We start from the raw sequence: 144,179 nt of genomic DNA on the forward strand, positions 1-144,179 counted from the left end.
AGAGTAGAATGTTGTACTCACTTGAAAACAATAACATAAATATTGATTGCATTGTGGCGTTGTAGGCTAGCATAGGTAAGACAATTGTATTGTCCCTAAGGAACATCAATAGGGGAGATTTTTGACTGTTCTTTCATGCTCAGTGATGCACCTGGCCTCTCCGCTGCCTATCAGCTATTCCTATTTGATCTTTTCGATTCATCTAAAAATGTATGAAGCTTTGAATGTTTTTATGTGTGGTATGATTGCTAGTTCGCTTATTGCAGATCTGGACAAACAATCCACCTACCACTATTGTCACTATGAATGGTGGATAGATGGCAGGACAGACTAATAGACTGGTAGACTATACTGACCTGTGGTATAGTACAAGTTATCACATGGAAAAGCGTAGTGCATAAGGGAAGTACCAGAACACCTTGATATAGGGGAGGCGCATTGCAAGCACATGAGGAAATGTGGCTAGGATGGAAGAAATTACACTGTGTGAGTGGGTGTACAGTGGGGAAAAAAAGTATTTAGTCAGCCACCAATTGTGCAAGTTCTCCCACTTAAAAAGATGAGAGAGGCCTGTAATTTTCATCATAGGTACACGTCAACTATGACAGACAAATTGAGAATTTTTTTTCCAGAAAATCACATTGTAGGATTTTTAATGAATTTATTTGCAAATTATGGTGGAAAATAAGTATTTGGTCACCTACAAACAAGCAAGATTTCTGGCTCTCACAGACCTGTAACTTCTTCTTTAAGAGGCTCCTCTGTCCTCCACTCGTTACCTGTATTAATGGCACCTGTTTGAACTTGTCATCAGTATAAAAGACACCTGTCCACAACCTCAAACAGTCACACTCCAAACTCCACTATGGCCAAGACCAAAGAGCTGTCAAAGGACACCAGAAACAAAATTGTAGACCTGCACCAGGCTGGGAAGACTGAATCTGCAATAGGTAAGCAGCTTGGTTTGAAGAAATCAACTGTGGGAGCAATTATTAGGAAATGGAAGACATACAAGACCACTGATAATCTCCCTCGATCTGGGGCTCCACGCAAGATCTCACCCCGTGGGGTCAAAATGATCACAAGAACGGTGAGCAAAAATCCCAGAACCACACCTAGTGAATGACCTGCAGAGAGCTGGGACCAAAGTAACAAAGCCTACCATCAGTAACACACTACGCCGCCAGGGACTCAAATCCTGCAGTGCCAGACGTGTCCCCCTGCTTAAGCCAGTACATGTCCAGGCCCGTCTGAAGTTTGCTAGAGTGCATTTGGATGATCCAGAAGAGGATTGGGAGAATGTCATATGGTCAGATGAAACCAAAATATAACTTTTTGGTAAAAACTCAACTCGTCGTGTTTGGAGGACAAAGAAATCTGAGTTGCATCCAAAGAACACCATACCTACTGTGAAGCATGGGGGTGGAAACATCATGCTTTGGGGCTGTTTTTCTGCAAAGGGACCAGGACGACTGATCCGTGTAAAGGAAAGAATGAATGGGGCCATGTATCGTGAGATTTTGAGTGAAAACCTCCTTCCATCAGCAAGGGCATTGAAGATGAAACGTGGCTGGGTCTTTCAGCATGACAATGATCCCAAACACACCGCCCGGGCAACGAAGGAGTGGCTTCGTAAAAAGCATTTCAAGGTCCTGGAGTGGCCTAGCCAGTCTCCAGATCTCAACCCCATAGAAAATCTTTGGAGGGAGTTGAAAGTCTGTGTTGCCCAGCGACAGCCCCAAAACATCACTGCTCTAGAGGAGATCAGCATGGAGGAATGGGCCAAAATACCAGCAACAGTGTGTGAAAACCTTGTGAAGACTTACAGAAAACGTTTGACCTGTGTCATTGCCAACAAAGGGTATATAACAAAGTATTGAGAAACTTTTGTTATTGACCCAATACTTATTTTCCACCATAATTTGCAAATAAATTCATAAAAAATCCCACAATGTGATTTTCTGGAAAAAAAATTCTCATTTTGTCTGTCATAGTTGACGTGTACCTATGATGAAAATTACAGGCCTCTCTGGTCTTTTTAAGTGGGCGAACTTCCACAATTGGTGGCTGACTAAATACTTTTTTCCCCACTGTATATACAGTACCAGTCAAAAGTTTGGACAAACCTACTCATTCAAGAGTTTTTCTTTATTTTTACTATTTTCTACTTTGTAGAATAACAGTGAAGACATCAAACTATTAAAGAACACATATGGAATCATGTAGTAACCAAAGAAGTGTTAAACAAATCGAAATATATTTAAAATTTTAGATTCTTCAAAGTAGCCACCCTTTGCCTTGATGACAGCTTTGCACACTTGGCATTCTCTTAACCAGCTTCACCTGGAATACTTTTCCAACAGTCTTGAAGGAGTTCCCACATATGCTGAGCACTTGTTGGCTGCTTTTTCTTCACTCTGCGGTCCAACTCATCCCAAACCATCTCAATTAGGTTGAGGTCGGGGGATTGTGGAGGCCAGGTCATCTGATGCAACACTCCATCACTGTCCTTCTTGGTCAAATAGCACTTACACAGCCTGGAGGTGTGTTGGGTCATTGTCCTGTTGAAAAACAAATGATAGTCCCACTAAGCGCAAACCAGATGGTACTGTATTTCAACACTATGAGGTTGGAATAATACTGTGAAATTGTGAAAATGATGATAATGCCCCTTTAGTTTAAGAATTGTTTGAAAAGACCACCTGAAATGTCTGCCTGTTTTGGTCAGAGGGAGTTTTGGCATTCCGTGGTGAAATCACCATGCAGTATATAAGTTAATAGACCAATAAGAAAGAGAGTTCCAAATCTCTCTGCCAATAACATCACATTTTCAGTTTTCCCCTCTCCACTCAAACCACTCCCAGATAGTTTTAGCAAAATTCATGCTTGAGAAATTGCTCTTTGCTAAGAAACTTTTGACTGGTACTGTATATTTTCTTTTTTTGTTGAATGCACAATCAATTCTATCTCACGACCCACCTGGACCCCTGCTGCGACCCACAAGTGGGTCCCGACCCACAGTTTGGAAACCCCTGTTCTAGAGTATGCTGTGTCTCAACCGATGGTGGGCACAACACAAACACGTCAGAAATAGGGTGTAAGCGTTCAAATGAAATCAAACTCAGCCATTTATCTTTTTCAGTGATGAAGACATGAATGTTTCATGGTAGGGTGGGGTATGCAAAATGGGTCAGCTTTAAGCACCTCTAACTCCTGAATGTTTTACCATTCAGGTCCAAAATGTCACTTTCTGACCACTTCTACCATGTTAAAGTATCATTTAAATCAAAAGGGGTGCAGTCAGAAAGTGATTGACATCACTTTTGACAGTAAATGTTCTTTAGTCAGTCTGACAGAGGTTAAAATGCATGCCAGCAGCCCCTAAAAATGAATTGATGGTTTCCTACCCTCTCTGACTGAAGACTGAACTGACTGGGGTTTGTTACTACTCCTCACTCTGGCATTGAATTGTAGTGTGGCACATCGCCAGCTAGGGAATGGAATCCTTTGTTTGCTTGGACCCATGCATGTTATGGAGCACTCAGAATGTCTTTATCACCGGGCAGATGCTTTAGAGTGGTACAGGTGGATGCAAACTGTTCAGTAGGCACTAGCAAGCTTTCAGAATCGACTGGGTGTGAAACTAAAGCAGGTTTTTTAGCACTGAAGTGAATCTGATGACTTCATGTTTCCTTGTTTTCTACATTTTCTTAGTTTTTTGTTTGACAGCATTTTGACTCTCTGAGCTTTCACGAATGAAAGTCTGCACCTTTCTTTGTGGGGTTTAATTTTGGATGTCTGATGACATCTGACTTCTTTGTACTGTATCACATAATTTCTTCATGAAAAATGCACTTTAGCAGAACAAATTTGTAACATAATTGCACAAATTGGATTTGTAACAAATGCAAAATTCGTAACATATCACATGTAATGGACGATGTAGTACACAATTGAATGACATAGTACACAAAAAACGAGGACCAGTTTTGGCTCGTGAGCACCACTTTCAAAACTACTGGCTGAAGTTATACACAAGTTTGAGAGGGCATCTTTAAGGGCTGCAATCCATTTTACAAGCTATCAGCTAGAAATATGATAAATGATTTGATTTGTTGAGTGAAGTCAGAGAGCAAGAGGGAAACGAGAGGCTTGACTCCGACCCAAAATCTGTCTTTGCGAAAATACAATGAGAAGCAGATGAAGTGGGGATTTTTGTGTATAGAGGTCAATGAGAAATTGTTGAATTTGGTCAACATAAAATTTAATAGCTAATTTGACACGTGAGGCTTATTTGATCAAATAGAAGTTTTGTAATGTTTAGGTTCTCACAAACGTACTGATATAAGTGGCATTCAGGCAACTTTAAAAATATATATTTTATATCGGAGTTATCCCTGTTGTTCACAAGCATAGCTGCTCTCTCATTGGCTAAAATGTTCCCACCTGATCCCGCCTCCCCCTGCCTGCCTTCTGCCTTTGTGGATATGTATTCCCATTGTTAGTGCTGTCAGTCCCATTACTCGTCAGTATATACAGTTGAAGTCGGAGGTTTACATACACCTTAGCCAAATAACTTTAAACTCAGTTTTTCACAATTCCTGACATTTAATCCTAGTAAAAATTCCCTGTCTTAGGTCAGTTAGGATCACCACATTATTTCAAGAATGTGAAATGTCAGAATAATATTGGAGAGAATGATTTATTTCAGCTTTTATTTCTTTCATCACATTCCCAGTGGGTTAGAAGTTTACATACACTCAATTAGTATTTGGTAGCATTGCCTTTAAATTGTTAAATTTGGGTCAAACGTTTTGGGTAGCCTTCCACAAGCTTCCCACAATAAGTTGGGTGAATTTTGGCTCATTCCTCCTGACAGAGCTGGTGTAACTGACTCAGGTTTGTAGGCCTCTTTGCTCGCACACGCTTTTTCAGTTCTGCCCACAAATGTTCTATAGGATTGAGGTCAGGGCTTTGTGATGGCCACTCCAATAAGTTGACTTGGTTGTCCTTAAGCCATTTTGCCACAACTTTTGAAGTATGCTTGGGTCATTGTCCATTTGGAAGACCCATTTGCGAACAAGCTTTAACTTCCTGACTGATGTCTTGAGATGTTGCTTCAATATCTCCACATACTTTTTCTTCCTCGGGATGCCATCTATTTTGTGAAGTGCACCAGTCCCTCCTGCAGCAAAGCACCCCCACAGCATGACGCTGCCACCCCAGTACTTCTCGGTTGGGATGGTGTTCTTCGGCTTGCAAGCGTTCCCCCTTTTCCTCCAAACATAATGATGGTCATCATGGCCAAACAGTTCTATTTTTGTTTCATCAGACCAGAGGATATTTCTCAAAAAATTATGATATTTGTCCCCATGTGCAGTTGCAAACCGTAGTCAGTTTTTTTTAAGGCGGTTTTGGAGCAGAGGCTTCTTTCTTGCTGAGCGGCCTTTCAGATTATGTCGATATAGGTCTTGTTTTACTGTGGATATAGATAATTTTGTGCCTGTTTCCTCCAGCATCTTCACAAGGTCCTTTGCTATTCTTCTGGGATTGATTTGCACTTTTCACACCAAAGTACGTTCATCTCTAGGAGACAGAACGCCTCTCCTTCCTGAGCGGTATGACGGCTGCGTGGTCCCATGGTGTTTATACTTGCGTACTATTGTTTGTACAGATGAACGTGGTACCTTCAAGCGTTTGGAAATTGCTCCCAAGGATAAACCCGATTTCTTTTGATTTTCCCATGATGTCAAGTAAAGAGGCACTGAGTTTGAAGGTAGGCCTTGAAATACATCCACAGGTACACCTCCAATTGACTCAAATGATGTCAATTAGCCTATCAGAAGCTTCTAAAGCCATGCCATCATTTTCTGGAATTTTCCAAGCTGTTTAAAGGCACAGCCAACTTGCCAAAACTATAGTTTGTTAACATGAAATTTGTGGAGTGGTTGAACAACGAGTTTTAATGACTCCAACCTAAGTTTATGTAAACTTCCGACTTCAACTGTAGATCATCTTCGGCGAAGTCGATGCAACATGGCATATATTGTCATTCACTGCATCAGGATTGTTACGATAAAACAAGGAGACATGGCTATCAGAAATTAAGCAAACTCATTGCATCTTGTGGAATCGTTAGTGGAATTATTATTAATTGAATGTATCGGTATGGGCAAAATTTCCCAGTACAAGTGTTGTCCTTATTTATTGAGATGCCCATGGAGGTTATGGGGAATGTCTAGTGGGCCATCTTCCACACCTCTCTAAACAAACATCTAAGCTAATTTCCTGACTTTAAAGGGAGTTTTGTCTGGGCTTTCCATCCATGCAATTTCCTCCTTCTATCTCTGATGGGTACCTGCAGTGAATTAGTTTGTTAGACTCTGCTGGAGGTGTCTAATGGCTAATATTTCCAAGGCAGTCTAATTTGTTGGTATTTTATTTGTAGCTCGTGTCTTTATCCCTTTCTAACCTCTCCTCAGATGCTTTCTGGATTTTTTCTCTGCATCTTTGGGGTATGTACCTAGAGTAGCTACTGTAATTGCTGAACGTCTAAGGGAAAATGGAAAAACTGAGCTCATAAATAGTTTAATGTAGGTATTAAAAGTCAACTTTCATTCAGATTGTCCTGCATCTTCACACGCACCTAATACTATTTTATTGCTGCTGATAATTGTCTTTAGATGATATGATTATGAAATTGTGCACTTTATTGGAACTTGTTCGGGCAGGCTTCGGAGTTCGTCGTCACCAGCTTACTGGCCACTGCCGCTCCATATATCATCATTCCATTTGTCTTGTCTTGTCAATTACACACACCTGGTTCTTATCCCCCTCATTAGTCTGTGTTCCCTCTGCCCCCCTTCTCCTTGTGGGTGATTGTTTATTGTGAGAGTAGTGTAGCTCGGTGGAGCTACTTGCACATTTTACTGCCAGGGTAGATATTTCCCCTGTGCCTGTATATTGTTGGAGTATCCCGTACCGTGTATTGCCAGAGTAGATAGTTTCACCTGTTCCTGTTTTCGTGTGTCGCTATCTAGCGCAATTGTGTACGACGGAATAAACTCTGTATTCCTTGATTTACCCTCCTGCGCCTGACTCCTTCTATCACACTCATCACAGAATCACCCACCTGATATGGAGTCAGCGGGAGAGGAGTGCATGCCTGGAGTCGTGGCACGGGTCCAGAAGCATTCCACGATGCTGGCCAGCTTGGGTGTAGCGATGGATCGGGTTCTTCAGGTCATCCAACGCCTGGAGAGGAGAGGACCCGATCTGTCGAGACCAGCTGGCCAACCGGATCCAGCCACCTACACCCCAGCACCCGGAGGGATCCAGATATCCCGACCATGGGCGTTCGACGGGACGGCGGCGCTCTGCCAAGGATTCCTCCTCCAACTGGAGCTCTACTTCTCCAGCATCAGGCCGGCCCCATCGGAGCAGGAGAAGGTGTCCGTCTTCGTTTCCTGCGTCTCGGGGAAAGCCCTGGAGTAGGCCAACGCGGTTTGGAACGAAGGAGGAGCCGTGTTGGAGAACTATGGGGAGGTTGGACAACCTGCTGGCAGACAGAGGACGTCCGGGTAGGGGTCTGTCCATTTCCACCCCGGATGACTCGGATCCCGAGCTGATGCAGCTGGGTGGAGCCGCAGTCCGAGAGAGCGGAGGACGACAGCGACAGTGCCACTCTGGTGGCACGAAGGAACAGTACACCGCACGTGGTCGTCAACGCTCTTTTGCGTCTGGAGGCGGCAGGCAGGGCACTCTCGCATCACCCCAGGTATCGAACACCCACACTCGCTCAGAGCCCTCTGCTGCGCACTGTACCCTACCTATCTACTTTCCCGATCACATGGTAGTTCCCCAGTGTAAGGCGCTAGTCAATTCAGGCGCAGCTGGGAACTTTATGGACAGGGCATTCTCATGCCGTCAAGGCATTTCATTGGTTCCCCTATCCATTCCACTCCCCATCAGAGCACTTGATAGTCGACCATTAGGGTCCGGGTTTGTTAAGGAAGTTACTGTACCAGTCACCATGATCACCAGGAGACTCAATGTGAGCAGGTTACTTTTTCTGTTATTGAGTCTCCTGCTTTCCCTGTGGTATTAGGTATCCCTTGGCTAGCACTCCACAACCCCACCTTCTCATGGCCACAGAGGGTTCTCACGGGGTGGTCGCGAGAGTGTCAGGGTAGGTGTCTAGGTGTTTCCGTTGGTGCAACCACGGTGGAAAGTCCAGACAGTACCTCCACCATGCGCATTCCCCCCGAATACCTTGATCTGGCGCACACGTTTTCTAAGATGCAGGCGACAAAATTACCACCTCATCGGGCGGGGGATTGCGCGATAAATCTTCGGGTAGACGCTGTACCTCCCAGGAGTCATGTGTACCCCCTGTCGCATGCTGAAATGGTGGCTTTGGAAACATACGTCACCGAGTCCCTGGGCCAGGGGTGTATACATCCCTCCACTTCACCTGACTCCTCAAGTTTCTTCTTTGTGAAGAAGAAAGACGGCGGTCTGCGCCCATGTATTGATTATCGATCACTGAACAAGGAGACGAAAAGATTTAGTTATCCTCTCCCCCTCATTCCTTCAGTGATTTAGTCAATGCATGGGGCGCGCTTCTTCACCAAATTAGATCTCAGGAGTGCATACAACCTGGTGCGTGTTCGGGAGGGGGATGAGTGTAAGACAGCATTCAGCACAACCACGGGCATTATGAATACCTGGTGATGCCCTACGGTTTGATGAATGCTCCATCCATCTTCCAGTCCTTTGTGAACGAGGTGTTTCGGGAGATGCTTGGTCGCGGTGTGGTGGTCTACATCGATGACATCCTGGTGTATTCCGCCACGTGCGCCGAGCAGGTGTCCCTGGTTCACAAAGTGCTGGCATGACTGTTGGAAAATGACCTTTATGCCAAGGCAGAGAAGTGTATGTTTTTCCAGCAGTCCGTCTCCTTCCTCGGATACCGCATTTCCACCTCAGGGGTGGAGATGGAGGGAGATCGCATTTCAGCCGTGCGTAATTGGCCAACTCCAACCACGGTTAAGGAGGTGCAGTGCTTCCTTGGCTTCGCCAACTACTATCGAAGGTTTATCCGGGGCTTTGGCAAGGTCGCAGCTCCCATTACATCCCTGTTGAAGGGTGGGCTGTCCCGGCTCCGCTGGTCTGCTGAGGCTGACCTGGCCTTCAGTAGACTGCGGGGTCTGTTCACCTCAGCCCCGGTACTGGGCCACCCCGATCCATCACTACCATTCGTAGTGGAGGAGGATGTGTCCGAGGTAGGGATAGGCTGTCCTATCTCAATGCTCGGGCACGCCACCCAAGCTCCGCCCCTGTGCCTTCTTCTCTAAGAATCTCAGCCCGGCGGAGCAGAACTACGACGTTGGTGATCGGGAGCTGTTGGCTGTTGTCCGAGCTTTGACCGTATGGAGGCATTGGCTCGAAGGGGCAAAACACAGTTTCCTCGTCTGGACGGACCACCGTAACCTGGAGTACATCCGGGCAGCGAGGAGGCTGAATCTTCGCCAGGCCAGGTGGGCCCTATTCTTCACCCGGTTTGATTTTACACTGTCATACATTACGGGTACGAAGAACGTGAAGGTAGACGCACTGTCCCGGCTGTATGACACAGAGGAGAGGCCCAGAGACAACACCCCCATACTCCCGGCCTCCTGCATTGTGGCAACGGTAGTATGGGCGATGGACGCGGATATAGAGCAGGCATTACGCACAGATCCATCTCCACCTCAGTGTCCAGCTGGGCTGCGGTACGTGCCTGCTCTTATCCGTGATCGTCTGATCTACTGGGCACACACGTCACCCTCCTCTGATGGCCTACATTGGCTAAGGACGTGAGGGTGTACGTCTCCTCCTGCTTGGTGTGCGCCCAGAATAAGGCACCTAGGCACCTCCCAGCGGGTAAGTTACAACCTTTACCAGTTCCACAACGACCATGGCCTCACCTAAGTGTTGATTTTTTGACTGATCTTCCCCTCTCGGTGGAAATGTATTCATGCAATTTTAACAGATCCACTTCGAGAGGAAATGCTGCCTCTAGGATCCAGATATCCCGACCATGGGCGTTCGACGGGACGGCGGCGCTCTGCCAAGGATTCCTCCTCCAACTGGAGCTCTACTTCTCCAGCATCAGGCCGGCCCCATCGGAGCAGGAGAAGGTGTCCGTCTTCGTTTCCTGCGTCTCGGGGAAAGCCCTGGAGTGGGCCAACGCGGTTTGGAACGAAGGAGGAGCCGCGTTGGAGAACTATGGGGAGGTTGGACAACCTGCTGGCAGACAGAGGACGTCCGGGTAGGGGTCTGTCCATTTCCACCCCGGATGACTCGGATCCCGAGCTGATGCAACTGGGTGGAGCCGCAGTCCGAGAGAGCGGAGGACGACAGCGACAGTGCCACTCTGGTGCGCCGCCGTCCCGTCGAACGCCCATGGTCGGGATATCTGGATCCTAGAGGCAGCATTTCCTCTCGAAGTGGATCTGTTAAAATTGCATGAATACATTTCCACAGTAATGTTCTATCAATTACGGCTGAATGAAGAGCCATTAATGATGCTTGAGAAGAACTGAGGAAGAAGTGCTAGGCTACTTCACTGGGTTTTCTAGGCAAAACCGTCTGTTATTTTCAAAAGCATGGCTCTCAATACAATTAACAGAGCTTAGAAAAGGGAAAATTGTCAATTGTGTCTTTACAATGTTAACAAATCAGCAACTAAGCACTTGACTATCAGCAAAGGGAGTGAAGGACCATGCTCAGCTCAGATTTGCTAATCTGTTTGGAGAATCGTTATTAATGATACATACACTACCGGTCAAAAGTTTTAGAACACCTACTCATTCAAGGGATTTTCTTTATTTTTACTATTGTCTAAATTGTAGAATAATAGTGAAGACATCAAAACTATGAAATAACACATATGGAATCATGTAGTAACCAACAAAAGTGTTAAACAAATCAAAATATATTTTATATTTTGAGATTCTTCAAATAGACACCCTTTGCCTTGATAACAGCTAGCTTTGCACACTCTTGGCATTCTCTCAACGAGCTTCATGTGGTAGTCACCTGTAATGCCTTTCAATTAACAGGTGTGCCTTCTTAAAAGTTAATTTGTGGAATTTCTTTCCTTCTTAATGTGTTTGAGCCTATCAGTTGTGTTGTGACAAGGTAGGGGTGGTATACAGAGAATAGCCCTATTTGGTAAAAGACCAAGTCCATATTATGCCAAGAACAGCTCAAATAAGCAAAGAGAAACGACAGTCCATCATTACTTTAAGACATGAAGGTCAGTCAATACGGAACATTTCAAGAACTTTCAAAGTTTCTTCAAGTGCAGTTGCAAAACCCATCAAGCGCTATGATGAAACTGGCTCTCATGAGGACCGCCACAGGAATGGAAGACCCAGAGTTACCTCTGCTGCAGAGGATAAGTTCATTAGAGTTACCAGCCTCAGAAGTTGCAGCCTAAATAAATGCTTCACAGAGTTCAAGTAACAGACACATCTCAACATCAACTTTTTAGATGAGACTGTGTGAATCAGGCCTTCATGGTCGAATTGCTGAAGAAACCACTACCAAAGGACACCAATAAGAAGAAGAGACTTGCTTGGGCCAAGAAACACGAGTAATGGACATTAGACCGGTGGAAATTTGTCTGGAGTCCTAATTGGAGATTTTTGGTTCCAACCGCTGTGTCTTTGTGAGATGCGGTGTGGATGAATGGATGATCTCCGCATGTGTATTTCCCACCGTAAAGCATGGAGGAGGAGGTGTTATGGTGTGGGGGTGCTTTATGGTGACACTGTCTGTGATTAATTTAGAATTCAAGGCACACTTAACCAGCATGACTATCACAGCTTTCTGCAGCGATATGCCGTCCCATCTGGTTTGGGCTTAGTGGGACTATCATTTGTTTTTCAACAGGACAATGACCTAACACACCTCCAGGCTGTGTAAGGGCTATTTTACCAAGGAGAGTGATGGAGTGCTGCATCAGATGACCTGTTCTCCACAATTCCCCGACCTCAACCTAATTGAGAAGGTTTGGGATGAGTCGGACGGCAGAGTGAAGGAAAAGAAGCCAACAAGTGCTCAGCATATGTGGGAACTCCTTCAAGACTGTTGAAAAAGTATTCCAGGTGAAGCTGGTTGAGAGAATGCCTGTGCAAAGCTGTCATCAAGGCAAAGGGTGGCTATTTGAAGAATCTCAAATATAAAATATATTTTGATTTGTTTAACACTTTTTTGGTTACTACATGATTCCATATGTTTTATTTCATAGTGTTGATGTCTTCACTATTATTCTACAATATAGAAAATAGTGAAAATAAAGAAAAACCCTTGAATGAGTAGGTGTTCTAAAACTTTTGACTGGTAGTGTACTATGAATCAAACACACATTAGGAATTATACAAATAATCAAGTGACACAGATATGCTATGGCAAATTAGAATATGGCATTGCCATTAATTTCAGAAAGGTCTCCTGGAGCAGCAGATAAACCATATGGATCTTCCACACCTGCCTGCCTTTGATGTGAGAAATCCCAATAGGAAATCCCCCAAATGAGGGATCAAATTCTGTTTGATGCCGTCTACCACTGCATTGCAACATAAAACAATGCACTGACATGTTTTTGTGATGGGCCACTGACTAGCACATAACTAAGCTTGCAGTATTCCTCTCCACCCATGCACCTGCTTATGACCTGCAGCTGAAACTATGACACCACATTCAGGTTCAACTCATGTCATCAAGCCATCTGTTTTAATGGGTCACACATTTTAAATTCAGTGCTCACAATCCATGAGGCTAGTTTGAATGTGAACTGGTAACATTGTAAAAACAACATTGTAATAACATGGTAATAACAATTATTACTGAATCATTATTGAACAGTAGGCTACATATGAATCCTAATCATTCATGCTATTTTCTTTAGTATCTAGTTGGTATGTTAGTAATTCTGATAGAATGTTTATAGATTTAATAATATCATATATGAAAGCAGCAACCATGTACACAGTAGAAATTGCATTGCAGTGCTCACAGACTTATTGTTGACCTGGAAAGCAACATCTTTGCTGGATAACAAGACAGCACCCCAGGACATACAGATACTGCAGTTGAGTGCACATGGTGTAAGGGCTGCCAAATGTGCCATGGTATTGGCCACCCTGTTTTTACCAACCCACTGCCCCCTTTCACAAACATGGTGCATCTCTTATCTAGCCTGCTCTCTTGCTATGACATGAGATTAAAGGATAGCCTACCCTCGGGCCTTTAAAGCTCATTGAAGCTGTGTCCAACTAAATGGAATTGTACGCTCAAACCACAATGCTGCCCTAAATTCATCAGTACATTCTTAACTGTAGCATCTGTGTGAACTTTATGCCCTTAAATTCAGTGCTCTTACATTTTCATTTTTAGAAAACGTTTTTTGGGGAGGAAAACAGCTAACTTCCTGCATTTCTACACATTTTGCCATGGGGCAGAGAAAAATGTGAAGATAATGTCATGCTATTTACACATTTTGCCATTAGGCTGATAGAAAATGTTGCTGTTTTAAAGCTAATTTCCTGCAATTCTACACATTTTACCATGGGCCAGAGAGAAAAATTTGCCATTGTATAACTAATTTCCAAATATTTACATTTTGTCATGAGACTAAGAGAAATGTTGTAGTTTTAAAGCTAATTTAATGTAATTCTAAACATTTGCCATGGCTTATGATGTGTTCTGTGTACATTTGCTGTGCACGTTTTCTGAGTTTAACCTTTTACTGCAGTGGGCACACTTTAAAAGCCTCCGATGATAAGATCCACATTTCAAAATGAGTAATTCATTAACAATCAACTAAAAAGCTAGCTAGCTAGCTGTTTAGCTTTCTAGCACACCCACAAACTCATTTTAAACATATTAACCACACATTATCTTGTGAAACTGTTAAATGAGCAGCAAGCAAGCTATAAGTTATGACAAATAACAGACAAATGTATTCTACAGTGACATTTGCATTGCGACATGCAGAATGAAAACAGCGCAGCGCTGAAAACTAAACAGCTGATCAGGGATACTTCTGTTGTAACTAGCTCTGCTGCGCTCAACCTGGGGTCAATGCTAGAGAAGATTATGGAGCAAGTCACATTTATTACATTTTTAAATAATCATGGATGCTGATTGGTTAAAACTGCGTTCCAGCTGTTCTATCTGAGAAATCACTGTGCATCCACTGTCCCATCCGCCTAGCAAGTTTAAACTTGATCTACGCTGTAAAAAGGCATTTAGAAAAGATTTCCCCTTGCTTTTAACCTAGCATTTGGTTTGCAACAGCAGGGATTTGTATAAACCTTGCGGTCTGGTCTGTCTTTCCGACCTCTGCAACGTTATTTTAATTTTGAAAAGCGATCTCCACCATCATCTAGAGAATGAACGTGTCTGGACAATCTAGACAGCTTTTTTGAGCCAGGCGATATCAAGATCAGCATAATTTTTTATGGGTATATGCAAAGAAATGTCAATAGAAAACAGGTAAAAGGAAACAAAATGCACCTAGCATGCTGTCTTTCCATCTTCAGTTTGAAGTGAAGAGAATGTATGAAAATGTATGCACTCACTAACTGTAAGTCGCTCTGGAAAAGAGCGTCTGCTAAATGACTAAAATGTAAATGTAAATGTAAGTGATTACTGTGTAGTTGGCTATCTAGCAAGGGAGAAGAGCCTGCCTAGCAACCATTTTTGTTTGTCATAGTAACCTGCCAATAGGTTGTTATCAATAAACGTCACAATTAGGTGCAGAACGTTCGATTTGCCTGCTGGGGGGCAAGGGACCACCAGCTCCGCTAAAACCATTGCAAACGATTGCCAAATAAATGTTACAATTATTTGGTTGTAATGTGATCACCTTTTGAAGAGTGACTGTTCCATGAAAAACAATTGAGCACATTTAGCTCAATATCATAGTTACACAGCAAGTAACTGCATGCTTTCCATGATCATTAAACATAATTTCAGATAGGCTATGTGAGGGTAGCCTATCCCATTCGGCATGTAGCTAATTTTCCCCAAACATCAGACACCCCCTAACCTCGGACACTCTCTAGCGGTTGGAGGACTGAATCACCTCGAGCTCAACATTTAAATGGACTGGAAAATAACGGTACGTTTTGTGACTAACGACACCCTTTTAGCTAGCTGACCACCGATTTTCAGTGCAATTTATGTAAGTTAAGTTAGGTTTTGAGAGTTTTCAAAAAAGTTAGATGTACACATTTTGTGGAACACGCTGCATATTGTAAAATTCGACTGCGCGACAGACCACACGTAATTTAATATCCAACTTTTTACCTCTGAAATATAGCTAACGGATTTTCTAATGTTGCTATCTTAGTTGCTAAATGTTGATAGAACTGCTAAGTAAGCAAAAAGGAAAGAAATTGTAAGTGTTAGATAATACATATCACGAAAACAGCTGCATGTTGTCAAGCTTTACAGCATCAAAATTGGAGTCCTCTGACGGAGGCGTTTTGCACAATCTGCAAAAATGTATTTGGAACTTTGAACCATTAACTTTTTGACACCTATCACTGTTGGCTATGTTTCATCTTACAACAGCTACATATAGGCAGTATTTAGTCAAATGGTACAATGTATGCATCAATATTACACTAATTGGGACACTAATTTTCATTACAGATAACATCAAACAAAAAACGTGTGTACACTTTCAGTTATTGTGAAAACTTTTCATCACCTTTCAATGCCTTAGCTTTGAAATGTAAATGTTTATACATATTCAGATTGAGTTATCTTTCTAAAATGTGTATAGTATGCCAAGTTATTTAGCTACATGTATTTACCACTGCAGCATGGAGAAAGTCAAGAGGAAGCAGTGGAGTGAGGTGGACATGTTCCATGCCATGGAGGACTGCGGGGCAGGGATGGCTATCCGCCAGGCTGCCAAGGTTAGGCATCTTTTGGTTTTAGGAGATGACCATGTGTATGTGAATTGTATCTGCTAGTAACAGTTTTCTTTTCTTATCTATCAAGGTGCATGGTATACCTCGGCAGACCCTGGCGGACAGGCTGAGCGGCCGGGTGACCCATGGTTGTCGCAGTGGACCACCCACATTGCTTGCACCAGAGAATGAAAAGTCTCTGGTGCAGTACTGTATCTACTGCGCCAGCCATGGGTTCCCCTTCACCAGACAGAGGCTGATGAAATACGCCGACAAAATACGCAGGTATTTTGTGTTCTATGTGTTTATGTATGTAGATTGGTGGACTGACTGTTCTCAATGTATGTGATGTAAATGTGGATGTGTATGGTGATGCCAAAATAAACATTTTCATCCTGGATGGACAATTATATATTCTATTCTATTGTAGGTTTCGGCACCCAGGGGAAACAATCCCACCACTGGGGAAGAGGTGGTGGGAAATGTTCAGGAGGAGGCACAAGAACCTAAGCATGAGGAGGCCGGACACCCTGGATAGGGGGAGAGCTGAGTGTGCCACACGTCCGACGATGGACATCTTCTTCACTTCTTATGAGAAGCACTTGGAGGAGAGTGGGTTGAGGGAGAAACCCAGACAAATCTATAACTGCGATGAGTCTGGGTTTCGTAGCGACCAGAGCAGGCACAAAGTGCTGGCTCCCCGGTGCACAAAACACGTGTACCAGCAGGCTCCGGGGACCAAGGAGCACATCACAGTGCTGGCCTGCTTCAACGCAACTGGGGAGGACGTCCCCCCATTTATCATCTACCCCAAGTGTTTCCCCGGTGGCCACTACACACTGGAAGGCCCCCCCCAAGCCTTGTATGGAGGGTCAAGCAGTGGCTACATTGACGGGGATCTGTTCAGGAAGTGGTTTCAGCACTTCATTAAGCATGCAGTGAAAGAGCGCCCTCTCCTTCTCCTCTTCGATGGGCACAAGAGCCACATGGACCCGGAAGTGCTCGCGGCAGCACTAAGGGAAGGGGTTATACTTCTTTGTCTTCCACCACACTGCACCCATGTCCTGCAGCCGCTGGACGTGGCATACTTTGGCCCTTTAAAGGCTGAGTTCTCCAAGGTAGCTGGAGATCTTAGCCATTTTGACCACTCCTACATGGTAAACAAATCAGAATTTGCCAGAGTATTCCGCTACCCGTACCAGCGATGCAAGGACATGCGCTATGTGGTGGAAGGGTCCCGTTTAATGCCGTCTCGGACCCTACCGGGTCCCAACACCGCCTCTACTGGAACCAGCAACACTGTGCCATCCATCAGCACCTCCTCCCCAGCGACCACAGGCGGACCCTCAGCCCCTTCTCCAGTCCCAGCCGCTGCTCCAGTCCCATCCCTAGCTCTAGAAGAGCACCCCCTAATAGAGGGGGGGCTGATAGCGAAGGACCTGGGGCACATCCTTACTGTCCTGAAGTATCGGCTGGACCGATACAGAAGACTCCCTGTGGTCGCCACATGCCTCACCGGGGAGGAATACACGCGCTAGTGGCAGGAGAGGGGTGAGAAGGAGAGGGCTGAGGCAAGAGGAGAAAGAGCGTCGGGCAGCCCTCAGAACACAGAGGGCACAGGAGAGGGCTGCCATGGATGAGACCATTGACGCCATCGCCTCTGCTGGACCCCCTGCTGGAACCACTCCTGACAGCTGCATCACCACTGCCAGTGCCTCCCAGTGTGCAACACCTGTAGGAGCCGCCGGAGTCCCCAGCTGCAGAAGAAGGCCACATGCCTACTCTCCCGGCCACACCATCGTCGGCCCCTCAACCCCACCATTACAAACACCAGCTCCTCCAAGCCATCGGCTGCGGTTTTGTCCACCACCACCCCAATGCACACCACCCCCCATGTCTGTCACCACCAACACGGCCTCCTCTGGACCAACCGCCTCCTCCGTCTCCCCTGGTCACACCACCATAGCAGCCTCGTCTGGTGTCCCTGCCCCCTGCAATTTGAATACCACCACCTCCACAGGTAAACACATGTTAAATTACGAAAAAAATGACTGTTTGTTATCTGTTTTATAAAACAGCAATGTAAAAAATATATACAGTGGGGAGAACAAGTATTTCATACACTGACGATTTTGCAGGTTTTCCTACTTACAAAGCATGTAGAGGTCTGACATTTTTATCATAGGTACACTTCAACTGTGAGAGACGGAATCTAATCCAGAAAATCACATTGTATGATTTTTAAGTAATTAATTTGCATTTTATTGCATGACATAAGTATTTGATCACCTACCAACCAGTAAGAATTCCGGCTCTCACAGACCTGTTAGTTTTTCTTTAAGAAGCCCTGCTGTTCTCCACTCATTACCTGTATTAACTGCACCTGTTTGAACTTGTTACCTGAATAAAAGACACCTGTCCACACACTCAATCAAACAGACTCCAACCTCTCCACAATGGCCAAGACCAGAGAGCTGTGTAAGGACATCAGGGATAAAATTGTAGACCTGCACAAGGCTGGGATGGGCTACAGGACAATAGGCAAGCAGCTTGGTGAGAAGGCAACAACTGTTGGCGCAATTATTAGTAAATGGAAGAAGTTCAAGATGACGGTCAATCACCCTCGGTCTGGGGCTCCATGCAAGATCTCACCTCGTGGGTCATCAATGATCATGAGGAAGGTGAGGGATCAGCCCAGAACTACACGGCAGGACCTGGTCAATGACCTGAAGAGAGCTGGGACCACAGTCTCAAAGAAAACCATTAGTAACACACTACGCCGTCATGGATTAAAATCCTGCAGCGCACGCAAGGTCCCCCTGCTCAAGCCAGCGCATGTCCAGGCCTGTCTGAAGTTTGCCAATGACCATCTGGATGATCCAGAGGAGGAATGGGAGAACGTCATGTGGTCTGATGAGACAAAAATAGAGCTTTTTGGTCTAAACTCCACTCGCTGTGTTTGGAGGAAGAAGAAGGATGAGTACAACCCCAAGAACACCATCCCAACCGTGAAGCATGGAGGTGGAAACATCATTCTTTGGGGATGCTTTTCTGCAAAGGGGACAGGACGACTGGATGGATGGGGCCATGTATCGCGAGATCTTGGCCAACAACCTCCTTCCCTCAGTAAGAGCATTAAGGAGTGGCTCCGTAAGAAGCATCTCAAGGTCCTGGAGTAGCCTAGCCAGTCTCCAGACCTGAACCCAATAGAAAATCTTTGGAGGGAGCTGAAAGTCTGTATTGCCCAGCGACAGCCCCGAAACCTGAAGGATCTGGAGAAGGTCTGTATGGAGGAGTGGGCCAAAATCCCTGCTGCAGTGTGTGCAAACCTGGTCAAGACCTACAGGAAACGTATGATCTCTGTAATTGCAAACAAAGGTTTCTGTACCAAATATTAAGTTCTGCTTTTCTGATGTATCAAATACTTATGTCATGCAATAAAATGCAAATTAATTACTTAAAAATCATACAATGTGATTTACTGGATTTTTGTTTTAGATTCCGTCTCTCATAGTTGAAGTGTACCTATGATAAAAATTACAGACCTCTACATGCTTTGTAAGTAGGAAAACCTACAAAATCGGCAGTGTATCAAATACTTGTTCTCCCCACTGTATATATATCTTTACATATCTACAGTACATAGCACCAGCCCTCAAGTCATCTCCACCTCCTCCAAAACCTCTGCAGCTTCCTCCAGAGGTATTGATGTAAAAAAGTTGAAAAGGGTTTTCATGCAACATGCTCTGTCTAACAAGTTTTTCTCAAACTGCAGCACAGAAAAGGAAGAGAAAAGCTACACCGGTCACATCTGTCACACCACCCATGGCACCACTCTCAGGTACTTCATAATCTGTTTTTCACGCTCTCTCAGTTGTATCAATTACTATTGTTGTTGAAGAACTTCTACATTTTGCAAAACCATATTAATCAATTTGTATTATTTTATTTTTTATAAAAGAAGACACCACCTGCTGTGCTCGCTGCGGGGAGTGTGATCCGCCTGCAAGCTCCTCTCAGGAGTGTAGATCCGAGGTGCCATGGGTGTGCTGTGACTTTTGCCAGCACTGGTTCCACTGCAGGTGTGTGCAGTGGGATCAAGAGGTAGCGGTGGAGCTGGATTTTTATTGTGATTTTTGTGACAATATAGGGATGGAGGTCGAGATTTAATTGTTTTGTTTGTGTTCATATGAAATTATTTATTTGTTCAAAAAAATAAAATGTCTAAAATATAATATATTTATTGAACCCATCTTGTGTATTTCTTCCTTTACTTTCCAAGTGCACCTCTGCAACACAAACTCCAACAGTGTTTTCATTGTTTATGTTAATGGACATAACTGAAATTAAAGTGTATTTGATGTAAATTATTAATACTCATATTTTATTTGGTTACAACACTGAATATCGTCTATATACAGTTGTGGTCAAAAGTTTTGAGAATGACACAAGTATTGGTCTCCACAAAGTTTGCTGCCTCAGTGTTGATGATGGCAATTTGCATATTCTCCAGAATGTCATGAAGAGTGATCAGATGAATTGCAATTAATTGTAAAGTCCCTCTTTGCCATGAAAATGAACTTAATCCCCCAAAAACCTTTCCACTGCATTTCAGCCCTGCCACAAAAGGACCAGCTGCCATCATGTCAGTGATTGTCTCGTTAACACAGGTGAGAGTGTTGACGAGGACAAGGCTGGAGATCACTCTGTCATGCTGATTGAGACAAAATAACAGACTGGAAGCTTTAAAATGAGGGTGGTGCTTGAAATCATTGTTCTTCCTCTGTCAACCATGGTTACCTGCAAGGAAACATATGCCGTCATCATTGCTTTGCACAAAAAGGGCTTCACAGGCAAGGATATTGCTGCTAGTAAGATTGCACCTAAATCAACCATTTATCGGATCATCAAGAACTTCAAGGAGAGAGGTTCAATTGTTGTGAAGAAGGCGTCAGGGCGCCCAAGAAAGTCCAGCAAGCGCCAGGACCGTCTCCTAAAGTTGATTCAGCTGCAGGATCGGGGCACCACCAGTGCAGAGCTTGCTCAGGAATGGCAGCAGGCAGGTGTGAGTGCATCTGCACGCACAGTGAGGCGAAAACTTTTGGAGGATGGCCTGGTGTCAAGAAGGGCAGCAAAGAAGCCACTTCTCTCCAGGAAAAACATCAGGGACAGACTGATATTCTGCAAAAGGTACAGGGATTGGACTGCTGAGGACTGGGGTAAAGTCATTTTCTCTGATGAATCCCCTTTCCGATTGTTTGGGCCATCCGGAAAACACCTTGTCCGGAGAAGACAAGGTGAGCGCTACCATCAGTCCTGTGTCATGCCAACAGTAAAGCATCCTGAGACCATTCATGTGTGGGGTTGCTTCTCAGCCAAGGGAGTGGGCTCACTCATAATTTTGCCTAAGAACACAGCCATGAATAAAGAATGGTACCAACACATCCTCCGAGAGCAACTTCTCCCAACCATCCAAGAACAGTTTGGTGACGACCAATGCCTTTTCCAGCATGATGGAGCACCTTGCCATAAGGCAAAAGTGATAACTAAGTGGCTCAGGGAACAAAACATCGACATTTTGGGTCCATGGCCAGGAAACTCCCCAGACCTTAATCCCATTGAGAATTTGTGGTCGATCCTCAAGATAAGAGCGTCTGCTAAATGACTAAAATGTAAATGTAAATGTAAGTTAATTGATAGCATGCCAGGGCGGATTGCAGAGGTCTTGAAAAAGAAGGGTCAACACTGCAAATATTGACTCTTTGCATAAACTGAATGTCATTGTCAATGAAAGCCTTTGACACTTAGGGAATACTTGTAATTATACTTCAGTGTACCATAGTAACTACTGACATAAAGATCTAAGAACACTGAAGCAGCAAACTTTGTGGAGACCAGTACTTGTGTCATTCTCAAAACTTTTGACCACGACTGTAAACATTTTTAGCAAGCTAGCTTCATACTTTTTTCTGACATGCCGAAAATGCATCCTTGTTGATTAAATTTGACACTTCGCGGCCACCAAAGTTTGACATGTGACTACAGTTTGCATTGAATTGTGGGTCATATCAACCCCGCAAGTGACTAAAGTTCTTCACTCGCTCCCTTGAGCTAAATCGAGGGCCGAGGGGGCAACGTTTGTGAATTGGACCTCCATATAAGATGGCAATCAAACTGCATCCGGTTTCGACTGGGATTCCCCCGAGGGAAAGTGGCTAGCGCAAGGGCTGAGGGGGGAAAATAACATGTTTGGACTGCAGCCCTACAGTACATTTTAGGTAGGGGAAATGGTGTTACAGTCACAGTCTGCACGTGATCATCACATGGGGATTTACTTTAGATGTTGGCTTTCCACCTGAATTAAAGGGTTTTTCCACCTGGGTACTGAACCTTACCATACCATTTTTCTAATACATTTGCATGAAGTACGTATCAGTTCATGCTGGCCAAGAGCGCACCAGTCTGGTCCCCAAAAGTATCTGGTACTTGCTAGCTTTTAAAGCGTACTGAGGAAAGGGTTTCGCACAGTTGTCATCATCATAACAATAAGAACGTTCCAAGCCGACTGGTTGTCCGTTCTATAGGTTGTTATCAATAAAGTCACATTTTGAACATTCCATTCCCAGCTGGAGGGCAAGCCTGCAGCCCGCTCCTCATTGTCCCCCATCAAAATCTGCCTACATTTAGGCTGTGTGTTTCACACTATTTTGGGGTAAACGTCTGAGTAGAATGCTTGTATGGATGTCAACCCCAGGCTACAATGACTTTGCTCATAATAATGTATGCCGCAAATGTCACATAACTAACTATAAGTTCCTTGAATTTTCTTTTGCGGGTGGCTTATCATTATCTGGATAGAGACTTGTGGTTTCTAGCTAACGTTACACGAATCAAGTGTAGTGAAGCAAAAGGATATGCTGTCATATCACGCAATTATACCATTTATAAAATGGTCATATATTTTTTTTATACAAACTAGCTAAAAAATAAGTGAAAATTGACAAATTATCCAATGGATTGTGATAATGTTCTGGTAAAAAAATAAAAAGTGGAGATGCAAAAACATAAGCTTGGCTCAGACAGCCAAGTGGACACAAGGTTGTTTGCTCATCTCAGTCAGGAAGAGGAATAACTTTGCAGCTGTTTCTGACAATGCCATGCTGGTGGGTGGTAACATTAAAATAAAACCCAGCCCTGAAACGCCATTGAAAATAATTTGTACGTCATATCATAGGAAAAGACATTGCATTCACACGGATTTGCACGAAGTGGGCAGTTCAGATTTGTCACTTCAAGCCCAAATACACAGAACAAAAATATAAACGCAACGTGCAACAATTTCAAAGATTTTACTGAGTTACAGTTCATAAAAGGAAATCAGTCAATTGAAATAAATTCATTAGGCCCTAATCTATGGGTTTCACATGACCGGGAATACAGATATGCATCTGTTGGTCACAGATGCCTTTAAAAAACAAAGTAGGGGCGTGGATCAGAAAACTAGTCAGTATCTGGTGTGACCACCATTTGCCTCATGCAGCGTGACACATCTCCTTCGCATAGAGTTGATCAGGCTGTTGATTGTGGCCTGTGGAACGTTGTCCCACTTCTCTTCAATGGCTTTGCAAAGTGGATATTGGTGGGAATTGGAACACTCTGTCGTACGTGTCGATCCAGAGCATCCCAAACATACTCAATGGGTGACATGTCTGATTAGTATGCAGGCCATGGAAGAACTGGGACATTTTCAGCTTCCAGGAATTGTGTACAGATCCTTGTGACATGGGGCCATGCTTTATCATGCTGAAACATGAGGTGATGGCAGATTAATGGTACGGCAATGGGCCTCGGGATCTCGTCACTGTATCTCTGTGCATTCAAATTGCCACTGATAAAATGCAATTGTGTTCGTTGTCCATAGTTTATGCCTGCCCATACCATAACCCCAACGCAACCATGGGGCACTCTGTTCACAACGTTGACATCAGCAAACCGCTCGCCCACACGACACACGACTGCAGTTGTGAGGCCGGTTGGACGTACTGCCAAATTCTCTAAAATGACATTGGAGGCAGTTTATGGTTGAGAAATTAACATTTTTATATTTATTTTAATTCTATTTTCTCCCCAATTTCATGATTACAATCCTGTCTCATCGCTGCAACTCCCCAACAGGCTGAGGAGAGGCGAAGGTCAAGTAACACATCCTCTGAAACATGACCCGCTAAGTCGCGCTACGTAAAACCCACTCACTTAACCCGGAAGACAGCTGCCCCAATGTGTCAGAGGAAACTGACGATCGAACTGACGATCGAAGTCAGCAGGCACCCAGCCTGCCACAAGGAGTCGCTAGAGCACGATGAGTCAAGTAACAATGCTGGGTCAATTGTGCGCTGCCCTGTGGGACTCCCGGTCATGGCCGGTTGTGACACAGCCTGGGATCGAACCCCAGGCTGTAGTGACGCCGCAACACAGCGATGCAGTGACTTAGACCGCTGCGCCACTCCGGGGGCCTGAGAAATGAACATTCAATTCTCTGGCAACAGCTCTGGTGGACATTCCAGCAGTCAGCATGCCAATTGCACGCTCACTAAAAACTTCAGACATCTGTGGCATTGTGTTCTGTGACAAAACTGCACATTTTAGAGGGGCCTTTTATTGTCCCTAGCACAAGGTGCACCTGTGTAATAATGATCACGCTGTTTAATCAGCTTCTTGATATGCCACACCTGTCAGGTGGATAGCTTATCTTGGCAAAGGAAAAATGCTCAATAACAACATTTGAGAGAAATAAGCTTTTTGTATGGAACATTTCTGGGATTTTCTATTTTAGCTTATGAAACATGGGACCAACGCTTTACATGTTGCGTTTATATTTTTGTTCAGTGTATATCATACTTTGACTAAAATAATGACTTATTGACTAAAATCGTAGTTTTTTAGGTGTTCGCAGTGTTGTTTCCACCAATGTCTGATTACATCTCATTGATTTTGCAAACATGGTTTGGGAGCTCATCAGAGCAGACTGCGATTAGGAAACCCTTACAAAAAAGATTGCCATCTTCAAACTGCAGTACAAGTGCAGTAACTGCCGACGACTTCACCAAAGTTCAGGTGATAACAGAGAGTCCTGGTGCAGCACACCATAGACAATCGTCCTCTGGGTCACCATAATCACAACATTTTTCAACTGGTCGTTCAGTACAGTACCGTTTCTGTTTAATTAAACGTTGAACACAGTTATGTTGTACTGAACGCACCCCAGGCAAATGCAATCGAGCAACGCGCCGTGACATTGATCAACCAATGGTGTGTTAGATACCACCAACATACGTTTGCTTGACACCCCCTCAAGATAATATTGGAGGAACAAAGATAGATCCAACGGTAGGGAGTGCTGTTTTGTCACAGGTAGTTTGTGCACTGACTAGACAGGACTGTATTTGTTGCATGTAGGCTAGATTAGTCTAGTTTTGTAAACCGTTGAGAGATCAACACAATTTGTGATATATTTGAGTAGACTATTGCGTATATACCTCCTTGTAAATAGATACAGGCTAATAGCCCTACTGTGGAATACATTTGAATTGGGCCTATTGACTTGAATACTGGTCTTAATTGCATAATCATATCAGTGACAGTATGATGTTCATAACATTCCCTGTGCAATTACCACGGGGTATTCAAATTACTCCCTCTATCTGGATGGCTGTGACTAATTCCAAATGGGCAACGTATAGCCTATAAATTACCGGGTGCCATGTTATTTAAAAAATACTTCAGATCATCTTTTTGGCTTTGAATGCGTGGAAATTAGAGCATGCAGGATGAGTATTGAGCTCCCGACAAGTGGTGCATTTCATTTGCGCGCGTGTTTTCACGTGTCAACAGTGAGCGCTTCACAACGGGGCTGGAGCACGGGGATGCGCATAATGTAAATCTCAGCTCTGAGGTCTCTCTGTCTCAGTCTTCGTTCAGACTGGCAGCATTTCCCGGAGTGTCTTAGGTGTTGAAAGACTAAACCAAAGGATCTGTGATTGAGTACAGTTGGTATCCCGACGTCGGAGCTGGAGCCCTGTGACTCCTGAGCTAATTGCGTGGGTGCTTCAGGGATTACAACGAGGAGCATCTCCTCCAAGCGAAGAGGAGAGACGGACTTACGGGGCTCTTTACGAGAAGTGTGGTGCTGCGATTCAGTGGACCAGCCTTTACTTGCAAACTCTCGTTGGGATCCTGAATAAGAGAGCCACAGCTCTTATGAAAATGGTTCTTCTTTAGGAAAGGGCGTAGAGACAATCGATAAATACCATTGATAATATCATTTGGACAATGGAATCAATGAAATAGACTAGCCTACTATTTTCTCTGATCATCCAATTCCATGAAGAGGAAAAACAGCCTTCTGTTTAATAACTCGGTAAGTGTTTATTTGACGTTGATTTGATAAGCTTCTACATAAAGTAAACATCTATTTTAAATGTCTCTCATAATAGTGGTTACGTTGCATGCGAGTCCGAGTGTCTATCAATTCTACAATCTTTCATAGGCTATAGCCTACTAGTATTTTTCGACATGCTGAGAAGTTTCAATAATCGAAAAGGCAGTGTGAAATATAAAAATTATTTGATAACTGAGCATGTTATGGCAACTACAGTGCAATTCACACGGTGCCTATAGCCTATATGGCCAGGGTTATAGTTGGATTTTCTTGTTTGTTCCCATTTACCAATATGGGCAGTGGCGAGGGTGAACAATTTTAACAGCCTGATTCAAGCACTTATTCAACTTTCTATCTTTTGAATTGTAGAAAAAGCTATTTCCTCTCAAAAAAGGAAGTGTGTAGCAGACATTTAGGGAGATAATGGTTGTGCATGATCATCTCATGCATAATGCTGATATAGTACTCCACCAGGAGCCTTGAATGGCTGCTCCAGGCTACTGGGATTTATCTTGCTGCTCAGGCATCATTTTTCCTCATCTAGGGCACAAGTCCACATGGGGCTGCTTTGCTTTGTGCCGTGCAGTCAGAGAAGGTAGCCTTCATAGCTCTGACTGCAGATAGCCTAATGCTGAGGTTGGTTGCAATAGAGCCCCTTTTTCCCCCCACATACAATTCAGTCAGGTGCACCTTATGGATCTTTTGCTCTCTAGCTTTTTCATTTTAAACTGTGATTAATCATCCAACATAATTAAATTATGCTTTTAATTATGTTGCTGGCGCTATTGTATTTTTCGTTGACTCCTCTGACTGTGTCAAATTATTGTCTGCATCCCAGTTGGCTGCCCTCTGGGGGACCTTTGTGACCAAAACGGTCTCTCCTTTGTTCTATTTCCTTTAGATAAATACATATATGAATGTCTCAAAACTCTTCTGGTTGGACCATATTTTGGACCCCTTAAAAAAGACAGAACACCAGCTGCAGCAGAATTGCACATGCTCAGCCAATATACATCTTCAAAGTATGTGCTATTCATTGGGGAATTTGATCCCTCTCTCCTCTATTCATGTTTATTTATAGATTTCTCTAGCATGCTTTGCTCATCTCATTTTGTGGCTAACAAGCACAGCCAAATGAGAGGTGAAAACATCATAAGCAGCTATGGTGCTGAATTATTCCTAAACACTGCAATATGCCCCTGACATTGCTACAGAGGAAAGGACTGTGGCCCTTTTATTTTAGCTCAATTGGTTTTGAAATCCCTTCTGAAGAACATCAGAGTGGCAATCTTGGTACAAAAAGTGCATTTCTGTTTGGAAAAATCTCGGAGGTTTGAATATAGTGCTGTAAATGGATGCACAGCTCTAATCTAGAAAGCATCTGACCCTCTCTTCATCCCACACCTCCAACCCAGTGATGTATCTGTGGCTATTGGGATCGGGGTCTGGGGATATGCCACCACGATGATGGGGTTGTGGAATGGATCACTGCTCCCTGTCTCACTCTCTGTTAAGTGCACTTACTTTTCTGGCCCCATGGTTTGCAGCAGCTGTGGGGTTCACCAATGCATTGGCCCCTTGGTTAACATCTGAGGGAATCACTGGAGCATCCTGTTGTCTTTTGAACAGTGAATTCTCCTGTTTTCTTAGTTATAAGAACCTTCCCTCTTTGGGTGAAATGTTTTCGACCCAATAATTATCAATCATCTCACCCTTTGTGCACAGCTGTTATTTGGGTGTTAAACAAACTCTCTCACTTACTGTGTGAAAACATTTCATATCTCCCCATGAAAGTATCTTGCTCCATGAAATGTTGTTTAATAGATAACATTTGTGACATTGATTGTGTCTTGAAATGCAAGATTGTTGATAAAAGTGGTCATCTTTCAAATCATTTTCAGTTTTGAGGTTTGGCCTTACTTTTTTGTTTTCAGTTCATCATGTACAGTATCTGCTATACTGTAATGTACTGTAGACTACATAAAACAATTGTGACTCAATTTTCCTATGATGTTCCTCTGAGTGACAGAAGTGAGAAACGTAATAACATTTCCCTTGTCTTAGAGCTCAGTCTATGTTAGTCATCGTTGCGTGCTGTGCATTTTTGGTCTTAGTCACAGCCAGTTTGTCAGTCCTAATCACATTTATCTTATGCACGCATGTATGTAACAACATGCCAATCAGACACCTTTATGGAGTGACTCAGTGTTCTGTGTTATGTGATGTGCTTCCATGGCAGCCGCACTTGAAACAGCAGACAGAGACATCTCAGGAGAGGTATTCATATGAATATGTAAAACCATTCTTTAATTGGATGAAAATGGTACAAAGCTGCGAGGAAAGGAAAGGGGGCAGAGATTACAAAAAGTATTCCAAGTCAATACACTTAATTGGTCTTGGACAAACATCATTCAGTTTCTCAGCACAGAGCATTTAGACCTTCATTGTGAAACAATCTCAGACTTCTTTCAATGCCCTTGTTCGAAGTCTTTAATACCTAACTTAGATATACTAACATTTATGCATCCTCGTTGGCCCATGTGAAATTAAGTCTACTCAGCAGCTGGATCGCTGGATAAAGTAAATAGTGAGGCCTACAGATGAGATGGGCTAATTATCTTTCTTGGGTAAATCACAGCTCATGGTGGAAGTTAGAACTTAAATCATTTTTCTTGTTGATACTGGCCTTAGAGACTTTCTAGTGGAGGGCAATAATAGTGATTACAGTAATTATATGTATCCTTTCTTGAATTAGAGATGATCTTCAATATGAATGAGGTTTTAGATGCTGCTGTCTTGTCATATGGTGAATAGCCTACCCAGTGTTTCCTTTAAGATTTATTTCAGAAGCAGTGGCGGGGGTGGGGGTGCGATCGGGTCTTCCTGGGGCATACATCTACACATCTAACAGTGCAGTGGCAGCCATGATTTATCAGCAATGATTTTGCGTACAGGGGAAACACTGGCCTACCTATTATCTGTTTTTCTAACTTACTGTGTAACAGTGTCTCCTTTTGAGCTGTACAGTACACTCCTCGCTGGTCCAGCGTTGTTTGCCATAGGTGTTGTTGGGTCTCCCGAGTGGCGCAGTAGTCTAAGCTGTGCCACTAGAGATCCTGGTTCGAATCCAGGCTCTGTCGTAGCCGGCCGCGACCGGGAGACACATGAGGCGGCGCACAATTGGCCCAGGGTAGGGGAGGGATGTAGCTCAGTTGGTAGAGCATGGCGTTTGCAACGCCAGGGTTGTGGGTTTGATTCCAGTAATAAATTACTGTATACACTCACTAACTGTAAATCGCTCTGGATAAGAGCGTCTGCTAAATGACTAAAATGTAAATGATGTAATGTTGCATCTGAAAACAGCTCACCCTCTTTCTCATGTTGTGATGGAACCTCTCTCCTTTACTCCCACCCTTATTAGTTTCTTTGCAATTATGCGTCCCTTCAGGGGACAACGGATGCCTTTAACCACCTCTTCTATCAATTATGCACCAAACAACAGCCCCTCTAACCAAGAAGTAATCTAATTTACTCGGGGATACGTTTAGCCAACGACTTTCATTAGGCTTAGCTATTGTGGAGGTGAAACTGTGCCGCATCATTACATTTGGCAGAGCAATCTCGTGTTCATCATTTCACTTCACCTCCACCAGTGCATAACGATATCCAGCCACCCTTACCACTACAGTATACGGCCAAATAGAAGACAGACTGTAATGGTAATGCATGCCTATTTCCAGTATGAGCTCTTCATTTTTGATAAACTCAGTGGAGACATTTTGCTTGACATGTTGGCTGCCCAACTTGACTTCTCTCACAAGCTGGGGATCCAACATATCAAGCAATGTCTCCACTGAGTTTGTCAAAATAAAGAGCTCATCTTGAAAATACTCTAGGTATGCATTATAAATACAGTCTGTCATCTATGGGTCCCTGCATTAGACTGGGAAGGATAGGATGCCTGGGATGGAGCAGAGCAAACCAGACAAACTGAGGAATGTTGCACACATTTCTACCCACTATGATCTCAAAGTGTGTAATCCAATGTGACACGATTTACAGTGGCAAAATGCCCCCTAAAACTTGAAAGACACCAGGAAATCCACTCTGAGACACACTGTGTCTCACAATTACAGCAGATGAGGAACCATTGCTGGCACCAGGAGCATGGTGCTAAGACAGCACTGGCCAGAAGATTATGTAATCTATAACCAAATGAGATCACCCCCCTGAAGAGTGTGTTCTGGGCAACAGTAGGTAGCTGCAGGAGGCTGGTGCTCACAGAATGTGACTCATAACAATGGCTATGGAATAAAAGCTATATTCCTCCCCTTCAAACTACACATACACAATTCTGTAGCTATTGAAATGACTACATGTTTTGTTTTGTAAACATTTTCAAGACGATGAAACAATAGTTTTATATGTAATTTTACTACTATATTAAGAATGCCAAAGATAGTAGCCTACTGGGTTAATCCACAAAAATTTAAAGTTCTAAGAATGTGGAGAAGGGTTAGGAATCTTAATCCTGAGAGGCATATCAGTTACCAGTGGTAACAGTGATGTAGATCAAAGCATTAGGAAAGAAAGTTTTTACCATTGAAATAATGCTAGAATTTGAATTTTATAACAATAGGCACCAGTTCCAGATCAGATTTTTTTTAAAGGCCCATTACATTACTTGTCAGACAATATTATGTATCATGCATTGTGAATTCAGTTCACAGACTTTGCAAGTATGGCACAGGCTCAAAGGAAAAATGTCACTCAAACTACTGGCTGTAGAACCAGGCTTTCAAAGCTTTGTAACCATATGCTATAGAGACATACGTACCACACATATCTAAGCAAGTTCATTAATGTCATGTATAATTTCAATGGATTGCAAGGTAAAACGACAAGAAATATACCATCTCTGCAAAAATGGATCTATAATGGGAGTATAACGTTTTTTCAGAAATATACAGAAATGAAAACGTATTGATCTTCATTCTTCACAAAGTTGGATGACCACCTACAGTGCCTTCAAAAAGTATTCACACCCCTTGACCTTTTCCACATTTTGTTGTATTACAGCCTGAATTTAAAATTGATTAAATAAAACAATTTTAGTCACTGGCCTACACACAATACCCCGTAATGTCAAAGTGGAATTATGTTTATCAGAATGTTTACAAATTAATTATAAATAAAAAGCTGAAATGTCTTGAGTCAATAAGTATTCAACCCTTTTGTTATGGCAAGCCTAAATAGGTTCAGGAGTAAAAATGTGCTTAACAAGTTATAATAAGTTGCATGGACTCACTCTGTGTACAATAATAGTGTTTAACATGATTTTTGAATGGCTACTTCATCTCTGTACCTAGGGCTGGGCGGTATACCGTATTTTACGATATACAGGTATTGATGCACGGACCGGTTTTGGTTTTTACTTTACCTTCTATAATGGTATTTGAATGTTTGGTTTGTTAAATGTGATACACCGTGTGTTCCACACACAGACCTAGCCCCGCCCCCTGTCACTCAAGGAGCGCATTTGTTGTTCCTTGACCACGAGACACTTGCGTTCAGTCTATATGGTCAATGCAGCACATGCAACAATGCTGTTTTCACTTTGCTTCTTAATATTAATCCACTAGTGTTCTATAATTACACTATTAGTTTGTGTTTCTTACATCTACAAACGGCTAGTTTGTCTTTTCTTAGCAAGTTGGGCCAAAATCGTGTTAATGCTAATCTCTAGTTAGCTGGCTAGCTAGCTAATAAATGTACTGAGTCAGAGCAAATGCAACTAGCTATACAGCCTGATGGTGATGGTGTAGACCTAAATCAGCATGTTGTTTGTGCAACAGTATCTTCTAAATCAAAGAGGAATACGTGAAGCATGAATGTGTTGTTTTTCTGCCAGCAGCATACCACCCTGCATCCCACTGCTGGCTTGCCTCTGAAGCTAAGCAGGGTTGGTCCTGGTTGGTCCCTGGATGGGTGACCTGATGCTGCTGGAAGTGGTGTTGGAGGGCCAGTAGAAGGCACTCTTTCCTCTGGTCTAAAGAAATATCCCAGGGCAGTGATTGGGGTCATTGCCCTGTATAGGGTGCTGTCTTTCAGATGGGATGTTAAATGGGTGACCTGACTCTCTGTGGTCACTGCAGATCCCATGGCACTTATTGTAAGAGTAGGGGTGTTAACCCCAGTTCTCAATCTGGCCCTCATGCCAGCTAATCATCCCCAGGTTCCAATTGGCTCATCCTTTCCCCTGTAACTATTCCCCAGGTTGTTGCTGTAAATGAGCATGTGAACTTACCTGGTAAAATAACAGATAAATGAAAATATGTTAGCTACATGAAGTAGCTAAGAGAAAACATTCAATGTAGCCAAAGATTATAGAGTCCCCTATGAAACACTTTGGTTCCTTTCCTGTCACAATAACTCTTCCCTTGCATTTTCATTCGTTGTCATGTCAAACAACACTGTATTTAAAGTGCCCACTATTATATTATAACTATAGAATTAGAATAATCATTCTATTTGCATGATTCCAACAGTTCACCCAAGTGTTTTGCTCTAAATCGCAAGTCAAATCACAATTGCAACATTTGGTAAAGAATAAGGCCTAGATTGTTTGCCCATATCATGTATCCCTATGTGGCAGTGTGGAAATGATCTCAAATGAGTGCAGGAAATGCAGAAATTGATTAAAAAGCTTTTTCTTTTTGTTAAAGTTGAATTGAATGGTATAACACAATCAGAATGGAGAAAGACCCATTGAAATCACTTAGAATGTATGTGTTGGGGCAGTGATAGCTGTGCCGCTGGCCGCTGCGACAGAGCCTGGAGGATGGATCAACAACATTGTAGTTACTCCACAATACTAACCTAATTGGCAGAGGGAAAAGAGCCTGTACAGAATACAAATTCTCCAAAACATGCATCCTGTTTGCAACAAGGCACTAAAGTAATACTGCAAAGAATTTGGCAAAGCAATTAACTTTTTGTCCAGAGTACAAAGTGTTATGTTTGGGACAAATCCAATACAACAACATTACTGAGTTCCACTCTCCATATTTTCAAGCATAGTGGTGGCTGCATCATGTTATGGGTATGCTTGTAATCGTTAAGGACTGGGGAGTTTCTTTAGGATAAAAATCAACAGAATGGAGCTAAGCACAGGCAAAATCCTAGAGGAAAACCTGGTTCAGTCTGCTTTCCACCAGACACTGGGAGACAATTCCACCTTTCAGCAGGACAATAACCTAAAACAGAAGGCCATATCTACACTGGAGTCGCTTACCAAGAAGACAGTGAATATTCCTGAGTGGCCGAGTTACAATTTTGACTTAAATCTACATTATATTCTACAGCAAGACCTAAAAATTGTTGTATAGCAATGATCAACAACCAATTTGACAGAGCTCGAAGAATTTTGAAAATAATAATGGGAAAATATTGCACAATCCAGGTGTGGAAAGCTCTTAGAGACTTACCCAGTCAAGGGGCATGAATACTTTCTGAAGGCACTGTAAGCTTTTCTCGTTGTATGTTGTATGGGCATTGTGCTGCATAGTAGGCTATACAGTTGAAATCAGAAGTTTACATACACTTAGGTTGGAGTCATTAAAACTCGTTCTTCAACCACTCCACAAATTTCTTGTTAACAATCTATAGTCGGTTAGGACATCTACTTTGTGCATGACACAAGTAATTTTTCCAACAATTGTTTGTGACAGATTATTTAACTTATAATTCACTGTATCACAATTCCAGTGGGACAGAAGTTTACATACTTTAAGTTGACTGTGCCTTTAAACAGCTTGGAAAATTCCAGAAAATGATGTCATGGCTTTAGAAGCTTCTGATAGGCTAATTGACATAATTTGAGTCAATTGAAGGTGTACCTGTGGATGTATTTCAAGGCCTACCTTCAAACTCAGTGCCTCTTTGCTTGACATCATGGCAAAATCTAAAGAAATCAGCCAACACCTCAGAAAAAAATGTGTAGACCTCCACAAGTCTGGTTCATCCTTGGGCGCAATTTCCAAACGCCTGAAGGTACCACGTTCATCTGTACAAACAATAGTACGCAAGTATAAACACCATGGGACCAAGCAGCCGTCATACCACTCAGGAAGGAGACACGTTCTGTCTCCTAGAGATTAACGTACTTTGGTGCGAAAAGTGCAAATCAATCCCAGAACAACAGCAAAGGACCTTGTGAAGATGCTGGAGGAAACAGGTACAAAAGTATCTATATCCCCAGTAAAACGAGTCCTATATCGACTTAACCTGAAAGGCCACTCAGCAAGGAAGAAGCCACTGCTCCAAAACCGCCATAAAAAAGCCAGACTACGGTATGCAACTGCACATGGGGACAAATATCATACTTTTTTGAGAAATGTCCTCTGGTCTGATGAAACAAAAATAGAAACGTTTGGCCATAATGACCATCGTTATGTTTGGAGGGAAAAGGGGGTGGCTTGCAAGCCGAAGAACACCATCCCAACCGTGAAGCACAGGGGTGGCAGCATCATGCTGTGGGGGTGCTTTGCTGCAGGAGGGACTGGTGCACTTCACAAAATAGATAGCATCATGAGGAAGGAAAAGTATGTGGATATATTGAAGCAACATCTCAAGACATCAGTCAGGAAGTTAAAGCTTGGTTTCAAATGGGTCTTCCAAATGGACAATGACCCCAAGCATACTTCCAAAGTTGTGGCAAAATGGCTTAAGGACAACAAAGTAAAGGTATTGGAGTGGCCATCACAAAGCCCTGACCTCAATCCTATAGAATATTTGTGGGCAGAACTGAAAAAGCGTGCGTGAGCAAGGAGGCCTACAAACCTCACTCAGTTACACCAGCTCTGTCAGGAGGAATGGACCAAAATTCACCCAACTTATTGTGGGAAGCTTGTGGAAGGCTACCGAAACGTTTGACCCAAGTTAAACAATTTAAAGGCAATGCTACCAAATAATAATTGAGTGTATGTAAACTTCTGACCCACTGGGAATGTGATGAAAGAAATAAAAGCTGAAATAAATAAATCTCTCCATTATTATTCTGACATTTCACATTCTTAAAATAAAGTGGTGATCCTATCTGACCTAAAACAGGGCATTTTTAGTAGGATTAAATGTCAGGAATTGTGAAAAACTGAGTTTAAATGTATTTGGCTAAGGTGTATGTAAACTTCCAACTTCAACTGTATATTAGTATACCGCTAAATGTATTTAGGTTGTCTGCCTGTTCCTATTAATAGGCTGGGGAAAGTAGCTTTTGAGGTCAATTTTTTCCACCCCCTCTTTCCTCCGATGTAGCAGATTTGTGCTTGTTGCTCAGGTTGACAAGAAATGCACTATGATGCTTTGGTAATGTAAAAACAAGCTCACTTAGCAGTTCTCTGTGTCACTATTCCATAACATTGTCCAAAATATACTGTAGTTCCACAGAATAGGTGCTGTTGTGAACCTGCGATTCATTGCAGCTGAATCATATTCAAACTTCTTCAATGTTTGATATTTGGTATCTGCCCCCCCGTGGGTTTGTTTCCCACGGGGGGGGGGGGGGGGGGGGGGGGCAGTATGGAAATGTATGCACTCACTAACTGTAAGTCGCTCTGTATGACTAAAATGTAAATGTAAGAGTTTGTCTGGACCAGGCTTTAATGGTAAACATTTGACATTGTCACAGACGATGGAATTGTGATCACTGGCTTTGCATCTATACCTGGTATTGAAATGTTTTGGGTGTATATTACATTTTTTATATGCACTGTATATGTCCTTACTTACCCCCAATGTGTCAACAGCTGTATTTTCCATTACATTTAGTCATAATGCAGTCATCAAAAGGCATACAGTGTAATTAATAAAATAATTAATCAACCATTGTATAATGGCTTAAATCATATGCATGTGTTGTCTGGTGAATGCTTTCACAGTTTTTTTGTTTTTTTTTCAAGTCTTCTAAAAACTGTGAAAGAACATGAATAGTGCAACTTTGCAATACTGTAATCATCATACTGATGTTGAATGCTTGTAATATTTGGCTCAAAATGTCTTATTTTACTTATTTGTTTAATTACCTTCCCCTCAGATCAAAGATTCTCATATTCAAGGGAGAACATTCCATTCACAAGCAATTGGATGAGAGTCTTATTTGCCCTTGGCAACTGAAGATGATGTTACTATGGAAACAACTTGTGCTGCTATCAATCATTGGTTGCCTTGCAGGTAAGACGTTTTACTACACATTTTATTCTGGAAGAGGTATTTACTATTATAATTCTACAAGCTCCTATATGATTTTTAATTCGAAGGATGATTTATGTTTACGTTAACATTGTTACTTGCACAATGTTAGTAGGCCTAATTGCTCTCTTTGTTACAAACAAGAAACTGCCCAGCAAACCAAAATTGGTTCTGTGAAAGTTCCCATAACATTCGTTAGGGTAGGTCGCTGCAAATGTTCTCATAACACAAAAACTGTCCAGTTGTGGTGATGATTGTAGAATGTTTGTATACAAATCAAATCAAATCACATTGTATTTGTCACATGCACCGTGAAATGCTTACTTACAAGGCCTTAACCAACAATGCAGTTCAAGAAATAGAGTTAAGAAAATATTTGTCAATAGTCCGGGTGGCCATTTGATTAATTTGATTAATTGTTTGGCTTGGGGGTAGAAGCTGTTAAGGAGCCTTTTGGACCTATAAAACATTCAGCTGATGTTGCAAGAACGTTACTAAAACAGATTTAATCTGTTCTTTAAAGTTTCCCAGAATGTTTAATTAGGTTGGGGGTAAAGTCTGTTGAGAACAATGTAGGGACATCACAAAATATATGTTCCCAAAACACAAAAACTGTCTAATTGCATGGAGGATTGTTCAATGGTTTTTTTTAGGGTGCAAAAACGTTCAACTGATGTTACAAGAATGTTCCCAGAAAACATTTTGTCTGTTCTTTAAAGGTTCCCAGAATGTTTCATTAGGTTGTGGGAACTGTCTGGTGGGAACATTGTGGGGACATCACAAAAGATCTGTTCCCAAAACACAAAAACTGTCCAGTTGCGTGGGTGATTATACAATGTTTAACAGGTGGGTCTAATCCTGAATGCTGATTGGTTAAAATCGCATTCCAGCCGGTGTCTATTCCACAAGTTACCACCAGGTAAATCTATGATGTTAAAATGCCTATTTACTCTGTTCCATTTGACTGTGCAATCCACTGTCTCATCAGCCCAGCCAGGCACTTTATAAACTTGATCTCCACTATAAAAAGCATCTAGACATTATCTCACATTTCTTTTAGACTAACATTTAGTTTTCAACAGCGGAGATTTTTATAAACCTTGCAGTCTGTCTCTCCGACATTTGCAACATTGTTTCAATATTCAAATTTGATCTCCTGCTGTCCCATTGTAATGAACGTGTCGGGAGTCGGGACGAGACAGACAGGCAGGCAGCGTTTCTCAGCCAGTCGAAGTCATGAATCAGCTGGAATCATTTTTATGGATATATACAAAGAAATGTCAATTGAAAAAATGTCAAACGAAACGTAGTGCAGCTAGTTTGCAGTATTTCCAGCTTCAGTTTGAAAAGATTGTGTTAGCTGTGTTGTTGGCTAGCTCCTCTGAACAACAGTGTCCTGACGAGAGCACATTTTCTATGCCAGGCGAAATCGCGCCTCATTTGCTCATTGTTATGGATGTGTCCAAATAAATGTCACTAGAAAACAGCTTAAACAAATGCAAATGCCACTACTGTTGTTATTCTGGCTGCACTGTTTGACGTGACTGTAAGTTAGCCGTAGTTGGCTAGGTAGCAAGCAAGCAAGGGATAAGAACGTTGCCAGCCAATATGGCAATGGAACATTTAGAACGAACGACTGGGTCGTGTCCATAGATACAGAACAAAAAGACTGAAAGAGTGGGTCGCGTCTCTGGCAACCGAACCAATAGAATGAACGACCAGCCTGCTTGGGTAGCAACCCTAGACTTGTGTCGGGACTTAACGTTTTTAATGAAATATGTCAATCATTATTTGAATATGTTGGTAACCCATTATATAAAAGTGATCATGCCCTCGAAGCCGGAGTTTAGAATATATTGACATGGTTACCGGCCCTCCACTTCATCGCGGGTCTAACAACACCCGTGCCAATATATCGTCCAAACACCGGCTTCTCGGGCATTATCACTTAATTATTTTAGGGTGCAAAACATTTACCTGATAGTACAAGAATGTGGTAACATTGTGGGTACATGACAAGAGATTTTTTCCCAAAACACAAAAACTGTCGGGTTGTGCTGACATTCACATAATGTTATTTCGGGGTGCAGAAAACATTACTTTGATGTTGCAAGAATGTTGACAGAACAGCCTTCCTGAGTTCTTTAAAGGTTCCCAGAACATGTAATTAGGTTGTGTATGGAAAGTGTGGGTACATTACAAGAGATAGGTTTCCAAAACACAAAATATGCTCAGTTGTGATGACATTCATACAATGTTTAAGTTAGGTTGTACAGGACATTCCCTTAATTTTGTAAGAATTCAATAAGTCAGTTTTTATGACGTTCATAACATATTTGTTTTAGGTTTAACATAATATTCCATTGATGTTCACGCAATATACATTTGACCTTGTCTTGGAGGTCCTCAGAACATTACAAGAACACTTAGAAAATGTTATATTTAAGTTTTACCTGATATTACCACAACATTCTCAGCATGCAAATTAAAGCATAAGAAAGCAGATTGGAATACATCCCAATTATGTTTCTCTACAGATGTAATGGTAATTCGCTTTTGAAGACCAAATTGTAGATGATAGAGACACATGGCATTTTAATTTAATTCATAGGACATTTGAACAGCATTTAATCACAACCATATTTTTTACACTTCATATGTTGACAATATATAGCCATGGCAGTATGGTCACACAGGAGTTCCATGCTGTCTTTTTAGCCTTCTTAGACATAACTAACCCAGGGAAATACTGGTAACTGGGTTATTCACCATCACTTCACCCATGCTCTTTATATGCTGCGTACCCCTGGGCCCATATTTAGACTATGAGTGCTGATCTAGGATCACTTTTGCTTGTCAGATCATGAAAAATAAGCCAGGGGGAACCATATCAAGCATTTCAAAGTAGGAATTATATCGGGTGCGTTTAAAAAAAGTTGAACAGTCAATTTCTACTCAATGTTTAATTTTTTACAGTTAGTCTAAATTCTGCATTTCTCACTGGATTTATAAATCTGGACGAAATAAAGACATCCTCTCTTTTAGTAGACTATATCTGAGCCTCAATTTCACATTTTCTTTAAAAAGAAACATGGTTAAAGAATATCTTGGATTGAACCTGCAATCTTCAGATCTGCAGCCAAATCATTAACCCACTGCACCACCAGGTGATAACTGTGGCCTGTCAAATATGGTCAATAAGGACACAGAACACAATTTGAGTTATTAAAATGTTCTTGTAACATCAGGTGAATGTTTTATGCACTCTAAAAGAAACGTTATAGAATCATGGACAGTTTTTTGTTTTATGGGAGCATATATTTTGTGATGTCCCCACAGCGATCTCACCAAACTGCTCACCACAACCTAATGAAACATTCTGGGAACCTTTAAAGAACAGATTAAATGTGTTATAGGAACGTTCTTGCAACATCAGACAAATGTTTTATACATGTTATGAGAACATTTGACGTGACCTAACGAATGTTCCGGGAACTTTCACAGAACCATTTTTGGTTTGCTGGGAAAACGTTACTGGTACATTGTGTTATTACATTACCTGGAAACCTAATGAGAACTTTTGGGGAATGTTCTGTGGTGGTTGTTGCAGATGATCTGCAAAACATTTCACTGAATGTTAGGAGAACATTCCAAGGATATTTAATAAATAAATAAATATATTAATTGAAAGATTTAGTTATGAAAAACATTATCTGGATGTTTTTGGGATGTTATCATCCTAATGTTAGATAAAACCCTAACTAGAACTTAATGGGAATCTTAGCTAATGTTCTGGGAATGTTCCCGGTTTGCTGGGTGGTATACCTTTTTGGCAACTGTACTGCAATACCTCTCAATAGAGCACTAGTTTGAAGTCGACAGTATGACACTGATGTGTGTGCCCTATGTTGTCTCTTTGGTCTCATATGGAAATGTAGGAGATCTCATGCTTACAGGGTCGCCTACATAATTTTAAAGTGCTTTGGGCATTCTCTAGATTGTGCTTGACGCTATGAACTGAAATGAACCATACTGTGCACTGACTACACAATTCTACAGAATCTGTATTGCATTACATTGCATTAGCCTAGATCTAATCTTCTCTTTTGCTGTTGATAAGAAACTGATAGAGACACCTACACAGTATTTGCAACCAACCATATTATATTTCATAGTGACAAGGTTAAATTGATTAAAATTGAGTTTTTCATATACGGTAGGCTACTTCCCCTGTTGCCCTTCAGCCATCCCTCGAGCAGCCTACTGCATTTGCGCCTCCAGGGACATCTGCGATTCCATTCCTATTCCTGTGTTTGACATGTCAGAGATCATTATCAGGATCCTTGGGATAAAACTGCGCCTGCATTTTAGCACAAACCTCTTGCCACACTGGCTCGTTATGCCCTTGTGGTCACCTGGGATTGGGACAGAAATGCATGCTCTCTCTCTCTCTCTCTCTCTCTCTCTCTCTCTCTCTCTCTCTCTCTCTCTCTCTCTCTCTCTCTCTCTCTCTCTCTCCACTGAAAGACAACCACAGCAAAGCGGACTTTGAATTTACATATAGTATACAGAATGTGTAGGCTTTAAGGGGCTCAACAATCAACACATAAGTATTCAAAACAGTTTTGAACAGTCCGTGGAGGTTTAGTGTATGTGTTAGTGCTATGTTACTGTTGAGGAATTTGTTTGTACAATATTTTATGTAGAAATGCATGTTGCAGTTTTTTGCAATCAAATGACAGTTGATTAGACATTGATTTACTTATTTTGTTGTTAGTTGCAAGTAGGGATCAAACCTGGGAGCTTTGGAGTGTTATCCCTGGAATTAATCCACTGTGCCACTGGGATGGGACTAACACTAATATACAAAAGAGAGGATAACTAAATCTAGAAAAATACGTTTCCTCTATTATTTCTTAATCTACCAATCCTTTTTATATACTGTAAAATTGGGATGTTTTTACCTTTATTTTCACTATGAACCTGATTTCAGAAGTCATGTAAAATTATTGCCTGACAGATTGTGGTGAGGTGTACGTACATAGATTTGCATACAGTATGTACAAAGACATGAAGCCATAGTTTGAATCATAGTTTAAGGACTTAAGTGCAAAGGGAATCCTTTGGCAGATCACAGGTTCAGATTTACTTGATGACCTTTCTTTAAAAAAGCTATAACTATGTTTGAACAATACCATAATAAAATATCATGATTGACATTTGTTTAAAAGTTTGGCATCTTTGTATAATACTGCACATTAATATTAGCGGAACATTGCAGCAATGTTTTCAGAACTACTTCCATTATTGTTAAAGTATGTTTTTAGAACATTATTGGAACATCATGTCATAACATTACAAAATAACTTTATAACTTTATATGTTTGTTGTTTGTTATTATGCACTATCTATACAAAAGTATGTGGACACCCCTTGAAATTAGTGGATTCGGCTATTCCAGCCACACCCGTTGCTGACAGGTGTATAAAATCGAGCACACAGACATGCAATCTTCATAGACAAACATTGGCAGTAGAATGTCCTTACTGAAGACCTCAGTGACTTTCAATGTAGGATGCCACCTTTCCAACAAGTCAGTTCGTCAAATTTCAGCCCTGCTAGTAATGCCCCGGTCAACTGTAAGTGCTTTTATTGTGAAGTGGAAATGTCTAGGAGCAACAACAGCTCAGCCGTGAAGTTGTAGGCTACACAAGCTCACAGAACGGGACCGGCGAGTGCTGAAGCGTGTAGCGCGTAAAAATTGTCTGTCCTTGGTTGCAACACTCACTACCGAGTTCCAAACTCCCTCTGGAAGCAACGTCAGCAAAATAACTGTTAGTCGGGAGCTTCATGAAATGGGTTTCCATGGCCGAGCAGCCGCACACAAACCTAAGATCACCATGCGAAATGCCAAGCGTTGGCTGGAGTGGTGTAAAGCTCGCCGCAATTGGACTCTGGGGCATTGGAAATGTGTTCTCTGGAGTGATGATTCACGCTTCACCATCTGGCAGTCCAACGGACGAATCTAGGTTTGGTGGATGCCAGGAGAACTCTACCTGTCCGAATGCATAGTGCCAACTGTAAAGTTTGGTGGAGGAAGAATAATGGTCTGGGGCAGTTTTTCATCGTTCGGGCTAGGCCCCTTAGTTCCAGTGAAGGGAAATCTTAATGCTACAGCATACAATAACAATATAGACGATTCTGTGCTTCCAACTTTCCTGTTTCAACATGACAATGCCCCCGTGCCCAAAGAGAGGTCCATTCAGAAATGGTTTATCGAGATCGGTGTAGAAGAACTTGACTGGCCTGCAACAGGGCCCTGACCTCAACCCCATCGAACACCTTTGGGATGAATTGGAACGCCGACTGAGAGCCAAGCCTAATCGCCCAGCATCAGTGCCTGACCTCACTACTGCTCTTGTGGCTGAATGGAAGCAAGTCACCGCAGCAATGTTCTAACATCTAGTGGAAAGCCTTTCCAGAAGAGTGGCCAGAAGAGTGGAGGCTGTTATAGCAGCAAAGGGTGGACCAACTCCATATTAATGCCCATGATTTTGGAATGAGATGGTCGACGAGCATCTTTTGGTCATGTAGGAAGGTATTAGTGTATTGATATCTCCATCAACATTAGCAGAATATTCTAAGAATTGTTCTCAAAACAACTTCTATTGCTCCAACATTTTATTGCTCAAGTATGTTCAGGGAACGTTATTGGAACAATCATTGAACATAGCTGAATAAAATAGAAAGGATATTTTCTCCAAACGATTTCTGAGTGAGTGCACACATGAGGCTATTCTGTGTTGAGCGGTTAACAAAGAAACAGGTCCTCCTATATGCTTAATTTAGTTATTTTGGCAACCTTTGTTGTGATACAAACATTGGGCTATAAGTTAGATTTTTAATACATTCTAAGGCTGCATGATGTGACTCTAATGATGATTTGAAAAAAGTTGCATGAAAGGCATGAGCTCTGCTTTGTTTCTTGCTCAGGCTGCACACACTTCATCAGTCTCTAATTCACAATTTGACAAGCACTTGATAATATTCTCACCGGGCCTTGAATTTCTCGATGGTATACATTTACATTTTACATTTTAGTCATTTAGCAGACGCTCTTATCCAGAGCGACTTACAGTTAGTGAATACATATTTTTGTATACTGGCCCCCCGTGGGAATCGAACCCACAACCCTGGCGTTGCAAACGCCATGCTCTATCAACTGAGCTACATCCCTGCCGGCCATTCCCTCCCCTACCCTGGACGACGCTGGGCCAATTGTGCGCCGCCCATGAGTCTCCCGGTCGCGGCCGGCTGCGACAGAGCCTGGATTCGAACCAGGATCTCTAGTGGCACAGTTAGCACTGCGATGCAGTGCCTTAGACCACTGCGCCACTCAGGAGCCAAACATGGTGGTGGATTATGCTTTGGGGGCGTTTTTCTGCTAAGGGGACAGGACAACTTCACCGCATCAAAGGGACGATGGACGGGGCCATGTACCGTCAAATCTTGGGTGAGAACCTCCTTCCCTCAGCCAGGGCATTGAAAATGGGTCGTGGATGGGTATTCCAGCATGACAATGACCCAAAACACACGGCCAAGGCAACAAAGGAGGGGCTCAAGAAGAAGCACATTAAGGTCCTGGAGTGGCCTAGCCAGTCTCCAGACCTTAATCCCATAGAAAATCTGTGGAGGGAGCTGAAGGTTCGAGTTGCCAAACGTCAGCCTCGAAACCTTAATGACTTGCAGAAGATCTGCAAAGAGAAGTGGGACAAAATCCCTCCTGAGTTTGTGCAAACCTGGTGGCCAACTACAAGAAACGTCTGACCTCTGTGATTGCCAACAAGGGTTTTGCCACCAAGTACTAAGTCATGTTTTGCAGAGGGGTCAAATACTGGAATATGAAAAATGTATGCACTCATTAGCTGTATGTCGCTCTGGATAAGAGCGTCTGCTAAATGACTAAAATGTAAATGTAAATAACATCACACTATAACTATATGAGAGTTATGCGGACATGTTCCCTGCATGTTGTTTTGAATGCTTTGGATGATGTCGCCATGAACATTAGCAGAACGTTCCTGTAATGTTTTAGCAACTGTCGTCGAGTCCGACACCTCTGACAAGCTCACGTTTAAATCGCATGAAGGCCAATGAAGGCTATGGCAAAAACTGAGAGTTTTCTTTAAAAAAGTTATGTTTAAATGGCTGAATAGTTGAACAATGCACCAGGTGTAATTGCTACTGTGATTCCTGAGATGCATAGCCTGTTGATGGAGTATTTTTTTTATTCCGAAATTATACTTTTGTTACATTGTTTGCCAGCTCAGCTGGTTAGCTAGCTCTCAGTCTCTGACCACCAAATGTTGCTAACGCAAGCTAACTAGCTAGCCACTTAATATAGCTTGTTTTCTCAAAATGTATGTTAGCTAGCAAAGTTAAGAATGTTATGAAACTCCCATCTGCTGTCGACATCAGGATACGATTTGAGTGCAATAGTTAGGTCCAAAAGTGGTTATAGCTTTGACTGCATGCTGACAGTGAGCTCAGAGCCATTCAGTGGCTAGCTACACTACAAACATCATTTTACCAGGTTCACATTAAGCAATTGTAATGACAGTCCACCACAACATACCCAAGTGTTTAATTTCATTGTTTGTTCAAAAACAGTTTCTAGGGTCTCATAAGAAAGAAACACAGTTTAAGATCATTGTGAGGGGATTTCGCCAATGGTTGAATGGGGAATTGGGCTTCCTGAAAATGTTTTGTCCAAGGTTGCAACAGTAACCAAGGGGGGCGGGACATAGCGAAGGGTCAATTGCTCCCACATTTTGTTGCGGCAGTATGTTCTAAGAACATTACTGGAACATTGTGTTATTACATTAACCTTAGGGGAATGTTCTGTGGTAGTTTTTACAGATGTTTTGAACAATATTTTAGTGAATGTTAGCAGAACATTCCAATGATATTTCATTTCAAACATTTTTTGGGAACAAATATTTGGTGATCAAAAACATTGTTTGAATATTTTTGGGACGTTATCATCCTAATTTTAGCTCAAACCCTAATTAGAACTTAATGGGCATATCTTAGCTAATGTCCTGGGAATGTTCCTGGTTTGCTGTGTAGTTGGTTATCATAAATTGCCCTGCTACCAGATGGTTATCATAAATTGCCCTGCTACCAGATGGATTCACACAGGTGCATTCATGTGACTAACGTTTCAACGTCACCATGCTTTTTGCAGTGCTCAGATTTGTGCCAACATTGAATAGTTATGCCAACATTGAGGTTTTTCATGGATAAGCTATTATAATTATTTGGGTTAGTAGCACACTATTTAATCAAATAATGGTTTCCTTATGTCTATTCCAAATCAAATATTTTAATGGCCCTGTCTCAATCGTAGTTACCATGTTGCAATTATAGACATGATTTTTAAAATGTCATAACTGTCACCAGTTTTTGTCACCTCTGTTGGCGAGTGCTGGCATGTCAAGATTCACAAGTTTTCACCCTCTACCTGTTTGTTCAGACTCATTTGTTACATCCTTGTTAGATTACTGAAATGTCACACATTGACGAATGCCAATTGTTAAAGGCCTGAGTATTACAGCCTGCGTTGCTTATGTTCTCCAGCTCATGCACAAGATTTCCTGTTCCAAGGGCCAAGATGGAGGACGGAGCCCAGTGACCTCATTCTACCCATCAACTCCCCTTACCAGGAAACTACCATTAGATGTGAGGCAGAGGGGAACCCCTCCCCACAGTACAGGTAAAGGATTCCATCAATCTACACTATAATTCCACAATTCAGTGTGGAACTGCCATTAGCTGCCATTTAACATGGACGTTTAACAAAATCTTCAGTCTCTCTCTCTCTCTCAAGGCAATCAAATCAGGATACTAACAGCATTGATTGGTATTGATTTGGCGGAGAGAGATAAACATTGGGCTGACCATAATAGCAGTAGAGATACTGTAACATCCAAGAAACAAGATTAACCTTTTACTGCAGTTGGCTAAATCAGGGTCATATATAGCGTTTCTTGGTAGTCTTTAACAAATCTACTTTGAAACAAAAGTATACACCTCACACACATGGTTATGGGCCTAAAAAAAGAAGACACCTGTACCATGTCAGATATAGAGTTGAAATGTATTACATTTTGAGTTTGCATCCCAATATTACACGTTATATACATCACAGAAGACTGAAATATAACAAAACTGTTTGACATAGAAACACCAGATTTTCTGCGGAAAAAATAATAATATGTTTATTTATTATGAAATTATGACAAATATTAATAACATTACACCCATGAGGCCACTAGGTCATTTGACTGCAGGAAAGGGCTGCGCAGACATTTAACCAGACAGAGAAACGTATTTATATGGCATGCTCATTCAAAAAAAAAAAAAAAAGCTGTAAACTAATGTAGGCTTTGAGCTATGATTTAGATTTAGACGGGAAGTCAGCCAACCATTAACTTATAAATACTTCAGAGATGTGAGTCTAGTTATCTTTATTACAGATTTGATTTAGGTTGCTCTAGGATTGAAGCTAATGTTTTATAATGTGCTGCACTGCAGGAAATCATTAGGAATGTAGGGAGATTTCAGTTACTAATTCTACTCTAGATTCTCTGATATCCCTCCGGTTATTCCCCGGTGGTGAGGCTACCTGAAAATGGCAGCCCGCGTTGGTTTGGTGGTAGATTGTGTTTCGTAGCTTGGTCAGCATCATGTAAATGCACAGCAAGCAGTTGAGAGAGGTAATAACCTTGTGAGTGACATTCTGTTAAATGCTTACATTTCCTCTAATGTGTATGTGCTTAAAACATGGGTCTTAGAGCAGCAGCAGGGGGTATCATTATACGTGTTGTGCAATCTGAGCAATCCAAGGATGAGCTGAACCATCACAACTTGCACTACTTGAAAAAGAAGTCGAGTGGACGTGTTCTCACCATCAAACTAAACAATTAGGATTATTCTTTTTTTAACTTAAGTGTACAGGGACAAGAATAGATCGTGGGTTATGATTATGTGTGATAAAATGTGGTGTAGTCATCTGTGCCACACATTGGAATAACCCTCAAATGCTGTAAGTAGAAGCCTCTTAAGATATTTAAGCGCTGCGCAAAAGTTTCCTACATTAGTAAAGTAACAGTGATATGTTTTCCCTGGATTAATATTTGATGTGTTGGAACGGATAAAACATTAGTCATCATAAGCAATTCCAAATATTATGATTGTTTTCATGCAGGCTAATAACTCTTGAGTTAAGTGTGTCTAATGAGCTATTTCACACAATTAATGTTATTTGTAAAGTCCAATCTAAGACAAATTAAAGACAATCCAAGCTTTCATTGTGAAATGGATAGAACCAAGTCGATCAATTAAAAAGTAGGACCTCAAGCACCCATTTTACGTAAGGTATTTGTATTAAAACCAAAAGAATACAGAGCACAGATCTGAATAGAATCGAAGTGAATCACTTTATTGAAACAAACTCCCATGGCAGGGGATTGACGTTTATGGGAATACTTTTAAAGACACTGCATCGTTTAGTCCTTGGACTCACTGCAAGTGAAGGGATCATTTGTGGCTTTATTTGGGTTGCACCAGAGTGTATGTTTGACACTGACTGTTCTTGACTTGTGTCCCCTCCGGCAAGGAGAGGACTTTTGTCTTGATGATTAAAAGTGAAACAGAAATGTTTAGCAATACATTTCCCTAACGCAGAAAAACTCAGGACCTCACATGCCCCCAATGAGCTGCCCTAGCTGTCCCTCAGAGCTGCAAAGGGACAAGCTTTGATCTCCCACAATTCTGCAGGAAGGCATCAACTAACCTCACTCAGTTTCTAGTGAAATTATACTGGAATCACAAGTTTTCCATTTTTTCAAGACCTTCACATTTTCCAATTCATGCCAAAGTAACCATCTCATACCACTGAAACAATGCTCTTTACTACTCTCTTTTTTCTTTATCTTTCATAACCAGTGCCACACAACTCCACACGTCACACTCCATACCACACCGCATGTTAAAGATATTAGTACGTGATCTGTTACAGTAGGGGTAGTTGTTCTCAATATGGTTATCACAATTGATTTTAGTCCTTATCAGTGACCCATAATGAACACTACATTGGGCAGTGTGTTATGAACTTATTGTAATGTACTGTAGAACCAAGGGCATAGTGGCCAATGGACAACAATCATTTATTTGTGATGTTCCCTGTCCCCTAATGTGACATCTGGAGATGTTGTCACCGTCTCTTACTTTATGTAGGCAATTTGAGTTTCTCATTTAGTGTGGAAGCTATCACAGCATGGAGCCTGAGGAGAGAACTTTGCATCTCCTGCCCTGACAAAGTCTCAGACTACTGAAATATTAATTATTCCATTTCAAGTACAACCATGTTCAATGATGATATTCAGTAATATCTGATTCTCTGCCAACCTTCTGGGTTGAGACCAAGGGCCCTCTGTCTCCTGGTGGTCAGCAGTGTGGTTTTTAAGGGACAATATTAGCTGTGTGTGTGTGTGTGTGTGTGTGTCCTCAGGTAAAAACAGGTGAGATGCGTGGCTGGAGACAGCGCTGAGCGCAGCACCATTCCCTGCCTGTATTTGATGAAGAGGCCTCATGCAACATTGATGTGAACCTCAAGGTCGTTCAGAGTTCATCCACACCATGCCATGAGCAGCCCATGGCCTGGAGGCTGGAACAGGCTAGGACAGCCAGAGCAAATAAGGGAGCCGTTAGTCTTTGTTGTTTTTTAGGAACCCTACTGTCTGGTGTGTTAAATTTCCTCTATTCACTCCACTAATGCTATGGCCCCAGATAAATTGTGCTTTTTCAAAGTGCTGTTTTGCCTTTTTTGTGAAGCACTTCAGTTGGAGTCTTCATCTGTGGATGAGTTAAGACCTGAGGGGGCAATGAAGAGGAGATGAGACCACTACTGTTTAGAATGCATAAAGATTTCCATGGTGTTGGACTGCTCATTTAGTTCCTCATTAGTCCTGTGCTGGCAACAGGTTTGAGGGCACAGACTGCTATACAGGTCAGAGCATGCAGTTTGCAACAATCATATACTCTCACAGTAAAATATAATTGGCGCCAGCTGTCTTATTTGATGTTTTTGCCACCATATTTGAGGTTTTGTTCACTACCTCACAGCTGGTAAGAACCATTTTACTGACTGTTAGAGAGATGGATACACATCACTGCATATGACGATGATGGTGATGATGATGATGGTGATGACTCAAATACAATACGACTATGCTCCCATGGATAATTATAGTTTGCATAGTCGATAGTAAAGGATAGTTATGTCCGCATGGGCTTTAATTGGTGGCGTGATCATTTATTATGAGGACAATGTGGAATATCAGTTACATTGGTTCAGGCTGAATAACTCCACATCTGCTTATGGGTGAAATGACACTAGCAGCAGCACTGTGGTCTACCGTCGTTGTTTATTCCTACTCTCATGGAATGGGTGCTGTGTATGTGATGGTAGTTTGATGCTCTATCACCTAGCCTTCATCCTCAGGGGGGTTTCATACCAGGCCTTTTCTGGTGGCTACTTAGTGTTGGTAGGTGCGGGGTGTCTCTGACAGCTTGTCCCACTGTTCAAATGGAGCGAAGGCTTGCTGTTTGAGGTGTTGCTGCTGCCTCTGCTGCTAGATGGTATGGCTGGCTGTGTCGTGCGTAGACACCTTCACACCCAGCCGAGGCAGAGCCCAGCCATCTGCTCCAGGGGTGTCTGATCTGCTCAGCCTGCCTACCGTCCTCTCCCATTAAGTTCAGATATGCTGGGGTGGCTGCGAATAGCCACCCAACCCCCTCTCTCCCGCTCTCCATTATTATATTACACATGTCAGATCCTCCAGCTAGGCTGTACACGCAGTGTCACCTCTGCTGAAAAAAATCCTAGGGGAAACACTGGTATACATACGATAACATGATGGATCATATCAGCTGAGCCATTGGGAACATGCATAAACAAGATGCTCTTTTAAAGGCAGTTGAGATTGAATATGGCATCAAACTCCCTTGTTTGAAATGTTTGTATTTGTGTGCCCAGGAAACATAGGTTTCATCACATAACTTCAAACATAAAAAAAAAAAAAAAATTGGTATCTGGAATGGTGACAAAATAAGTTTGATTAAGTGAAAGCCGCACTGAGATAGATGAATAATGCAGGCAACAACAGGAAAGACAGCTATATCTTTTGTAGTCTGTCAGACGGGAGTCTGGGGAAAGTTATGGCTGGTTTTAAGGCTGTGTGAAGCACAATTTTTTCTGCTCGTTAGTTTGCTGAAAGTTTTTTTCCCTCATCATTGAATTGTCATTTCACAGTCCTGAATTGCGTTGCTCAAGCTAGCTGGCTCAAAGTCTCATCCTAATCATGCATAATTTCTTGCATTCTGATGAGGAAAATAATCCATACTTATCATGCCTCTCAGCTTTGTTAACTTTGGAAAAACTAAAATAATTTCCCCATTTTGTAAATTGTTTTTTGCAACAAATCATTAGAACAGTAAGTAGTCCAAAACATTTGTATGTTGTGCATTCTTTGACCTCATGCTATCTGGGAATTTAACTTAGCTGGTGATTGATGTTTTTAAAGAAGTTAGAAATAGGATTTATAATGCTCAACCTATAACTTCACATACAAAGTATTTTAGATCAGTAATATGAAATAGATGTGATATTTTTTTACATAATACAATTATGTACAATGTAAACAAATAGACCACACAGTCTTTCAAATGCCAAGGCAACTAGCTAACCCAATACACAATGAAAAGTTTAATGCTCAAAATATCAGCAACTACAGCGTTATTTTATCCGATATCTTCATTTGATTCAATCGTCTTTATCAAATCGATCCATGTGATAAATGTTTGTGAGCGTGTGTCTCCAGAGGCCTGGCTGCTGATTGTGTTTACGTCTTTCCAGATGGTCGCTAAACGGAACACTCATTGATCTGGGGAGTGACTACCGGCGTCACATGTCTGGGGGCAACCTGATCATTAACAGTCTGGACAGGGATGAAGACACAGGGATATACCAGTGCACTGCCTTCAACACATGGGGGACTATCCTCAGCCGCAGAGCCACTTTACAATTTGCATGTAAGTGATCGGGCTATCCCTAGCACGTTATGGGGGAGGGGTGTATGTATGTGTGTGTCTGTGTGTTTGTGCTCCTGCATGCTTGCAATTGTGCATGCATGTTTGTGTAAGTGTGTGCACTTGTGTTGTGTGTCTGTGAGTGTGTTTCTGTGGCCTCTGTGTCTTTAGCATTCCGATTTCTTGTTCGGTATGCTTCAAATAGATTTTTTAAAGGGAAATGGTAATCGAATGAAATGTCAGATGCAACAACCACAGTGGGTGAGGCAGCTTCTGACTGCCTCTGAACTCCATTGATTCTCATTAGTCTCTGTGTTTCCAGCTTTGACAGCGTCTGTGCAACCTCGGTATTGACTGATAGTTTGCCAATCTATGCAAGCCTCTGCGATCTGGACTGAACCTACACAAATAAAGCTTAAACTTTGCAAACCAGACACAATCATTTTTTACTGTGTAATATGTGTCGCTGCAGATAGATTAGACTTGGTTGAACAGCCTGTCTGGTATTTTAGAGAGGGGTATGTGAATATCACAGGAGGTTGGTGGCACCTTAATTGGGGAGGACGGGCTTGTGGTTAATGGCTGGAGCGGAATAGGTGGAATGGTATCAAATACATCAAACACATGGTTTGATGCCATTCCATTCGCTCCGTTCCAGACGTTATTATGAGCCGTCCTTCCCACAGCAGCCTCCACTGGTAAATATGAAGCTTTAGTGTGGGTCTCTACCATATAGAGAGCAGACCGATAGACAGTGTAGAGAGACACCTTTCCCCTCTCACTGATCATGCCGTCTCACTATCGATCACGTCCCAGGGATAGATAGCCTTTCCTTCCTCTTAAGAGATGGACTGCCATTACCCTTATGGGCTGGATAATGAATCTCACTTGTGGGGCCTGGGTGAGGAGGGAACTGCTTGACATGTATTGTCTATTTGAATGCACAGAGGAGGTCTTGGAGATAGATGGGGATTGCCGCATACGCTGCTATGTTTTCCACGTAATGACGACTCTTCCATAGACAAGGATGGCTTACCTCACCCATTTCCTGTCTACACAATTCTACTCATTTCAATTGTTTTTTTTTGTGATGTGTTATGGCCATCAATTTCATCCTACTTTACATTGAATTTCTGAACAACTGTAACACAAGTGTAGTACAAATGTACAAACACTGGTATAATACACACCAGGGAGAGAGAATGAAATAAATTCAAAATGACATTCCCTCTGTACTTGTGACTTGAGTTGCTATTCATTTGTGGTAAAAAATTGAATGAAGAGCTTGCAAGGTGTTAGAGAGGATACCTTTATATGTTTTTCCTGGCTTCCCTTCCGACACATTCTTATTGCCTCTCAGAGTTGGAGTCTGTGTAGAGGAGACATATTACACAGAAAGCCCTCGTTCTGCTATAGACAGGTCAGAGCCAGCTTATAGAGTGCTGTGTTTTAGCAGTCCCTACTGTCTCTCCGTTACACTGAGCCTTTCTGTGTGAGGGAGAGAGGAGTAGAGGAAGGCCTCGCTCCCTACCGTAACTGATTCCCACCTCCCACTGTTACAAAAGGAATATTATCATAATAATCAGCTGCTGTTTGGATCTGCTTTCCAACCAGCATGCACCACCTTTCCCTCATCTAGATAGCCTAGCCTAACTCCTCCAGTGCTTTAGAATCAGCACTATGGTTGCGAGTTCTAGCTAGTTCTCAATGGCTCTATTAGAAGATGGTGACACAATGTGTGGCCTGGAAAGAATCCTGCTATGACTTGGCTGTGTTGGATTTCACCACGGTCATCGGAGACTGGCTCATTAATCTTCCATTCGCTCTCCCACTCCCCTCTGTAATCCTCCTCTTTTCCCAATTTCGTTTATCGGTCACATTGACTTTATTTTGTTTGTGTTCGGGGCCTGACTGTAGGGCTGCCCGCCCGAGGGTGCAGAATCAGTAGGGACAGGGGTACAGTAGTTCACCCATCACTCACTAAAATAGAGGAACATTTCATCACCCAGGTACAAGCTCAGTCAGGCAGCTTTTCCTCTTTCATTTGCAGGGATGAATTGCGCCCAGAGTATTGATAGGGAAGCTAGTGCTTTTAAGGGTGAGATTACACTGCATTTAATAATGATGTTGGTTATTGCTCTTGGCACTGAATCCTGTTATTCGTCATGTGCTCCGTGTTTGTGCAGTCCCTCCAACTTCCTCCCCCTTTTTATCCCTTTGCAATTTAATCTCCTGCTGCTATCATAACAACTGTGTGTTGTGAAGTATCCATCACATACCATACCATAAGTCCAACAATAATATTTAATGTTACAGTTGCCTTTCTAAGTATTGGAAAGCATTGGGTGTGTTCTAAAGCAATCCATTACTGTACCTGTAAATGGTTTTCCTACAGTACATGGATTTTAGGGCTTTAAAGAAACCAATATAACTGATGCATGTGTTGATGAAACTTTAACCAAACTGGGAAAGACATTAGCTGATTGTCATGAGCCTCTCACTCCACCGGGTTACCACCTTAATTTTCTTCCACTCTGCTCACCACTCTCTCTACTCAGCCTAACTAGCTCCACCTGTCCCTGCTCTGCTCTGCTCTAATTACTCTGCCAGCTGCGCTGCATTACCCACTACCTCTCCCAGTATTTTAGGCCCTGTCTTTCAGCTCTCCGGTGTCAGATCGTCTGCAAAGCTCACACCCGGAACCTGTTTGCTCGCGCTTCTGGCTCACCCTGGTTTTGTGACCCCGGACCTGCCTGAATTTTTGGATACTCGTCTGCCCCAGGAGATCCAGACCTGCTTCTGCCATAACGACTCCTGACTACTCTTCTATCCCGGTAACTCTGACCAGCCTTCTGCCTTGCTACTACGTATTTTGGATTTCCCTTGAACTGTACTGCTGCCTTGTTTCATTCCGCCCTGTTGTGTCTGTGTCTCCCCCCCCCAGGACTTCTGGACCACCCACCACCGGCTTCGTAGGACGCATCGCTGCCACTGGGGGGGGCACAGACCCAGCACATTGGACGGGATCCCTGTTACCCCTGGAGCCTTCATTCACTCCCTACTTCCCTTTTCCCTTAAGTTTTAATAAACTTTCTGGTGTGACGCAATTGTGGTCCTCTGGTCGTCTGTCTGAACCGTGACAGTACGATCTGACCATTATGGACTCAGCGCACACTTTCCCCGACATGGAAACCGATGAGCATGAGCAGCAGTTCCAGCAACAGCAACAACAACTCGCCATGATCATTCAACTCCTCACCAACCTTACCCCAGCCAGTCTGCCCACCAGCCCTGCCCCCGAGTTACCTGCCCCGGTCATTGCAGCCGCTGCTCCGGAACCCAAGATTGGAAACCCCGAGCGGTTCAACGGCGATTCAACCCAGGTCCGGCCATTCCTGACTAGCTGCCGACTTCAGTTCTCCTTGCAGCCAAGGACCTTCGCCACGGAGGGGGCTAAAGTTGGGTATGCCATCACTCACCTGACGGGCCGAGCTCGACTCTGGGGAACAGCAGAGTTCGAACGTCAAACCCCCGCATGTGCTACCTTCGACCTGTTTGCTGAGGAGATGCTGAAGGTGTTTGACCTGGATTCACCAACCGCAGAGGCGTCTCGTGAACTGTTCAGTATTCGACAAGGCAGACGTACAGTCGCAGACCATTCCATCGACTTCCGAACCCTGGCTAGACGAAGTTCTTGGAACACACCATCGTTGGTGGACGCGTTCTTCCATAGTTTGGCTGACTATATCAAGGACGAGTTGGTCTCCCATGAACTGCCTTCCACTCTTGATGAAGCCATCGCACTGACTGTCAGGATCGACAGAAGGATACAGACCCGTCGTCGTGAGAGGGGACGCCAAGGTCCACCTACTACCGGCATTCGGAGAGATCCGACTGGGCTCCTGTCATCTACTGCCACTCACCCAGGTCAGCTTGATCAGTCTGAGCCTAGGGAGATTGGGCGAGCCTCTCTCACTCCTGCAGAGCGCCAGCGCCGCTTCACCTCAAACCTCTGCCTCTATTGTGGAGGTGATGGACATCGTGTGGTAACCTGCCCTTTAAAGGGTCGAAGCTCACCGGGCATAGGGGGAGTCCGGTTGAGTTCAATGACCATCCAGTCCTCCGACCGCAAACCCCTGCTGCAAGTTCACCTCCGCCTCTCTGACTCAACTCACACCCTGGCTGCTCTGGTGGATTCTGGCGCCGAAGCCAACATAATGGACATCAAGCTGGCACGCCAACTGGGACTGGAGAACCTCCGTTTGACACCTCCTATTCCTGCCCGGGCACTGGACGGACACTTACTCGGATCGGTCACTCATGTCACGGCCCCGGTCTCGATGGGTCTGTCCGGAAACCATCAAGAAACTATCCAGTTTCACCTGCTCCCCTCTCCAGGCCAACCCCTCATCCTGGGTTACCCATGGCTCCGCCGGCACAACCCTCAGCTCGACTGGGTGACCGGGGTGATCAGGGAGTGGGGAGAGGACTGCCACCGAACCTGCCTGCTTGCTGCCGCACTACCCCCTCGGCCAGTACCTACTAACTCCGCTCCTGACCTCTCCAATGTCCCAGAATGCTACCATGGTCTCAGAGAGGTGTTTAACAAAGCAAGAGCCACATCTCTGCCCCCTCACCGACCGTACGACTGTGCCATCGACCTCCTCCCTGGAACAGCCCCTCCAAAGGGTCGTCTTTATTCGTTGTCTGCTCCTGAAAGAAAGTCCATGGAGGACTACATCAATGGCTCTCTGTCCGCAGGATTAATCCGTTCATCTTCATCTCCTGCTGGTGCTGGCTTCTTCTTTGTGGGGAAGAAGGACGGATCTCTTCGCCCCTGCATCGACTACAGGGGACTCAACGACATCACAGTGAAGAACCGTTACCCTCTGCCTCTGCTCACCTCTGCTTTTGAGTTGCTCCAGGGAGCCACTGTTTTTACCAAGTTGGATCTCAGAAACGCTTACCACCTAGTGCGGATCCGGGAGGGAGATGAATGGAAAACCGCATTCAATACACCAACAGGCCACTACGAGTATCTGGTTATGCCTTTTGGCCTCACCAATGCTCCTGCTGTGTTCCAGGCTCTAGTGAATGATGTACTGCGGGACATGTTAAACAAGTTTGTCTTCGTTTACCTGGATGACATCTTAATCTACTCCAGAAACCTGTCTGAACACACCCGCCATGTCCAGCAAGTCCTTCATCGTCTTCTGGAGAATTCCCTCTACGCCAAGGCAGAGAAATGTGAGTTTCACGTCAAGACAGTGGCCTTCCTGGGGTACATAGTGGCAGAGGGAAGTATCCAAATGGATCCTGCCAAAGTATCAGCAGTCACTTCATGGCCAGTTCCGGAGAACAGAAAGAAGCTGCAACAGTTTCTGGGGTTTGCTAACTTCTATAGAAAGTTTATCCGGAACTACAGTACCGTTGCTGCCCCTCTCACTGCTCTAACCAGCACCAAGCAACCCTTCACCTGGACCCCAGCAGCCGACAAAGCCTTCAGTACCCTCAAGGTGAGGTTCACCTCCGCTCCCATCCTCCAGATGCCTGATGTGGACCGGCAATTCATTGTGGAGGTGGACGCCTCGGATGTGGGAGTTGGTGCTGTGATTTCTCAGTGGGCTGCGGACGATAGGAAGCTCCATCCCTGTGCCTTTTTCTCACGTCGGTTGTCCCCCTCTGAGTGCAATTACGACATAGGGAACCGTGAGCTGCTGGCTGTGAAGCTTGCCTTGGAGGAGTGGCGTCACTGGCTGGAGGGGTCCACCATTCCATTTCTCGTTTGGACCGATCATAAGAACTTGGAGTACATCCGCACGGCCAAACGGTTGAACTCCAGGCAGTCCCGCTGGGCCCTGTTCTTCACCAGGTTTAATTTCACTCTGTCATACCGGCCTGGATCACGCAACACCAAGCCAGACGCCCTCTCCCGTCAATTCCAGAAGGATGACACCCCCTCCAAGGACCCTGTGTCGATTCTGCCAAGTCCCTGCATCGTTGCAGCTCTGACCTGGGCTGTTGAGGAACAGGTGCTGGAGGCTCTCCGTAACCAGCCAGGTCCCAGCACTTGCCCAGCTGACCGCCTTTTTGTCCCCGAAGACCTGAGGTCCCAGGTCGTTCAGTGGGGACATGACTCCCGCCTAGCTTGTCACCCTGGCTCCACCCGCACTTACAACCTGCTCGCCCAGAGGTTCTGGTGGCCCTCTCTGAGAAAGGATGTACGGGAATTCGTCCAAGCCTGCCCCATCTGCAACCAACACAAGTCGTCCTGCCAGCCCCCAGCCGGATTGCTGCAGCCCCTGCCTGTGCCCAGACGTCCCTGGTCTCACATCGCCCTTGACTTTGTCACGGGGCTGCCCCCTTCAAGTGGCATGACCGTCATTCTCACCATAGTTGACCGTTTCAGCAAGATGGCACACTTCATTCCCCTCCCCAAGCTCCCAACCGCCAAGGAGACCGCCCAGGTGGTCCTGGAACACGTCTTCCGGATCCACGGACTGCCAAAGGATGTAGTTTCTGACCGTGGTCCACAATTCTCCTCCGCTTTTTGGAAGGAGTTCTGTCACCTGCTGGGAGCCACAGTCAGTCTGACTTCCGGATTCCATCCCCAATCCAATGGGCAGTCAGAGCGGGCTAATCAGGAGCTCGAGAAGGCACTGCGATGCATGACTTCACGCAACCCCCACTCCTGGTCGCAGCAATTGACATGGGTGGAGTACGCACACAATTCTCTGACCTGCTCTGCCATCGGTATGTCCCCTTTCCAATGTGTTTATGGATACCAGCCTCCTCTATTTGCCAGCCAGGAAGAGGAGGTTACTTGCCCATCTGCACTTGCTTTTGCCCGTCGATGTCGCCGCACCTGGTCACAAGCCCGAGCCACACTCCTCAGATCCGTTGCCAGCTACACTACCGGGGCCAACCGTCGGAGAATTCCTGCTCCCACCTACCATGTTGGTCAAAGGGTGTGGTTGTCATCGAAGAACCTGCCACTCAGGGTGGAGTCGCAGAAGCTGGCACCTCGGTTCATTGGCCCATTCCCTATCATAAGAGTGATTAGCCCAACTGCTGTCCGGCTCCAACTGCCTAATTCCCTGAGGGTGCACCCCACTTTCCATGTGTCTAAGATTAAGCCCATCCATGAGAGTCCGCTGGTCCCTGCTGCGCCTTGTCCTCCTCCTCCACGGCTCGTCGATGGTGGTCTGGTTTACACCGTCCGCCGCCTGCTTCGGTCCAGACGGAGGGGTAGGGGTCTCCAGTACCTCATTGACTGGGAGGGCTATGGACCTGAGGAAAGGACCTGGGTGCCAGCTAGTCGGATTGTGGATAGGACTCTCATCACCGCTTTCCACCAACGGCATCCTGATCAACCTGCAATCCGTAGGGGCCGCCCCAGAGGGGTCCCTAACCGTCCTGCCCGCTCGGCTTCCTGTCCTGTGCCTGATCCTGTCTCGGGACCTGTCCCATCTCCCGACCACGGCCCTCCGGCTTCCTCCGAGGATGAGGACGTTCACTCGGACCGTTCGGAGGAGTTCTAGCCCTCCTCCGGCTCCCCTCCTCCCGCCCGGCGTGGTGTTGCTCTTGGGACTTCTGGGGCCGTCCCTTGGGGGGGGGGTTCTGTCATGAGCCTCTCACTCCACCGGGTTACCACCTTAATTTTCTTCCACTCTGCTCACCACTCTCTCTACTCAGCCTAACTAGCTCCACCTGTCCCTGCTCTGCTCTGCTCTAATTACTCTGCCAGCTGCGCTGCATTACCCACTACCTCTCCCAGTATTTTAGGCCCTGTCTTTCAGCTCTCCGGTGTCAGATCGTCTGCAAAGCTCACACCCGGAACCTGTTTGCTCGCGCTTCTGGCTCACCCTGGTTTTGTGACCCCGGACCTGCCTGAATTTTTGGATACTCGTCTGCCCCAGGAGATCCAGACCTGCTTCTGCCATAACGACTCCTGACTACTCTTCTATCCCGGTAACTCTGACCAGCCTTCTGCCTTGCTACTACGTATTTTGGATTTCCCTTGAACTGTACTGCTGCCTTGTTTCATTCCGCCCTGTTGTGTCTGTGTCTCCCCCCCCCAGGACTTCTGGACCACCCACCACCGGCTTCGTAGGACGCATCGCTGCCACTGGGGGGGGCACAGACCCAGCACATTGGACGGGATCCCTGTTACCCCTGGAGCCTTCATTCACTCCCTACTTCCCTTTTCCCTTAAGTTTTAATAAACTTTCTGGTGTGACGCAATTGTGGTCCTCTGGTCGTCTGTCTGAACCGTGACACTGATACTGATTGAGTTATCAGCTGCATTTAGACATACAGTAATTCTAAGGTTAGTGTTTTATGTCAAATGTGCTTTATATTTACCCAACATGTCTTCTGTAATAACACTAAAGCTTACCCTTGATTTTTGTGTTGATAAGACCTAGATAACTTCAAGACCCAAACGACACGGAGTGCTGTCAGTGTCCGAGAGGGCCAAGGAGTGGTTTTGTTATGTGGACCACCCATGCATTCTGGAGGTAGGTTTTTTCCTTATTGGAGATATTTATGAATACCTGAGAAGATTCCACTCCTCTGTATCCCATTAAAATCTTTGATGCAGTATATGAGTGAATATACTGGTGCTATTTGGTGTGCTGATATTCCTAACCTAATCAGTTCTTTCATAAAACCTTATTTGTTAGAGCCTCAAAGCATGCATTCTTGCTAGCAGCCTCAAATGAAACGTATTTCACACAGATGTTTGCAGAATAAAGCTATGCTTAGCTTGCCTTTATTTATTTTTCATTCTGAACTCTATTGCCAAATCTGGTGGCAAATGAAAAAATATATTCCTCAAATTGGAGTCTTAACCAAATCATTAGGCAATGCAGTCTTGAGAAAAGTGCTTTTAATCAATCCTGGATTAGATCATCAATAGTAATGGAATGCAGAATTCAAAGGGATTTTGCAAACTAATTTACTCTACACCCTAGAGGGAAAACAAATCATATCACTTTCTGGAATATCTTATTTAGCTTTCATGCAATTTTCAACTTGTACAGACAAAATGACTCTGCACATGTGAGATGGCTATTGAAGTGTGTGTGATCGCAACACTACTCAATTCCAGTTTTCTTAGTATTGAATAATGGACTTTGCATACATACAGGCTGACCCTGTTGCAGGACCACTCACTTTTAATGTGACACTTTAAAGTGGCTGGTTACTCTCTAATGTATTGTACAAAGTGTGCCTACAGTAGGTGTGTGTGTGTGTGTATACAGGCCTGTACAGGGGGCGATAATGGCCTGGGGTAGCCAGTGTGAGACACAATGCGACAGCCTCTCACTCAAAAATGAGCTTGTGCCAGGCGTGTTGTTGTTAACATAGCAGTATTGTGTTTTCTTTGGTTTCCCTACTTGAACAAGTGAATAAGGCCAAGTAAGTGTGGCACTGTGCTCATTGCATTGTGAAGCATGAATGTCACACACAACCTTGAACTCGGTGGACCCATCGCTATCCACTGACTGTAAGACATCCCTGCAGGTTTATACTCTGCCTCAGCGGCTTCAATTGCTGGAATAGATGTTCTCTCAAATCACACATTATATCTCATGTTACATCGACATGGCCACAAATGAAATATTGTTTCTAGCAAAAGTGACTGCATTAGGGCTCTGCTCCATCATATATATGGGTGTATTCTCCAGGGCTCAATTATGGGATGGTTTCTTTTTGTGTCATAGCTATTGAATGTTTGTAACGTTGTGCTTGTTACATAAATAGCCATTGTGTTCAATAAGAAAAGAGGTTGTTGCACTATATTTTCATTTTCCTCTTGACTTGTATTTTCTTGACAAATGCTATCACTGTTCATTACGGCCACATAGCTCAGAGTCAGGGATCCCCGGTCTTGCTTTGCTTCATCAGAATGAATTGGTTTTGGCTTCACTGAACCGACTGCCAAGACGTGATCCCAGGAGCCAAGGTTTGCGAGGCGTTCTCCTCCCAGGGGGACAGGAGATGAGTGGATACGCTGGATACACACCTTGTAGGTCCGTACACGCTCTCACTTCCATGCCACGGTAGATAGGCTTTCGCTACAGTACCTCGCTCCTATGAATCTGTGCACTGGCTCTTTTCAAGATGACCCAGTATTGCTGTGTGGCAGCGCTCTGTGTTCTTTAGATAGGCCTGTTGGCTGAGGAGAAGTGTGGCATGCATGAGTCAAGCCTGGAAAAAAGCCCTGTCCCCAGTCACTCAGGGTAGAGGACAGGGCATGTGTCATGAGAGTGCCAGTGAAGCGCTGTAATCCGTTTTGTTTCGCTCTCTTTCCTTTGGACGCTCTTTCTTGTGCACCAATAACTGTTCTACTGTATTTGCCCTGGTATCTTCTTTCAGGAAACTGAAATAAGGAAATTGTGTGGAATGCTAACATGATCTGCTTACAATCTGTTTTTCTTTTGTTTTCTAATACAGTATTTAATCAATGGGCAATACCTACACTGTGAAATATTTAGCATACATGCTAAATTATATTTTCAAAAGGGAATTTTTCAATGTAGACTACTACGCCTACAAACACATTACTGTGTTGTAACATATTAATACTGGTGTATTGTATTTACGACTGTCATATTCCTCTCCCTCCTAGAGCTGACATTTGCATGGATCTTCAATGAGTACCCCTACTTTGTCCAGCAAGACAGTCGTCGATTCATCTCTCAGGAGACAGGAAGTCTGTACATCGCTAAAGTGGAGCCTTCTGATGTGGGAAACTATACCTGTGTGGTCAACAACAGCATCACTAAGGGCAAAGTCCTCAGCTCTCCTACACCGCTGGTCCTGAGGAATGATGGTAAGATCCCATCCTTTATATAAACAGACACACTGATCAGACAGCACAAACAAAAAGCTGCCCACATTTTTAAAAGCTGCCAAGATTAAGCCACAATTCGTAAAGCATTGGCAGACTATACACAGTCTACAATAGACCATTCTATCCAGATATTCTGTAATGCTGATTATAAGTGGTCAAAGAGAAAGAGTAATCTTATACCCTCAAAAGGTAAAGTCAAAGGGTGAAGCTGTTGTCCTCCTAGCAGCTTGAATATAAGATTCAGTCTGAAAAGAAGGAGATTAATCCCTACCATGCCTTCACCCAGGTGTGTTCTTCTTTGAACCTTTTACAAACGTTTTCCATTTCTCTCCATCTTAACAACCTCTCAGTGATCGCTTCTGTTCCACACACAAAGACCTTTGTGTTTCTGGGCGCATGTTATTGTTGTACCTTGTTTTCCAGGGTGTAAAGCGTGTGCGCCATTAATCATTAATGCCAAAATTTGGTTTGTGTATTGTCTCCCTTTCGTAGGAGCAATGGGTGAATACGAACCCAAAATAGAAGTTCATTTCCCTGACACTGTTCCAGCTGCGAAGGGATCCACAGTGAAACTGGAATGTTTCGCTCTGGGAAAGTAAGTTGGAGTGAATGTGCAAGTTTGTGCATGTGCATAAGTCACACAGATCATTGTAATTATGAGGTTGCTGTTTTTAGGATGCTGGAATATTAGTGATATCACCTAAAGTCTTGAAGTCAAGTATCACAAAACACAACATTATCCTGCAACCAACTCACATTACACCGTGACGTCAACAGAGCGCGACGCATGCTGAAAGTGGAATGAGAGAGAACTTGGTTTGTTGTTTTTGAACATTTCTGAAATGGGTTTTAATTTGGATCCCGCGACGCAGTTAGCCTCAGTTGCTGGGACCGCTACTAGCCCTTGTGGCTGGGGCAGCATATAGTCCCGGGGTTGTGGCTGTTTAAAGTCAAGTTCCTAAGGTTCAAGGACAAGATGGCTGTTCTGGAGAGAGCCAAGAATTTGAGAGGAACCAACATCTTCCTCAACAAGGACTTCTCTTAAGCTGTGTGCCTGAGGCAGAAATAACTTATTCCAGCTACGGAAGCTGCCAGAGAGCGTGGGGATATTGCCTACATCTGCTACTACAAGCTCATTGTCCACCCTCACTCCCAAAATCCTGTGAGGAGTGAGAGAGCCAAGCTTCCGGGTCAGTAACTTCAGCCCAACATCACATATACACACGCACACATACAACAACTGACACTCACAAGCGCCTGATTGACTTACTATTAGCTAAACAATGTTTTATACACTACTGGTCAAAAGTTTGAGAACACCTACTCATTCAAGAGTTTTTCTTTATTTCTACAATTTTCTACATTGTAGAATAATAGTGAACACATCAAAACTATGAAATAACACATATGGAATCATGTAGTAACCAAGAAAGTGTTAAACAAATCAAAATATATTTGAGATTTGAGATTCTTCAAATAGCCACCGTTTTCCTTGATGACAGCTTTGCACACTCTTGGCATTCTCTCAACCAGCTTCACCTGGAATGCTTTTCCAACAGTCTTGATGGAGTTCCCACATATGCTGAGCACTTGTTGGCTGCTTTTCCTTTACTCTGCGGTCCGACTCATCCCAAACCATCTCAATTTGGTTGAGGTCGGGGGATTGTGGAGGCCAGGTCAACTGATGCAGCACTCCATCACTCTTCTTCTTGGTAAAATAGCCCTTACACAGCCTGGAGGTATGTTGGGTCATTGTCCTGTTGAAAAACAAATTATAGTCCCACTAAGCCCAAACCAGATGGGATGGCGTATCGCTGCAGAATGCTGTGTTAGCCATGCTGGTTAAGTGTGCTTTGAATTCTAAATAAATCACAGACAGTGTCATCAGCAAAGCACCCCCACTCCGTAACACCTCCTCCTCCATGCTTTACGGTGGGAACTACACATGCGGAGATCATCCGTTCACCCACACCACGTCTCACAAAGACATGGCGGTTGGAACCAAAAAACCTCAAATTTGGACTCCAGACCAAAGGATACATTTCCACCGGTCTAATGTCAATTTCTCGTGTTTCCTGGGCTCAAGCAAGTCTCTTCTTCTTATTGGTGTCCATTAGTAGTAGTAATTCGACCATGAAGGCCTGATTCTCACAGTCTCCTCTGAACAGTTGATGTTGAGATGTGTCTGTTACTTGAACTCTGTGAAGCATTTATTTGGGATGCAATTTCTGAGGCTGGTAACTCTAATAAACTTATCCTCTGCAGCAGAGGTAACTCTGGGTCTTCCATTCCTGTGGCGGTCCTCATGAGAGCCAGTTTCATCATAGCGCTTGATGTTAAATTAACTTAAGAAGGCACACCTCTTAATTTAAATGCATTCCAGGTGACTACCTCATGAAGCTGGTTGAGAGAATGCCAAGAGTGTGCAAATTTGTCATCAAGGCAAAGGGTGGCTATTTGAAGAATCTCAAAAATAAAATATATTTTGATTTGTTTAACATATGTTTTTGGTTACTACATGATTCCATATGTGTTATTTCATAGCTTTGATGTCTTCACTATTATTCTACAATGTAGAAAATAGTAAAAAATAAAGAAAAACCCTTGAATGAGTAGGTGTTCTAAAACTTTTGAACGGTAGTGTATATACTGAAAATATAAACTCAACATGTAAAGTGTTGGTCCCATGTTTCATGAGCTGAAATAAAATATCCCAGAAATGTTCCATATGCACAAAAAGCTTATTTCTCTCAAATGTTGTGCACAAATTAGTTTACATCCCTGTTAGTGAACATGTCTTCTTTGCCAAGATAATCCATCCACCTGACAGGTGTGGCATATCAAGAAGCTGATTAAACATCATGCTCATTACACAAGTGCATCTTGTGCTGGGGACAATAAAAGGCCACTCTAAAATGTGCAGTTTTGTCACACAACACAATACTACTGATGTCTCAAGTTTTGAGTGAGTGTGCAATTGGCATGCTCCCTCAGAGAATTTGGCAGTACGTCCAAACGGCTTCACAACCGCAGACCACGTGTATGGCGTTGTGTGGGTGAGCGGTTTGCTGAGGTCAACGTTGTGAACAGAGTGCCCCATGGTGGAGGTGGGGTTATGGTATGGGCAGGAATAAGCTATAGACAACGAAGACGATTGCATTTTATCAGTGGCAATTTGAATGCACAGAGATACCATGACAAGATCCTGAGGCCCATTGTCGTGCCATTCATCCACCGCCATCATCTCATGTTTCAGCATGATAATGCACGGCCCCACGTCACAAGGATCTGTACACAATTCCTGGAAGCCTGTTTGGGATGCTCTGGATTTTCGTGTACAACAGTGTGTTCCAGTTCCCGCCAATAACCATCAACTTTGCAAAGCCATGGAAGAGCAGTGGGACAACATTCCACAGGCCACAATCAACAGCCTGATCAACTCTATGCGAAGGAGATGTGTCGCGCTGCATGAGGCAAATGGTCACACCAGATACTGACTGGTTTTCTGTTCCACACCCCTACTTTAATTTATTTCTCCATATTATGTCTATCTCTGATAAGCTACCCAGGAAAGGGCTAAGAATAGCCTATATGTCAGAGTGCTGCGTGTGGATGTGGTGCAGGGAATCAAGCGCAGGAACAAGGGTGTTCTTCAACAGACTTTAGTAACTCCAAAACAGGAATGAGTCGCCAACCCAACCGGGCGGCACGAACAAATTACGCACAACACACAGTGCGAAAAAACAAGAAAAAGCGCACGCAGTGCGAACTCTCGAAATACAAACAAACGAGAGAGGAAACTCCTCGAAGGCAACAGCTGACAATAATAATCACACATAACACCTGACCCAACACACGATAACTAAATAGGAAACAAAATCAAACACTAACAAGGGACAGGTGTACAACCAGACAAAACCTAACAAACATGAAACATCGAACGGTGGTAGCTAGTACTCCGGGGACGACGACCGCCGAAGCCTGCCCGAACAAGGAGAAGGAGCAGCCTCGGCCGAAACCGTGACACTATATTAATACATGTAGCCTTAGAAATAAGGTTCATGAAATCAAGAACTTGCTAACATCGGATAACATTCAAATACTGGCCATCTCTGAAATTCATAATTCCTTTGATGATACAGCAGTAGCAATACACGGAAATAACAGTCAGTATTTGGATAATATGTGTGCATTGCTTGATAGCGTGTGGATGTTAACAGAGAGGTCTATTTTCTGGGTGACCTGACCATTGACTGGTTAGCATCTAGCTGTCCTCTCAAGAGGAAGCTTCTAACTGTGACTAATGCCTATAATATGACCCAGGGTATCACTGAACCAATTAGAGTGCATACCACTTGTTTTGATCATATCGTCACTCATGCTGCAGAGCTTTTAGGTTGGGCCTAAAGTAATTTGTAAGAGATCATACAAAATGTTTTCTCAGGACTATTTTGTTTAAGATGTAAAACATGTATGTTGGTCTGATGTGTATGAGGAAGTGAATCCAGATGCAGCACTGGAAGTGTTTGTAAAATGATTAATGCACCTATTAAGAAATTAACTGTGAGAACTGTAAGAACCCTCTGGATTGATGATTAATTGAAAAATATTATGGAAATGTTATGTATGCGTGAGAGCACCAGCTGTTCCGGACGACTGTGTGATCACGCTCTCGATAGCCGATGTGAACAAGACCTTTAAACAGGTCAACATTCACAAAGCCGTGGGGCCAGACGGATTACCAGGACGTGTACTCAAAGCATACGCGGACCAACTGGCAAGTGTCTTCACTGACATTTTAAAACTCTCCATCACCGAGTCTGTAATACCTACATGTTCCAAGCGACCACCATAGTCCCTGTGCCCAAGGAAGCAAAAGTAACCTGCCTAAATTATTACCGCCCCGTAGTACTCACGTCGGTAGCCATGAAGTGCTTTGAAAGGCTGGTCATGGCTCACATCAACACCATCATCCCAGAAACCCTAGACCCACTCCAATTCGCACACCGCCCCAACAGATCCACAGATGTCGCAATTTCAATCGCACTCCACACTGCCCTCTCCCATCTCGACAAAAGGAACACCTATGTGAGAATGCTGTTCATTGACTTCAGCTCAGCGTTCAACACCATAGTGCCCACAAAGCTCATCACTAAGCTAAGGACCCTGGGACTAAACACCTCCCTCTGCAACTGGATCCTGGACTTCCTGACGGGCCGCCCCCAGGTGCTAAGGAAAGGCAACAACACATCTGCCACGCTGATCCTCAACACTGGGGCCCCTTAGGGGTGTGTGCTTAGTCCACTCCTGTACTCCCTGTTCACCCACGACCGCGTGGCCAAACACGGCTCCAACACCATCATTAAGTTTGCTGACGACACAACAGTGGTAGGCCTGATCACCGACAACGATGAGACCTGGTAGTGTGGGTGGAGGTCAGAGACATGGCAGTGTGGTGCCAGGACAACAACCTCTCCCTCAATGTGATCAAGACAAAGGAGCTGATCGTGGACTACAGGAAAAGGCGGGCCGAACAGGCCCCCCATTAACATCAACGGGGCTGTAGTGGAGCAGGTTGAGAGTTTCAAGTTCCTTGGTGTCCACATCACCAACAAACGATCATGGTCAAACACACCAAGACAGTCGTGAAGAGGGCACAACAACACCTATTCCCCCTCAGGAGCCTGAAAAGATTTGGCATGGGTCCCCAGATCCTCAAAACGTTATACAGCTGCACCATTGAGAGCATCCTGACCGGTTGCATCACCGCCTTGTATGGCAACTGCTCGGCATCTGACCATAAGGCGCTACAGAGGGTAGTGCATACGTCTCAATACATCACTGGGGCCAAGCTTCCTGCCATCCAGGACCTATATACTAGACTGTGTCAGAGAAAATAATTGTCAAAGACTCCAGTCACCCAAGTCATAGACTGTTCTCTCTGCTATCGCACGGCAAGCAGTACCGGAGCGCCAAGTCTAGAACTAAAAGGCTCCTTATCAACTTCTACCCCCAAGCCATAAGACTGCTGAACAATTAATCAAATGGCCACCCGGACTATTTACATTGACACCTTCCCCCTCCCTTTGTTTTTACACTGCTGCTACTCGCTGTTTATTATCTATGCATAGTCACTTTACCCCTACCTACATGTACAAATTACCTCGACTGACCTGTACTGCCGCACATTGACTCGGTACCGGTACCCCCTGTATATTGCCTTGTTATTGTTATTTTATGGTGTTACTTTTTATTGATATTTTATTTTTTACTATAGTTTATTTAGTAAATATTTTCTTAACTCTTTCTTGAACTGCATTGTTGGTTAAGGACTTGTGAGCATTTCACAGTAAGGTCTAGACCTGTTGTATTCGGCGCATGTGAGAAATACGATTTGATTTGATTTGAAATTATGCGAAAGAGGTGGCAAATAAGTCAGGCTACTCAGTTGATTGGTTGACATACTGTAAATTGAGACATTTTGTGACTAAACTAAACAAAAAGAATAAGAAACTATATTACCAAACCAAGATAAATGACATAAACCACAATGGAAAAAAACTTTGGAATACCTTAAATTATATCATTGGCGGAAAACCCAATTAATCTCCATCGTTCATTGAAGTTGATGGGTCATTTATTTATTTTTAAAAACATTCGATGTTGCCAATAATTTCAATGACTATTTCACTAGTAAAGTGGAAAAACTCAGAAGTGAAATGACAACATTGAACAGTGAACCATCATATTTTTCTATAAAATATCTAATAACGAAAGAGAAGGATTGCTGTTTTGAATTTGGTCAATTTAGTGTGGGAGAGATGGAAAAACTATTGTTATCCATCAATAATGAAAAGCCACCAGATATAGACAACCTTGATGGGAAACTATTGAAAATGGTAGCAGACTGTATTGCCACCGCTATTTGCTATATCTTTAACCAAAGCCTAAAGGAGTGTGTGTCCACAGGTGTGGAAGGAAGCTAAAGTAATTCCACTGCCTAACCCTTTGATGTCTTTAACAGCCGTCCAATCAGTTTGCTGCCTGCTCTTAGTAAACTGATTGAGAGAATTGTGTTTGACCAAATACAATGCTATTTTTCAGAGAACAAGTTAACTACTGACTTTCAGCATGCATATAGAGAAGGGCACTCAACTTGTACTGCACTGACTCAGATGACAGATGATTGTTTAAAAGAAATGGATAAAAAGATGATAGTTGGAGCTGTATTGTTAGATTTCAGTGCAGCCTTTGATGTTATTGATAATAAATTGTTATTGAAGAAACTCACTTGCTATAGCTTTACATCACCTGCCATCACATGGTTGCAGAGTTATGTATCCAATAGAACCTAGAGAGTGTTCTTCAATGGAAGCTTCTCTAACATCAGATAAGTACAGTGCGGAGTCCCTCAGGGCAGTTGCCTTGGGCTGTAACTCTTCTCTATTTTTACAAATGATTTGCCACTGGTCTTACATGAAGCTAGAATGACTATGTATGCGGATGATTCCACACTCTACATGTCAGCACCCGAAGCCAGTGAGCTCACTGAAATTCGAAATAAGGAGTTACAGTCAGTATCAGAATGGGTGATTTAATAATAAACTGGTCTTAACTACATCTAAAACTAAAACCATTGTATTTGGTTCAAAACATTCTCTAAGACCTAAACCTCAACTGGAGTTGTGTACAAAGAGTGTGACCATTGAGCAAGTTGAGGAAGCTAAACTCCTAGGTATAATATTGGATGGTTAATTATCATGGTCAAGTCAAATTGACCAAGTTGTTGTGAAGATGGGGAGGGGTATGTCTGTTATAAAAAGATGTTCTGCGTTTTTGACACAAAGATCAACTGTACAAGTTGTTCAGGCTCTGATCTTGTCCCATCTTGATTACTGTCTGGTAATATGGTCAGGTGCAGCAAAGAAAGACCTAACAAAGCTGCAGCTGGCTCAAAACTGAGCAGCAACATAGCTTTCCCATAACTGCACATACAGAACTAACATCAACAGCATGCATGCCAGTCTTTCCTGGTTGAGGGTTGACGAGAGATTAACTGCTTCTCCTAGTTTTTATGAGAAGTATTACTTTAATGAAAATTCCAGATTGTCTGCATAATCAAATAACATTCAGCTCAAACACCCACAAGACATGCCACCAGGAATTCACGGCAACGCACAGTATTATACAGAGCCTCCCTTCCATCTCCAATTACTCAAGCAAACAGCAAAATTACCTTTAAAAAAATATTAAACAACATCTAATGGAACGGCGGGGACTGTGAGGTGACACACAAACACACGCACACACAGACACAATCTAACACACACATTTTTTTGTTTTGTCTTTTTGAATTGTTTGTATATCATTGTATTTAAAATGTGTGTGACTGCTCTTGTCTGTCAGTTTATCAGTGTTTCGTTACTTGTCATGTTTTGTGTTTTTTTGTGGACCCCAGGAAGAATAGGTGCTGCCTCTGCAAAAGCTAATGGGGATAAACAAACAAATATCACAGATTCCCAAGGGGCTACAGAAAGCAATATCACATCGTAAGGATGTGAAAATCAAACGTCCTTTCATATATCTCCCAGGAAAGCAAAGCCACAGAAATTTGAGACAGTGAAAATGGATGAGAGACAGATTTGTATGGTTACAGTAATTCTAAAGGCTTTGGCAGCCTCCTCCTTAGAGAAGAATGGAATTCCATTACACAGTTAAAGCTTCTGTACAGTTAATCAAATTTTTTCCACCTCAGACAGTCGTCGTCATTAGGGCTTTTTTTCTTTCCTAATGTTGCAGCCCAGTCCCAGAAATAAGTTGGAGGAGAACCAGTGGCGTCCCATTTCCCAGTAAGGTTAAGATGAAGAACTCCAACGCAGTCCTTGAAATTCCAAATTTCCAGCAGGAAGACACAGGGACGTACGAGTGTGTGGCAGAAAATAGCAGAGGCAAAAACGCTGCACGAGGTCGTATCTCCTTCCATGGTAAGTGATCCGTTTAAAGTCCAGAGAGACTTATGAGTCAATGTGCTGTTGTAATAGATATCCACATTTTTTAATGTAGGCTTGGAGTCGGAATACTGGCTGTGGCCTTGGTCGTCTGATAGAAAACCTGGCAGTTTAGAACGCTCAGTGAGATTAGCATAGTAATTGTGTGAAAAGATGGAATATTCATTCAATGCTGATATTATTTCAGTGGTCCATGATAACAATTCATTTTCAGTCTTGACTCAGTTGGCTTTTTTATTGTCATTATGTCCCTGACATTTGCATATTCTCTCTTTTCATAGCGAAACCCCATTGGCTCCAGACAATGATCGACGGGGCCCTGTCCATTGAGGAGAACCTGTTCTGGGAGTGTAAGGCTAACGGGAAGCCCAAGCCCTCCTACAGCTGGCTGAAGAATGGAGACAACCTAATGGCAGAGGTATGTATGGAGCCCTGGCAACCACCAGCTCTGAGCATGCAGAGCGTTCCTCCCCCCTTCACAGCACTGTGATGGATCCGATCTGAGGGACCTGTCCCACAGACACATCACATCAACATCTCCACCATAGTGTGCCGTGGTACAGGCTCTCTGAACAGCTGATGGGGTTAAAATTCAGGCTGAGCAAGACATCAGCAAAAAAAATCAGACCTGTCTTAGTGGCTTTTCCAACTGGATGGCCATGGAAAATAAATTGCTTATTAGTGTTCTACTGGTATTGTCAACATTGCTTTTTTTATTTTCATTGAAGCTGCAGGTCAGCATTTGTTAGCCCCAATCTGAGCATACATACTGCAACAGAGGGCTATAAAATGTATTTTCTTCTCGTCTCTTGCTCTCTTCGTCTCTTCATAGTGTACAAGTAATTGCATTTACGCCTGTGGACATATTCGACTGCTCCAGCAATACGTATGCAGATCTGTCTGCTTTCTCATCCACAGGGCCGGGTACAAATTGAAAACGGGGCTCTCTCCATAGCAGCATTAAACCTGTCAGACACCGGGATGTATCAGTGTGTGGCGGAAAACAAACATGGCATTATTTATTCCAGCGCTGAGCTAATGGTGTTAGGTAAGATTGCTTTCCTCTCCGCTTTTTATATGTGTCTATCTTGCTGTCTGTTTGATCATATTCTTAAAGGTAAAACTAGCATCCTGCGATTGCCCTTTTCAAAAATCACTCTGCTGCCTCATTTAATGCCACTTCGGCTCCAAAGAAGAAAATATGAATCTGATGGAGTGTCTCATTTTAGTTTCAATCATTATATTGATTTTGATACTACAAATACATTGCATAGTGGCATCAGAGGGCTTTCTCATGTAGATGACATATCGATTTATTTGGAGAGCTTTGATGAGTTCTATCTGACCTACTGGATGAGAAATCCAATTCTGTCTTGATATTTAATGACACTGGGGGTCTCCGATGATGGCTGACAAATGTGATGATGACAGATGAAGCCCAAAGTTTAGAGAATCCCATACTGTGTAGTGAGGACTGGTCTTTGGGGGGGGGGGGGGGGGGGTATGGCTTCATTGCTGAAGCCTTGGAGCAGATCCTATGGAGATCGTGGCTTTTATGCCAGAGGGTAGGGGAAGGAGGGAGGGAATGAGAGTCAATCTCAGCTCAGCTCAGCACAGTTGATCTAGGAGTTGGTTCAAGTTGTCTTCTTCACGTTTTTCACCCCCTGTGTCTTCTCTAGCATCACCTCCCAGTTTCTCCAAGAATCCACTGAAGGCCCTGCTAAAAGCTTGCTCAGGCAGTAACGTGGCTTTGGAGTGCAAGCCCCAAGCCTCGCCCCGGGCAATTAGCCTGTGGAAGAAAGGCAATGAGATCCTGCAGAGAAACGAAAGGTAGTATGGAACCCAGGATGAATTCTCTTCCATTCACAAAGTGTAGTCATGTGTTATTAGAATATTTGCATGTGTGGATGAATAGGAGGACAGGCAAATGAGAAGAAAACAAAGCCCTGCAAAAATGTATATATACAGTAGATAGTCAATGTAGTATGCAGCGTTTGTGCATATTGAATGGTTAGTATATGCGAAGACTTACATTTCAGTCATTCAGTCTTATTATGTTCAAATACAAAAATGCACATGCAGATAACAATCGCTTGAATGACAAGCCTGGGTGGAATGATTGACATTAGGACACCAATCTTCATAGGAAATGGAAAAATGCAAAGTCCATTTTCTAAAATTACAGTTGGGCTTTCCTCTGTTGGAATAGAAGGAAACATGTAAATGGTGTTGAAATGAAGGTGATGATGCATCCTAGCACTTGGACTGGATTTAGACACGGCACTTCTGTTCTCTACCCAAGCAAAAGCTCTGAATCTCTGTTACTCATCCCCCAGGATTACTCTGCTTCCCAACGGGACACTGAAGATTGCTAATGTAACCAGGAGGGATGCGGGAAGCTACACGTGCATCGCTAAGAATCAGTTTGGGACTGCAAGCACCACTGGAAGGCTGTTCATCACAGGTGAGCTATCATAACATATTCTCCCAATAAGCCCTGAGCCATCGCCCCAAAACTAGGGTATATCGACAGATTTTTCATCTTGCAGGCTCGGGTATTCAAAACAGCAACATTTCGGATACTGGCCTAATGCTCTAACCACTAGGCTACCTGCAGCCCACACTTCAATAAGCTTCAATGAAGCTACAAAACTGTCAGTATTCAACCTTAACGTGACAACAATACAACAGAACAGATTAACAGGAATTACATTTACTTTCACAGGTGGGCAAAAATAACTATCTGAAACCCACACCCCTACTAAGCCACGCCTCCAGTTTTCTGATCTGACCCACTGGGTCATATCTCAATTACCCAGCATTATTAACCCAGCATCAACAACCCAATCTTACTCTTCTTAAAGAAAACAACCTAATTAAGTGGCCCAATGCCTGCAACCCAGTAGTTGGGTCATCCAAACAACCCAGCATTTTTTTGAGTGTACTGTCTGATATTTGTATGTACTTACTTGTGCTGATAATCGTACTAATAATTCCAGCCTAACACCTAATGAAAGTGATCGTTACTATTTTGTCTGTACAACTTAACATGGTCAAGGTTGTTATTTTCTAATTAAAGCAATTGAAATGGTGCTTAAATAGGCAAGAAGTTATTGTACTGCAATTAAGTAAAGGTAATTACTTATGGATGCGGAGACTTAACGTGTTGATGCAGTTATCTGGTACATGTGTTGTAAACGTCTGTCTCCACCTCCCTTGTTTTTCTCAATCGCTAATTTAAAGTTTTACGCCAACAGCTGATCCCTTTAATCTAATGGAATTTAATTATCCTGACCTTTCTCTTACAAGGCTCCCATACTCCACTGCATCCAATTCTCTACAGCCACCATTGGGAATGCATTCTGCTTGCATAATCCTACTTCAAACATTTCCCCCCAAGTTGACCATGCAAATACGAAGTGTCAACCAGATTTTTTTTTAAAGTTAAGTGCTAGAACCAAGACACATGTAGCTATGATGATCCTTGTCGTAGTGATAGTATGATATAGTTATAATCTAAACACTAGGGTTGTTTGAGCGTAATGGTTCCCACCCAGAGAGTATTAAGATGCATACTAAGCTGTCATTGTCTGGACAGAGCCCACCAGAATCACCCAGAGGCCTGCTAACATGGAGATCATTGTTGGCGAGAGTATTGTGCTGCCCTGCCAGACAGCCAGCGATCCAGCCCTGGATGTCTCTTTCTCCTGGGCCTTCAACGGGCAGCTCATAGACTTCCACGGGGACGCTGACCATTTCGACAGAGTAGGAGGGGTGAGTCATCAGGAGCAGTGGACAACTGCTGTGAGGCTATTCTAGGATTAATTGTTTCACACAGTGTGGCAGACTGCAAAATAATATGCTTCGTTTGGAAACTCTGTATAATCTCTATGTAATAGGTTAGCTACTTCCTAAAAACCTCTAAAAGCCCTACCATCACACTGTAGGCTACTTTATTAAACGTGTATACAAGAAAAGTACTAATGAAGCATGTGTTGGGATCAAATCTTAGCAGCAGTTTTAGCATTGAAGCGAAGCTTCAATAGGCTGTATTTAACTTCCATTGCTTGAAGTTATATTTCCTCTTTTTCAATGACTCTTCCATTTACCTTTTAACTCCCTGTCTATCGGACAGCCCATAAGAATTGCGATCTTATTCGTAAGACAATATAAAGGTGAAAGCCACAGTATTTCATAGGAGATCCTACTAATCTTTAAGCTGTTTCAATGGTAGAAGAAGCCTGATGAATTAAAAGTCTTTATACTTTTCATCCCTCAAACTTCTAATTTCTCCACCTCAAGGGAGATCATTTTGTTATCATCTCTCTTTGCCGTAATTGAATTTGCATACCTATTTATGAGTCTTGTGCCCTGAAATAATTTGTAATGAGTTGGCTGGCATTAACCAAGGGCAAGCCTTGGCACCAGTAAAATGTTCATTTGAATTCCTCATGCCTTCAATTAACGATAAGAGACTACTCTTTGTCTAAAATATGTGTTCCTTTTGATAGACGAGCACAGTCATTTGTTCTGCGCTCGTCTCTGCCAAATTGTTTTAGAGAATCATTTATCACTGTTTTATGGATTCATTATTCACCCATGGTTCATTGTACGGATATAGCTGAATAAACTAAATTCATGGATCAAAGTTTACGTTGATATCAGAGTTGAACCCCTCCCACGTTGTGGTCATGCTAAGTTCACTCCTGCGTGGATAGACAAATGGCAATTACAAATGACATTGACATGTGGACACACAAATAATGAGATACAGTTTTCACATATTCCATATCCCCATGCCCAGGGAGATTACCAGCTCCTCTCAACAGCGTCTGATGAATTAATTAACATAATTAAGCCAGATCTGCCTCATAGCTTCCTGCCTGGCAAGGCATGGAATTTAACCCCTCGCTCTCCAGTCAGACAGCTGCTGGCTGGCATGTCAGAGGCAGACATGGCATGAGCATGTTAGCCTGTCAGAAGAGAGGAGTGCCATGCCGTCCCTCAGCCACACATAAGTGCCGCTCTGCTCTGCTTTGTCTTTGCCCCCGAGAGGTGAGGATCCTCGGGGCGTTCATGCCCAATTGCAACCGAGCCTAGCCGAGCTGTGGTCACTGCCCAGTGAGTTGATGAAATTTGGCGTAGCTTGAGTGTGTCTAACCTGCTTAGCCCTTAGGTGAATCCTCTCCAGACAAACACACTCTATCTTAAAAGGAGTCCTGAAGGATGACATGCCATGTATGTGTGACAGACCACTTCACTAAGTGAACATTGGCTCTGGATTTTTAGAATATGAGTCCCACTCCCCAGATAGAGTGATGGGTAGCATTGCTATGTGCCTAATAGTTAACTGCAGATAAAGATGTTCCCATATCACTCACTTTAAAATATGAAGACATTTAAATGTGATAGCTCTTCCACATTGACTTCTGTAACTGTACTTAAGCCTCCATGGCAGATGGGAAGATTAACTGAAGCTATTTCATCACCTCACTCCTCTTTAGGTTTTTCAATAGTTTATCAGCTTTAGTTTCCCCATGGCGTGAAAGAGCATACTGTTTTATTTAGAACAATATTAGCTCTTAGTCTGTAAGTCGTACTAATTTCTCATGCCTGCTTATGTAATTCTTGAATAATTAGGATCATCTTGCCAATTAGCCGTTGTGTGTTTGTTTTGGTGGTCCTGTGCGAGGCTGAGTAGGGGAGCATGCAGTGCCTGAAGGATAGCCAACAGGACTGTTTGTTTAGAACACAGCTCACGTTCTTGCTGGTTTCCGTGTGTCACAAGACTCTGTGACCTGAGGGGACCACATGCAGCTCCATGCACAGAGCTTTCTCAATTTTAAAGCTACAGTCACACTTGGAAAGAAAAAGAAGGTAGTTGCACATGCTATTGCTCCAATGTAATACATGTATTTATTAATCAACCTACAGTAGGATCACACATGCAGTTGCTCAGAGAGAATTATGAAACAGTTCAGAGTGTATTTCCTTTTTATTTCTTGATCTTACACCAGCTTTTCTTGTGTGTTATTGTTTTCCCTTGTAGAGCATCTCAGGAGATATGATGATTCGTAACATCCAGCTGAATCACGGGGGAAAGTATGTCTGTGTTATCAACACCGACGTGGAAAGCTTGTCTGCTTCAGCCATCTTGGTTGTGAAAGGTAAGAGAACCAACTGTTAAGGTTGTAAGGGTGCCTCTATGGAATTCATGTTCAGTTCACTCTGGCTATGAATGATGATAATAATAATAATATGCCATTTAGCAGGCTATGAGATTCACATTTGTACAGGGACTTATTTCTCAGAAGTGATTACATTTTAGCTTCTTTAGAAAAGTTTGAGTGTCAAAATACAATATAGTTCTGGCTGTGAATATTTGATCTTGCAATATAAAGTCTTGTAAGCACTTTGACAGAATTAAAATTAATGCAATAAATTGGTGCTGAAATTGCAATCTAGATGGCATACTTAATGTTATTAGTCTGGGTACCAGTCTGTTTAGCTTCCATTCCAGTCATTGTACACCATGTCATGTGCTCAAAATGTGGCACATGCCATGCATGGAGTACAAGGAGTAGAATGTAATCTAAACAGACTGGCAACCAGACTATAATTTTATAGGCCTATGTGAGTAATATTGGTTAATAAAAACCGCGGCAGGTAGCCTAGCGGTTAAGAGCATTGGGCCAGTAACCGAAAGGTCGCTGGTGCGAATCCCGAGCCGACTAGGTGAAAAATATGTCGATGTACCCTTGAGCAAGGCACTTAACCCTAATTGCTCCTGTAAGTCACTCTGGATAAGAGCATCTGCTAAATGTCAAATATAACCATAATGCCAAATAGGACGATGTATTCAGTTTGGTGAGAACTCTGCAGACAAATATAATGATCTTACACATATTGTTTTTACATTTCATGACATGACATGGTATACAAATGTAACAATGGAAGGTGTTGGTGTAATGAGAACATTGCATTTTTATGACATGTTTTTGAAAGACAATATTTGGCATTGCTAAATTAAAAAATGGCACGCAATGTGACACTGGTACATTTGTGACTGCAGCTTCCACAGCGGTAGTTGATATGTGTTAGGCGCAGTGTATCATATCTCATCATTGTAGCATATCTCTAGTGATTTACATTGGCATACATTGCATGCCCATAACACCCTGTAATAGCTGTCCCGGGTGTTTTGGAAAGCCATTGTTTGTTACAGAGAATGGTTTTAATTGACTCATTTACACATTGACAAAAAACATAGAAGCATCTGTATAATGAAACAGTAGAGCGAACAACATCATCTTTGGAGCATATATGTGACCCACCACCTGGATTTGGTCCTATGTAGCAACATTTTTAATGATATTTTTTACATTGGATAAAAGTAGACACTCAGAGCTCGAAAATGTTATATCATAAACTGCAGTTACAGAACAATGTGAAAGTAATTCTGCTTTGAAAGTGGATAAACTTGTAACCACACTTTTGAGAAAATGGCCCATTAATTTCTTTATACACCTACTGGAGAGTTATTCTTTGTCTACACCCATTCAACATCATTCACACCCTCTTAAGCCTTAGCCCCACCTATCTCTTTAAGGATTCACATGTGAGGGCATATGCTAAACAGAGTGAGTAGTGTAGTAAACAACCGAAGATTTCAAGACTAAAAGTGGTGAAAGTAGTAGCCTACAATAAGGAAACTCCAGGTAAAAATACACTAACTAGTACTTGGCCTATATCCTGATCTGACTTTGGTGCAGGTCATGTTGTTCTTCACATTGCCTTCTATGGTAAACACACACTATACAGTGAGGGAAAAAAGTATTTGATCCCCTGCTGATTTTGTACGTTTGACCACTGACAAAGACATGAACAGTCTATAATTTTAATGGTAGGTTTATTTGAACAGTGAGAGACAGAATAACAACAAAAAAATCCAGAAAAATGCATGTAAAAAAATTTATAAATTGATTTGCATTTTATTGAGGGAAATAAGTATTTGACCCCATCTCAATCAGAAAGATTTCTGGCTCCCAGGTGTCTTTTATACAGGTAACGAGCTGAGATTAGGAGCACACTCTTAAAGGGAGTGCTCCTAATCTCAATTTGTTACCTGTATAAAGGACACCTGTCCACAGAAGCAATCAATCAATCAGATTCCAAACTCTCCACCATGGCCAAGACCAAAGAGCTCTCCAAGGATGTCAGGGACAAGATTGTAGACCTACACAAGGCTGGAATAGGCTTCAAGACCATCGCCAAGCAGCTTGGTGAGAAGGTGACAACAGTTGGTGCGATTATTCGCAAATGGAAGAAACACAAAATAACTGTCAATCTCCCTCGGCCTGGGGCTCCATGCAAGATCTCACCTCGTGGAGTTGCAATGATCATGAGAACGGTGAGGAATCAGCCCAGATCTACACGGGAGGATCTTGTCAATGATCTCAAGGCAGCTGGGACCATAATCACCAAGAAAACAATTGGTAACACACTACGCCGTGAAGGACTGAAATCCAGCAGCGCCCGCAAGGTCCCCCTGCTCAAGAAAGCACATATACAGGCCTGTCTGAAGTTTGCCAATGAACATCTGAATGATTCAGAGGAGAACTGGGTGAAAGTGTTGTGGTCAGATGAGACCAAAATCGAGCTCTTTGCCATCAACTCAACTCGCCGTGTTTGGAGGAGGAGGAATGCTGCCTATGACCCCAAGAACTCCATCCCCACCGTCAAACATGGAGGTGGAAACATTATGCTTTGGGGGTGTTTTTCTGCTAAGGGGACAGGAGAACTTCATCGGGACGATGGACGATGGACGGGGCCATGTTTTTTTTACATTTTTAGTCATTTAGCAGACGCTCTTATCCAGAGCGACTTACAGTTAGTAAAAGGGACGATGGACGGGGCCATGTACCGTCAAATCTTGGGTGAGAACCTCCTTCCCTCAGCCAGGGCATTGAACATGGGTCGTGGATGGGTATTCCAGCATGACAATGACCCAAAATACACGGCCAAGGCAACAAAGGAGTGGCTCAAGAAGAAGCACATTAAGGTCCTGGAGTGGCCTAGCCAGTCTCCAGACCTTAATCCCATAGAAAATCTGTGGAGGGAGCTGAAGGTTCGAGTTGCCAAACGTCAGCCTCAAAACCTTAATGACGTGGAGAAGATCTGCAAAGAGGAGTGGGACAAAATCCCTCCTGAGATGTGTGCAAACCTGGAGACCTCTCTGATTGCCAACAAGGGTTTTGCCACCAAGTACTAAGTCATGTTTTGCAGAGGGGTCAAATACTTATTACCCTCATTAAAATGCAAATCAATTTATAACATTTTTGACATGCATTTTTCTGGATTTTTTTGTTGTTATTCTGTCTCTCACTGTTCAAATAAACCTACCATTAAAATTATAGACTGGTCATGTCTTTGTCAGTGGGCAAACGTACAAAATCTGCAGGGGATTAAATAACTTTTTTCCCTCACTGTATCAAATAAAATGTATTTTTCACATGCACAGGATACAGAAGGTGTAAACGGTACAGTGAAATGGTTACTTGCATAGTAGCAATATCAAAAGCAGAAAGTATAATTATTAAATGACGCTTACCCAGACACACTTGTATAAATTGATAGGTCATGTGAAATAAATAATATAACCACCCCCCAGCTACATCTAGCTAAGTGGATGGGTCACTATTGTCTAGACATGTACACATGTTCATGAAATACAATAGATGGTCGTGATCACCCCCAGACACACCTGGCTAACTTGATCAGTCATGTAATCATCAGGTGTAGTGGAGTCTTTTTTTTTTTACATGTAGCTAGATAGCTAGCTAGATAAACAATGAACCTGCATAATCCCAAATTATACTACTAGCAATACAAACATTGTCATAGCTGTAGTATGAATCTGCAGGTAGCTAAAGCTGTCATCAAGGCAAAGTGTGGCTATTTGAAGAATCTCAAATATAAAATATATTTTGATTTGTTTAAGACCTTTTTGGTTACTCCATGATTCCATGTGTGTTATTTCATAGTTTTGATGTCTTCACTATTATTCTACAATGTAAGAAATAGTAAAAATAAAGAAAAACCCTTGAATGAGTAGGTGTGTCCAAACTTTTGACTGGTACTGTATGTGTTCAAATGCCTCTCATGTGAAGTAGTGACGTGCGACAAATGCCTAGCTTCCTGAAACGAGTCACATATATTCTGTGCTTCTCAATCATGCTGTATCTCTCTCACTCACTGTCTCTCTCTCACTCACTGTCTATCGCTCACTCAATATCTCTCTGTCTCACTCACTGTATCTATGTGTCACTCACTAACTATCTCTCTCTCAATCTCTATCTCTCTTTCTCTCGCGCTTTCTCTCTTCACAAATTGTCCCCTCCCATGTCCCTGTTCGGTGTTAGTGATCCTGTGTTCTTAATCACTTCTCAGCCTCACATATCACACGTCTGAATTAAAGGCTTCTGTGAAGCCGGACCAAGGACACAGCCCTTAATTAGATGAAGTGTGATGGCCTTGATATGTAATGGGACAGCAGTAAAGGCAAGAGCATAATGAGTTGGGAATGGGGGGGTGGTGGTGTGAGGGTGTTGTGGAGGCTCACTTTGCTAATTGTCTGATTGAGTCAGGTCCCCCCGGGCCCCCGGACACTGTAGTGGTGGAGGAGATCACAGATAGCACGGCCCAGCTCTCCTGGAAACCTGGTAGGGACAACGGCAGCCCTATCACCGGCTACATCATCCAGGTCAGGACACCCTTCACTGTGGGCTGGCAAGCTGTGGACACAGGTAGCTAATACACCTAGCATACAGTACGAACAGAGCACACCTTAGCCATGCTTATGTATATGGTAATGTTGAACGCTCTCCTTTCCACTTCCAGTTCCTGAGGAGATCAATGGCAACACGTTGACAGCCACTGTAGTGGGTCTGAATGCCTGGGTGGAGTATGAGTTCCGGGTGGTGGCCCGTAACAGTGTGGGCATGGGAGAGCCTAGTCCAGCCTCAGCCAAGACCAGGACAGAGGATGCCAGTGAGTTTCACTCCTCTACTCTCTCTAGAATACATATGCAGACACACACACAAACACACACACAAAGTGAAATACACAGACCCCTGACATCTAACATTAAATGCTGCTTGAACCAGTTGCTGATGTGACAGATTAGATGTGATGGACCATTTACTTTGGGTAAATACACATCAGGATGCACATGAGTGGTCCGCAAATCTTTTGTGCAGTGCTATGCACAAAACAGTTGTCAAGTAAAATTGTGTTTTCTGACTATTAAACTTAACAGCTAAATAAAAAAATAAGTTGTTTATTCATTGTGACACTTGGTATTTGAGTAGGACGATATACTCCAAAACATGTCGGGTCGCTAGTATCAAGGGAGAATCAAATCACATTTTATTTGTCACATGCGCCGTATACAACAGGTGTAGACCTTACAGTAAAATGCTTACTTACAAGCCCTTAAGCAACAATGTCGTTTTAAGAAAGAATACCAAAAGAAATCACAAACAAATACAATATAAAAGAATATGAAATAAAAATAACAAATAAGTTGTGGAGTGTAAAATAAAAAACAATATTGTGAATGCATTTTAAAACTGTGTCATGAGGCTAGACTTATAAACCTGTAGTTCAGCTATGTTAACTGCCTTATTTTTGTTTTTTTGTTTTTTTTTAAACCTTTATTTAACAACCTCCTTATAATTGTTCTCCTTTGGGCTTTGTCTTACAGTGCCTGATGCAGCTCCCACTGATGTTGGAGGCGGAGGCGGCACAAAATCTGAATTAGTGATAACTTGGGAGGTAAGTCATCCGTCAGGTTTTACTGTTCTCTCCATAGCCTGGTAATGGTTTTGCTTAATTGTGCAGAATTGAATGGAGCAATTTTATGATCTACACTAGAGCCAGCCCCTCCCTTCTGGGGTCTGGCCTCGGAGTGCCATTTCTCCCTCCCAACGTGATTCAACTCAGGGAAAGAGATTGTTTCTTTGAAGCCCACTTCATCCACAATGATGTACCAATGCAGGGAGAAAAGGATCTGTGGGTTGTGGTGTAGGGGGGAAAACACTGCATCTAATCATTGCAGCTCATGTTGAAGCCGTCTTTGGCGGGTGCTTGAGGACAAAGGCAGGGGTGTCAGTGTCTTTGTCTGTATGCGTTTTAATATCACTATAGTTTTGTGTTTCGCTCCCAGCCCGTGCCTGAGGAACTGCAGAATGGAGAGGGCTTTGGTTACATCATCGCCTTCCGGCCGCTGGGTGCTGTCACTTGGACGCGAGCGGTCATCTCCACGCCTGGGGTGGCCCGATACGTCTTCCGCAACGACACCATCCCGGCCTTCTCGCCGTTCGATGTGAAGGTTGGGGCATACAACAACCGCGGGGAGGGGCCCTTCAGTTCCATAGCCACAGTGTTCTCCGCAGAGGAAGGTAAAGGCGATGGCAGCCAGGGGAATCACGCTCAAACAGCCCTTCATCTTTTTTATTCTGGTGGCACGACCTTGAATAGTAATCATGAAATAAGTTGGTTCAGACACTTTTCCCCCTCTCAAGCTGGGAGTTTCAACTTGATATTAGTTTCCTTCTATGGTAAACACACACTATATCAAATAAAATGTATTTGTCACATGCACAGGATACAGAAGGTGTAAACAGTACAGTGAAATGGTTACTTGCATAGTAGCAATATCAAAAACAGAAAGTATAATTATTAAATGACGCTTACCCAGACACACTTGTATAAATTGATGGGTCATGTGAAATAAATGCTATAACCACCCCCCAGCCACATCTAGCTAAGTGGATGGGTTGCTATTGTCTAGACATGTACAAATGTTCATGAAATACAATAGATCACCCCCAGACACACCTGGCTAACTTGATTAGTCATGTAATCATCAGGTGTAGTGGAGTCTTTTATTTAGACATGTAGCTAGATAGCTAGCTAGCTAGCTAAACAATGAACCTGCATAATCCCAATTTATACTACTAGCAATACAAACATTGTCATAGCTGTAGTATGAATCTGCAGGTAGCTAAAGCTGTCATCAAGGCAAAGAAGAATCTCAATCTTTTTTATTCTGGAGGCACGACCTTGAATAGTAATCATGAAATAAGTTGGTTCAGACACTTTTCCCCCTCTCAAGCTGGGAGTTTCAACTTGATATTAGTTATTGTTATTGCAGAGGTAGATTACAGGAAATCCTAGCTGACACTTACTACACTGGGCTGTCAGTGAGGGACTGTGTTAATTGAATTTGCCGTGAAGATAGTCTTCCCTTATGTCAGTCACAGATCCCATTAAAAACCAAGCCCAAGCAATATAGCTCTCTCCAGTGAAACTACAGGTCTATTCTCTGCCTGCTTCTGCTTCCTATTAGTGTGTTTGATGGTGTTGCGTGAGAGGTTCTCACCTGCTCTCTATCTCTACAGTCCCAAGTGAGGCTCCTAAGAGGGTTTGGGGCAGGAGTGTGTCTGCAGCTCAAATTGAAGTGATCTGGGAAGCCCTCCCCGCCACCCCTGAAAGAGTGCTTGGTTATGAGGTAGGATTCTCTCAATTTGCTCAATAAAACAACACATAGGCCGTGTCCGAATAACCATACTTGCATTCTAATTAGTAGGCATTTAAGGTATGCGAAAATAAAATGGTTTAAATTATATTTCTTCCGATAATCAAGTATGCTTTAAATGCCAGGTTATACTCATTTTGGCTTTTCATTTAGTAGAATTTGCTGCACACTTTTGAGGAAGAGAATCGTCTTTCCAGACTCAACAGCTGATAATGAGATAAGATGACGCACTATACCAAATTAACAAATGGTGGAAATTAAAAGACGTATTCTCGGGATGAGCCTTGTATGTTGATATTTGTTGCTTACTGCATTTGTTTTTACTAAACAGTATGTTCTAAATAGTATGTAGTATGAATAGTACACAGTACAGTGAGGGAAAAATGTATTTGATCCCCTGCTGATTTTGTACGTTTGCCCACTGATGAAGAAATGATCAGTCTATCATTTTAATGGTAGGTTTATTTGAACAGTGAGAGACAGAATAACAACAAAAAAATCCAGAAAAACGCATGTCAAAAATGTTATAAATTGATTTGCATTTTAATGAGGGAAATAACTATTTGACCCCCTCTCAATCAGAATGATTTCTGGCTCCCAGGTGTCTTTTATACAGGTAACAAGCTGAGATTAGGAGCACACTCTTAAAGGGAGTGCTCCTAATCTCATCTTGTTACCTGTATAAAAGACACCTGTCCACAGAAGCAATCAATCAATCAGATTCCAAACTCTCCACCATGGCCAAGACCAAAGAGCTCTCCAAGGATGTCAGGGACAAGATTGTAGACCTACACAAGGCTGGAATGGGCTACAAGACCATCGCCAAGCAGCTTGGTGAGAAGGTGACAACAGTTGGTGTGATTATTCGCAAATTGAAGAAACAAAAAAGAACTGTCAATCTCCCTCGGCCTGGGGCTCCATGCAAGATCTCACCTCGTGGAGCTGCAATGATCATGAGAACGGTGAGGAATCAGCCCAGAACTACACGGGAGGATCTTGTCAATGATCTCAAGGCAGCTGGGACCATAGTCACCAAGAAAACAATTGGTAACACACTACGCCGTGAAGGACTCAAATCCTGCAGTGCCCGCAAGGTCCCCCTGCTCAAGAAAGCACATATACAGGGCCGTCTGAAGTTTGCCAATGAACATCTGAATGATTCAGAGGAGAACTGGGTGAAAGTGTTGTGGTCAGATGAGACCAAAATGGAGCTCTTTGGCATCAACTCAACTCGCCGTGTTTGGAGGAGGAGGAATGCTGCCTATGACCCCAAGAACACCATCCCCACCGTCAAACATGGAGGTGGAAACATTATGCTTTGGGGGTGTTTTTCTGCTAAGGGGACAAGAGAACTTCATCGGGACGATGGACGATGGACGGGGCCATGTACCGTCAAATCTTGGGTGAGAACCTCCTTCCCTCAGCCAGGGCATTGAAAATGGGTCGTGGATGGGTATTCCAGCATGACAATGACCCAAAACACACGGCCAAGGCAACAAAGGAGTGGCTCAAGAAGAAGCACATGAAGGTCCTGGAGTGGCCTAGCCAGTCTCCAGACCTTAATCCCATAGAAAATCTGTGGAGGGAGCTGAAGATTCGAGTTGCCAAACGTCAGCCTCGAAACCTTAATGACTTGGAGAAGATCTGCAAAGAGGAGTGGAACAAAATCCCTCCTGAGATGTGTGCAAACCTGGTGGCCAACTACAAGAAACGTCTGACCTCTGTGATTGCCAACAAGGGTTTTGCCACCAAGTACTAAGTCATGTTTTGCAGAGGGGTCAAATACTTATTTCCCTCATTAAAATGCAAATCAATTCATAACATTTTTGACATGCGTTTTTCTGGATTTTTTTGTTGTTATTCTGTCTCTCACTGTTCAAATAAACCTACCATTAAAATTATAGACTGATCATGTCTTTGTCAGTGGGAAAACGTACAAAATCAGCAGGGGATCAAATACTTTTTTCCCTCACTGTATGTAGTTTTAGTAAGTAGTAGGCAAGACAGATTTCGGACACGACCAGACACATTCTGATGCCATTTCTAGTGTTTATATGTAAATCAGTAGTTTTATTTAAACTATTTTAAGACACGGTTCTTGAAATATTCCCTGGAGTGCTGTGTACTGTAACATCTCACTGAATAAGATATCAAGAGAAGTTCTTGTCAGGCGTCAGTGTGTAGCGGTAGGACGGAGTCAGGCGCAGGACACAGAGCTAGTAGACAACGTACTTTACTCGTAAATAACAAGTGAACATAAACTCCACACGGAGGACAATCCCGCTCACCAGTCGATAACACCAAACAATGAACAAACACGCACACAACACAGTGGGAGCCAGAGGGTAAAATAGGGAACAAATCATAGACATAATGGGAACCAGGTGTGTACAATGAAGACAAAACAAGTAGAACACAGAAACATAGATCAGTAGCAGCTAGTACTCCGGGGACGACGAACGCCGAAGCCTGCACGAGCAAGGAGGAGGAGCAGCCTTGGCTGAATCCGTGACAGTACACCCCCTTGACGCGCGGCTCCAGCCGTGCGCCGACACCGGCCTCGGGGACGGCCAGGAGGATGCGGCGCAGGGCGAGTCGGATGACGACTGTGGAAATCCCTCAACATGGAGGGATCGAGGATGTCCCTCCTAGGGACCCAGCACCGTTCCTCCGGACTGTACCCCTCCCACTCCACGAGATACTGCAGGCCCCCCACCCGACGCCTCGAATCCAGGATGGAACGGACCGAGTACGCCGGTGCACCCTCGATGTCCAGTGGGGGCGGAGGAACCTCCCGTACCTCCGACTCCTGGAGTGGACCAGCTACCACCGGCCTAAGGAGAGGCACATGGAATGAGGGGTTAATACGATACTCAGGAGGAAGCTGTAACCTATAACAAACCTTGTTCAATCTCCTCAGGACTTTAAATGGCCCCACAAACCGCCGACCCAGCTTCCGGCAGGGCAGGCGAAGGGGCAGGTTTCGGGTCGAGAGCCAGACCCGGTCCCAATGGGTGCATACACCGGGGCCTCACTGTGGTGGCGGTCAGAGCTCGCCTTTTGTCGCCTGATGGCCCGTTGCAGGCGTACATGGGCAGCGTTCCAGGTCTCCACCGCAGGTGCCTCGATCTGGCTCTGATGCCATGGTGCCAGGACCGGCTGATAAACTAATACACACTGAAATGGAGAAAGGTTAGTGGAGGAGTGGCGGAGGGAGTTTTGGGCCATCTCTGCCCAGGGGATGAAAACCGACCACTCCCCCGGCCGGTCCTGGCAATAGGACTGCAGAAACCTACCCACATCCTGGTTTACTCTTTCCACCTGCCCATTACTCTCGGGGTGAAACCCTGAGGTCAGGCTGACCGAGACCCAAAGACGTTCCATGAACGCCCTCCAGACCCTTGAGGTGAACTGGGAACCCCGATCAGACACTATATCCTCAGGTACCCCGTAGTGCCGGAAGACGTGTGTAAATAGGGCCTCCGCAGTCTGTAGGGCTGTAGGGAGACCGGGCAGAGGAATGAGACGGCAGGACTTAGAAAACCGATCCACAACGACCAGGATCGTGGTGTTCCCTTGTGACGGGAGAAGGTCTGTAACGAAATCCACCGATAGGTGGGACCACGGCTGTTGTGGAATGGGTAGGGGTTTTAATTTCCCTCTGGGCAGGTGTCTAGGTGCCTTACACTGGGCGCACACCGAGCAGGAGGAAACATAAACCCTCACGTCCTTAGCTAAAGTGGGCCACCAGTACTTCCCACTAAGACAGCGCACTGTCTGACCGATGCCAGGATGACCAGAGGAGGGTGACGTGTGAGCCCAATAGATCAATCGATTGCGTACATACGACCCTCTGGACACTGGGGGGGAGTGGGCTCTGTATGTAATGCCCACTCGATGTCCGCATCAACCTCCCACACCACCGGTGCCACCAGACACGAAGCCGGAAATATGGGAGTGGGCTCCATCGACCTCTCCTCTGTGTCATACAGTCGGGACAGAGCGTCTGCCTTAGCGTTATGGGAACCTGGTCTGTAAGAAAGGGTGAACACAAAACGGGTGAAAAACATGGCCCACCTTGCCTGGCGAGGGTTCAGTCTCCTCGCCGCCCGGATGTACTCGAGATTGCGGTGGTCAGTCAAAATGAGGAAAGGGTGTTTAGCCCCCTCAAGCCAATGCCTCCACGCTTTCAGAGCCTTAACCACAGCTAACAGCTCCCGGTCCCCCACATCATAGTTGCGCTCCGCCGGGCTGAGCTTCTTCGAAAAGAAAGCACAGGGGCGGAGCTTTGGTGGCGTACCCGAGCGCTGAGACAGTACAGCTCCTATCCCAGCCTCGGACGCGTCCACCTCTACTGTGAATGCCAAGGAGGGATCCGGATGAGCCAGCACTGGAGCCGAGGTAAACAGGTCCTTCAGGTGACCAAAAGCCCTGTCCGCCTCAGCTGACCACTGCATTCGCACCGGTCCCCCCTTCAGCAAGGAGGTAATGGGAGCCGCTACCTGACCAAAGCCCCGGATAAACCTCCGGTAGTAGTTGGCAAACCCTAAGAATTGCTGCACCTCCTTAACCGTGGTTGGAGTCGGCCAATTACACACGGCCAAAATGCGGTCAATCTCCATCTCCACCCCTGACGCGGACAGGTGGTGCCCTAGGAAGGAGACAGACTTTTGAAAGAACAGACATTTCTCCGTCTTGACATACAGGTCATGTTCCAACAGTCGACCAAGCACCTTGCGCACCAGGGACACATGCTCGACTCGTGTAGCGGAGTATATGAGAATGTCATCTATATACACCACTACACCCTGTCCGTGCAGGTCCCTGAAAATCTCATCAACAAAGGATTGGAAGACTGATGGAGCATTCAACAATCCGTACGGCATGACGAGGTACTCATAGTGCCCAGATGTGGTACTAAATGCCGTCTTCCACTCATCTCCCTCCCAGATACGCACCAGGTTGTATGCGCTCCTGAGATCCAATTTAGTGAAGAAGCGCGCCCCGTGCAATGACTCCGTCATACTAGCAATGAGAGGTAGTGGACTCAACAGTGATCTGATTGAGACCACGGTAGTCAATGCAAGGGCGTAAACCTCCATCCTTCTTTTTCACAAAAAAGAAACTTGAGGAGACAGGTGAAGTGGAAGGCCGAATGTATCCCTGTCCCAGAGATTCTGAGACATATGTTTCCATAGCAGCCGTCTCTTCCTGTGACAGAGGATACACGTGACTCCGGGGAAGTGCAGCGCCTACCTGGAGATTTATCGCACAATCCCCCTGTCGATGGGGTGGTAATTGAGTCGCCTTCTTTTTACAGAAGGCGAGAGCCAAATCGGCATATTCGGGGGGAATGTGCATAGTGGAGACCTGGTTTGGACTTTCCACCGTAGTTGCACCTATGGAAACACCTACACACCTCCCCGAGCACTGACGTGACCATCCCTTGAGAGCCCTCTGTTGCCATGAAATCGTGGGGTCATGAGAGGTTAACCAGGGAAGCCCCAACACTACTGGAAACGCAGGAGAATCAATCAGAAAGAGACTAATTCTCTCCTCATGACCCTCCTTTTCATCCAGAGTGGAGCTGTGACCTCCCTAATCAGGCCTGACCCTAAAGGGCGACTATCTAAGGCATGTACAGGGAAGGGCACATCAACAGGAACAATAGGAATCCCTAAACTACGGGAAAACTTACGATCAATAAAGTTCCCAGCTGCGCCTGAATCTACGAGCGCCTTATGCTGGGAATGCGGGGAAAACTCCGGAAATTCGATGTCAATACACAAGTGCGCAACAGGGAGCTCTGGGTGAGTCGGGTGCCTGCTCACCTGGGACGGTCCAACAGTGCTCTGCCTGCTGCCTCGACTCCCTGAGGACCCTCCCCAGCACCGACCACCAGTGTGTACTCTCCGGCCACAGTTGGTGCAGGCGACGGCCCCCCTTCCGGTCTCCCTGAGAGCAGCACCTCTGAGCTCCATCGGTGTAGGGTCGGAGGTGCTGGAGGATGGAATGGATGGACCCTGATCCGGACGTCCGCGGGTCGCCAACAGGTTATCCAGCCTTATCGACATATCCACCAGCTGGTCCAGGTTAAGGGTGGTGTCCCTGCAGGCCAGCTCCCGACGAACGTCCTCCCTTAGGCTGCATCGGTAGTGGTCAATCAGGGCCCTCTCATTCCATCCCGCGCTGGCAGCCAGGGTCCTGAAGTCCAGTGCGAAGTCCTGTGCGCTCCTCTTCCCCTGTCTGAGGTGGAACAGACGTTCCCCCGCCGCTCTCCCCTCCGGTAGATGATCGAATGCCGCCCGGAAGCGGCGGGTGAAATCTTCATAGCGCACAGACGCCGCGTCTATTCCTCCCCACTCTGCGTTGGCCCACTCGAGCGCTCTCCGACAGACAGGAGATGAGGGCGGACACACTCTCGTATCCCGAGGGAGCCGGGTGGATGGTAGCCAGGTAGAGCTCTACCTGGAGCAGAAAACCCTAGCACCCGGCAGCTGTACCATCATATGCCCTCAGGAGCGAGAGCCGAATCCCACTGGACCCAGGTGACGAAGGGTTGGACAGCGGTGTGGGTTGCTGTGTAGTTGGAGGAGGTGTAGGAAAACCCCCTCTCTCCCATCGCTCCATGGTGTTCAACACGCGCTCCATTGCTGTGCCGAGAGTCTGTATCATGGTCGCCTGCTGTTGGATGCTTTCCTCCACTGATCCGGAAGGAATTAATGTACTTGTTGACTCCATTTGAGGTGCGTGTTTCTGTCAGGCGTCAGTGTGTAGCGGTAGGACGGAGTCAGGCGCAGGGCCCAGAGCTAGTAGACAACGTACTTTACTCGTAAATAACAAGTGAACATAAACTCCACGCAGGGAGGACAATCCCGCTCACCAGTCGATAACACCAAACAATGAACAAACACGCACACAACAAAGTGGGAGCCAGAGGGTTAAATAGGGAACAAATCATAGACATAATGGGAACCAGGTGTGTACAATGAAGACAAAACAAGTAGAACACAGAAACATAGATCGGTAGCAGCTAGTACTCCGGTGACGACGAACGCTGAAGCCTGCCGAGCAAGGAGGAGGATCCGTGACAGTTCTGTAACATTGACAACATCTTGTAAATAATATTATGTTGACTCCTGTACCTGTACCTACACGTAACTGCCAAAGTAATGTAAACACTTGAGTGTATGAGGGATACAAAGTATATTGACAGCAGGTGCTTCCACACAGGTGTGGTTCCTGAGTTAATTAAGGAATTAGCGTCACATCATGCATAGGGTCATGAATAAAAATGCTGGGCAGGCCATGGCTATGCCCTCATAGGATGACAATGCCCCCATCCACAGGGCATGAGTAGTCACTGAATGATTTGATGAGCATGAAAACAATGTAAACCATATGCCATGGCCGTCTCTCACCAGATCTCAACCCAATTGAACACTTATGGGAGATTCTGGAGCGGCGCCTAAGACAGCTTTTTCCACCACCATCAACAAAACACCAAATTATGGAATTTCTGGTGTCGCACTCCTCCAATAGAGTTCCAGACACTTGTAGAATCTATGCCAAGGTGCATTGAAGCTGTTCTGGCTCATGGTGGCCCAACACCCTATTAAGAAGCTTTATGTTGGTGTTTCCTTTATTTTGGCAGTTACCTGTACATATATATTACTTTGGTTAAAGGTTATATTTGTCTTGTTTCACAAATGTACATGTGTGTAACCTGTACTGTGTGTGGTGAAAGGGAAAGTGTTTTTTTGTATATCCCACTCCCCCTGAGACACCCTTGGAGAGTGGGTGTTGCTTAAGGGTTTATCATAGTCCAAAACAAGTATGCGTACACACAGCAGTGTTCTAGAATATTGGACTGTTGGCTTTCATACTTTTCGAATTCTCAACTCAACTCAAGCAGTTTCTCCAACTAGTGTCAACACATTCAAATGAATAGAGGATGCGTACCAGAGCCGCGTTGGTTGGGAATTGTGGGGAGGTGCCCGTTCAGCTGTGCGTCTCCCTCGGAAGGTGGTGTCAGAGCCGCTTAGCTATGTCACAATGGGACACCGGACTATCGCGTCTCAGCGTCTGCGGACTATGATTTACGCTTTAGACACTGCTGCTCTAAAGACCACCACCAGCAGCTTCTGAAACCTGATGAGGAAAGCTATCATCCATCCATTTAAGAATACATTTTTCCCAGTGCTCTTTCAATCACTCTCACCCCTGCCCCTCGGCACAAAACCCGTGGTTGCCATGGCGATGGCTATATTGTGTAGATACAATAGTGCTATCATGTCACCAAAAAGGATTTGAGAGAGAGGGGCTTTTAAGGAGGAAAGCTGTTGTTATGCATCTTCAACCTTAGGCGTTGGGTACAGTGGATGTCATAGGATTCTGAAAGATACCACAGACAGATGCATTAGTGTTTGTTTTAGTAGCCAAACAGGCAGGATAGGTCTAAACTGATAGCCACAATAATAGGCCCATCATCTACAGTATGGAGCTAGTTTTTAACTCCAGAACAGTGTATTGTTTTGGGGTGAAAAATAGTATCTAATAGCTTCATTTAGTTTCATAGCTAATACCAGGAATATAGGATTGTGTGTCCCAACGGCAGACTTCACATTTTCTCTCTAATTATGTATTGACTTAACTGTTATGTCACTTAATACCAGAAACTTTAATATTGTACAGTGGGGAGAACAAGTATTTGATACACTGCCGATTTTGCAGGTTTTCCTACTTACAAAGCATGTAGAGGTCTGTAATTTTTATCATAGGTACACTTCAACTGTGAGAGACGGAATCTAAAACAAAAATCCAGAAAATCACATTGTATGATTTTTAAGTAATTAATTTGCATTTTATTGCATGACATAAGTATTTAATACATCAGAAAAGCAGAACTTAATATTTGGTACAGAAACCTTTGTTTGCAATTACAGAGATCACACGTTTCCTGTAGGTCTTGACCAGGTTTGCACACACTGCAGCAGGGATTTTGGCCCACTCCTCCATACAGACCTTCTCCAGATCCTTCAGGTTTCGGGGCTGTCGCTGGGCAATACGGACTTTCAGCTCCCTCCAAAGATGTTCTATTGGGTTCAGGTCTGGAGACTGGCTAGGCCACTCCAGGACCTTGAGATGCTTCTTACGGAGCCACTCCTTAGTTGCCCTGGCTGTGTGTTTCGGGTTGTTGTCATGCTGAAAGACCCAGCCACGACCCATCTTCAATGCTCTTACTGAGGGAAGGAGGTTGTTGGCCAAGATCTCGCGATACATGGCCCCATCCATCCTCCCCTCAATACGGTGCAGTGGTCCTGTCCCCTTTGCAGAAAAGCACCCCCAAAGAATGATGTTTCCACCTCCATGCTTCACGGTTGGGATGGTGTTCTTGGGGTTGTACTCATCCTTCTTCTTCCTTCAAACACGGCGAGTGGAGTTTAGACCAAAAAGCTCTATTTTTGTCTCATCAGACCACATGACCTTCTCCCATTCCTCCTTTGGATCATCCAGATGGTCATTGGCAAACTGAGAGCCGAAATTGGCAGAGCCGAAATTCTTACTGGTTGGTAGGTGATCAAATACTTATGTCATGCAATAAAATGCAAATTATTGCTTAAAAATCATACAATGTGATTTTCTGGATTTTTGTTTTAGATTCCGTCTCTCACAGTTGAAGTGTACCTATGATAAAAATTACAGACCTCTACATGCTTTGTAAGTAGGAAAACCTGCAAAATCAGCAGTGTATCAAATACTTGTTCTCCCCACTGTATATGACCCTAAACTAGCATTGGATTATTTCATTTGCTTAATCAAATATCTCTTCACCTGCACCGTTAATTGAAAGTTAATACCCTCAAGGGAAGTAATTAAGCACTGTGCCTCGTGTTAAAGAGAATACAATATTTATCCATACTGTCGCTGGATGTGTTAATTTCTAAGTACAGAAACTGTATTTTAATCATTGAAAGTACAAATTCGTGAGGGGAATACATTTTCTTGAACCAAAAAGAGTGGATCCAAAACATATTATTGACAGAATGTCCCTATACTTTATCATAGTCTACTTTTTGGGTTACTATTGTTGCCTTTGTAGAATGACCATACGGTAGAGAGGATGGTGTATCAGCAATTGAGGACCTAGATATTGAAAAATTTATTATTCAGTGGGAAGCCAGTCCCCTACTGCACACCAAATGGAATTACAGATTAGATGAGGAGGAGCGAGTTCTAATAATGTGATGAAATGAATCACTTGTGCGAGTTAATAAAAGTCCCCATGGCTAGGATTTAATTGTTCCTGTCTGATGTCTCAATCTCTTGTTGTTTTCTTTCCATTGGTAAACAGGTGGTGTATTGGGAAGATGACACCAAGCCTGACACAGTGGGCAAAGTGAGAATCTCTGCTAACTACTCAGCAGTCAACATGACTGGACTGAAAGCCAACACACAGTATTACCTGGCTGTGAGTACCTTTAACACTGCTGGGACAGGGCCACAGTCTACACCCATCAATGCCACCACCAAGAAGCCACGTGAGTGGATCTCGTCAGAGGTTTTGTATCTATTGTAGATTTAACTTCAAAATGTAAGCAGAACAGAAACTCTTTTTCTTTTTTCAAGTATACACATATTACTGTATAGGAACATCTCTCTTTTACTCTCTCTTTCCTCATCACTTTGCTCTCTCAGCACCTGGCCAGCCTCCTCTGAACGTAGAGTGGACCATGATTGGCTCTCTGCTCACTCTGCACTGGGATCCTGTCATAGCCATGGAGACGGAGGCAGAGGTCATCGGTTATCTTGTACGTCTCATGTCACTGTGACTCTATTCTTTTGTCAAATACAACACAACCATTTCAAACGCAATCTTTCAATTAGTGCTGCTTTGTGTGGGTTGTTTGATTTGAAAAAAGGAAGAAGCAGGAAGTAGGAGGTTGGTGGGGTGTGTAATGAAGGAAGTGTATTCAATACCATCACCTCTGGTCAACTCAGCCATATTGATAATTAGTGGCTCATATTTGTAGGGTTGTCCACAGGGACAGAATATCCACAGCTTCAATCAGCCAGCCGCACTGTACTGTCACAAAGCATTAGGATCCATCTTATCATCCAATCAGCAAAATCTAGTCACTCTCCTAGTTTGAATTCCCCCACTCCTCACCACTCATTTTAGCCAATCTTTCATTTTGAGGTTGTGTGTTTTGCAAAGTTACTGTGTTTCGACTAAATTTTTGTATTTTGGGTTTTGCATTGCTGTTTCTAGGTGATGTTGAGAAGACACCGGTATAATGAGGTAAACAGCATCATAACAAACAAAACCAGGATGGAGCTGACACTGTCTCCCAACGACAACTACCTGATCCAGATCAAGGCCCTGAGTGATGGCGGTGAAGGTGTGGGCAGCGAACCCATCCACATCCACAAATTAAGTAAGCTTACCATTTCCTCTCTCTGCTCTTTCCTGTGTCCATTGATAAAGTTTTAGTGATGATTCAATCAGCCAAACAGAACCATGTGTAATAGACTTATTTCGGGTGCAAGAAATGCAATCTTTTTAAAAATGCATGTATGGTGCAATCCATCTCTGCCATTGGGTTATTATTCCTTGTTGACTGCACAGCTCGGCTGCGTGTAAAATAGTAGAATGCCCCCCCTCTGCTGTGCAAAATTGAAACGCGGTTCAGTTTTCTCTAAAGAGATCTGCTCTCTAATGTGATATAAGCCTTATCATCTCTGTATACTTTAATGGCCTATCCTGTTGAAAGTCATTAATAATGGAGATATGGAAAGCACTATGTAATTCACAGTTACCCTTTGATTTACGACGACTTGTCAGCATATTTTGCAGATAGAGACAGAAAATGCCCCGCTTTTTGCTTTTTTTGAAAAGTGGAATTTTAAGTTCTTGAAGAGCTTCTCTGACTGGTGGTTTGTGGTTTCAGGCATGGGCGCACAGGGCTCGGGAGCGTCTCGGCTTAGTCTGCTGTCGCTGTCTCATCTCTCTGCAGTCCTCGTCAGTGCTCTCGTCCTTCTCAGCTCCTCCTGGTGATGTCTGGTCACAGTTACAGCCCTCCTACCGGCCCTCCTCTCTCTCCCTCTCCTCTAGGAGCCTGCTCCTGCATTCACCCTCAGTTGGAAGGGGCAACTGGTGAAACCCTCTGTGGCAGTGCTGGACAGAACAGGAATTTGAAATGGGCCGTGCATTGAGGATTTCAATGACGGACTAACAGACAACATGAATTTGTGTGCATTATATTTTACCGTTTTTCCTCTCATGTCTCAAGTGCCGTCATGCTGTAAGTGTTATTGTTTTGCCAACGGAATATACTTCCATTTGGGAGTAGTGATGTCTACATTCTATATGTTTGACACTGATCCTTGAAGAATACGAATGCCTTAAATCCATGTAGATACCAAAGTAGTTGACAAAAAAAGGTTTCATTATATTTATTTCATTCATTTATTGGGTTTTCAGAGGTAATCTGAGGTTTAACATTTTTTTTACCAGGTGGAGGTATGGTATGTTCACATAGATTTGTAATTGTAGGGTCAGCTGCTCAATGGAGAGATGTGTTTTGGTTTATATGGGTCAGATGTCCTTTAATATAGTAGCTAACTGTAGATGGCATCTTGGATTATTATTATATTATTAGTTAGGTTAAAAAAATACTAACTAAGTTATGTAACTGACAACATTCCCAGACTTACTGTAAATTGGCCACTATAGCAGATTAAACCAGTTTTACATGGTGGGCCGTATCATATACAGTGAGGGAAAAAAGTATTTGATCCCCTGCTGATTTTGTACGTTTGCCCACTGACAAAGAAATGATCAGTCTATGATTTTAATGGTAGGTTTATTTGAACAGTGAGAGACAGAATAACAACAAAAAAATCCAGAAAAACAATTATAAATTGATTTGCACTTTAATGAGGGAAATAAGTATTTGACCCCCTCTCAATCAGAAAGATTTCTGGCTCCCAGGTGTCTTTTATACAGGTAACGAGCTGTGATTAGGAGCACACTCTTAAAGAGAGTGCTCCTAATCTCATCTTGTTACCTGTATAAAAGACACCTGTCCACAGAAGCAATCAATCAATCAAATTCCAAACTCTCCACCATGGCCAAGACCAACGAGCTCTCCAAGGATGTCAGGGACAAGATTGTAGACCTACACAAGGCTGGAATGGGCTACAAGACCATCGCCAAGCAGCTTGGTGAGAAGGTGACAACAGTTGGTGTGATTATTCGCAAATGGAAGAAACACAAAATAACTGTCAATCTCCCTCGGCCTGGGGCTACATGCAAGATCTCACCTCGTGGAGTTGCAATGATCATGAGAACGGTGAGGAATCAGCCCAGAACTACACGGGAGGATCTTGTCAATGATCTCAAGGCAGCTGGGACCATAGTCACCAAGAAAACAATTGGTAACACACTACGCCGTGAAGGACTGAAATCCTGCAGCGCCCGCAAGGTCCCCCTGCTCAAGAAAGCACATATACAGGGCCATCTGAAGTTTGCCAATGAACATCTGAATGATTCAGAGGAGAACTGGGTGAACGTGTTGTGTTCAGATGAGACCAAAATCGAGCTCTTTGGCATCAACTCAATTCGCCGTGTTTGGAGGAGGAGGAATGCTGCCTATGACCCCAAGAACACCATCCCCACCGTCAAACATGGAGGTGGAAACATTATGCTTTGGGGGTGTTTTTCTGCTAAAGGGACAGGACAACTTCACTGCATCAAAGGGACGATGGACGGGGCCATGTACCGTCAAATCTTGGGTGAGAACCTCCTTCCCTCAGCCAGGGCATTGAAAATGGGTCGTGGATGGGTATTCCAGCATGACAATGACCCAAAACACACGGCCAAGGCAACAAAGGAGTGGCTCAAGAAGAAGCACATTAAGGTCCTGGAGTGGCCTAGCCAGTCTCCAGACCTTAATCCCATAGAAAATCTGTGGAGGGAGCTGAAGGTTCGAGTTGCCAAACGTCAGCCTCGAAACCTTAATGACTTGGAGAAGATCTGCAAAGAGGAGTGGAACAAAATCCCTCCTGAGATGTGTGCAAACCTGGTGGCCAACTACAAGAAACGTCTGACCTCTGTGATTGCCAACAAGGGTTTTGCCACCAAGTACTAAGTCATGTTTTGCAGAGGGGTCAAATACTTATTTCCCTCATTAAAATGCAAATCAATTTATAACATTTTTGACATGCGTTTTTCTGAATTTTTTTTTGTTATTCTGTCTCTCACTGTTCAAATAAACCTACCATTAAAATTATAGACTGATCATGTCTTTGTCAGTGGGCAAACGTACAAAATCAGCAGGGGATCAAATACTTTTTTCCCTCACTGTAATATTTTATTATGTGATTTTGTGACTGAAGCTAGAACAGTACCTTGTATGCTTTGTGTTTGAGCTGCGTTAACTCATCAGGACCAGGGCTGGATACCTTATTGGTTACCTGTGCCTCTAGCCCACTCATCTCTGCATAGTGAAATGGTATTAAGCATCTTACAGAGCTGTTGGCTATTGAGCTTTAGACCCCTTCTCTACAACAAGCTGATGGGACTTGGCATTTTTGTCTGTATCTCAAGCTCCTCTAAATAATTGATGCAAATCACACTGAATTCTGTGAAATGTTAAGGTTCCAGAGGAATAGAATCATGTGGTGTTGCTGTGTCAAGCAAATCCCACTTGTAATTTTCTGCATTCAAATGACCTCTAAATGCTAAATAAGTCCATAATTTATGACCTTACCCATTATCCAGAATTCAGATCACCAGTCTGCAAAATATATATAAAGTATACATGTTTGAGTACAGGACATATGAGTGCCTTCACTGCACATGCATATCTTTCATGTTACCTTTGTTTTTTTTTTGTTTTTTTTACATTTTAGTCATTTAGCAGATGCTCTTATCCAGAGCGACTTACAGTTAGTGAGTGCATACATTTTCATACTGGCCCCCCGTGGGAAACAAACCCACAACCCTGGTGTTGCAAGCACCATGCTCTACCAACTGAGCTACACGGGGCCCTATTACAAATTGAGGGACATATCCATTCTTTCTGGATCAGTTTTTGGAAATTAATTAGCAGAGGGGAAGAAACTGAGTAACTGAGTGGTGTGAATGTGAACCCCATTAATGGAAATGGGTTGATGATTCCAATTTTAATGATATACTGGAACACCTGATATAAAAAAAAAAAAAGGGTTGAAAGCTTTACAGAACTAGGGATGGGTCAGACTGTATGAAGTGTGGATGTTTGGTCTATATATGTTTATGGTCCGGAGAGATCCTGGGAATAATAAATGTATGATTGGATCTGCAGCACAATTTAGCAGCTACTAAAGCATCTAAATAAATTATGTCATGTTAAAGGAGCTTTGACTGGAAATAGAGGAAAAGATTGGCTGCTGTCATAATGTCCCTCTCTGCGCACAATAAAGTACATCCTGAGCTGCTAGACTAGATACAGTGACTGCTAAAATACTATATTAAAGTACTTCTATTAGCCTGATGCTGAGTGAGAAACTGGTTCCTGTTCATGTTGTCCGATGGGTCCTCCATCATAAGCCATCATTCTGAGGCCACTGGTGTAAGTTTGGACTTGTAGTAAACACTCGACTACTGCTATAAAGAACCGTGCCTTCACTGAACTTGGGACTGATTAGGGCTGGCTGAGCTATGATTACGTTGTTGTGAGACTTTCCCCGTCGTCTGCGTTTGCACTCATTTCCCAAAGTCGAATGAAAGCACAAGGAAGTGATCCAAGGTGACTGTGTGACTGTGTCTCTGCTCAGCCACCAGAACAGGTGTGCAGGCCCCAGAGGCCCGTAAAGCCCAAACAGCGGACACAATCAGCCTGTCCTATCTGCTCCTTCAGTGGTTTCATAAAGGCCTGTGCTCTTTGATTAGACTGCTGCAGCCCAGTCAATAGGATATTGATTTTCCTGCCCCGTTATTGCAGCTGTCACAATTCAGCTGCTTGATTGACTGATGCCGGGGCTTCCTGTTGCGCATGTTTTTGTTGGGTACAGTTGGAGATGTTGGCGATGTCCTTCCCCACTCAAAGTCAAAATCATAAGAACACAATGTAATATATAGTACATGTTTTTTTACAAGAGCTACTATGAGAAACTGTTGTTTTAGGTAACATCCCGCTACTAAGTACTTTTAACGGATTCAAACTGCTCCAATTCCCTTACTGACATTCATATGAAAATGATCAGCACCCCTGTTCGCACCCATTACATTTGTTATTGTTTTGTTGTTGAAACGGAGGAGAGGAGCATCCAGCATCGTGGTAAAAATTTTTATCGCTACACATACTCTGCTGTTCTATTGCGCGTGCAATGAAAAAACTGTGTTCGTTGTTTGAAGTAACTTTGTTCTTGTAATATAGCAAACGGACGTGGCAGTTTCATCATTATGGATTCCAGGTTTAAAGGTCATGTGTTGGTTAAGAAAGGGATGTTGTCATTTTCCTTTGTATTTTTGACTCTTCAGCTCTTTTTTGAAAACTCCCATCCTACGCTGAAGAGATGCATCGATATAGCAGTGATAGCCTTTTCTTTTTCTCCAAATGATGAACAATGGCTTTTTAGGTGTCTGTGGACTAAGCCTGTGTTATAATACTACTTTTAAAAAAAGTACAGTGCATTGTCAATTCATTTCAAGGATAAAACCTAACACAGTGTATAATTCAAATAGTGTAACTCGTAGAGCTTATCCTCATTCCTGTACCCATCACCTGATCATTATTTATGTATGCTGGTTAGTAGAATAGTGTATACTTACCAGTAAACATCCCTCACGCATTGCTAGAGTATGTGGATTTACAAATTAGTCCTTTATCAAACTTGGCCAGACTATCCTATAATTTACGTAGCTATAGTTCTAAGTACTTGTTCCTTGTTACGCCCTGCTGACTGTAAAATAGAGGGAAAATGCTGTACCTTTTTTGGCCTTGTACTTTGTTCATTATTACTAAATGCAATCTAAGAACATTATGTTAGCCATCAGGTCAACCTGAGTTTGATTTAAAATGATTCAACTTGATTTTGGTTACTCAAATATTTGCTTTAGTTCTGACAAATGTACTTGGTCTAATGTAAATAGCTTGCATATATATTTTTAAAGCTGGCCTATAAAGACAACCTGCTGATATTTTATACAACTTGTGGCCCTTGATTTTAATACTGACATTTAATCCATGATCTCCATGAGATAACTGACCTATAGAACTGTGTTTTCATATTGAAAACGAACTGTTTTGTCTTCTATACTAAAATTGTGCATGTGAATCATTGTTTTGTGAGTTTGTGTTGAATTTTCTAAAATTGTAACTTAATAAACTGTTCAAATGTTTACTGCAGCAAGTTGTTTGCATTCAAGATCCCCTTCTTTCTTTAAAGCACTACACATGTGACTTAGAGTATGGTCTTTTCAACTTCCACATAAGACAATTAATGGTTTTCCAGCACTATTTGACCTTTTAATATTCATCATAAGGGACGTTTAGTATGAAAACAGCAGGGATTTATTATTTGGCACCCATTTGAGCTTTGATCGTCTTCAGCAGCCCCACTCAGTGCTGTTAACATAGCCATTGTAAATCAATTTGATATCTTGGCACAATTTCAGATGGGTGATAGAATTACCGATATGTAAGTGCTGTGTTATGCAGTGTTTTTCTTTACATGCATGGGTAACACATAGTAATGCCTAATTGGGTCGAAGGCAGTTCCCTCATGTAATCTAATTCAGGGATTGCAAAATTTAATACATCTTGGGGAAGCTGTGCTCCAGGGATTCACACATCAGTGATAAGCAAGGCTTTTTAGTCAGTGGGATCCAAGTAGGATTACTTTTGCCATAGCAGTTTGTAGAACAAAGTAGTGCTTTTGAATGTAATCACTTTTCACCATCAGAGAGGGAGTACAGTGTTCAATAGCTTTCATTGCTGCCATATTAACTAGCTCACCACACACACACACACACACGCCCAATATATTCCTTAATCTCTTAATTACTTTGAATTATAAATATGAACCAATGCAATTCACCAGACACTGTATGCATTATCAATTTTCTTTGTTCGATTATCCTAACCTAATGGACATAGCGTGGAGATAGTCTCCAGAGTGGGGCAGTGGTGTGAGGCACTGCATTGCAGTGCTAGCTGTGCCACTAGAGATCTTGGTTCGAATCCAGACTCTGTCGTAGCTGGCCGCGACCGGGAGACCCATGGGACAGCGCACAATTAGCCAGCGTCGTCCAGGGTAGGGGAGGGAATGGCCGGCAGGGATGTAGCTCAGTTGGTAGAGCATGGTGTTTGCAACGCCAGGGTTGTGGGTTCGATTCCCACGGGGGGCCAGTATGAAAATGTATGCCCTCACTTAACTGTAAGTCACTCTGGATAAGAGCGTCTGCTAAATGACTTAAATGTAATGTAAAATGAGATACAAGCAAGTGGAACGCAAACTAGCTATATACAGTATATGTCATTACGTTTTAATCTCTTCACGTGATTACATATTTCCTTGTTGGTCTCCATCTAAACCACAAAAGAAAAACACTCAACAAATGGACGCTGAACATCATCAGTTTTTCTCAATCGCGTACAAGCATTTCTTGGAACAATGTTGTCGATTTTCAAAACAGTGTTCTTAACACAGAACTCTGTGGCCTTTTGCAAAACAGTAAATGCATTTGTCTTCAAAACATAAATACATTCATCAATACTAAATGATACTGTCAAAATTGCAAATATATTCATCAAAAGAACACTGCAAAAAGATGAATACAAACATAGTCTAAGCTGACAAAACAGAAAGTCAGTCTTTATTTTGTAAATTCCAGTAGATCAATATATTTTCTTTGCAGTCCCTAAATTATGATGAAATACAACTATCAAAGGTGCAGAATTGTGGGAAATATCCTCCTTTTATGCAAATGTCACCAGACAATTTCATATACATCAAATCAAAAAGAAAATGGAAATAAGCACATTGTGTGCAGGATGCATTCATCGCTATCATCACAATGTAATTCCATGTATTCAATATAAAGGCTGGTCTGGTCAGAGGTTAGTAGACTTTCCATCGGCAAGCAGAAACACAATCCCCAATAGAAATAAGGAAAGGTGAATACATACAGTGGAGGAACATACAGTTGAAGTCGGAAGTTTACATACGCCTTAGCCAAATACATTTAAACTCAGTTTTTCACAATTCCTGACATTTAATCCTAGTAACAATTCCCTGTCTTAGGTCAGTTATGATCACCACTTTATTTTAAGAATGTGAAATGTAAAAATAATAATAGAGAGAATGATTTATTTCAGCTTTTATTTATTTCATCACATTCCCAGTGGGTCAGAAGTTTACATACACTCAATTAGTATTTGGTAACATTGCCTTTAAATTGTTTAACTTGGGTCAAACGTTTCGGGTAGCCTACCACAAGCTTACCACAATAAGTTGGGTGAATTTTGGCCCATTCCTCCTGACAGAGCTGGTGTAACTGAGTCAGGTTTGTAGGCCTCTTTGCTCGCACACGCTTTTTCAGTTCTGCCCACAAATGTTCTATAGGATTGAGGTCAGGGCTTTGTGATGGCCACTCCAATACCTCTACTTTGTTGTCCTTAAGCCATTTTGCCACAACTTTGGAAGTATGCTTGGGGTCATTGTCCATTTGGAAGGCCTATTTGCGACAAAGCTTTAACTTCCTGACTGATGTCTTGAGATGTTGCTTCAATATATCCACATAATTTTCCTTCCTCATGATGCCATCTATTTTGTGAAGTGCACCAGTCCCTCCTGCAGCAAAGCACCCCCACAGCATGATGCTGCCACCCCGTGCTTCACGGTTGGGATGGTGTTCTTCGGCTTGCAAGGACCCCTTTTTCCTCCATAACAATGGTCATCATGGCCAAACAGTTCTATTTTTGTTTCATCAGACCAGAGTACATTTCTCCAAAAAGTATGATCTTAGTCCCCATGTGCAGTTGCAAACCGTAGTCTGGCTATTTTATGGCGGTTTTGTAGCAGTGGCTTCTTCCTTGCTGAGCGGCCTTTCAGGTTATGTCGATATAGGACTCGTTTTACTGTGGATATAGATACTTTTGTACCTGTTTCCTCCAGAATCTTCACAAGGTCCTTTGCTGTTGTTCTGGGGTTGATTTGCACTTTTCGTACCAAAGTACGTTCATCTCTAGGAGGCAGAACGCGTCTCCTTCCTGAGCGGTATGACGGCTGCGTGGTCCCATGGTGTTTATACTTGCGTACTATTGTTTGTACAGATGAACGTGGTACCTTCAGGCGTTTGGAAATTGCTCCCAAGGATGAACCAGACTTGTGGAGGTCTACAGTTTTATTAATCTGAGGTCTTGGCTGATTTCTTTTGATTTTCCCATGATGTCAAGCAAAGAGGCATTGAGTTTGAAGGTAGGCCTTGACATCCACAGGTACACCTCCAATTGACTCAAATTATGTCAATTAGCCTATCAGAAGCTTCTAAAGCCATGACATCATTTTCTGGAATTTTCCAAGCTGTTTAAAGGCAAAGTCAACATAGTGTATGTAAACTTCTGACCCACTGGAATTGTGATACAGTGAATTATAAGTGAAATTATCTGTCTGTAAACAATTACTTGTGTCATGCACAAAGTAGATGTCCTAACCGACTTGCCAAAACTATAGTTTGTTCACAAGACATTTGTGGAGTGGTTGAAAAACTAGTTTTAATGACTCCACCCTAAGTGTATGTAAACTTCCGACTTCAACTGTAACTGAAATGAATGTACTCTATAGACCTCAATCCACACCAAAGCAATGCTCTGTAATGGAAACTCAAAATTGTTGAGATGATGACTTAGGAGCAACCAAAGTTACTTAGAAGTAATTCAACTTCATTCTCTGAATCTCTGAATGTCCGCAATGTAAACATTTAAATGAAAAAAAAATGGACAGTTCCGGTTGCCTAGATCTTTCCCTATGTTGTACCTGATGAAGCCATTTGCAATTTTGTGCAGTTGTATTTACTGATTGCCGGAAACAGTGAACATATTTTCAGTATTTTCTCTTCTGATTAGATCAACGTGTTGATATTCTGTGAACAAAACACTTTACAGTGAGTGAATTTGGTATTCATTGATGACAATTGTATTTAACATTTCTTAATAGTGGGTCTAAGATATGCAATAGATGTACAAAGGTTAGAAATTGATCTGACATTCTGAAAATGTATTTAGGTATTTGGTCATTGCTGTTCTGATATACTGTAGGTACATTTAACCACAGTTCCAAAAAATGCTTGTACGCGATTGAGAATAATTGAATTTGGTGCATTGTTTTCCCTGTGACATTTCGAGGGCTTTGGGAGATTCCAGACGATTTTGAACTGGGCTTGGAATCAGGTCATTAATATTGGCAGCCTGTGCTTCCTCTCAATACTGTGTAATTAGGGGTAGGCACTGTGCATTTTCCTAATTAAGTAGAAATGCCAAGCTCGTCAGATAGTGGCCAACGCAGCATCTGAATGCCAACCACTGCTTCTATTGGTAAGCACTGTCAGTAAAGTAAAGTGGGCATCTCGTTTCTTCAGACATACAGTACATGTTCACGGCTTTAACTTTAGCTTTCGCTTATTGCATAAGCAATTTATTTAGAATTATTCTGTTTTAGCATAATGTTATGCATTTAGATTAATGAAAAGCACAACATTTAGTGTTGGAAAAAAAACTAACTTAAGTCTTGATTGATACTCATTTGGTCTTGAAATAATATCTAAAAGTTACACCGAAAAGGCTGAAATTGTTTGCTCCTACTCTCTCAAAAAATAAGGGTACAGTTAGGACACAGGACTGTTCCAGGGGGTACGAAAATGTAAAAGGTATACATAATGTAGTACCTTCTGAGGTACACATAGAATCTCTCATGGTACTGTTTGGTACTTTTTAGGGCACATGTGTGGATAGTGCTTGATTGTTTTGTCTATTTCAAACATTTTTTATTGATTGATTGGTCTATCGACCAATAGTGATGGAGCTGTGATGTCATCACACACTGTCTGAGGGGGCTCGAATTTCAAAGATTGTTTTGATTTTGGTGCCAATAGACATGATTGTGCAATGGAGGAACTGTCAACTAAAGAACTAAGAATTGGAGAGCTGTTTGAGAAAGTGACTATAAAGTAGTTTTGTCTTGCTAAATTGAGTCATTTAAAAAAAAAATCCTGATTTGGAGCCAACTTTTTTATCTAGCTGACTAACTTAACTTAGCTAACTAGCTAGCATTTTTAGCATCATGTATCTAAAATGTTCTCATAGATCACAAGTCTGCTTACATTATCTAAGAGAAATATGCTAGGAAAGTCCTTTTAAAGACATATGTAAAATGATATTCACATTCATGGATTAATTTACTTCCACCCAATGCCTTTATTAAGGTTTTCGATTATGAAAAAGACAACACAATCAGAAACCTTCATGAAAGACATCAGGTATAGTCAAATAATCCACAAATATGAATAGAATTTCACATATATCTCAAATGACCGCGTTTTCAATTTGATTATATAATCTCGAAGCCCATTCAAAAGCCATATGAGACATGATCCAGGAAGTTGGCGGGACTTTCCCAGCATATTGCCATGTACTGTAGATAGGTTGTTAAAACACTAGCTAGGAGATATTATTTAGTTATAACTTAAACTAGCTAAATTATAAATCTGGTTCATGCATGATTGAGAATGTAGTCTCAGTGAACATGGAATTATTCCATTTTCCAACACCCCTAGCTAGTCATACCGTAGATGATGAAGAAATGCTATGATCCCTCCACATATGAAATCATCCAACCTGTGGGACTCCATGTGCAAGGACAGCCTCATTACTGAATATCTTCATCCTCTATTTCAGTGTGGCTTCTGAGTTCACTGCATTTCTCCTCTAGTATGAATAGCCAATTTTCCTGACACAAATGGCTGAATATGAATCCTTGGTTTTGACCCTGGGAGGATGGACACTCCATCAGGCTTTACTAATTAGGAGGGCACCTTTTCAACACATGACAAGGGAGGGGAGACAGGAGGGAGGTTTTGCAATTAATCACACAGGTTTACTAATAGGGAATGTGCTCCGTATCGCCAGACAACAATATGAGACGTGAACTATCAGAGGCTAGCTCCATCAATCACTGGCTAAACTGTAGACATCAATTGGGCCCGGCTTTTGGAAACCATCTTTATTTGTGGGAAATGAAGAATGGAATAAACATGGAACCCAGTTATGGATCTCAATTAGGTATGCCTCAGTTAGGTATGCCTAAGACCGATAAAGCACAGATAAAGTACAATAAAGCATTTATGTAAGACATATTAAAGACAATGAGGTTGATTTGAATGACATACATTTTATATGTAAAGGTATCAATCTTCACGCTGCAGTGGCAGGTAATGGTAATACAATTACAACAAGTAAAACAGTTCCACAGGCAGTAGTTTGATTCCGATGTATAAAATAATAATGTGTGTCCCTAGTTGAATACCATCATCCTCTTTCAGTGAACACTTTTTCTGTGCATAAGCTTGTGATTTCTATTGACGTGTGTAGGCAGTTTAACATAGTGAGAACGGTGTGACTTCCTAACAGGATAATTATATCTGAGATTGCCTTCCACAAGACTCCTGATTCCCTTTCCCGCTTACAGCATCCAGGCACTAATAAATCAATATAATGCAGTATGAATTGCAAAAATTATTATACTATTTTGTTTTACAGTTATTTCACACATATCCAAATAGATTAAAACTTAACAGGGGTCAAATCTGACATTCAAATTATTATTTAATGATCTAACGTTAGTTATTTATGTGACTGTGTCCTTATGTGAATATGTGCCAGTCCTTAATTAATGTTCTGAAAATATGATGTTCTAAGTGCGATACTCAATGGATAAAGGCAATGGGGCAGTTATACAGCATGCAACACTTTTATACATATATTTACATATATTTTTAAGCAGAGAGGAAACAAGGACATTGCAAAATTATAATCTTAAAGAAAATAAACAAATATTTGTCTTGATCTGAACCGTCTGTAGCTTGGTGGCAGAGGAAAGAAGCATTTCACTGCACTTTGAAAGTGGATTATCTTGAATCTCCTGTCCTTAACAATGACATGCAAAGACCTAACTCAATCAAACAGTCCAAAGACATGTCTAAGGTGAATAAGTGTGGAAGGTACTGAATACCTCATTGCTCTGCAGACCTGATGGAACCAAATGATTCTAGCAGACCGCTCATTTTATGTAGTTCTTTGCAATAACTGTGGCTCAGTGATCTTATCCATGTCTCTTGTCAGCCCAGGCTTTTTCTCTGTTTGTCCTTGTGACTAGGTTGAGTGGCATTTTGACAGGAACCTTCAAAGATGCCTATACACTGGGTATCAATACGTTTTGACCCCTCTTGATTTTTCTTCTTCACATTTTGTTGTGTTACAAAGTGGGATTGAAATGGGTTTAATTGTGATTATTTTTGTCATTGATCTACACAAAATACTCCATAATGTCAAAGTGAAAACAAAATTCTACAAATGTTTACAAGCTAATACAAATGTAATAACTAAAATATAGTCTTTGCAAAAGTATTCACCACCTTTGTTTAGGCAAGTCTAAATTAGTTCAGGAGTAAAATTTGTCTTAACAAACCACAAATAAATAACTTACATGTGAAATAACAGGGATTGACATGATTTTTGAATGACTATCCCTTCCTCTGTCCCCTATACATACAACATATGTAAAGTCTCTCAGTCAAGTACTGAATTTCAAGCACCGATTCAGCTACAAAGACCAGGGAGCTTTTCGGAAGCCTCATAAAGAAGGGCAGTGAATATCTCTTTAAACATTTTTAAATATAATGCTGTGAATGATGTATTAAATAATTCAGACACAACAGAAATACAGTTGTCCGTCTGAACTAAGCTGCAGGACAGGAAGGAAACTGCTCAGGGATGTCACTATAAGTGTCATGAGCCTCTCACTCCACCGGGTTACCACCTTAATTTTCTTCCACTCTGCTCACCACTCTCTCTACTCAGCCTAACTAGCTCCACCTGTCCCTGCTCTGCTCTGCTCTAATTACTCTGCCAGCTGCGCTGCATTACCCACTACCTCTCCCAGTATTTAAGGCCCTGTCTTTCAGCTCTCCGGTGTCAGATCGTCTGCAAAGCTCACACCCGGAACCTGTTTGCTCGCGCTTCTGGCTCACCCTGGTTTTGTGACCCCGGACCTGCCTGATTTTTGGATACTCTTCTGCCCCAGGAGATCCAGACCTGCTTCTGCCATTACGACTCCTGACTACTCTTCAATCCCGGTAACTCTGACCAGCCTTCTGCCTTGCTACTACGTATTTTGGATTTCCCTTGAACTGTACTGCTGCCTTGTTTCATTCCGCCCTGTTGTGTCTGTGTCTCCCCCCCCCCAGGACTTCTGGACCACCCACCACTGGCTTCATAGGACGCATCGCTGCCACTGGGGGGGGCACAGACCCAGCACATTGGACGGGATCCCTGTTACCCCTGGAGCCTTCATTCACTCCCTACTTCCCTTTTCCCTTAAGTTTTAATAAACTTTCTGGTGTGACGCAATTGTGGTCCTCTGGTCGTCTGTCTGAACCGTGACAGTACGATCTGACCATTATGGACTCAGCGCACACTTTCCCCGACATGGAAACCGATGAGCATGAGCAGCAGTTCCAGCAGCAGCAACAACAACTCGCCATGATCATTCAACTCCTCACCAACCTTACCCCAGCCAGTCTGCCCACCAGCCCTGCCCCCGAGTTACCTGCCCCGGTCATTGCAGCCGCTGCTCCGGAACCCAAGATTGGAAACCCCGAGCGGTTCAACGGCGATTCAACCCAGGTCCGGCCATTCCTGACTAGTTGCCGACTTCAGTTCTCCTTGCAGCCAAGGACCTTCGCCACGGAGGGGGCTAAAGTTGGGTATGCCATCACTCACCTGACGGGCCGAGCTCGACTCTGGGGAACAGCAGAGTTCGAACGTCAAACCCCCGCATGTGCAACCTTCGACCTGTTTGCTGAGGAGATGCTGAAGGTGTTTGACCTGGATTCACCAACCGCAGAGGCGTCTCGTGAACTGTTCCGTATTCGACAAGGCAGACGTACAGTCGCAGACCATTCCATCGACTTCCGAACCCTGGCTAGACGAAGTTCTTGGAACACACCATCGTTGGTGGACGCGTTCTTCCATAGTTTGGCTGACTATATCAAGGACGAGTTGGTCTCCCATGAACTGCCTTCCACTCTTGATGAAGCCATCGCACTGACTGTCAGGATCGACAGAAGGATACAGACCCGTCGTCGTGAGAGGGGGCGCCAAGGTCCACCTACTACCGGCATTCGGAGAGATCCGACTGGGCTCCTGTCATCTACTGCCACTCACCCAGGTCAGCTTGATCAGTCTGAGCCTATGGAGATTGGGCGAGCCTCTCTCACTCCTGCAGAGCGCCAGCGCCGCTTCACCTCAAACCTCTGCCTCTATTGTGGAGGTGATGGACATCGTGTGGTAACCTGCCCTTTAAAGGGCCGAAGCTCACCGGGCATAGGGGGAGTCCGGTTGAGTTCAATGACCATCCAGTCCTCCGACCGCAAACCCCTGCTGCAAGTTCACCTCCGCCTCTCTGACTCAACTCACACCCTGGCTGCTCTGGTGGATTCTGGCGCCGAAGCCAACATAATGGACATCAAGCTGGCACGCCAACTGGGACTGGAGAACCTCCGTTTGACACCTCCTATTCCTGCCCGGGCACTGGACGGACACTTACTCGGATCGGTCACTCATGTCACGGCCCCGGTCTCGATGGGTCTGTCCGGAAACCATCAAGAAACTATCCAGTTTCACCTGCTCCCCTCTCCAGGCCAACCCCTCATCCTGGGTTACCCATGGCTCCGCCGGCACAACCCTCAGCTCGACTGGGTGACCGGGGTGATCAGGGAGTGGGGAGAGGACTGCCACCGAACCTGCCTGCTTGCTGCCGCACTACCCCCTCGGCCAGTACCTACTAACTCCGCTCCTGACCTCTCCAATGTCCCAGAATGCTACCATGGTCTCAGAGAGGTGTTTAACAAAGCAAGAGCCACATCTCTGCCCCCTCACCGACCGTACGACTGTGCCATCGACCTCCTCCCTGGAACAGCCCCTCCAAAGGGTCGTCTTTATTCGTTGTCTGCTCCTGAAAGAAGGTCCATGGAGGACTACATCAATGGCTCTCTGTCCGCAGGATTAATCCGTTCATCTTCATCTCCTGCTGGTGCTGGCTTCTTCTTTGTGGGGAAGAAGGACGGATCTCTTCGCCCCTGCATCGACTACAGGGGACTCAACGACATCACAGTGAAAAACCGTTACCCTCTGCCTCTGCTCACCTCTGCTTTTGAGTTGCTCCAGGGAGCCACTGTTTTTACCAAGTTGGATCTCAGAAACGCTTACCACCTAGTGCGGATCCGGGAGGGAGATGAATGGAAAACCGCATTCAATACACCAACAGGCCACTACGAGTATCTGGTTATGCCTTTTGGCCTCACCAATGCTCCTGCTGTGTTCCAGGCTCTAGTGAATGATGTACTGCGGGACATGTTAAACAAGTTTGTCTTCGTTTACCTGGATGACATCTTAATCTACTCCAGAAACCTGTCTGAACACACCCGCCATGTCCAGCAAGTCCTTCATCGTCTTCTGGAGAATTCCCTCTACGCCAAGGCAGAGAAATGTGAGTTTCACGTCAAGACAGTGGCCTTCCTGGGGTACATAGTGGCAGAGGGAAGTATCCAAATGGATCCTGCCAAAGTATCAGCAGTCACTTCATGGCCAGTTCCGGAGAACAGAAAGAAGCTGCAACAGTTTCTGGGGTTTGCTAACTTCTATAGAAAGTTTATCCGGAACTACAGTACCGTTGCTGCCCCTCTCACTGCTCTAACCAGCACCAAGCAACCCTTCACCTGGACCCCAGCAGCCGACAAAGCCTTCAGTACCCTCAAGGTGAGGTTCACCTCCGCTCCCATCCTCCAGATGCCTGATGTGGACCGGCAATTCATTGTGGAGGTGGACGCCTCGGATGTGGGAGTTGGTGCTGTGATTTCTCAGTGGGCTGCGGAGGATAGGAAGCTCCATCCCTGTGCCTTTTTCTCACGTCGGTTGTCCCCCTCTGAGTGCAATTACGACATAGGGAACCGTGAGCTGCTGGCTGTGAAGCTTGCCTTGGAGGAGTGGCGTCACTGGCTGGAGGGGTCCACCATTCCATTTCTCGTTTGGACCGATCATAAGAACTTGGAGTACATCCGCACGGCCAAACGGTTGAACTCCAGGCAGTCCCGCTGGGCCCTGTTCTTCACCAGGTTTAATTTCACTCTGTCATACCGGCCTGGATCACGCAACACCAAGCCAGACGCCCTCTCCCGTCAATTCCAGAAGGATGACACCCCCTCCAAGGACCCTGTGTCGATTCTGCCAAGTCCCTGCATCGTTGCAGCTCTGACCTGGGCTGTTGAGGAACAGGTGCTGGAGGCTCTCCGTAACCAGCCAGGTCCCAGCACTTGCCCAGCTGACCGCCTTTTTGTCCCCGAAGACCTGAGGTCCCAGGTCGTTCAGTGGGGACATGACTCCCGCCTAGCTTGTCACCCTGGCTCCACCCGCACTTACAACCTGCTCGCCCAGAGGTTCTGGTGGCCCTCTCTGAGGAAGGATGTACGGGAATTCGTCCAAGCCTGCCCCATCTGCAACCAACACAAGTCGTCCTGCCAGCCCCCAGCCGGATTGCTGCAGCCCCTGCCTGTGCCCAGACGTCCCTGGTCTCACATCGCCCTTGACTTTGTCACGGGGCTGCCCCCTTCAAGTGGCATGACCGTCATTCTCACCATCGTTGACCGTTTCAGCAAGATGGCACACTTCATTCCCCTCCCCAAGCTCCCAACCGCCAAGGAGACCGCCCAGGTGGTCCTGGAACACGTCTTCCGGATCCACGGACTGCCCAAGGATGTAGTTTCTGACCGTGGTCCACAATTCTCCTCCGCTTTTTGGAAGGAGTTCTGTCACCTGCTGGGAGCCACAGTCAGTCTGACTTCCGGATTCCATCCCCAATCCAATGGGCAGTCAGAGCGGGCTAATCAGGAGCTCGAGAAGGCACTGCGATGCATGACTTCACGCAACCCCCACTCCTGGTCGCAGCAATTGACATGGGTGGAGTACGCACACAATTCTCTGACCTGCTCTGCCATCGGTATGTCCCCTTTCCAATGTGTGTATGGATACCAGCCTCCTCTATTTGCCAGCCAGGAAGAGGAGGTTACTTGCCCATCTGCACTTGCTTTTGCCCGTCGATGTCGCCGCACCTGGTCACAAGCCCGAGCCACACTCCTCAGATCCGTTGCCAGCTACACTACCGGGGCCAACCGTCGGAGAATTCCTGCTCCCACCTACCATGTTGGTCAAAGGGTGTGGTTGTCATCAAGGAACCTGCCACTCAGGGTGGAGTCGCAGAAGCTGGCACCTCGGTTCATTGGCCCATTCCCTATCATAAGAGTGATTAGCCCAACTGCTGTCCGGCTCCAACTGCCTAATTCCCTGAGGGTGCACCCCACTTTCCATGTGTCTAAGATTAAGCCCATCCATGAGAGTCCGCTGGTCCCTGCTGCGCCTTGTCCTCCTCCTCCACGGCTCGTCGATGGTGGTCTGGTTTACACCGTCCGCCGCCTGCTTCGGTCCAGACGGAGGGGTAGGGGTCTCCAGTACCTCATTGACTGGGAGGGCTATGGACCTGAGGAAAGGACCTGGGTGCCAGCTAGTCGGATTGTGGATAGGACTCTCATCACCGCTTTCCACCAACGGCATCCTGATCAACCTGCAATCCGTAGGGGCCGCCCCAGAGGGGTCCCTAACCGTCCTGCCCGCTCGGCTTCCTGTCCTGTGCCTGATCCTGTCTCGGGACCTGTCCCATCTCCCGACCACGGCCCTCCGGCTTCCTCCGAGGATGAGGACGTTCACTCGGACCGTTCGGAGGAGTTCTAGCCCTCCTCCGGCTCCCCTCCTCCCGCCCGGCGTGGTGTTGCTCTTGGGACTTCTGGGGCCGTCCCTTGGGGGGGGGGTTCTGTCATGAGCCTCTCACTCCACCGGGTTACCACCTTAATTTTCTTCCACTCTGCTCACCACTCTCTCTACTCAGCCTAACTAGCTCCACCTGTCCCTGCTCTGCTCTGCTCTAATTACTCTGCCAGCTGCGCTGCATTACCCACTACCTCTCCCAGTATTTAAGGCCCTGTCTTTCAGCTCTCCGGTGTCAGATCGTCTGCAAAGCTCACACCCGGAACCTGTTTGCTCGCGCTTCTGGCTCACCCTGGTTTTGTGACCCCGGACCTGCCTGATTTTTGGATACTCTTCTGCCCCAGGAGATCCAGACCTGCTTCTGCCATTACGACTCCTGACTACTCTTCAATCCCGGTAACTCTGACCAGCCTTCTGCCTTGCTACTACGTATTTTGGATTTCCCTTGAACTGTACTGCTGCCTTGTTTCATTCCGCCCTGTTGTGTCTGTGTCTCCCCCCCCCCAGGACTTCTGGACCACCCACCACTGGCTTCATAGGACGCATCGCTGCCACTGGGGGGGGCACAGACCCAGCACATTGGACGGGATCCCTGTTACCCCTGGAGCCTTCATTCACTCCCTACTTCCCTTTTCCCTTAAGTTTTAATAAACTTTCTGGTGTGACGCAATTGTGGTCCTCTGGTCGTCTGTCTGAACCGTGACAATAAGGCCATTGGTGATTTTAAAACAGCTACAGTCCAATGGCTGTGATGGGAGAAAACTGAGTATGGACCAACAACATTGTAGTTACTCCACAATAATGATTCAAATGACAGAGTGAAAATAAGAATGCAAATATACGGAATAATATAATAATATTACAAAACATGCATCCTGTATGCAACAAGGCACTGAAGTTACACTGCAAGAAAACACAGAAAAGGAATACACTTTTTGGCCTAAACGCAAAGCCTTATGGTTGAGGCAAATCTAACACAACACATCACTGCGTAACTGCCTCCTTATTTTCAAGCATGGTGGTGGCTGCATCATGGTATTGGTATGCTTGAAATCGGCAAAGACTGGGGAGTTTTTCACTATAAAAATAAATTAGATGAAGCTAAGCACAGGCAAAATCCTAGAGGGAAGCCTGCATCAGTCTGCTTTCCACTAGACACTGGGAGAAAAATGCACCTTTCAGCAGAACAATAACCTACAACAAGGCCGAATCTACGCTGTAGTTGTTTACCAAGAAGACAGTGAATGTTCCTGAGTGGCCGAGTTACAGTTTAGACTTAAATCATCTTGAAAATCTATGGCAAAACTTGAAAATTGCTGTGTAACCATGACCCACAACACCTTGACAGAACTTGAATAATTTTTCAACGAATAAATGGAAAATATTGCACAATTCAAGACTCACAGCTGCAATCACTGCCAAAGGTTTTTCTAACATGTATTGACTCAGGAGGGTGAATAGTTATCTAATCAAGGTTTTTCATTACTTGTTAAGAAATGTTAGAATTTTTTTCCACTTTGACATTACAGAATATTTTGTGTATAAAAAATCCCCACACAATTAAATCCATTTTAATCCCACTTTGTTACACAATCAAATGTGAAGAAATCCAAGGGGGTGAATACTTATGATACCCACTGTATACTGTTGGCTTTAGCATTCACCTCTAAGGTAGGGTTGTGGGTCTTCCAGTCAACTCATGATGAATGTGTTTGATTGCTCAGGTGCCGCGGTCCCATATGGGTGATGAGTTAAACCCAGCTCTTGAGGGGCATGTCAAAACTGATAGATACGAGCACTCTCAACAAACAATGATTGTATGAAGTTGATATTCCAACTGAATCAGTCATCATGAATGATGTGTTTTATTTAACTATAAAAAAGAATCCCATGTTGAGCACATGACTGTTCAAATGCCTTTGGGCCGTGTAGAACATAAGAATCACTTAAAATCTAAACCTAATAGTATTATTATTGTGTTATAATGTGAACTACAGTATTATAGGACAAAACAGAAGATTGCATTTTATGTGCAGTACAACAAAGGACTTCTCTGACCCTCTATGACAAGACAAATGAACAACAGTTTTATGTTGGCTTTATACTAGCATTAGCATTGTAATTCATTTTTACTGCTTCTCTTCAACAAAATCATTGTTGTCAGAAAGATAGGTGTTGCAGGTCATGGTAACTTGAACAAAGAGTGAAATGTAATGTGTAACAAAGAAGCTTTTGACAGAGAATATTGAGCCCTTGGCACTGAGTCGTAGGCTACGGGTCAAACTATGGCAATATTTTACATTTCTATGACCTTAAGGGAACGTATCCAAATCTTGGATCAATAAAAATGAGAGCATTGTGCCAGAGAGGAAACATGTACATCAATAAGCCACAAATTGGATCAGCCTCGTAAATTCAAGAGCCCTCAGCAGTTTGCTAACCCTTTTTGCTGTTTGTTTTTGCCAGTGAATTATAAAAAAATGCACCTGTGCCTCTCGATGCTAAGAGCAATATCCCTCTCTTTGTCAAGCCAAATGTGAGATGGGTCTATTTGCTTTACAAATAATGATTTGCATAACCTATTTTATTAATCGGTTAGCGGGTTCACATTAGGACTTCTTGAATCATCGATATTACGAAAGTCTTCTGCCAGTTAACAATGGTTTTAGGATAAACAATATGACTACCGCAGCAATACAAAAACATTATGTTGGGGGTTATTGATTCAGCACTGTAGGCTAGGAATATATAATGTGGCTGTTCAGTCGGGAATTTAGAAGAAGTTTGTTTAGTAGAAGGTAGTATAACCATCTTCACAGCAGTTGGTATTTGTCTGGCTGCTTTGAAGTGTGATTGTGGAAGTGTTGTGTCTGGGAGCATTCAATAATAATAACAGCATTGCACACAATTCATAATAATATGGCGTTACAAAAGGTATTGTCATGGGGGAGGCATCAATGGCCAACCTATTCAATGGATGCACTATTTCAATATTCCACCTTGAAAACTTTTGTTCACTGATAGTTGCAGCTTGATTTGAAGATACTCCAAAACATTACTTTATACAGTATCTTTGTAAGCTTATGTCAAACAACCAACCAGCTTTGTTTTGAACCTCGGCTGATTACCTTATCTGTATAGCAGATTGGGATCTGTGAAACACACTCCACAGCCTGAAGTGTCTCCACTTGTGGTGTCGAATAGCTAGCTTTTCAGTTGTGCGACTGGGTGAGATGCTTCAGGAGGGTGTCAGGTGTGTTTGCGAGGCAGAGGTCCTGGGTTTGAGCCTCAGTATGAGCCAAATCAGGAGGAAGCGGTACTCGCTAAGCAAGCAGCGTGACGTCCTTTACAATGGTGCCTTGACCCGGTCTGCAGTTGCGCTGAGCTCGACACTGGGCTCACCGTGGAGTGAGTTTGGGGGGGGTTAATGTAGCAGATGGGGATCTGCGATACTCACTCCTCAGCCTGAATAGTCTCCACTTACGCTTCCAAATAGCTAGCTTTTAGGTGGTGTGACTGGGTAAGATGCTTCAAGAGGGCGATACGCGTGTTTGCGAGGCAGATATCCTGGGTTCGAGCCTTGGTCTGAGCCGAATCAGGAGGAAGCGGTCCTCGCTAAGCAAGCAGTGTGACATCCTTTACATGTGTAACAACAGTTGAGTTGATACAGTAAAATCTCCACAAATAGACATAATCTACAACAGGGCTCTCCAACCCTGTTCCTGGAGAGCTACCGTCCTGTAGGTTTTCACTCCAACACTAATCTAGCACACCTGATTCTAATAATTCGCTGGTTGATAAACTTAACCAGGTTAGTTAACAACAGGGGTTGGAGCAAAAACCTACAGGAGGATAGCTCTCCAGGAACAGGGTTGGAGTGAAAACCTACAGGAGGATAGCTCTCCAGGAACAGGGTTGGAGCAAAAACCTACAGGAGGATAGCTCTCCAGGAACAGGGTTGGAGACCCCTGATCTGCAAACATGTCATTCAAACACCACAACCCAATATCTTGCATTCAATTTTAAACCAAGCAGGTTTGGCTTAGCTACTTGCCTTTTCAATTGCTTAGCACAAGCTTTTAAATATTTTGTTAAAAAGCCACCTTTTTGTTTCAGTCCCAGTGGAGTCAGTATCAGTTCTTCTACATAGGACTTCAGAGTGTTAGCAACAGCAGCTGTTCTCTTCCCTCTAATAATGAGTGGGGTAAACAAAAAAATGCATTCCTAACAACCTATTTTAGGCTTTTGCAACTGGGGAGAGGTTTTTCAGCGAATGGCATTTCAGCAAATCTTTTTTAATGTAAAAGTTTACAGTCATTCTCATACATCCCTATGGCATTGCTGACACATAATTAAGAATTAGAGGAACTTGGTGCTGGCCAAGATATTGATAGAAGGGGTGTTACAGGAAATGTGCTAATTTCATGAATTTGCCCATAACAGTTTCCTGCTAAAAATGCTCAAGTGGGGTGCTCCAAAATCAAATAATCAACCTCCCACCTTCAATTGTTCTTTGGACCTAGGTGCTAAATATGGCTAAATGCTGCAGATGCATTTAAAGTGTCTAAGGGATGTAAACAGGCAAGACAATTATAGTGTTGGTTGTGAATTGAAGGGAATACTAGGCCACATTTAAATGAATAGCATAAAACCTATGGCCTAGGGGATGACATATGTTAATATATTATTTGGCTACACTCTAATCTGCTATTCTGCACATAAGCCTCAAGCAAATGAAAATTGTACTTGAATTATACATGTGTATTAGGAGGAAAATAAAGCAATGAATTGTGAGGTTATTAACATTCGTGTCCCACTGCCACATTGAGTCATCAACCACAGCATTTCAAGTAGAATAATGTCGGCGTCCACACGAACCCATTTCATTCAGTGTTCTATAAAGGTCACGTATGTCCAACACAAAATGTTGTCCAGTCACATTAACATAATCTGACTGGCCATTCAGAAATACCTTATTTACATTAAAGAAGCAATAAAACTGAACAAGAATAGACTGACGAGTTTCAGAAGAAAGTTATTTGTTTCTGGCCATTTTGAGCCTGTAATCGAACCCACAATTGCAGATGCTCCAGATACTCAACTAGTCTCGAGAAGGCCAGTTTTACTGCTCTTTAATCATCACAACAGTTTTCAGCTGTGCTAACATAATTGCAAAAGGGTTTTCTAATGATCAATTCGCTTTTTAAAATGATAAACTTGGACTAGCAAACACAACGTGCCATTGGAACACAGGACTGATGGTTTCTGATAATGGACCACTGTACGCCTATGTAGATATTCCATTCAAAATCAGCCGTTTCCAGCTACAATAGCCATATACAACATAAAAAATGTCTACACTGTATTTCTGATCAATTTTATGTTATTTTAATGGACAAAAAAATTGCTTTTCTTTCAAAAACAAGGAAATGTCTAAGTGACCCCAAACTTTTGAACGGTAGTGTAGGTACTACTGTGGACAGGTATCCTGAATGAAATATACTCACAGGACTTCAGGCAGTATGGAGGGCTTGGGGCTTTGATGGTTTTTCAAGCTGGTGCTGTAGATAATTGTTCTGAGATTCAGCGACACTACGTCACATGGCCTTGTGCCACTGTGGACGATAGAGCACATGCTGCAGTGTGTTATGCTCTGTATTGTTTTAATGATCTGAAGAATTCTAAAGACAGTTTGCGTGAGAGTGAGCAGATAAAAGGGACATTATTCGCCACTGCCATATATTACAGTGAGACTATGCATTGGACTCATGCATTTGAACTGAAATGTCTTCATTTACAGTGCATTCATAAAGTATTCAAACCCCTTGACTTTTTCCACATTTTGTTACATTAGCCTTATTCTAAAATTGATTACATTGTTTTTTTCCCCTCATCAATCTACAAACAATACCCCATAATGACAAAGCAAAAACAGGTTTTTAGAAATGTTTGCTAATGTATTAGAAATTAAAAACGGAAAATATTATATTTACATTAAGTATTCAGACCCTTTACTCAATACTTTGTTGAAGCACCTTTGGCAGGGATTACAGCCTCGAGTCTTCTTGGGTATGACGCTACAAGCTTGGCACACCTGTTTTTGGGGAGTTTCTCCCATTCTTCTCTGCAGATCCTCTTAAGCTCTGTCAGGTTGGATGGGGAGCGTCGCTGCACAGCTATTTTCAGGTCTCTCCAGAGATGTTCGATCGGGTTTAAGTTTGGGCTCTGGCTGGGCCATCCAAGCACATTCAGAGACTTGTCCTGAAGCCACTCCTACGTTGTCTTGGCTGTGTGCTTAGGGTCGTTGTCCTGTTGAAAGGTGAACCTTCGCCCTAGTCTGAGGTCCTGAGCGCTCTGGAGGAGGTTTTCATCAAGGATCTCTCTGTACTTTGCTCCGTTCATCTTTCCCTCGATCCTGACTAGTCTCCCAGTCCCTGCCGCTGAAAAACATCCCCACATCATGATGCTGCCACCACCATGCTTCACCGTAGGGATGGTGCCAGGTTTCCTCCAGACGTGACATTTGGCATTCAGGCCAAAGAGTTCAATATTGGTATCATCAGACCAGAGAATCTTGTTTCTCATGGTCTGAGAGTCCTTTAGGTGCTTTTTGGCAAACTCCAAGCGTGCTGTCATGTGCCTTTTACTGAGGAGCGACTTCCGTCTGGCCACTCTACCATAAAGGCCTGATTGGTGGAGTGCTGCAGAGATGGTTGTCCTTCTGGAAGGTTCTCCCATCTCCACAGAGGAACTCTGGAGCTCTGTCAAAGTGACCATCGGGTTCTTGGTCACCTCTCTGACCAAGGACCTTCTCCCCCGATTGCTCAGTTTGGCCGGGCGGCAAGCTCTAGGAATAGTCTTGGTGGTTCCAAACTTCTTCCATTTAAGAATGATGGAGGCCATTGTGTTCTTGGGGACCTTCAATGCTGCAGAAATTTTTTGGTACCCTTCCCCAGATCTGTGCCTCGATACAATCCTGTCTCGGAGCCCTGCGGACAATTCCTTTGCCCTCGTGGCTTGGTTTTTGATCTGACATGCACTGTCAACTGTGGGACCTTATATAGACAGGTGTGTGCCTTTCCAAATCATGTCCAATCAATTGAATTTACCACAGGTGGACTCCAAGTTGTAGAAACATCTCAAGGAAGATCAATGGAAACAGGATGCATCTGAGCTCAATTTTGAGTCTCATAGCAAAGTGTCTGAATACTTATGTAAATAAGGTATTTCTGTTTTTTATCTGTTTTAATTTGCAACAATTTCTAGAAACCTGTTTTCGCTTTGTCATAATGGGGTATTCTGTGTAGATTGATGAGGATTTTTTATTTATTTCATCCATTTTAGAATATGGCTGTAACATAACAAGGGAAGGGGTCTGAATACTTTCCGAAAGCACCGTATGTGGGAGAATGCATGTACAATGGATGTATGTGGGAGAATGTATGCATGTACAATGGATATATGTGGGAGAATGTATGCATGTACTCATACTGAATACACAAAAAAAAACATCTGACCGTACATTTTAATTATCACTAGAACACTGTCAATACAGTTGATCATTGCTAATCAATTTAGTTATTTGGGTCTCTAGGCTTGTATGTAGGATCCCTGATCCATTGTATGTGCTTTGTGGCAGGGCCTGGACTTAGTGAGCCGTCTCTACACAATAATGTAAAATAGGGCTCAATGTTCCTGGACAGTGGTGAGCTGGTGGCTTCATCTGTAACGACAGGCCAGGCCCTTGACTGTGTGTGATGATGAGAGACAGCTAGGGGTTGGCGCTGGGCACTGGCTCTTCAGCTGACAATGTGAATTATGGAGACCTGAAGGAGCCTTGTGTACATCAGTCGTCGTCCCCCCTCCCCTTGCCCCTGATCTATCCCAGTTGTTGTGCAGTACGTAGGCTACGACATGATGGGAGTAATGAACCCAAGTTCTCTTCGGAGTTGTTTCTAGTCTATGCATGTTTTATATCCCTCTCATATTTCTATAAGTGCTAATACATTTGAGGGATGATTCTGGGAGGACATAAATCAATGGGCATACGGTATCGGCATCTTGAAAACACACTTTTCTTTGGAAAATATTGTTGTCAAGCTTAAGTAGCCTTTAGGCTACAGTGCCAAATAAATATCTATTCCGAAAACAATCCATGTGGGATAGACAAGTCCCCAGGAATCAATGTGTACATTTATTCTCTGTGCCTTGTAATGAACCTTGGGACTGATGTCTTGGTCTAAGAGATAGGAAAATGAGCCATTCAAAGAAACCAAATCCGGTTGCATGTTCTTCTCTAATCCTGCCTTTGGATGATAAGTACACAGCAGAGCTTAGAAACACATACCACCCAAGCTGAACCACCGAGCACAGTCTTGGGAGTGAAAAGACAATAGTATCAGGCTGTGCATTCTCTCACCCCCTGCCCTGCCAAGTTCACATGCCCACACAGACACCAAACTACTGCCAACAGAGCCCCACACAATATACCAGACTCACAGGACTAAAGGTAGAAATAGAAAAGAGGCACCAGTCCTTGACAGACCCAGCTCAAATCCGTATGGAGAGATAGTGTAGGCTACTTGCTTTCGGTTGCTGTTTGCTCTATGTATTGCACTGGATGGATGTTATTATGTAGCATTAAAGTACAAAGCATTTAGTATGCTTCCATTACAGTAAACATTAAGTGGTTCCAAACAGGCCATGGTCGTCATTTCTTGGATTCAGTTCCACAACATGTGTTCATGCAAATGGGCCAGCCAGGCATATGCCCACTATACAGTGGGGAAAAAAAGTATTTAGTCAGCCACCAATTGTGCAAGTTCTCCCACTTAAAAAGATGAGAGAGGCCTGTAATTTTCATCATAGGTACACGTCAACTATGACAGACAAAATGAGAGAAAAAAATCCAGAAAATCACATTGTAGGATTTTTTATGAATTTATTTGCAAATTATGGTGGAAAATAAGTATTTGGTCAATAACAAAATTTTCTCAATACTTTGTTATATACCCTTTGTTGGCAATGACACAGGTCAAACGTTTTCTGTAAGTCTTCACAAGGTTTTCACACACTGTTGCTGGTATTTTGGCCCATTCCTCCATGCAGATCTCCTCTAGAGCAGTGATGTTTTGGGGCTGTCGCTGGGCAACACGGACTTTCAACTCCCTCCAAAGATTTTCTATGGGGTTGAGATCTGGAGACTGGCTAGGCCACTCCAGGACCTTGAAATGCTTCTTACGAAGCCACTCCTTCGTTGCCCGGGCGGTGTGTTTGGGATCATTGTCATATTGAAAGACCCAGCCACGTTTCATCTTCAATGCCCTTGCTGATGGAAGGAGGTTTTCACTCAAAATCTCACGATACATGGCCCCATTCATTCTTTCCTTTACACGGATCAGTCATCCTGGTCCCTTTGCAGAAAAACTGCCCCAAAGCATGATGTTTCCACCCCCATGCTTCACAGTAGGTATGGTGTTCTTTGGATGCAACTCAGCATTCTTTGTCCTCCAAACACGACGAGTTGAGTTTTTACCAAAAAGTAATATTTTGGTTTCATCTGACCATATGACATTCTCCCAATCCTCTTCTGGATCATCCAAATGCACTCTAGCAAACTTCAGACGGGCCTGGACATGTACTGGCTTAAGCAGGGGGACACGTCTGGCACTGCAGGATTTGAGTCCCTGGCGGCGTAGTGTGTTACTGATGGTAGGCTTTGTTACTTTGGTCCCAGCTCTCTGCAGGTCATTCACTAGGTCCCCCCGTGTGGTTCTGGGATTTTTGCTCACCGTTCTTGTGATCATTTTGACCCCACGGGGTGAGATCTTGCGTGGAGCCCCAGATCGAGGGAGATTATCAGTGGTCTTGTATGTCTTCCATTTCCTAATAATTGCTCCCACAGTTGATTTCTCCAAACCAAGCTGCTTACCTATTGCAGATTCAGTCTTCCCAGCCTGGTGCAGGTCTACAATTTTGTTTCTGGTGTCCTTTGACAGCTCTTTGGTCTTGGCCATAGTGGAGTTTGGAGTGTGACTGTTTGAGGTTGTGGACAGGTGTCTTTTATACTGATAACAAGTTCAAACAGGTGCCATTAATACAGGTAACGAGTGGAGGACAGAGGAACCTCTTAAAGAAGAAGTTACAGGTCTGTGAGAGCCAGAAATCTTGCTTGTTTGTAGGTGACCAAATACTTATTTTCCACCATAATTTGCAAAAAAATTCATTAAAAATCCTACAATGTGATTTTCTGGAAAGAAAATTCTCAATTTGTCTGTCATAGTTGACGTGTACCTATGATGAAAATTACAGGCCTCTCTCATATTTTTAAGTGGGAGAACTTGCACAATTGGTGGCTGACTAAATACTTTTTTCCCCACTGTATAGTGCTCATGTAGGAACATCAATTGAAAGAGTAGTTATCTGTGTGGTGAGCTCTGCTGAGTTGCTTTGCTGCCTGATTTTGTAAATGCTGTGGGTTGAAAGGCAGTTACTGCAAATAAATGAGTGTATGTGTGTGTGCATTACACAAGAGATAGAGCTAGAAAGTGAGGGAGAGAGAGAGAGGAGGGAGAGCGAGAGAATGTGAATATGTGTGATATAGAGAATCCTATCTATCTTGCTGCACCTTATCAGGATTGCTCTAAGAGCCCTGTGGAGGTAGAGGGGTGAAAGAAGCATACCTATAGCGGATATACTCTTATCTCATTAGGTAGAAACAGGAGTCTCTACTATTGGCATGTTGTCTGAGGCAAACACTCCCACACAGCCTTTTCATATCCATCTCCATATCCATCTCCAATCCAAACAGTGTGATCTACATTTACTGGGAAAGTGGCACAGAGGTCTTTGCTGCACACTAATAAAGGTTACCATTGACTTTATGTTCTGCGATTTTTCTATTCAAATCAAATCACATTTTATTTGTCACATGTGCCCAATACTTACAGTGAAATGCTTACTTACAAGCCCTTAACCAACAATGCAGTTTTAAGAAAAATAAGTGTTAAGTAAAAAATAGATACATAAAAAATAAAAATAATGAAAGAGCAGCAGTAAAATAACAGTAGCGAGGCTATATACAGGGGGTACCGGTACAGAGTCAATGTGCGGGGGCACAGGTCAAGGTAATTTGTAAAGTGACTATGCTTTCTGTAGATAATAAACAGCGAGTAGCAGCAGGGTGTGTGTGTGTGTGTGTGTGGGGGGGGGGGGGGGGGGGGGGGTCAATGTAAATAGTACGGGTGGCCATTTGATTAATTGTTCAGCAGTCTTATGGCTTGGGGTTAGAAGCTGTTAAGGAGCCTTTTAGTCCTAGTCTTGGCGCTCCGGTACCACTTGCCGTGCGGTAGCAGAGAGAACAGTCTATGACTTGGTTGACTGGAGTCTTTGACAATTTTTTGGGCCTTCCTCTGACACCGTCTAGTATATAGGTCCTGGATGTCAGGAAGCTTGGCCCTTATGGTCAGATGCCGAGCAGTTGCCATACCAGGCAGTCATGCAACCGGTAAGGATGCTCTCGATTGTGCAGCTGTATAACTTTTTGAGGATCTGGGGACACATGCCAAATCTTTCCAGTCTTCTGAGGGAAAAAAGGTGTTGTCGTGCCCTCTTCACAACTGTCTTGGTGTGTTTGGACCATGATAGTTCGTTGGTGATGTGGACACCAAGGAACTTGAAACTCTCGACCCGCTCCACTTCAGCCCCATCGATGTTAATGGGGGCCTGTTCGGCCCTCCTTTTCCTATAGTCCACAATCAGCTCCTTTGTCTTGCTCACATTGAGGGAGAGGTTGTTGTCCTGGCACCACACTGCCAGTTCTCTGACCTTCTCCCTATAGGCTGTCTCATCATTGTCGGTGATCAGGCCTACCACTGTTCTGTTGTCAGCAAACTTAATGATGGTGTTGGAGTCGTACTTGGCCACGCAGTCGTGGGTGAACAGGAAGTACAGGAGGTATCCCTTTAGTGTGTATATATTGGTTGTATTCACGCTGTATATTAACTATTAATACCGTGTGATTTAGAGTGCTAATTGAAGGCTATATTCAAAGCCCATTATTGTTGCAGTACAGAATGCTATTTGTGTAGCACTCAGTACCTCAGTTCGTAAATGTACCTTTATTGAGCCTGTGTAACTGCTTTATACTGACATTGTCTTGTTTTGTTTGTACCTTATTTAAACCATCATCCGTTACCTGTTACACCATCTTGTCACGATCGTCTGAAGGATTGGACCAATGCGCAGCGTTGCGAGTGAACATGATGACTTTATTTATCAAAGCAACCACGAAAAACAACAAAAGACGATACGTGAAGTTCTATACTGAAATACGACACACAGCAACAAAGAAACAAAAACCCACAAACCCCACAGGACAACATACAGCCTAAATATGGCTCCCAATCAGAGATAACGAGCCGAACAGCTGACACTCGTTACCTCCGATTGGGAGTCAATGAATACAAACACCCAACATAGAAATACCACAACCTAGACACCCCAACATAGAAATACACCCAAAACAAATGAACATGAACAACCCTGGCTCAAGAATAAAGGTCCGTGGAGCCAGAGTGTTACATTACCCCCCCCTAAAGGTGCGACCTCCGGGCGCACCAGCAAACAGTCTAGGGGAGGGTCTGGGTGGGCGTCTGTCCAGGTGGCGGCTCTGGCCCAGGTCGTGGTCCCCACCCCACCATAGTCATTACCCACTTACTTAGCCTCCTACACATTACCACCCCCCCACTACACCCCACTGGGTTAAGGGGCGGCACCGGACTAAGGGGCAACACCGGACTACGGACCAGCACCGGGATAAGGGGCAGCACCGGGCTAAGGGGCAGCACCGGGCTAAGGGGCAGCACCGGGCTAAGGACCAGCACCGGGATAAGGACCAGCACCAGGCTAAGGAACAGTACCTGACTAAGTGGCAGCACCGGACTGAGGGGCAGCTCCGGACTGAATGGCGGATCCTGGCTGGCTGGCTCAGGCGGATCCTGGCTGAACGGCTCATGGCTGGCTGAAGGATCTGGCTGCTCATGGCTGGCCGACGGATCTGGCTGCTCATGGCTGGCCGACGGATCTGGCTGATCCTGTCTGGCCGAAGGCTCTGGCTGATCCTGTCTGGCGGAAGGCTCTGGCTGATCCGGTCTGGCGGAAGGCTCTGGCTGATCCGGTCTGACGGAAGGCTCTGGCTGCTCCGGTCTGACGGAAGGCTCTGGCTGATCCGGTCTGACGGAAGGCTCTGGCTGATCCGGTCTGACGGAAGGCTCTGGCTGCTCCTGTCTGGCGGAAGGCTCTGGCTGATCCTGTCTGGCGGAAGGCTCTGGCTGATCCGGTCTGACGGAAGGCTCTGGCTGCTCCTGTCTGGCGGAAGGCTCTGGCTGATCCTGTCTGGCGGAAGGCTCTGGCTGATCCTGTCTGGCGGAAGGCTCTGGCTGATCCTGTCTGGCGGAAGGCTCTGGCTGATCCTGTCTGGCGGAGAGCTCTAGCGGCTCCGATCTGGCGGACGGCGCTGAAGGCTCATGGCAGACGGGCGGCTTTGTAGGCTCTGTACAGACGGGTAGTTCAGACGGCGTTGGGCAGACGGACAGTTCAGACGGCGTTGGGCCGACAGGCAGTTCAGGCGCCGTTGGGCAGACGGGCAGTTCAGACGGCGTTGGGCAGACGGGCAGTTCAGACGGCGTTGGGCAGACGGGCAGTTCAGGCCCCGTTGGGCAGACGGACAGTTCAGGCCCTCTGAGGCGCACCGTAGGCCTGTTGCGTGGTGCCGGAACTGGAGGTACCGGGCTGAGGACACGCATCACAGGGCTAGTGCGGGGAGAAGCAACAGGGCATGCTTGGCCCTGGGGACGCACCGTAGGCCTGATGCGTGGTGCCGGAACTGGAGGTACCGGGCTGAGGACACGCATCTCAGGGCTAGTGCGGGGAGTCGGAACAGGGCATGCTGGACCCTGGGGACTCCCATAACGCCTAGTGCGGGGAGCCGGAACAGGGCATGCTGGACCCTGGGGACTCACCTCACGCCTAGTGCGGAGAGCAGGAACAGGCCGGGCTGGGCTGGCGACGCGCACCGTATCCCTGGTGCGAGTGGCCGGAACAGGCCGGGCCGGGCTGGCGAAGCGCACCTTATCCCTGGTGCGTGGAGTAGGAACAGGCCGGTCCATACCGGGAACACACACCACTGGCCTCAACCGAGGATCAGGAACGGGCCGGACCAGACTGGGAACACACTTCAGTCTCTCATGCCGTGCCACAACAACTTCCCTCCCTCTACTCGCCAATGGCTCCCGTAATCCGATAGCCTTCTCTCCAGCTCTACCTGTGGCAGCCTCCTGCTGCCCAGGCGCCCAAGCCATGTGCCCCCCCCCAAAAAATTTTTGGGGAGTAACCACGGGCTTCCAGCCTCGACTCCGCGCTTCCTCTTCGTACCACCTCCTCTCGGCTGCAGCTGCCTCCAGCTCTTCACGAGGGCGGTGATCTTCCTCCGGTTGTGCCCAAGGACCCTTTCCAGCCCGAATCTCCTCCCAAGTCCAAAAATCCTTAGGAGGCGTCCATACATCCTGCGTAGGTAGGTCCTGTTGCCGCTTGTTACGCCGCTTGGTCCTCTTGTGGTGGGTTATTCTGTCACGATCGTCTGAAGGATTGGACCAATGCGCAGCGTTGCGAGTGAACATGATGACTTTATTTATCAAAGCAACCACGAAAAACAACAAAAGACGATACGTGAAGTTCTATACTGAAATACGACACACAGCAACAAAGAAACAAAAACCCACAAACCCCACAGGACAACATACAGCCTAAATATGGCTCCCAATCAGAGATAACGAGCCGAACAGCTGACACTCGTTACCTCCGATTGGGAGTCAATGAATACAAACACCCAACATAGAAATACCACAACCTAGACACCCCAACATAGAAATACACCCAAAACAAATGAACATGAACAACCCTGGCTCAAGAATAAAGGTCCGTGGAGCCAGAGTGTTACACATCTGAAGCCTACAAAGATCAAAGATAAAGCATATATTCAATAAAAGGCTATACCCTCTCCCTTGTGTTTTTACAGACACTCCATTGTGGCAACTCCCAACCACCCACCTACAGACTTTACGCTATTTTTCAATCATGGTATTTACAGATGTTATGATTATGATTTGCTGCTGTGGAAACAATGTGTTGTTTGTTCCAAGCAGACATACAGTATCTGTCCTGCACATGTCTTATGTCCAGGATAGATACTGAGCTACTATAGGCTAATCCAGGCCATTGTGTGGTTCTGTCCTCTGGAAGCTGTCCTGCTTGGCTGCCGGTAAGGATAAGATCTCCAACCTCCTGACTGTCTACCCGTTCTCATTTTACATCATCATGACTTGACCTCTGATGGATTGAATTCACTCCCCCCTAAGATGGACCTACGATGGATATCTATCACAAAAGTAAATCGATAAAATATCTACCAGATTGATCCTGTTTTCTCAAATCCATGTTTATTATTTTTCATAAAAATAGATTCTGCTACTTCAAGTAAGTTAGTCACATTATTCCTCTAACCAATGTTCTGTTTTGACACAGTAGTAGCATCAAATTTCATTATCCCACACCACTTTGACTTTCCTCATAAAAAACTTAAATTATTCAATCTCTGTCAATATCTCTCAAGTCTGAAATCTACTGCCCCGCCAGAGAGGGCCATGGGATTCTGGAGGAGTGGTCCTGAATAGCAGAGCCACATTGATTTTAGGCACATTCTGTACATGAAACAGTCCCTAGCAACCACATATGACTCACTGACACAGAATTCTCTGGCCCTAGAACTAAACCTGATCTTTGTACGTTGGCTTTAGTTTGAGGCCTGTGGAGTGGAAACACGGAGCTGCAATGAATTATTAACATCAAGCGCAGAGATGGTCAGAAATAGATGCTAGTCCAACACAAACGCACACACCTCACCTCTCTACTGAGTATAGTCATTGTGTAAAGAAGGAGAAGATATGAAATGCCAGAATACATTTGAGGAATTGATACATACTAGACATAATTCATTTAGTATCACATATTAACCCCAAAGTCTCCCATTTCTTAAAGCAGACCACAAAAGCACAAGGCAAATATATCTGCTTTGATGCAAGACAATGTGATTAACACTATCTACAGTATGTCACCCATGCTAGTTTGAATGAGCTAGCATAATTTGCTTACAATTACATAATAAATGTTGTAGCCTACTTGGTCATAGTAATGGAAAGTTGTTTAATAAGTGACTCAATTCTTGGAAATGCTTAGTGAGACAATAATGTGGAGAAACTAACAAAATCCTCTAAGGTCTCCAGGGGCAAAAAGAGATGCTAAGCATTTCCACTTGGGTAGTCAAGGAACACTTGAAGCATGAAAACAATTTGTACATTTTCGAGTACTTTGTTTCGACGGACTCTATACAATAGCTATTGACCCTATGAGTGGAAGCATTCCCCATGGTAGTGTCTACTAAGAGTGTGAGTGGTGTTGTTTCACCCAGAAGGTATTGCTCTTTCCCCAGGTAATATCAACCATCACTGAGACAATATAATGCTACGAGGGGAGCAGTGACTTGGAGATGCAGATCATCAAAATCTACCAGGAACTGTATCATACGATGACCCACATCCACAGTCTTCTGAAAACGTTTTTTTCTTCTGTCGTAGACACTTAAATGCACAAAGGTATGAATGTAAACATTTTGTTCTAATGAGGACTGAAAACTGTCTGATTCACTCAGCAGCTTCCCAGTTCAGTGTGCTGCTGTGAACTGACACAATGAGGCTACACTGCTGTCACTCCCAACAGAGATCTTTAATGAATACACATAAAACACAATGGGAAGTGCTCAGAAAGTTTACAGCGGTTTGTTGTCCCGCTCCTCCAAGAGATGTAGGCCTATACGTGGATCAAGTCTAGGAAGTTTGGTGAATACTCTTCTTTGGAGCAGTACAGTGCAGTCAGTGAGTGACCTGCAGATTAGATACATATGAACAATATATAGTTGTGCATAATGCTGTCTGGGTAGTTCCACATTCAAAGGCGAAATATGGCGATTTATGTGAGATTTCGTTCGATGACATGCTGTATTGAGGGTTTTGATTGAAAGTCATACAGGTCACTGACAAGTTATTCTCAGGAAATAGGCCAGAGAGGAAGAGTGGGCTTTTTTTTTTTCTCCTGGCAAAATGTCACTTTTCACCACAGATGAGTCTATATGCCCAAAGTCAAATGTCACTGCTCTCTTTGTAAGCAATGTGATGTGTGTCTGTCTGAAAGGGACTTCAAAGGTTTCCAATCTATTTCATATTTCATGCTTAAATGCTGGTGTCAATAATACAGCTTCAGCCTACCAAACAGATTAAATGAGAGTACAAATGGGGCAAAGAGAAAAATGTCCTGATACATAGCATTTTTCTGTGAGGTCAATTGCCCATGCATTTTCTTATTTTCTTTAGCCAAACTGTATTTCATCTTACCTCCTTGTACCAGACGGAGCTTTGAATGTGAGATTTGATCAAGGGGACATCGTCTCCATGCAGGGACTGTTCACAGGTTGTTATAGTGAGGCAGTAAGTGAGGCATTAAGGCAGTGTGTTTGTTTTGCTGTGTGCTTTTTCCTGGGCAAACACTACTGCTGTCACATGGGGTCCCTGAGCCTCCCTGAGGTCTGACCAGAGACAGGGCCTGTCTATTGAAAGGGCTCGGTCAGCACAATTCCCCCTCTCCCCAGCTCTCCCCAACCCCCCAGTCTCTAATATCATTCCACATGACATGTTAGAAGGGCAGCTTGTGGTAGACCACAGAGCACAGAATCATTGTTTGCTGATAAAAGGCTCACCATGGTGGGTATGGACAGAGTCAACCTCCTGAGTGCTAGCTACAGTATGACTGAAGAGCAAGTTGAATACTCTGAGACAGTCCATTTCATTTTATTAGTAGCAGATATAAAAGCATTGTGTTTACTGCCAAGATAATGTGATGTTTTATTAGATGCTAATTCTAGGGTTTAGTATTTAGCCAGCACTACTATTCTAGTCGGGGCTCAAAATACTTTTTCAAATAAGATAGAAGAGTATTTCCTTCAAGGAAGGTTACTCTCAAGAGACAGACGTTTTTGTAAGAACAGCTTACGAAGAATTACTCTGAACATTCTAGTGTTTTCCCATTTTATGTAACTGAGTGTTTGAGTGAACTACAGCTCCAGAATTCTGTGGCACAACCTACATTTAGTCCTTTCAAACCCCATAGTATTTTATCGTAATCTCAATATTTTAAAAGAATAAAACAATAATGACCTCAAATTTAAACCCAACTACTATCAGCAAAAAAGCATCACATGTACAGAGCGATACTACATACAGTATATCTTAATATCAGACAATGCCCACGCAATGCCTAAAACAACAGGCTCTGTCAGCTTTCAAGGGAAGGCTTCGAATTTAACAAACTCTCCATCAGCAGGAAGTGTGCACTTTGATCAAAACAGCATGGGATGCATGCAACGCTTTTTCCCCAGTTTGAGTGTCTAAAGGCGAAACAGACTGAAGTGGAGGTTGTCAAATTATGTTGCAAATTATGCATTAAATGGCATGTGGTTGGTGAGCTACAGAGGTGGCCAGCAAATGTTCCAGGTGGAAAGTTACACATCCCCCTGACAACCCACTGTCTGAAATTTGGCCAGGCAGGCTGGCACCGTTTTAAAGGAGCTAGCTTTATTCCAGCTCAGTTCACTAAAAAGGTTACTGCGATAGAGACAACACAGTGTCAACAGAGCAATGGACTGGATTGACTCTGTCCATGGTCCTGATATCCTAGAAGCAGTGGTGCTAAACGGACAGCAGAGAATCAATTTAAACCACGCCCTCTCCCATGTCCAATACCACAAATAGGTAGCCTATATTTATTTCCTTCTTCTTTAAAAATCTTGAATACTCCTTAAGAAATATAACTTTTTTCTTATTTTTTTTCAATGGGAGGGCTGGAATTAATTAATTACCTATAATGTCATATATAAAGTCATATAAAATGGGTCACATCATTAAAAGTATCAAAGAGCCCACTCTGGAAATGTGACGTGTTTGAAGATTATTTTGTTACAAATAATAAATCTAAAAACAATCAAAATCAAAAATAGTACTTTTGAGATATTAATATGAATATTTTTTATGATGCAGAAATCAATGTGCAACATTTTATTCTTCAAGCTCTATTGGTTGTTGATCGTTGCTAGACAACCATTTTCAGGTCTTGCCATAGATTTTCAAGTAGATTTAAGTCAAAACTTTAACTATGCCGCTCAGGAACATTCACTGTCTTCTTGGTAAACAAATCCAGTGTAGATTTGGCCTTGTGTTTTAGGTTACTGTCCTGCTGAAAGGTGAATTAATCTCCCAGTGTCTGGTGGAAAGCAGACTGAACCAGGTTTTCCTCTAGGATTCTGTCTGTGCTTAGCTCCAGTCCGTTTATTTTTTATCCTTAAAAACTCCCCAGTCCTTAACGATTACAAGCATAGCCATTACATGATGCAATCACCCCTATGCTTGAAAATATGGAGAGTGGTACTCAGGAATGTGTTGTATAACACTTTGTATTCAGCAGAAAGTTAATTGCTTTGCCACATTTTTTGTAGTATTGCTTTAGTGCCTCGTTGCAAACAGGATGCAAGAATTTGAATATTTTTATTCTGCACAGGCTTCCTTCTTTTCACTCTGTCAATTATGTTAGTATTGTGGAGTGAATACAATGTTGTTGATCCATACTCAGTTTTCTGAGCCAAACTGTTTTAAAGTCACCATTGGCCTTATGGTGAAATCTCTGTGCGGTTTCCTTCCTCTACAGCAACTGAGTTAGCAAGAACGCCTGTATCTTTGTAGTGACTGGGTGTATTGATACACCATCCAAAGTGTAATTAATAACTTCACCATGCTCAAAGGGAAAAATAGGTGCCCTTCTTTGCGAGGCATTGTAAAACCTCCCTGGTCTTTGTGGTTGAATCTGTGTTTGAAATTCCCTGCTCGACTGAGGGACCAAACAGATAATTGTATGCATGGGGTACAGAGATGATGTAGTCATTCAAAAATCTTGTTAAATACTGTTATTCCACACAGTAAGTCCATGCAACTTATTATGTGACTTATTAAGCAAATCTTTACTCCTGAACTTATTTAGGCTTGCCATAACAAAGGTGTTGAATACTTATTGACTCAAGACATTTAAGCTTTTCATTTTTTAATAATGTGTAAAAATTTCTAAATACATAATTCCACTTTGACATTATGGGGTATTGTGCGTAGGCAGTGACATAAAAAATCTTAATTTAATCTATTTTAAATTCAGGCTGTAACACAACAAGATGTGGAAAAAGTTAAGAGGTGCCTTCTGAAGGCACTGTGGGCTAAAAATGTCCACTTAATCAGGATTTTCAAAAAGAAAAAAAGTGATACAAATGTAAAAAGCATGTCAAACATCCTTTCTCCCAATGAAGTTACTATGTAAGAATTGCCAGAACAATCTGCGATACCAAAAATATTTTCTGCCTATGCTGGCGTGGAATCGCCCTGTACTCATACAGCACAAAAGCTATATTATGCATATTTAATTATGTGTAGGCTTATACATTCATTAACAGAACAGTAAAAAATCGGCATTCTCCACCACACCCAACCCCCCATCCCCCAAGTCTGAAAATGTCCTCAGATTGAGCAGTGCCAATGGAGTGAGCCAGGACTGCCTTGTTGAATCACCTTGCTCCCCTTTCCAAATCAATAGCAGGATTTATAATGGCATCTGAAGCATGCTTTTACTCTCACCTCCTGATTGGAAGGCGCTTTAATTGCTGAAATCTATTCCACTGATTAGACATAACTCACATCGGGCTGCAGTGTGTAATTCACTGCTAATTAAAGCATTGAGTTAAGAGACTAGCTTGGTTAATTAATTAGAGCCCGGCTCCCCCACATGTTCATCTACATTTATAACTGGGGATATTTGTTTAGAACAACTCATTGAAAATGTGCCAACATTACAGAGAAAAAGGATGACGCTTATTATACAGGCAAGACACAGTAGCTATGTTTCCATTAACTTGTGCAGTGATTTTTTGTCACCATTTAGAAAGTTTGCATAGAAAATAGATGCAACAATTTCCTGCTAGGGTGCATTTCCACAGAGAGGAAGAGGTAAAGAGAGAGGCCCAACTCGGCAGAAAATGTGTCTCCCTCCATCAGGTGGCGGCTTTTAATTTTTTCGCCCACCAATCAAGGGTTTTTTGTATGGAGGTTAATTAGAGTGTCGAATTTGGTCAACAAAGAAATGTATGGCTTATTTGCTACGTGAGGTTTATTTGATCGAATAGAAGTTTCGTAATGTTTAGGTTGTTACGAGTGTACTGATATAAGTAGGGCACGTGACATCCCGGAAACATTGAGAAAAAACACTTTATATCGGAGTTGTCTCAAGATGGCTATGCATATTCATGTATTTGCATCTCTCCATTGAATACAGGCAGTTGACTTCAACAACCCTCATCGAATAATTATTATCTTTGTCTATATTATTGCACCTTAAGGGTTTGATGATGTTAGCTGCTGAAATCTGTTTGCTGATAAGTTATCTTTCAAATTGCCGAGCAGTTTGCTCTTCATGGTTAATTAAAGTTAGGAGTTCGGAGACAAATCTGTCTAATTAAGCACTGCAGACATGACCCCTCTCTCTGTTCCTAGCCATCTATCTCTGTAAACACATCAACAAGCCTACACCAAATCGCTAGCTTTATATTTATGACTTTGAAAAGGCTCCCACAGCACATTGAACAAACATTAGGAGACAGTGCACTTTTTGGAAGAGCAAAGCAGACAACGATAATAGATTTCACCCACTGCCTTTGAAACCTGATTGCTTTTGGCTGTAAATAATTCATCATGGTATGAGCATCAGGTCACTATCAGGTCTCTATCTCTACCACCAGAGAAATCAATGCTACTACTGAACAGTATAGCAGTTAAGGGCCTCCGGACACCAACAGATTGTTACAGTGGAATTCTCAGTGGAAGAGAAGAAAATGCAAAGTTGAATTATCCGATTATTTGTTATCGCCCTTGTTCAGTTGCCATGAACTGAACAATACCTGACCATTTTCTGCATGGCAGATGTACTGCTACTGCTTATTATTTGTAAATACATTATATAGTAATATCAGTTTTGCCCTTGACATGATGTGCAACAACATAATATGTATGTGCATTCATTGCTGGCTCATAACCACATTGATGCATACAGTAGCCAAATAATCACACCACCAGCGTATTAGTATTGAGTGGCCATGACCTGTTAGGTATATTTGACATTATATTAGAACGGATTATTACAGCTTTATTTGATTACTGTCAGACATGGTTGAGTGCCCATTCATTGTATCTCCATTAAGGCTGGTAAATTCTTTAGGCACAGCTGTGTATGCTAAATCGCATGTGAAACACAGAGGCATACAGTATTTGTAACGCAGAGAAAGTCATAAGCCCAAATGTTCATGCATTATGTTGCTAGCTGCAGTATGTGTTAAAGATAACTGGCGTTTTGTAAATATTAGTCCTGGTAAATATTTTCACGCTGAGTGACTCCATTCATATTAAGAGGCAACAAACAGAAGGGATGCACGGCCCTGCTCCAGGGAGGAGAGTAGAGGGAGGCTTTTGACTGACAATTCTCTGAAAGGTTGTAATATCCCTTCACCAAATGATTGTCTAATGAAATACAAAGACAGATTTGACTAGGGGGTTATTTTGAGTTCAGTCTGAGAAATATGACTGAATAGGAATACCCTATTGTTCGACTTTAAACATCAGAGCTACAGATTGCTCTTCTTTGTTTTCCCTCAGTAATGATATCCCCATTATTCATAACGTGTGTACATCTGAGGAATCACCTTTTTGATGTGTGATGAACTAAAGCAAACAAAGACTTGACTGTTCAATCCCCCTAAGAGTGAATGATGACAAGTCTTCACAAAGGAGAGATTCATGTTTATCCATCTCTCTTTCATCTATCCCCCTGTAGCCAGCCCATCCTCAGTTTATCAGCCTTTGTCTCTTTATCTCTTTGTGTGAAATTAGTGAGCAGATGTCCAATTGATAGATAAATAACTAAATAAAGAGGAGAGAATGAAGACCTGAGCTTTTGGTACCGCCGTCGCACGGGTCTGCTCAGCTATTTGAAGGGCCTGCTTTCGCATGGTGAGTGGACAGGAACAGGGGGTAGTGTTGCTGGTGCGGCATGCAGAAAGGATAAAGAGAGAGTTGGAGCCTGTTATCACAATCCTGTCCAAGAATCCTTGTGTGCCGCACTCCCACATAATCCCGGCTCCTCCGGTGTGGCACCTCAGCCTTGCCACCTAATTTACAGGCTGAGAGACAGCAGGTGCTCAGGAAAAAGTAAACAGACGAGCAGGGGGGGACCAGCAGATCTGCTCCAGTCTGCTATTATGAGGCTCCCTGCTGTAGTCGGAATGGTGATGTACTGTATCTGTCTTGGCATGCAGAGGCTGTTTAGCCTGCCCAATCCTGCTCTGGCCAAGTGCTCAGCTGGGGCCCAGGTCATGACTTTAGAGCAGGCTGCGCCCCCAAGGCACCAACCAGCAGGGAAATGAACAGTGAGTGTGTGTGAGAGAGAGAGAGAGAGAAAGTTGTCTCACTGCCATCATGATCCTTTGTCTTGATCTTTGGTGTTGCACTTTGCATTGTTAAAAATACAAGTTTATCCTCCTACTGTTGTTGCATTAGATACAACTACTGTATATGACCCGGACACCAATTAGGGCAGTGTTTCAATTCCTGTTATGTGATTGCAGTGATGTTTCCCCTGCTATATGAGCAGAGTTCCAGTAGCAGTGTTAGTAGCAGCAGTAGAATCCTGTCAGATGTCATTGTGTTGGCCTCCAGTCTCTCTGCTATCTGACCTTTACCACACTGGGAACTTCCTCCCTCTGTTAAATATACATATTCCACTTCATGCTGCTATTTTTCGACATATTTAGCTGGCATTTCCATGTGAATCCCCATGATACGTGCATTTGATTTTTTATTTTCATTCTACTCCAGAGGCCTTGGAAGTCCTTGCTGGCATTTGCCGTCAATATTCGAGTCTGTGGGTCTGAACTTGGAGAGGGCTGAATTCATGTCCATGTGATAACAACTTTGTGCTCTTTTTACCCATCTATGGTAAGTGTGTGTGTGTGTGTGTGTGTGTGTGTGTGTGTGTGTGTGTGTGTGTGTGTGTGTGTGTGTGTGTGTGTGTGTGTGTGTGTGTGTGTGTGATAATAATGGAACGGAGCAAATGGAATGACATCAAACACATGGAAACCATGTGTTTGATGTATTTGATACCATACCACTTATTCCACTCCAGCCATTACCACGAGCCCGTCCTCCCCAATTAAGGTGCCACCAACCTCATGTGGTGTGTGTGTGTGTCTCTGTGTCTCTCTCTGTGGTGTGTGTGTGTGTGTGTGTGTGTGTGTGTGTGTGTGTGTGTGTGTGTGTGTGTGTGTGTGTGTGTGTGTATCCGTGTGTTGGTTGTTTGAGTCAGACACTCACATTTTGTTTGCGTCCAGAGTTCAGGCTTTGACAGAACATGTCCAATCATATCTCATCTACAAGACGGCAACAAGCGTTTCCAGACTAGCAGCTCTTGTTGTCCACTCGACGGTGGCCTCATTGTCATTTCCAGCGGCAATGGACATGCAACATTCTGTATCCACAGGGACATTCTGCAGGCCATCAAAATGACAGTGGATGAAATGACCATAAGTGTTGTGTAAGATGACCAAAAGCAACGCCATGAAAGGAAGGCTAAAATGAATGGATTGAAATGTGCTGCTGTAGGTAAGAGAAAGATGACACAGAATATGTCGAATAATTTTACCGTCTGATTTGGTGAAGGAAAATATGTTGCTGAGATATGTGTGTGATGAAGATTGGAATGCTGTAAATGTGTGTTGATTTCAAGCATTTTTCTATTGCAATCACTGAGGACTTGTATTCCAGAACAAAGATATCTTCCAGCTAGAGAGCACTCTGGTGGGTTTTGTGCTCAAGGTTTCTTGAACCTGTAATCACATGCACACATTTACATTCAGTGTGCATCTTAAACTATATGAAATGGCACAGCCTCCATGCAAAGTGCACCCCTCTCAAAATGTCTTGTCAAGGCTGATTTTCATGCTCAAGCTTGGGAAATATTGCTATGACCTCAGCCCACTCAACATATATAAAGTTCAACCAGAACATCCATTTATCAAACAAGCCGAGCAGTCTCTTATGCTTGCTGAGCCCTGGATTTCACCAATTATCATATCTTAAGTGGCATTGCAACCTCTGCATCTGTGTGCCTTGGAATGAATGCTTATGAAAAAAATTGTTTAATGTTTTTCACACATTTAAAGGATTACGAATTAATGACAACTGTGTCATGCTGAGAGTTAAGACTTAAAGAAAGAGTCTGTCATATTTGGTGGTCTAAGATTCATTCAATATATTACACATACTGCAGAGGACTCCAGAAGCATTATTTTATTTTAACGTAAGATAATACACAACATGTTTATTTTTTTATACACAAAATGTAAAAATATATATATTGTATAATAATGTATAATATTGTATATGATAATTTATTTGTCAGTAAAACAATATTTTAAGGTTATGGTCAGAGCTAAGGTTAGAGTTAGGGGCTAAGTTTAGGGTTAGGATTAAGGTTACGGTTGGGGTTAAAAGTGGCAAGTAGGAGGCACTCTTTCCTCTGTTCAAAAAAAATATTATATCCCAGGGCAGTGATTGGGGACATTGCCCTGTGTAGGGTGCTGTCTTTCAGATGGGGTGTTAAACCTGGTGTCCTGGCTACATTCCCAATCTGGGTCCCATATCATCATGGACACCTAATCATCCCCAGCTTCCAATTGGCTCATTGATCTCCCCTGTAACTATTCTCCAGGTCGTTGCTGTAAATGAGAATGTGTTTCTCAGTCAACTTACCTGGTAAAATAAAAAAACACATGCAAATAGGATGTTCAACAGATGTATTCCTCTGCACTGCGACCAGGGCTAAATCAGCTGTTGTTTACCAGGATGACCTTCCACCCGGCATTGTATCTAGTCCTACTGCACCACTCCCCCAGTGGCTAGTGCATGCTCACCCAGGCAGACGCTTAGCCTGGAGCATGACTCCTGTTCTCCTAATATTGCAGCCTCTTTGGTGACATGGCTTAGGTCAGTCCCAATGCAGCATCCTCCCATCTACCCCCACATTCCGCTCAGTCATTATGCACCTCAACCTCTGAAGAGCCATGAGACAGGCACGCAGACCATCAGTCAACCAAACTACCCCACAGAGCAACAGCAGAGTCCATTCAGCCATCATTTTCTCCAACACACAATAGCCAGTCTGAGTTTCAGTCTTTATTCCCACTGAGCTGCATATAGTGCAGTGACAGTTATACAAGAAAATAGAGAAATATATGATGTGAATATAGAACGTGAGACTGGAGAAAGGCAGATGAAATGCAGAGCCACACAGAGCCAATACAGAATATAGATGGGTGCTGGTTTATGAGATGCAGTAGGAGACTCAACCTCTGAGAGATGTCTGTAGCGCGTTGCCAGTGGCTCAACAGAAGCAGATAAATATAAATTGATTGGAACATAAATCCCCATGGTGCCTGTTATGTGCTATGCTGTTTATAGTGGGGAAGAGATGCCAAGTGAAGTGCCATGGGCATTCGCGGAAAAAAAACAGCTAGGTCTCTCTGCACTCGGAGACTCAATTACTAGAGTAACATAGCTCATCATGAATTAGCCATTTTTCCTTATAGGGCTGTCTCAAAGGACATGGGTATATGGAAGGGCAACTGTCTGTTTGTTTGGGGGTTACTTTTAAAAGAACACATAGCTAAAAGATATGTGCTATGTATGTAAGTCTTTCTCCTGAAATGACTATTTTGTTTGTCATGCTCTACAACTGCTAATTGCAACAACAAAAATATTTAATCTCAATGATCAATAGTCTGTTTTGGTAAGGAAATCAAATTTGAGCACCAACAATATAATGAAGCATATTTACTATTCAATTCATAAAACTCATTCAATATGATATCAATAGAATGTGAAATTAAACTTTAAGATGTATGTCTTTGGACAAAGTCAGTCTCTTGAGAAATATGAAATCTCCACACCAATGAATGATCGAAATTAGTCAGAGGTTGAATTGTTATCTTGTAGGTGGTGGCACTGCCAAAATGGATTGTCTTCCTATGATAACTTTTAACAGAAAACTATTAAACTCACACTGTATGCTGTCTCCCACCCTAAGGTGGTGGAACTCGCAATTTAACCTTTGATTTAATATTGGGTTATAATTAACGATGAGGTGCCATTGAAATCTGCTGACAGTGAACACTTACCCCACTAATGAACGGGCAGGCTCCTTTATACATTTCAACAGCTGGCTTTGTTTTGGTTGTGTAATGAATTATACCTGTGGTGGGGAATATTTGGAACCAGTTTATAGTTTTGTTATGCTTCATTGTTTCTCCTGGCTCCACACGAGGAGAGTTCCAAATGTCCCCCTTACGCCCTATGAAAGTGTTTTCAATTAGATTTGAAATGCCACAGAAACTGGGTCTCCACAGGCATTATATGAATAGGACTCTCCCAGGGCAATATATGTTATATCTCATTACTAACAGTGCTATTCACATGGGATTCCAGTCAGAATAGCTGAGCACTTAAGCAATTGGCTTCTCTCTCGTTCCCTTTCTTGGATTGATTGGATTTATTCTCCCCAAGCACCTCTTTAATGTCAAACACATAATGTATTGACCTCTGTTTTCATGGAAAATGTTCAACTAAACTGTGAACATATTGTACTTAGCAGCATGTGCACTAAACAATGACGTAGATTGAGAGGTCCGATTTTTGTAATGGAAGGTCCACTTTGTATTATACTGTCTATTTGATGAGTGATTTGAAAATAGCACTGGATGTTCTATTGGTGATAACAAGCCATTTAGAACTGAGATCACTCAACCCCTCCAGCATAGTCATACAGTATTAGCCCTTTTTTGGAGTGGTGGTTTGGTGGAATGTACCCAATGGCAGAGCTCCCAGTAGGAAGTAGTGCTCCAGTTCCTCAACTCCTCATGTAGCCAGTTGAAGCAGCACTCCATGGGTTTAAAGTTAAAGACGTTTTCTTTTAGAAGAAGTAGTTCAGTTTACTGCTAATGAGCCCCATGCAGCCATGTAAGGGAAATAGAGCCTGACCTTCACTACCTCTGGAGAGACAGTCACACAATACTACTGTACATGGCTACTGGCACACTATATATTGAGAAGTAGTGAAATATTACCTTTCACTACTACATGCCGTTATGTTTGTCATTTACTGTAGCAATATGTGCTATCTGAGAGACAAACTGTAAGTGCCGCCCAGGTAAAAGTCCTGATTAAATGCTATACTGTAAATGTTGAAAGTTATGACTGCCCTTACTTTCTATACAAAACTTCCTCTCTGAACAGTGTTGTTTTCTCCAATGTTAAAGCTTTCATGAGGAGCTGCATTTTTCTGGCCTCTGTTGCCATGTGGTCAGTCAACTGTCATAAAGAGATTATTGAGGTTTTACCAAGGATATTTCACTATACGATATTTGGAAGGATATTAGTTTTGCCACTTTTGAAATACTT

At 43.6% G+C, this 144,179-nt stretch overlaps 1 protein-coding gene across 1 annotated transcript; it reads left to right on the plus strand.

Moving 5' to 3' along the window:
* Nucleotides 1-36,587: 36,587 nt before the first annotated feature.
* On the plus strand, nucleotides 36,588-97,340 carry LOC311133659 (contactin-3-like; the record flags this gene model as incomplete). The annotated part of the gene is made up of 22 exons (XM_084167192.1): nucleotides 36,588-36,642; nucleotides 46,300-46,435; nucleotides 51,641-51,816; nucleotides 60,234-60,332; nucleotides 62,450-62,653; nucleotides 63,167-63,269; nucleotides 71,474-71,658; nucleotides 71,964-72,100; nucleotides 72,601-72,730; nucleotides 73,362-73,512; nucleotides 74,019-74,146; nucleotides 75,281-75,456; nucleotides 77,732-77,849; nucleotides 82,329-82,487; nucleotides 82,582-82,731; nucleotides 83,447-83,517; nucleotides 83,909-84,143; nucleotides 85,146-85,255; nucleotides 95,637-95,823; nucleotides 95,981-96,093; nucleotides 96,555-96,720; nucleotides 97,234-97,340. The coding sequence occupies 22 exons, from the start codon at nucleotides 36,588-36,590 to the stop codon at nucleotides 97,338-97,340; spliced, it is 3,096 nt and encodes a 1,031-aa protein (XP_084023318.1).
* Nucleotides 97,341-144,179: the final 46,839 nt, after the last annotated feature.

Source organism: Coregonus lavaretus, assembly GCF_964263955.1.
Source record: "Coregonus lavaretus genome assembly, chromosome: 8".
NCBI lineage: Eukaryota > Metazoa > Chordata > Actinopteri > Salmoniformes > Salmonidae > Coregonus > Coregonus lavaretus.